Here is a 139913-nt window from a genome sequence, read left to right as displayed (position 1 = left end):
GACTCTCCGACCCAGACCAGACCCATCGGCACCTCCTCGCCCGTACATTATACGGCTGCTGAGATGGAACGACAGGCAGGACATCTTGAGAGCCGCGGGGAAGAAAAAGAAGCTGACATGGGGAGGAAGGCCGCTTCACGCATTCCAGGATCTACCCGTGGAAATTAAAAAGCAGCGCGCCGGTTATACCGACATCAAGAAGAAATTGTGGGACGCGGATGTCCGTAATGGTATACTGTACCCTGCGAGGCTGATAGTCACCATCGACGGCGAAACATCCATCTATAATAACCCCACGGATGCAGCGAAAGGATTGAAGATCAAGCTTCCTAATATTTTTGGCTAATGGACAGAGCATAGAGGTATGACACGCCCACCACTCACTGACAGTTGACAGTTGACAGCAGACATGACAACTGAGTTATTTAGTGTGGGTGATGACTTGAGCAAGATCCCGTGCAAGGTATGCAATGAACATTAAGGGCAGCCTCTTTCATTATACTGTTTATTATTATAATAAATTTTTTGGTTTGTGTGTATGTATGTATATGTATATATATATATATATATATATGTATATATATGTATATGTATGTGTATATGTAGGTATATATATATTATTTTGTTTTCTGAGGTTATGTATTGCACTGCCCCTATAGTAATAATTTCGGATGCACGGATCATGCATTTAATTAAGGACATGGTCTGATCACTGCGTGCGGATAACTGTGTTTATCAGTTTGTTCACGGACAGGGGATGGACACAGGTTCTATCTCCCTTATATTATGTGTGTGCCCTTTTATTGGCACTTCTTGTATGGTTTGTTATGTGTTTTGTGTGTATTTCCCCTTGTTGGTGCAGACCATTGATAACTTCAACATATATTCAGTATTTTCCTTTTTATCCAACCTTTTCAACAAGCTAAAGCGCAATATAATTTTTGATGGCCACAATTAACATGATTAGTTGGAATGTAAACGGGGTTTCAAATAAAACAAAGAGATATAAAGTCATTAGTCATTTGAAATCCCTGGACTGTGATGTTGCGATGTTGCAGGAGACACATTTGAAGGATGAGGACTCTATTAAGTTGAGACAGAGATGGGTAGGCCAGGCCTACTCAGCACCAGGTACCGGGGCATCTAGGGGCGTCAGTATTTTAATAGCAAAACGACTGACGTTTAGACTATCTCAAAAAATTATTGACAAGGATGGCAGGTTTATCATTCTATCAGGTTTTTTACAAAATACTAAATGCACGTTAGTAAATGTCTATGCACCCAATATTGGTCAGGCCGAATTTCTATCCAAATTGAGTGTGGCATTATCTCATTTTGCGGCAGACCATATTTATTTAGGAGGTGATCTCAACCTAGTTAGTGACCCGGCAGTGGATAGATCGGGCCACCCACTCATATCAGATGGTGCATTGTCAGCAGCGCTCAATGAGTTGCAGGTATCTCTGGCTTTGACAGACATATGGCGGGTAGTAAACTCTCTTGCCCGAGAATATACTTTCTATTCACACGCTCATAATTCGTACTCAAGGATTGATTACTTTCTTTTTTCACAATGTACAGTTGAGAATGTGATAGAGTGCAACATCCATAATATTATAATCTCAGATCATGCCCCCATGTCAGTGCGCTTAGCTCTCTCTGTAAACAATCACAAAAGTAAACAATGGAGATTTAACAACTCTTTGCTAAAAGATCAAGAGTTTGTATCTTTGATAAATGAGAGAATAACTGAATTTATAAATATTAATCTAAAATCTGTCCCTTCAATACAAATGGTGTGGGAAGCATTCAAAGCAACTTGCAGAGGGTGGATTATTAGCTATTCTACAGCCAGAAAGAAGAAAATGATAATGAAGAAAAACAACTTAATATTAGAACTTAAGGCTGTAGAAACACAACACATGCTTAACCATGGAAATATACAACTGAAAAATACTATGTTGATTCTTAAGACAGAGTTGCAATCAATTATACATGAGGAGACAGCGTTTGCTCTTTTCAGACTCAGTAGGAAATATTTTGAATCAGGAGATAAAGCCGGTAAGATGCTAGCACTAAGATTAAAACAATTAGAAAATCGCCAATCAATACCATTTATATGTGATAGTACAGGTGCAGTTATTTATGAACAAACAGAAATTAATAAAGCTTTCAGTGATTTTTATAGTAAACTCTATCAGTCAGAAGGATCTAAAAAACAGGAAGACATGGATATATTTTTTAAGGACATATCCTTACCCACATTACAAGAGGTAGAAAGGGAGCATTTAGAGGGTCCTATCAGAGAATCAGAAATCATATCTGCCATGAACCTCCTTTCAACAGGGAAAGCACCAGGGAATGATGGATACACCTTAGAGTTTTACAAACAGTTTCAACACAGGCTAACCCCACTGCTTACACTAGTATTCAATGACATAATAGTTCATCAATCCATGCCTCAGAGTATGTGCCAGGCTACTATCTCTTTGTTACCTAAACCTGATAAAGATCACTCACAAATGGGTAATTATCGTCCCTTAAGTTTATTGAACAGCGATTATAAGCTATTTGCTAAGATCCTGGCCATGCGCATAGAGACAGTCATGCCTTCACTGATCCACCTTGATCAAGTAGGGTTTATTAAAGGCTGCCACGTTTCTAATAATATGAGGAGACTATTTCATGTCATGTCAAAAGCGGGCAACCTACAACAACCAGCGGTAGCTTTATCCTTGGATGCTGAGAAAGCTTTCGACAGAATAGAATGGCACTATCTGTTTTATGTTCTTACCAGATTCGGTTTTGGACCCACGGTCATACATTGGGTGATGGCGCTCTACAACAAACCACTAGCTTCAATTAAAACAAATGGCATTATATCTCAACCGTTTCAGCTATTCAGGTCCAACCGACAGGGTTGTCCGGTTTCTCCATCACTCTTCATCCTCGCCCTCGAACCGCTGGCATGTGCCATACGAGCAGAGGAGAAAATCACGGGCATCAATATTGGGGGGCATGACTTTAAAGCTAATCTGTATGCAGATGATGTACTATTAACACTAACACAACCCTGTCAATCAATCCCACAGGTGATGAAGCTGATTAAAGCATTTGGGGAGTTTTCAGGATATAAGGTGAACTTTAATAAGAGTGAAGCTATTCCTCTGAATAACCTGACCCATCCTTCACATATTGGTTCTGCCCCCTTACAGTGGAGATCACAAGGTATGAGATACCTCGGAATAAACATCCGGACACCTATAGACACGATTTTTGATTCTAATGGTCCACACCTCTTGAAGACAATTAGGGAGGATATTAAGAGATGGACAGTGTTACCCATTTCATTATGGGGTAGAGCAGAGATAATAAAAATGAATATTTTACCTAGAATATCATTTCTAATATCAGCTGTTCCACTCAAATTCCCCTCGTATTGGTTTAAAGAGATAAATAAGCTATTTACAGGTTTCTTATGGAGGGAGAAGACACCTAGAATCAGCTACAAGAAATTGATGAGACCAAGAAATAGCGGTGGACTTAGTATTCCGGATGTTTACTCATACTATCTCTCTTATAATGCCAGATTCCCCTTGTCATGGGGTTACATATGCAAGACCGAAATAGGCAGTTGGAAATGGATTGAGGAGAATATTTTATCAGAACTTAGTAAAACGGTATCCTTGGTATCATTATGGTTTCACCCCAAACCTAACTTTAAAATGGATAACCCGATAATAAGATTTTCATGTGAGATAATCAAAACCCTACAGAAACGGCTAGCCTTCAAAGGGATCTCTTTACCTTCATGCCCCATATGGTCTAACCCCCTGTTAATGGCTGGGGGCAGCACACTAGTAAATACTTCATGGCAGGGTAAAGGAATACATCAACTAGGACAGATTGTGAAGGATGGAGAGACGATACCTTTTAATGAATTGAAAGATCTGTATAATTTAAGAGATAGTGAATTCATGTTGTACTTTCAGTTGAGATCTGTAGTAAGATCAGTATCCATGAAAAATAGAGATATGGGGATACATAAGGATTTGGATGACAGACTAAGAAGGATCGCTTCAAAAAGGAGGTCAGTATCTAAGATCTATAGGTTACTGTCACTTAGCTCATCAGATGGCCTGGCCTCCATTAAACAGCAGTGGGAGAGGGATTTGAAGGTCTCCTTGACTGCTCCACAATGGGAGACGGTTTTAAAAAATACAACAACATCATCAAAATGTGTAAGATATAAAATGATGCAATTAAAGGTAGTTCATCGAGCTTATATTACACCATGTAAAATAAAAAAAATTGATCAAGCCATCTCAGATTTGTGCTGGCATGGATGTGGGGAGGTAGGAACACTCATCCACATGTTGTGGCATTGCCCCACAGTGAAGAGTTTTTGGCACAAGGTCATTTTAAGACTATCCTCTATTCTCAGTGTTAAGATACCCTTATGTCCAAAAGTCTGCCTCTTGGGCATAGGGGTAGTTGGTATACAATCAGCACTTACGCAACGCATCATTACACTAGCACATATGTCAGTTAAGCGTACTATCATGATGAACTGGAAGATCCAAACGCCAAATTGTTTCTGCATGGACACCTGGATGAGGGATTTCATGGACCTATTGACAATGGAACGAGCAGCCTCAACGCTCGCTGAACATGACCATGGAGAGGACGGTCCCTGGATCTATATAAGGACATATTTGGAGAATACTTATGACTGAAAGCAGGAGTGTTTGATCTGCACCCCCCCCACCCCCCCATTTTGTTAGTATGTTTTGTCTGTATTGTACCGTTTGTGAGTTTTGTTTTGTCTGTATTGTACTGTATTGTATTGTTTATTGTTTGTGAGTTTAGTTTTGTCTGTATGGTACTGTATTTATGTTGAGCTGTTTTGTGTTTCAAACTATTAATAAAAAAAAAAAAAAATACATGCATGACATACATATATATATCTGAGCACCTGAAGACTGTGCTATTAAACCAGGAAGTGCAGCACTGTTGATAAGGCTGTAGCCTCCACTACTGTAGTGCCCTGCGCTGCAACACAACTAACACAAGAGTGAACAAAAAATGCTCATGGACTGTCTGTCGTTGACTGCTCGCTTGTGTTGTTCGTTGGATTAGTTTTGGATTATTTGGGCTCGCCAAACAAACTATCAAAACGTACACGGAACCGCGGTCTGTCGTTGACTGAGTCGCTTGTGTTGTCGCTGTGTGTCAGCCTCTGGATTATTTCGAACACCCGCCCACCTCTACCTCTGATTGGCTTACCATGACATTTTACTCAACCTCAGCCAATCGTGCACTGCCCACTAACCAAGGAAAAAAGTATTGCTTCTCAGCGCAGAGATCTGTCTGATCTGAAAAAAACAGCTTCAATCATAGTAACGCACCGCATTTTTTGGCAGTAACGGTAACAGCGTTATTAAGATTGGAAGAGTAATCCGTTTACTCGTTACTGAAAAATATTCCCATCACTGGATGTCACAGTATGATGTCATAATAGAACATTCTAGAACATTTGTGATGTCATAATAGAACATTCTAGAACATTTGTGATGTCACAGTATGATGTCATAATCAAACATTCTAGAACATTCGTGATGGCACCGTATGATGTCATAATAGAACATTCTAGAACATTTGTGATGTCACAGTATGATGTCATAATCAAACATTCTAGAACATTTGTGTAGAGTATATATTCAACAATTCTCTGATCTCAGAAGACAAGTGAAGATCTCACTTGTTGTTCCTGGCTATTTGTCTGTAAGCTTGAATATAATCTGTAGATACAATTTAAAATCCCCACATGGAAAAGGAAACAATGTCCTGTACAATCCTTAATGAGCTGCGTCTGGAGGGAAGGCTCTGTGATGTGGTTATTAAAGTCAACAGCACTGAGTTGAATGCCCACAAGGCCCTCCTGTGTGACTGCAGCGACTATTTCAGGTAAGCTTGGTTCAGGTTAGCTTGTTCAGCTTAGCTTGTTTCAGGTTAGCTTGGTTCAGGTTAGCTTGGTTCAGCTTAGCTTGGTTTAGGTTAGCTTGGTTCAGGTTAGCTTGGTTCAGGTTAGCTTGGTTCAGTTTAGCTTGGTTCAGGTTAGCTTGCTTCAGCTTAGCTTGGTTTAGGTTAGCTTGGTTCAGGTTAGCTTGGTTAGTAAACAGATACCATACTGTACTTTTTACTGTACACAGATAATATACAGTACTTCTACTGTAAACATATACTATACTGTACTTCTACTGTAAACAGATAATATACTGTATATACTGTAAAAAGATAATATACTGTACTTATACTGTAAAAATATACTATACTGTACGTATACTGTAAAAATATAATATACTGTACTTCTACTGTAAACAGATAATATACTGTACTTCTACTGTAAACAAATACTATACTGTACTTCTACTGTAAACATATACTATACTGCACTTCTACTGTAAACAGATACTATACTGTACTTCTAATGTAAATATATACAATACTGTACTTATACTGTAAACATATATTATACTGTACTTCTACTGTAAACATATAATATACTGTACTTATACTGTAAACATATACTATACTGCACTTCTACTGTAAAATATACAATACTGTACTTATACTGTAAACATATATTATACTGTACTTTGACTGTAAACATATAATATACTGTACTTATACTGTAAACATATACTATACTGTACTTATACTGTAACATATAATATACTGCACTTCTACTGTAAACAGATATGATACTGTACTTCTACTGTAAACATATACTATACTGTATTTCTACTGTAAACATATAATATACTGTACTTCTACTGTAAACATATACTATACTGTACTTCTACTGTAAACAGATACTATACTGTACTTCTACCCTAAAAAGATACTATACTTCTACTGTGCTAAGACCCTATACTTCTACAGTGAAAATATATTACTACACAGGACAGAATGTTGCTTACTGTTTACTCATCAGATATCTCTATACTCTGCGTCCCACAGAGCCCTCTTCACTCGCTGGAGCGACTCAGAGAAAGCAGTCCACACTATCCCTGGGGTGTCCCCGGGTATGATGCAGCTCATCATAGAGTACTCCTACACACGCGTTGTGCTGGTGACAGCAGAGAACGTGGAAGAGCTTCTGGTGGCTGCAGACCAGCTTCGCGTCACTGGCATAGTAGGAGCATGCTCTGACTTCCTAGAGGGCCAGCTGTCTCTGGAAAACTGTGTCGGCATCTGGAGGTTCACGGACATCTACTGCTGCCCTGACCTGAGGCGCAAGGCCCATCTCTGCATCGTGTGCCACTTTGAGGAGATGTTGCACGTCTCACAGGAGTTTGTGGAGCTGTCCCTGCAGCAACTGGTGGACATCATCGAGAGGGATGAACTGAATGTGAAGAGCGAGGAGACGGTGTTCGAGGCCGTCCTCCGTTGGATCGACCACTCCCGTGAGGAGCGTAAAGCAGACATCCCTTTGCTGCTGCCCAAGGTAACTAATTGTATTATGGATACGCAAACATGGTTGCTATTGCCTGAGCCACATTTATTTTATTTATTTTTTTATTATTTTACTTTTCCTTGTTTGTCTGTCTCTTGCCAAGGTCATTATGATTCATGTTACTGTTATTATTGTTGTCGTCGCTGTTGTCATTGTTATTATTATTATTATTATTATTATTATTATTATTATTATTATTATTATTATTATTATTATTATTATTATTATTATTATTATTGTACTGTTATGTTCTGTTTTATGTATGAAAATTAAATAAAAACATTTATAAAAAAATTAAAAAAAAAACGAATTGTATTACTGTGCATTACATTAAAACAACACTAGGTTCCCTAGTACAGTGGTTGTCAAACATTTGGGTCCAAACTGTTCCCTAGCAACAGAAACCGTCTACAACCGATGTCTAAGTTGTACCCGCTGTCTGCTTGTCTCTTCCCAGGTTCGCATGGGCTTGATGAGGCCTGACTACTTCAGGAACAACGTCCAGAACAACCCTGTGGTGAGGGACAGCCACGACTGCAGGCCCCTCATCCTCAGCGTCCTGAACCCCTCTGGCTCCGACAGGCTCCCAAACCCCCTGACCCGCCCACGCCTGCCCCAGGAGGTCCTATTGGCCATCGGAGGCCGGGGTGGCATGGAGGCTTACGATATCCGAGCCGGTGGATGGATGGACGTGAGCGTTGAGGGGGAGAGTCTCCGGTGGGGCCATGGCACCGTTTATCTCCACGGTTTGGTCTACTGCGTCGGCGGCCGGGACAACTGGGAGTGTCTCAGCAGTGTGCGCAGGTTCAACCCCGTCACTCGCAGCTGGCTGCAGGCGGCTCCCATGCACTCAGGCCGCAGTTACCTCAGCGTGGTCGTGTTGGACGGCTGTATCTACGCCATGGGAGGGAACAACGGACACGTGTTACTGAACACCGCCGAGCGCTACGAGCCTGAAACCGACCAGTGGACACTGATCTCACCCATGCTGGAGCACAGGAGCGGCACCGGGGCAGCAGCCCTCCAGGGCAAGGTGGGTGGAACTGAGGGACACAGGGTGCTAGATGAACACAAGGAACGTTAGATCAGAAATCAGAAATGTCTTTAAATTAGAATATTCTTTCTTATTACAGGTTTACATCTGTGGTGGCTGGAACAGGGGGGGGGGTCTGCTCACAGCTGAGTGCTACAGCCCAGACACCGACCAGTGGACTCTGATCGCCCCCATGAGCACCAGGCGTTACGGAGCGGGAGTCGCAGCATACAGAGGACACATCTATGCAGTAGGTGCACACGGAGACAAATGCTTTATACTAGATATTTGTATAGATATATCATTTGACTTTCAATGCTTCTGTGATGCCCTCATTTCCCTAAATTGATTAATACAGTGTCTGCCTGCCTTAACCACACACTAAAACATTCCTCTCATGTGTCCTGTCCTCAGGTGGGAGGGTGGGACGGTAGAAACTACCTGCGTAGCGCAGAGGCCTACAGCCCCTTGACTGACTCCTGGAGCGCCCTGCCCGCCATGCTCACCCCCCGCAGAAGCTTTGGCATCGCGGTGCTGGACGACCTGCTCTTCGTAGTCGGAGGCTACACTGATGACTTCAGCACCATCTCCAACGTGGAGCGCTACGACCAGAGCAGCAACAAGTGGACTGTAGCCGAGGACATGAAGACCAGGCGCTGGGGCCTAAGCTGCTGCATAATGCATGGCCTGCCATTTTACATGAGCCAGTACGCTGCTCCCCGTGGAGGAGGAGGAGGAGGAGGAGGAGGAGGAGGAGGAGGAGGAGGAGGAGGAGGAGGAGGAAGAGACGGATGAGGAGGAGGAGCAGGAGGATGAGGAGGAGCAGGAGGATGAGGAGGAGCAGGAGGAGGAGGAGGAGGAGGAGGAGGAGGAGGAGCTGGATGAGCAGGAGGAGGAGGAGCAGGAGGAGGAGGAGCAGGAGGAGGAGGAGGAGGAAGAGGAGGAGGAAGAGGATGAGGAGAATGAGGAAGAGGAGGAGGAGGATGAGGAGGAGGATTAGGAATATGAGGATTAGGAGGATGAGGAGGAGGATGAGGAGGAGGACGAGGAGGAGGAGGAGGAAGAGCAGGATTATGAAGAGGAGGATTAGGAGCAGGAAGAGGAGGATTAGGAGCAGGAGGAGGAGGAGGAGGAAGAGGAGGATTAGGAGGAGGAGGAAGAGGGAGAGGAGGAAGAGTAGGAGGAGGAAGATGAGGATGAGAAGGAGGAGGAAGAGGAGGAGGAGGCAGCAGGGGATCCATCTAAGAACCTTAAACATGTATTAGACCAAAATAAATCCTAAGAAATTAATAAATTACTATCAGCCATAATAGATAATAATATAATAGAAATAGTATATGCAAATAAATTCCTAGGAGTGATTTTAGACAATAAACTCGGCTGGAAACCCCATATAGAATATGTGAGGGCTAAGATGGCAAAGAGCATCTCAATTATTAGTAAGGTGAGACATGTACTCAATCCCAACTCATTGCACACTCTGTACTGTGCAATGATCTTGCCTTACCTGCATTACTGCACAGAGGTACGGGGTAACACATACAAAACAACCATAAATACATTGACTATCCTACAAAAAAGAGCAATACGAGTAATAAACAATGCAGGATATCGGGACCACACACACACTGTTTCTACAGTCACACATTTTGAGGTTCATTGATATGGTAAACTTTAAAACTCTGCAAGTTATGTACAAAGCAAGAAATAATCAATTACCGGTAAATGTAAGAAGCACATTTCTGGATAAAGAGGGGGGATACAACCTCAGAGGACCATTGAACTTCAAAAAACCTGTGATGAAAACCAACCTGAAAATAATGTGTATCTCCTCTTACGGAGCCACCCTGTGGAATGGGCTACAGGATGAGCAAAAATACTGTGAAAACATAAATCAATTCAAATCTAGACTAAAAAAATCTATTACAGAAGGGAAGAAGAGCTTTAATGGCATATTTAAAACAATTAATAATAATAATAAATACGTATGATACTGTATTGTGCGCTATATCATATCACATTATATAATCATATTATAATTCATTTGTATATTATATTGAACTATATTTGCAGTATGTACTATTATATTATGGTACTATATTGTATTGTATATATCATGTACTTTATATCTCACATCAAATTATATATGTGCTGTATACACTATTATGTACTATATACTATTATATATACTATTATATACTGCAGGTATACTATACTGTAATGTGTACTGTAATGTGTACTATATGTGTGCAGTGAAATGTGTACTATATGTATCTACTATGTATGTATGTAAAAAAAAAAGTATTATTTTTTTTAAGCGTAAGTCTTCAGGGGTAGGGCCCGACAAGCCTAGTGCTTCTCCCTAGCCCTTTTCGGACAATTGGACAATGCTGCAATAGCAGCTGGTAAAAGTGTGGTGATTTATGGAATGACCGTTGTTATGTGTCGAAAGCACGAAATAAAAAATTACTGAACTGAACTATCAGCCAAAGGTGGTGCATTAGTTTGTGTAATGTAATGTAATATCTGTTTGTAGTTTGTGTAATGTAATGTAATATCTGTTTTTAGTTTGTGTAATGTAATGTAATATATGTTTGTAGTTTGTGTAATGTAATATCTGTTTTTAGTTTGCACATAATATGGGAACTTTTATCCATATGGTTGAGCCTGTTAGGAATTGCACCCCCAACCCAAGCAGATTGCAGATCACTCTCTCTATATGGAGGTAAAAAAGAAAATATGGTAAAAATAATTGGCATAAAAAGGGCACTTTTTTATGAGGCACAAAAGGGCAGGTGCTTGTGCACCCATTGGGCTCTATGTGTGCACGTGCCTGCTAGCTGTGCCCTTGAGCAAGGCACCTCAGCTTTAACCGCTCCAGTGTTAGCTGCTCAGGGGCCAGTAGTAGAGTGCCTGACCATATGTCTTTATAATAATAATAATAATAATAATAATAATAATAATAATAATAATAATAATACATTTTATTTATAAGGCGCCTTTCAAGACACTCAAGGTCGCCGTACAACAATTAAAAGGCTGAAGGCTCTTGACCCCATGGGGACAGACGGGCTGGAGGAGGCAGACCTGAGGGACTGGGTGGGAATGTTGATGTGGAGGAGGTCGGACAGGTATGGAGGGGCAAGGTTGTGGATGGCCTTGAATGTATGGAGGAGGATCTTGTAGTCTATGCTGTGTTTAATGGGAAGCCAGTGTAGTTGGCGTAGGACGCAGGGACGTGCACAGGACTTTAGAGGGGCAGGTGCTCAAAGGCTGAAAAGGGCACTGGGCCTGTGCTATTTTTGAGGGGCCTTTTTGGGTGGGAGGGGCCTTTTTATGCTTTTGGGGGGGGTTTGGTGATCAAATATTGAATATTGAACTATGTGATACTAAGCACAACTAAGCACAACAACAGCCTGCTCCTGAACATTGGGACATTGAAAATTTTTGGGTGGGAGGGGCCTTTTTATGCTTTTGGGGGGGGTTTGGTGATCAAATATTGAATATTGAACTATGTGATACTAAGCACAACTAAGCACAACAACAGCCTGCTCCTGAACATTGGTAAAACCAAGGAGCTGATCGTGGATTATAGGAGAGGACAGCAGGAGACACACACACCACTGAGGATAAACGGGGCTACCGGGGACAGGGTGAGCAGCTTTAAGTACCTGGGGGTCCACATCTCAGAGGACCTGACATGGACAACACACATAGACTCAGTCGTAAAGAAGGCGAAGCAGCGCCTCTACCACCTGAGACAGTTAAGGAAGTTCAGAGTATCTGGGAAGATACTCCAGTCCTTCTACTCTGGAGCTGTAGAGAGCATCTTGACTGGAAACATCACTGCCTGGTATGGAAACAGCACGGCACAGGACAAGAAGGCCCTACAGAGAGTGGTGCGCTCAGCCGAGCGTACCACGGGTATTGCACTACCACCCCTGCAATATGAAATAAGAAATACAAATAGAGACTTTTGACTAGAGCAATAGAGACGTTTTTACTCTTTTAACTAGAGGAAATATAAATATTAAATTCTACACATTTTGTGGTTGTCAGAGGTTTGTGTACATTGGACCTCATGCTCGAACAGACTACAAGAAAGTTACAAATTAATGTCTTCGTAGGCGGCTGGGTGGCGCAGCGGACATTGCGCTCGTCCCAAACGCAAGAGACACCGGGTTCGACTCCGGCTGTTGGCGTTGCCTCTGGCTTGGGCCGACCGCCATACTAACTCAATTGGCAGAGTCAGCGGGTGGAAGTCGATGGGTGGTAATCTGGACGTTGTGGACAGCGACTCCTACAGGTCGGTTGGGGGACGCCTGCACAGCAGAGACAGGAAGTGGCGGGGGTAGTGTGAGCCTCCCACACGTTACACCTCGCCAATGAGAGTCCGCGCTCCTCGTGTATCGGAGGGGACACGTGATGCAAGGCTTCTATCCTCCCTACAACCGGCCAGTGGGGGGCATATGCGAGCAACGTTCAAGACAGGGGAGGGAAGAATTGGCACAGTGGAATTGGGATGGGAGAAAAATAGAACAAAAGGAGAAAAAGTGGATAAAAAAAAAGAATAATAATAATATATATAACAATATTTGGGGGGGGGGGGATTTATTGGGACCTGGCGGAGGTCTTTAGCAAGACTCGTGCTAAAGCACTACTGCCTCATAGACCCTATGACTGCACCATAGATCTTCTACCTGGTACCTCTCCACCCCGCGGTCGTATGTTTTCTCTCTCTCGCCCTGAGACGCTGTCTATGAACACCTATATTCAGGAAGCACTGGCCGCGGGCCACATACGTCCTTCCACCTCCCCTGCAGGCGCTGTTTTTTTTTTGTAGCGAAGAAGGATGGTAGTCAGCAGCCGTGCATAGATTATAGGGGATTGAACGACGTTTCCATCAAGAACCGTTACCCCCTGCCTCTCATGGTCGTTATCTTTCCTTTATTACATGGCATTTTCACATTCGCCGAAATGCTTGCTTGTGATTGGTCAATAGCGCTCGTCAGAAGTCCGATATTACTCGATAACGGACCTCTGTGGAACAATAATGACCGCTGTGCACAGCTGTTCGCAATCAAGGCCACTGACACACTGCATCAGTGCAGCCAATCAGACACACCTGCCGGCTGCACTGACAGCGGAGTGTGTGTGACGATGACAGAGGGCATTAGGCCCTGTGTGCCAGAGAGAAGCAGAGGGCATTAGGCCCTGTGTGCCAGAGAGAAGCAGAGGGCATTAGGCCCTGTGTGCCAGAGAGAAGCAGAGGGCATTAGGCCCTGTGTGCCAGAGAGAAGCAGAGGGCATTAGGCCCTGTGTGCCAGAGAGAAGCAGAGGGCATTAGGCCCTGTGTGCCAGAGAGAAGCAGAGGGCATTAGGCCCTGTGTGCCAGAGAGAAGCAGAGGGCATTAGGCCCTGTGTGCCAGAGAGAAGCAGAGGGCATTAGGCCCTGTGTGCCAGAGAGAAGCAGAGGGCATTAGGCCCTGTGTGCCAGAGAGAAGCAGAGGGCATTAGGCCCTGTGTGCCAGAGAGAAGCAGAGGGCATTAGGCCCTGTGTGCCAGAGAGAAGCAGAGGGCATTAGGCCCTGTGTGCCAGAGAGAAGCAGAGGGCATTAGGCCCTGTGTGCCAGAGAGAAGCAGAGGGCATGAGCTTAACTGTTGCATCACCACTGACCACACCTTCCCCCACGCACCTGAGCTTATCTACTCCTCCTTCTACCTCTCCATCCCTCCTTCTACCTCTCCATCCCTCCTTCTACCTCTCCATCCCTCCCTCCCTCCCCCTCCCCTCTCCCTCCCTCCCTCCCTCCCTCCCTCCCTCTACCTCTCCCTCCCTCCCTCCCTCCCTCCCTCCCTCCCTCCCTCCCCCTTCCTTCCTCCCTCCCTCCCTCCCCCTCCCTCCCTCCCTCCCTCCCTCCCTCCCCCTTCCTCCCTCCCTTCCTTCCTCCCTCCCTCCCTCCCTCCCTCCCTCCCTCCCTCCCTCCCTCCCTCCCTCCCTCCCTCCTCCCTCCCCCTTCCTTCCTCCCTCCCTCCCTCCCTCCCCCTTCCTCCCTCCCTCCCTCCCTCCCTCCCTCCCTCCCTCCCTCCCTCCCTCCCTCCCTCCCTCCCTCCCTTCCTCCCTCCCCCTTCCTCCCTCCCTCCCTCCCTCCCTCCCTCCCTCCCTCCCTCCCTCCCTCCCTCCCTCCCTCCCTCCCTCCCTTTACCTCTCCCTCCCTCCCTCCCTGGTACTGTATCACATGACCTCTGGTACTGGATGGTATTACCAGTGTTGCCGTGGCACCAGCCATTGTTTGAATAAGATACCATGATACAGCGCATGATAAAAGTTATGGCACTTATATTGAACTTGACTTAATACCATAATACAAGTTTACCTCTCACCACCTCTTTTCCTACAAGGCATGCCCTCTCCTCATCCCTCCTCTCCTCATCCCTCCCCTGCTGTTTCTCCTCCTCTCCTCCTCCTCTCCTCCTCCTCCTCCTCCTCTCATCCCTCCCCTGCTGTCTCTCCTCCTCTCCTCCTCTCCTCTTCTCCTCCTCTCCAACCCTCTGGTATCCCCCCTGTCTCCCCGTCTCTCTAAACATCCTCTCTCTCTCTCTCCCTCCAGGCTGTGTGGCTTTTCTCTAAGCCTTTCAGACCAGTATAGCCAAACTTAGAGAGAGCTTAGAAGGCTCTGGCCAGCAGTGAGTTGCACTGAGTCATCTGTTGGAGATGGCCTGACTTTGTGTGAGCAGCGGACACTGAGCGCCCTGCCCAGCCCACACACCCTCCACCCACCTGCACCATGTGACTAGAAATGTCCAATCACTTCAAACCACCTAGGAGAGAGGTAACACCACAATACCACTATTGCCCTATTTCCCTGCTATGTAAACAGAAAGTCAAAATTAAATTGATTTATTTAGTTTTGTTATCGTAACAGCTGTTTGGTGAATGAAAAGAAGAGGCTCATGATGTATACGAGGTGGTTTCACAATCACTACGACTGAAATGAAGAAAATGCAGTATCATTCGGTCATTTACAAAGGTCAGTTCAACACAGCTATTGTTGTTTTCAGTGAGAAGGAGCTGCACCCCCCTCCCTCATGCAACTGTCATTTGTGTTCTATTCTCATTGTGATTTCACAGTGAAATATGGAATTCTTCCCCATCATTATTACCCACTTCCTTGCACAGGTAGAATCCGTTATGCCATAAGGGCTCTTCAAGGTCTTCTAATGGTGATTTCCCTCTCTGCTAAGGCAGGGAATTTAGAATATTCAACGTGGCAGTTCAAAAAAAGGACCTGACCTGATTGCAGGTCAGGTCACCGTCACCAACTCCTGTATCTTTTCATAGAGGGGGCATAACGAATCTGCAACATTCTGTCATATAGTGTGAGCGATGTGGCTCTTAGAATTAGGCTAGTTAGCAAAACATAACGTATAATCCTCCTGTAAAATCTCACTTTACTCTCACCTGAAATGCAATATAAAGAACAAAATTACTGGTAAACGGAAAGGAATAATTTTCGCCCTAGACAGAAAAAGGACCCAGAGTCTATTGACCTCTGACCCAAGAGTTGGGGTGACTGATATCGACTGGGTATTTATCACCTCAGGTTGGCTAGCAGGTGAGGGATTGTGAGCAGCCATTGCACAATAGGACAGAGGAGACACGAATGCCCTCAGGTCAACTCACTTACCATAATGCACTGCTGACGTGAGTCTGACGGCCGGGCGGGCGGGTCAGCTGCTTAGTGGCTCTGGAGTCAGCCTCCTGTTCTACCTTACCTTACCTTACCTTACCTTACCTTACCTTACCTTACCTTACCTTACCTTATCTTACCTTACCTTACCTTACCTTACCTTACCTTACCTTATCTTATCTTACCTTACCTTACCTTGCCTCACCTTATCTTGCCTCACCTCACCTCACCTCACCTCACCTCACCTTATCTTACCTTACCTCACCTCACCTTATCTTACCTCACAGGAGAGAAGACCATGTGATATTATGTACAGTCAGTGCTTTAAAACACCACGCTGCTCACACTAGTATGTGATATTATGTACAGTGTGATATTATGTACAGTGTGATATTATGTACAGTCAGTGCTTTAAAACACCACGCTGCTCACACTAGTATGTGATATTATGTACAGTGTGATATTATGTACAGTGCTTTAAAACACCACGCTGCTCACACTAGTATGTGATATTATGTACAGTCAGTGCTTTAAAACACCACGCTGCTCACACTAGTATGTGGTCCCGTCTACACTGCATCTTGTCTGCACCACAGAAATAATACTTGGTAATATTGCCTCAATAACATTCTCATGATCTCCATTATAACTTTGGGTTGGTTTTGTTTGAAGAATTGAAACGCACACAATGTTCAGAGTATAATATACTATATAATATATTATGGTAATGTTCAGAGTATAATATACTATATAATATATTATGGTAATGTTCAGAGTATAATATACTATATAATATATGATGGTAATGTTCAGAGTATAATATACTATATAATATATTATGGTAATGTTCAGAGTATAATATACGATTTAATATATTATGGTAATGTTCAGAGTATAATATACTATTTAATATATTATGGTAATGTTCAGAGTATAATATACTATATAATATATTATGGTAGAGCAGTGTGTAGCCTGCAGGGAAGTGGGGTAGCCTGTACTATATAATAAATGATACATTGTTCAGAACAATATGGAAGGACTTGAATATCATTTGGGAAAGATGGACTGAGGTCACAGGTCAGGGTTGTGTGAGGGTCAGAGGTCAGATAGGGTTATTAAAAATGGCGAAGTGTCCTTTTAAGTGCATCATGGGTAACCAGTCAAAAAGGTAGGGCTCAGGAGGTAGAGCGCTTGTCTGCTCATCTACGTATAGATTCCCGGTTCTATTCCAGCTCCTCCTGGCAGCATGTCAAGTGTCCTTGAGCAAGTCACTTAACCCATAACTGCTGCCGATGAGCAGGTTGGCACCTTGCAGGCTCGTCTCCGCCATTGGTGTGTGAATGTGTGAGTGAAACCAACCCTAGAACCCACCTCACCCCTGCCCACTTTGACAACCTAGGATGGCTTAGAGTAGACGACAGAGTACGGCAACTTGCAATGGGCCTGTTCTACAAGATACACTACACGACCAAGGTACCCATGTACATGTCAAAATACTTCCCAAAGGTCAGTGAATACCACAATCACAACACCAGAGGGAGCTCCACAAATCATGTTAAACCCAGATTCGGCTCAAACAAGGGACTAAACACGTTTCGCAATTATGCCACATCAATGTGGAACGCCCTACCCAAAGCTGTAAAGGAATGTGAATCACTACCCACTTTCAAAAACACTCTCAAAGAACACCTACGGGAGACTGCAATTCGAAACTGGCCCCTTCAAATGTCCTAACCCAGTTGTACAGTAAATGACCAAGTATGGCTTTGTCAGTATTCCAATGTACAGTGTGTGTGTCCCCCTACCCCCCCCCCCCCCCCCACCTCCAATGTACAGCCCCCCCCCCCAACCCCCCCCCCCAATGTACAGTTTCTACGTCAAATGTATATACACTCTTTTTCTGGACACTTTTTGTATCACAAACAGTATTGGCAAATCTGATATGTCATAAATGTATAGATGTAGCAGTACTGTCTATCTGTATGTCATGTATGTCATGTATGATGATGAATTGAAAATGGGGGACCCTGATGTAAACAAGACGAAAGTCTGTCTCAGGTCTGCATCCCCTTAACAATTGTATGTATTGAGCTGTACTGTACTGTACCCATTCTGAAATCTGTTAATAAACTTTTCAATCAATCAATCAATCAATCAATCAATCAAACCGTCATAGATAACTATCGCCCTCTCTCTCCACTCTCCTTCCTTTCTAAAACACTTGAACACGCTGTATCCAACCAGCTCACTGCTTATCTCTTACAGAACGACCTCTTAGACCCTAATCCGCCAGGCTTCAGGACCGGTCACTCCACAGAGACGGCCCTCACAGCGGTCACAGAGGCTCAGCACTCAGCCTCTCCTCTGTCCTGATTCTGCTGGACCTGTCGGCAGTCGACACTTCTGTAGACATTTACTCTTTTATTTGATCTTACCTCTTTTTGATATTTTATTTTATTTATCGTACTACTGCTACTTATTGTTTTGGGGACACACACACACACACACACACACACACACACACACACACACACACACACACACACACACACACACACACACACACACACACACACACACACCAGGGGCGGAGCTAGGGGGTGGCTACCTGGGCTCAAGCCCCGGATGTATTCTGAAAAGCCCCGAATCTATTTAAATTTTTTATTTTTTTTTTTACAATTCATCATTGTTACATGAAAATATGTTTGCACCAGATTTAGCAGAAGCTAATTTCCATCTGTGGTCTATCCAGCTGCTAACTGTATTTGAGTGAGTTAAGTCTTGGTGTTATGGTAGACTCAGACCTAAGCTTTAAATCACAATCAACAAGTTGACAAAAACTTAATTCTTCCACCTTAGAAACATAGCTAAAGTACGGCCATTTATAAATCAAAAGGACGCTGAAAACCAGATCCATGCCTTTATCTCAAGCCAACTCGACTACTGTAATGCACTCCTTACCGGCCTCCCGAAAAAATACGATGATAACTATTTTATTGCAATGCACTATTGCATTATTTTATTCTATTTTACTAACTATTTTATTGCACTGCACTATTTTACTTTGTATCAGTGAATCATAGACGCCTGGCCATAAGAGCATTCGGAGCATCTCTGCTCTCCCACTATTGAACTTGGGGGAGCAAAGGTATGATCTTGCTCCACCACTTTTTGATTATATGAAAAATATTATATATCCCCCCCCAATATATAAATCTAACCATAACTACGTTATGGTTAACTGAGTTTTATAGTGAAAAGAGCAGCTTTATTGGTCAAGATTGAAGGCTCTATATTGCTGGAAATTGCACGTACAGGTTCATTAAATTCAAAAAAAATCTGTCGTGGAGGGAGTCGGGCCTGACCCCCTCCAAACCACCCCTTGCCTGCCCAAAAAATACAAAAACAATAAAAAAAATTAAATAAAAGAAATTAAATTAAAAAAAAATTAAAAAAAAAAAAAAAAAAAAGGGGGCCCATCTGGGCTAAGCCCCGGATCTCCTACAATCCTAAATCCGCCCCTGACACACACCCGCACTGCACCTCATCATGCACATACATACATACACACACACACACACACACACACACACACACACACACACACACACACACACACACACACACACACACACACACACACACACACACACACACACACACCCGCACTGCACCTCATCATGCACATACACTACACGCAAGACACTTTCTCTACATAATTTTATCTGACCTCTTTTTATATTTTATTTAATTTTACTACTACCACCTATTGTTACCATTCTTGTATGCATTGATGTTTCTAAATTGTGCACTGTTTGAGCATGAGCTCGAAACACAAGGGTTTCATTGCCTGAAACACAAGTTGTAAAGCACTGTGGATAAAAGCGCTTATATGAATAATACAGGCCATTCACCAGTTCAAAGCAGCCAATATTGAAGTTGTGTGCTATAGCTCCTATAGCTGCCCTCTGGTGGTCATCTCTGGTGTAACTCACTCATCTCTGGTGTAACTCACTCATCTCTGGTGTAACTCATCTCTGGTGTAACTCACTCATCTCTGGTGTAACTCATCTCTGGTGTAACTCACTCATCTCTGGTGTAACTCATCTCTGGTGTAACTCACTCATCTCTGATGTAACTCAGTCATCTCTGGTGTAACTCAGTCATCTCTGGTGTAACTCAGTCATCTCTGGTGTAACTCAGTCATCTCTGGTGTAACTCACTCATCTCTGGTGTAACTCATTATGTAACTCCTCCCTGGTGTAACTCATTATGTAACTCCTCCCTGGTGTAACTCATTATGTAACTCCTCCCTGGTGTCACTCACTCATCTCTGGTGTAACTCAGTCATCTCTGGTGTAACTCATCATCTCTGGTGTAACTCACTCATCTCTGGTGTAACTCACTCATCTCTGGTGTAACTCATCTCTGGTGTAACTCAGTCATCTCTGGTGTAACTCACTCATCTCTGGTGTCACTCACTCATCTCTGGTGTAACTCATTATGTAACTCATCTCTGGTGTAACTCACTCATCTCTGGTGTAACTCATTATGTAACTCATCTCTGGTGTAACTCATTATGTAACTCATCTCTGGTGTAACTCATTATGTAACTCATCTCTGGTGTAACTCATTATGTAACTCATCTCTGGTGTAACTCATTATGTAACTCATCTCTGGTGTAACTCATTATGTAACTCATCTCTGGTGTAACTCCTCCCTGGTGTAACTCATTATGTAACTCATCTCTGGTGTAACTCCTCCCTGGTGTAACTCATTATGTAACTCATCTCTGGTGTAACTCCTCCCTGGTGTAACTCATTATGTAACTCATCTCTGGTGTAACTCCTCCCTGGTGTAACTCATTATGTAACTCATCTCTGGTGTAACTCCTCCCTGGTGTAACTCATTATGTAACTCATCTCTGGTGTAACTCCTCCCTGGTGTAACTCATTATGTATGGGGGGGGGGGGCATCATAATGAAGCATTACAAACAAACGTTGGAGTCTCTTCTGTCGGAGTGGGACATGTGGGCTGGTTTGCTGACTCAGCAGGAGACAACGGTGTTCAGTACTAAGCACTAAGCATATCTAAGGCCATTAAGAGCACGCTCTCTGGAACACAGGCTGAATAAGCCCTGCGTGCGGCTTAAGCACCTGCAGCACAGCATGTCTCTCTCTCTCTCTGTGCAGGAGACACCGGCCTGCTCACAGCTCAGACGTGGCTTGTTGTGAACGACCGTGATCAGTAAAACACTGAACTCGTGATGAATAAAGGTTCAACTCCAAGCGATAGACAGGCCCGTAGATTGTTATAAGATGCATGAGCCTCAGCCTAATCAAGAATGTGCACACATAGGCCTAGAGCTGTTTTCTTTATGAATATCTGTGCAGGCTGATACTAGATTGTAGCCAGTTTAATATAGCTCATTGTCAGTTCTGTGTTGTTTGTTTGTTTGTTTGTTTGTTTTGTTTGTTTGTTTCTGCAGTCCTGGGACAGGCAACCTATCGTCCAAGTGCTGGGGTCTCGTTGCCAGGGCAACGCAGGCTTCCATTGGCTTCTGTGGCACCATGTGACCAGGGGCTCTGACGTCACGGTTCTGAGAGTCGGGTTTTAGCAGAGAGTTGTGCAGAGAGGATCTAGATAGAGGAGCGGTGTGTTTATATATTATTATTATTATTATTATTATTATTATTATCATTATTAACATATTATCCACCACAGCCTGGGGAGCGCTGCTAATAAATGGACTAAGACACTGAAAGCAGCAGAGCAGCAACTTAACGAGCAGGTAAGTCATGTCGTCCCGTGCTCTGCTTCCTGTTACACTCCCGCTCCCGTCTTCAGGTGAAGCTGCTCCTTATGATCCCGTTACTGCAGGTAACACGATCTGTGTATATATATATATATTATAACTCTGTAGACCGCTTACCTTTCTCTCAGAATACAAAGAGAGAGTGTCTTTAATCTGGCTTCAGAACATCCCACTCCACTGAATGAATGAATGAATGAATGAATGACCTGGCTTTATATAGCACCCTTCACAGCACGAATGCACAGGGTGCTTTACACTACAGCTTAATATAAAAACACAATAAAACAAAATCAGAAATAAATGACAACAACAACAAACGGCTGTTAAAAACAGTGAAACCAGATAGAAAAAGTAGAATAAAAGAATTTGGATAAAATCATGAGTCACTAATTAAAACAAAACTATAGAACAGTGAGAGTGAGGACAAGAAAAAGTGCCTATGTATGACCAAAGGCCTGTCAGAACAAATGTGTTTTTAGTTGTTTTTTAAAAGAGTTCTCAGAGGGGGCAATTCGCAGGTCCAGGGGGAGAGCGTTCCAGAGCCTTGGTGCCGTCACCTGGAAGGCTCGATCACCCCTTGTTTTAAGCCTGGACCTGGGGACCACCAGGAGGTGCTGATCGGCAGATCTGAGTGAGCGGGTGTTGGTGTAGGGATGGATGAGTTCAGTGATGTAGATAGGGGCCTGACCGTGGAGTGCTCTGAAAGTGAAAGTGAGGACTTTGAAGTGAATTCTATAGTTCAAGTTTTCAAGTTTCTTTAATATTTGTCATACAGAAGTACAGAATACTTTTATACAAAATGCTTCTTACTGTTGCGCTCCAGAGACTGTGCAAGACAAGATAAGTATGAAATAAAATAACATAGTAAAATTAGAAGTAAAAAAATTAGGTCACAGTGTTCAGTTTAGACATATGTACAATGTTCGATGCAGAATAGACGTAGTTACCATACAATACTGTGCAGTGTACTAATATACAATACTATATAGTGCAAGGCAGAAATGGAGAAATGGGACAAGGTGCAATTTAGGTACAATTCACAGTAGGTGTACGAGTTGTAGTGCAAATCCTTTATCAATAAATATAAAGTGTAAGTGTGTTTGTGTGATCTAAAGTGTGGAGAGTGGGTGCTGCAGTGTGTTGTTTGTTTGAGTGAGTGTGTGCGTGTGGGTGTGTGTGCTGTGTGCATTTGATGGTTGTTGCATAGTGATTATTGTTCGTTTAGCAGCCTGATGGCCTGGGGATAGAAGCTTCTTCTGAGTCTTTCTGTGCTCGCCTTAAGACTCCGGTATCGCTTGCCTGACCGCAGCAGTTCAAAGAGGCAGTTGTTCGGGTGGCTCGAGTCCTTAATAATTCTCTTAGCCTTCCCCTTGCACCGCTTGTTGTAAATGTTCTGGAGGGTGGGAAGCCCCCCTCCAATTGTGCGTTCGGCTGAACGTGTCACTCTTTGTAGTCTGCTACGGTCTTGTGCAGTGCTATTCCCAAACCAGGAGGTGATGTTGCCGGTCAGGATGCTCTCTATTGTACATGAGTAGAAGTTCCTAAGGATCTTCTGACTGACTTGGAACTTCCTTAGGCGCCTGAGGAAGTAGAGGCGTTGTCGTGCCTTCTTCACAACACTGTCAATGTGTGTGGTCCATGTCAAGTCCTCGGATATGTGGGCTCCGAGATACTTGAAACTGTTCACTCTCTCAACCGGTGCCCCGTCGATGCTGAGGGGGCTGTAGTCCTTGACCCCCGACCTCCTGAAGTCCACAATCATCTCTTTTGTTTTGCTGACGTTCAGGGAGAGGCAGTTCTCCTGACACCACTGTGACAGGTTCTCTACCTCTTCCAGGTAGGCCCTTTCGTCGTTGGCAGAGATCAGGCCCACCACTACTGTGTCATCAGCAAATTTGATGATGGTGTTGTTGTTCCGCTGTGCTACGCAGTCATGTGTGTACAGGGAGTAGAGGAGGGGGCTCAGAACACAGCCCTGGGGGGCCCCTATGTTGAGCGTGATGGATGAGGAGGTGCAGTTGCCGGCTCTTACCACCTGGGGTCTGCCCGTCAGGAAGTCCAAGACCCACTGGCAGAGGTCATAGTTCAAGCCCAGGTCCCTGAGCTTGGCTATGAGTTTGGAGGGGACTATGGTATTGAATGCTGAGCTGTAGTCGATGAACAGCATTCTCACATAGTTCCCCTGCCTCTTGTCCAGGTGTGATGCTGCTGTGTGCAGCACATGGGCTATGGCGTCCTCCGTGGACCTGTTGGGGCGATATGCAAATTGCAGAGGGTCCAGGTTGATGGGGAGGGAGGAACAGATGTAGCCCTTCACTAGCTTCTCAAAGCACTTCATGGCTATGGAGGTGAGGGCTACAGGGCGGTAGTCGTTGAGGCAAGCGGGCGTAGATTTTTTGGGGTACAGTGTACCGGGAGCCAGTGCAGGGATACCAGAATGGGAGTGATGTGACATGATTTTTTTTACCTTGTGAGTAGCCTGGCTGCAGCATTTTGGACCATTTGTAGTTTGTCTGTGGATGATTTGGTGAGACAGGTGGAAAGTGAGTTGCAGTAGTCAAGCCTAGAGGAAATAAAAGCATGCACGGACAGTTCTAGTTCAGAGTTTCTTCCCCTCAGCAGCTCGCCTGGTAAATGAGTCAGGTGTCCCCCTGCTCCCCCCCCCCCCCTCGATGGCGAGCTGCTAGGGCTGGACTTCTGGACTTGAACTTTGTGCTGCACTGTATCCATGTCCCCAACCACCGCACTTTCACAGTCTTATTGTTGTCTCACTGTTCTGTCCTGTCTTGCACTTTACTTACAATTATTTATTTACTGTTGTATTGTTCTTAACACTTTGGTTGCCTAAGGTTAAATTCATGATATACCATAGATTGCCAGCGCTATTTGTCTATGGAGAAAGTCCCCTTCTTTGCAGGGCTATAACTTTTTAAATTCCATTGCTACATTGCCATTATTAGGGCCCATTCAAAGTCCTATATGTATTGTTCATTGTGTAGCAACGTTAAACTTTTTCATTCACATATTCATAGTAAAGTATGGTCTAATGTATAAGTATGTTTTCATCTCTTTCTGCAGCTTTCTCCAGAACGTGATCTATAGCCCCAAATACATTATATTGATGATGCAATACAGTTTTATGGCAATCAGCGCGATATAAAAAATTACAACTAGACGTACTTCTAGAAGTTACTACACGTCATCTGATGTTGACCGGATGGGCTAGGGGCCGTTTATAATTCCGTGGGCAGCGTTATACCAATCATCTAATGTGGGTCAAATGTTGATAATAGCAGTTAGTATCGAAGACGGTAACGTTACACGCTGAAACTCACCCCAGTCTCCGCGCGCCGTTGGGCGATCATCGTAGAGTTGAAATCTTATCATTATGGGATGTAAATTTACCCGGTCCATCTCCAGCTTGTATAATGGTATATACGTCCAAATCATGTTGTTTATCGAGTTATTGGCAATCGATCACTGTGTAGCGTGACGAGCCAGAGTCCCGGGACCTATAGCGAGCGCCCGGAAGTAATACGGACGTCTAGCACAACCTCTATGGCACATCCTGTTAAGCGATTGCGCCGATCGGCCACCAGATGGCGCTCCTGAACCGCCAGAGAGCTCAGTGGGTCCTGCTGGTGGATCTCAGGCCAGCGGAGGGGACATATGAATCCGATCGCAGATTTTTGAAATATTGATATAAGGACGCTGTACAGCGTCCCCCGGCAACTTGAGCATGGCCAGCAATGACGTCAAAACACGTTTCATGGCAGTCAAAGTGTTAATTGTGAAAAAGTATGCACTGCAATCACCAAATTCATAATTACCCCACACATAGTTCCTGTTTGCTTAGACCACCCTTTTCCCGCACTTCCCAATCTCAGTTTTGTTTGCTCTACCGAGGGTCAAAGTTGTGGAACTCTTTGCCTCCACATATTTTGGAATTTTCTTTTCTGAAATTCAAAAGAGCACTGAAATCTCATCTCCTAGATCACCAATATTTCCCATATGGACTTCCTTTACAAACTGTAGTCTGATGGCTTGATGTATTTTGTTATTGTATTTTCGTTTTATTATATATTCTTACTGTCAGTGATTGTTTTCTCTATACCAGAAATCGTATGGCATGGGGTGCCTACTTCGGTGTCTATGTAGGCCTGCTTGTGTGTGTTTGTTTGTTCGGGGGGGGGGGGGGGGGGCAGGATAGGGCGGGACATGCCACTCCAGCTCCGCAAATCAGGAAGTAAAAAAATCAAAACACAGACCACTGAATGAATGAATGAACCAGTCCGCGCAAAATGGCAGAGGGATTCGATGTTTCCAGGGCTGATGGCATTGATGAAGATGATGTCAATAACAACAATGCCTCTCCATGGCCCTATCTGGAAAAATGTATGAGTTTGACTGAAAAAACGCCTAAAACATATGTGTTTAGGTGTTTATTGTGTCAGCCAAAAACTAAGCTGCTCTCAACTTCCCACACGTCCAGCACTAACTTGAGAACACATATTCAGGTGAGCTGATGAAAATCTTTACATAAACATTGTCAACTGTTCCCAAACAGCACACAAGTCAGTGCACTTTTTGTCAACAGCTTTAACTAACAGATAGCTGCTATCATGTTTCACTGTAGGCAGAAAATGAACAATATTATGGGGGTGGATCCTCCCTGAGAGGGCGTAGCGTGTGGAAGGATCACACTAGGGCTGGGCGATATGGAAAAAAATCATATCGCGATAACGATATGATAATTTTATTTTATTTCTCGATATCGATAATTATCGAATTGTTATAAGTATAACAATTTTTTTTTTATTTTTTTTTTATTTATTTTTTAACAACAGAGGTATGTTTATTTTGCAGCAATTCTTTGTCATTGCCACCATCTTTAGTGTTACATCCCCTCACACTCCAGTTCTCAGGCTGCAGCTGGTTTAAAAGCTAAAGTAAACCGGCTTCTCTGCTGGCTGTGGCTCCAGAGGAGTTGAACAGTTCTGGCTCTGCTAGTTTATTTTCAATCTTTTGGCGCTTTTTTGGTGGACAAACCACCGCACATGTGCACTGTGACTCGAGTCGTGACTGGAGTCTAGTTCTGCTAGCACACATAGCCTACTGTGTACAGACGGTTTCAAAATGTATTTTAAATTAGAAAGCAAACAAAATAAATGGACGAGAAAAAGAAATCTGAATTTGGTCAGTATTGTCATTTGGACAAGCAAAGCCATTACTTTAAGTTGCAGGCAAGAAAGACAAGTCTGTCCACTGTCTCTGGTTTTAAAACTGCCCTGTTGCAGGTAAAAGAAAAAAAAAAAAAACGATTTTTCGATTTTTTTTAAATTTCGATATTCGATATCGATTATTAAAATATATCGCGATATTTATCGTTATCGTTATATCGCCCAGCCCTAGATCACACTATCCCTCTCAGGTCCTATCCGCGCTTAGCAGGCGCCCCGACCGAACTGTAGGAGTCGCTGTTTACAACGACCCGGACCCACCCCGCCAGCTTCTCGCACCCTCTAATACAGCCAATTGTATTAGTGTGAACGGCCAGCCAAGCTGGTGACAACCCCGGAGCTGTGAGCTGGATTCGAACAGGCGAATCCAGCTCACAGCTCCGGGGTTGGTGACGAACGCAATCTCCGCTACGCCACCTAACCGCCCTCAGAGTGGCCCTCTTGATGATATCTGCTATCCTGTCCTTGATGAGACGCTAGCCAGAGACCTAGCCAGCGATCCATCTCTACAGACTATGAATTTCAAATGTGACCCGGCACAGGGGGGCTGGAGACGGGGACAGGGGCCCGGTGAGGGGGGCTGGAGACAGGGACAGGGGCCCGGTGAGGGGCGATGGAGACGGGGACAGAGGACCGGTGAGGGGGGCTGGAGACAGGGACAGGGGCCCGGTGAGGGGCGATGGGGACAGGGGCCCGGTGAGGGGCGATGGAGACGGGGACAGGGGCCCGGTGAGGGGCGATGGGGACAGGGGCCCGGTGAGGGGCGATGGAGACGGGGACAGAGGACCGGTGAGGGGGGCTGGAGACAGGGGCCCGGTGAGGGGGGCTGGAGACGGGGACAGGGGCCCGGTGAGGGGGGCTGGAGACGGGGACAGGGGCCCGGTGAGGGGCGATGGAGACGGGGACAGAGGACCGGTGAGGGGGGCTGGAGACAGGGACAGGGGCCCGGTGAGGGGCGATGGAGACGGGGACAGAGGACCGGTGAGGGGGGCTGGAGACAGGGACAGGGGCCCGGTGAGGGGGGCTGGAGACAGGGACAGGGGCCCGGTGAGGGGGGCTGGAGACAGGGACAGGGGCCCGGTGAGGGGGGCTGGAGACAGGGACAGGGGCCCGGTGAGGGGGGCTGGAGACAGGGACAGGGGCCCGGTGAGGGGCGATGGAGACGGGGACAGAGGACCGGTGAGGGGGGCTGGAGACGGGGACAGGGGCCCGGTGAGGGGGGCTGGAGACGGGGACAGGGGCCCGGTGAGGGGGGCTGGAGACGGGCACAGAGGCAGGGCTCGAGACTAACGATGTCCCGTCGTCCCGGGGACGATCAAATATTGATTTGGGACGAACAGAAATCTTTGCTGGGACGCAACCGGGACGGAGAGGATTTTTTTTCACAGGAAATATCAATTGGCCGACTGTCAGTGTGTAACTGGTCTAAGGCCACCCTCTTTAATGTCGTCGTGTATGGGAAGTGAAGAGACAGGCCGTGATCCATTTCAGCATTTAATTCTGGGAGCAAAACAAACAAGAAGAATATGGCATTACTTCTTGTCCACTAGATGGCTCCAGTTTACAGGCTCTTCCTCATTCAGGTCAGACTGCACACCATTTTTAATCAAACATTGAAATAACACATTTATAATGAAACAATACAATAAGATAATACAAAATAAACAATAGGATTCATTAATTTACCTGGGAGCAAAACAAACAAGAAGAATATGGCATTACTTCTTGTCCACTAGATGGCTCCAGTTCACAGGCTGCAATGAGGGAAATCACTGTCAGGACGAGGCCTACAACGCATTGCTCAGCCATTACTACTAGCTCAGTCAGCATGTGTCATACAAGAGTTCGCCACCACAGCTAAACCACATTACAAAAAGTGCAGAATTGTTCATCATTAACACAGTTACCACTATATACAACTCCGGTTCATTGCCCGGCAACTTATTTACACAATGTAAACCATTAATACGTTCTTTTAAACCAAAGATATGTTTTAGAGGCACGGAACAGCTCTTACCTCTTCCTCATTCAGGTCAGACTGAACGGGAAGAGGCGCGCGACAAAGTAAATACGTCACTTCGGCAGGAAGTGACGATTTCAAAATAAAAGACTTTGAGAATAAAAATAATAATAAACAAATTAAAATAAAACGTTAGGGAGGGATTCTTTGTGGAATACAACATATTAGTATATTCTATATATACCTGCTACCAGGGGAGGAAACTAACTTTTTGGCTTACCAGCCAACTGGCGGGTATCTGATTTTTTTTACCAGCCAAATAGATTTTTTACCAGACAAAAAAAATCGCTAATTGTGATAATTACTTCTTTGTACGTCTTCGTCTAAATTGATTTTCAATCATAGTAAATTAATCACACTGTCTCTACTCTTCAAAATATTACATCATTAAATCACATATTAACATGAAAGAGGGAACTATTCTGGACTGGGTTGGGCTGAACTGGGCAGTGAAAGATGCTGGGTTGGGCTGGTCTAGGTTATACTGAATGATGAATTGAAAATGAATTGAAAATGGGGGACCCTGATGTAAACAAGACTAAAGTCTTTCTCTGGTCTGCATCCCCTTAACAATTGCATGTATTGAGCCGTACTGTACTGTACCCATTCTGCAATCTGTTAAATAAAGTTTTTCATCACAGCTCAACTACTAGGAATGTGTGTCTGACTCTTAAGTGCAGGAAATATTCATCAGAAAGGGGGGACATGATGGAGGGAATGGAAAGAGCAGGTTTGACAGGAGCAGGGTTGAAGGGATTGATTGATTGAAAAGTGTATTAACAGATTGCAGAATGGGTACAGTACAGTTCAATACATACAATTGTTAAGGGGATGCAGACCAGAGAAAGACTTTCGTCTTGTTTACATCAGGGTCCCCCATTTTCAATTCATCATAACATATTGGAGTGTGGAGGAAGTGGACAAGGCATTAAGCAAACAGGACTGAAATGGGGGACCCTGATGTAAACAAGACTAAAGTCCTTCTCTGGTCTGCATCCCCTTAACAATTGTGTGTATTGAGCTGTACTGTATTGTACCCATTCTGCAATCTGTTAATAAAGTTTTCAATCAATACTGGGTTGGGCAGTGAAAGAACCAAGCATTTCACTGTAATGTAATAGCTAAATAAAACAACTTGAACTTGACTTGTTACATTTGCACTCTGGTTGTATGCCAAATGTATTCTGGTTGTACTGTACTTGTGCTGTAAGATGACAATACATTGGAACCGAATCGACAACGCTAGGGGTTCAGCGGGTGTATTCTGAATGCCAAATATGACAACATCACCGTTGTGAAGGGCATATGGGCGAGTGGTGATATGCTGGGAAACCCGGTAATAATAAAATGTCACTCGGCTGCATTTAAGCAAAGCCGCTCAGTATAGTCCACTATGTTGAATGCGCGTTATGGTAGCTTGTTACATGCTAGGTAGCTAGCCGGCTAATGTTGTTGACTTGTCATTCTCATCCGACTCGAAGGAGACGCGTCGCGTGCTGTTGTTCGCCCCCATGTCAGACCGCACCGATATCCGAAAGCGACGACTCTACATGCAATTATTTTCATCCACTCATGTGTTTTTGTAAGTTTGTCTACGTTGTCAAGCCGGCTGCCGGTGGCAGGAGTTTGTAGGTCTGCGCGCAGTGGTCTGTCCACTTCCCCTAGATGGGCGGCATCTTCTAGAAAACGAGTGTTCATTGGAGGAGCTTAGAGCGCATCTGTACAACGATGATGTTCATTGGTTATGGTCTGATTATTATGTGGCGCAAATGGGAGGAATCAAGGGGGGAGTCAGAGTTCGGTTTGTGTCAGTGAGCGAATCAGCAGATTGCAGAATGATTTTTTTGTTTTGTTTTGTAATTACTAGTACTCGCCAGACTGGCGAGTGCTCTTCATGAATTACTCGCCAAACGTAAAAAATACTCGCAATTGGCGAGTAAAGTGGCCTAATTTCCTCCCCTGCCTGCTACATACTCCCACCCTGAATTCCGCTAAAATCCCGAACCTACAGGACACACTAACTGGGACCTCCAACACTACGTCAGAACCGGTACGGGTTTACATGAAGAAACGTATCTTCAGAATCAGCTAGAAGCTACCTGTCAAACAGGTTCAGAGAAAACAAAAGGTTGATCAGGCCTCTGTTCCTCCTAGAATCGCTTGGTGCCTTATACACCAAACCTACACCCGGCCTATACAAGTCCCCTATCCTACCTGTGAGCACATGCAGTAACACTACTTACAGTGACACATTGCAAGACTAAAGTGTACACAGACTAAACAAATATGCACTAACTACAGCAACTACAGTATACTGCCCATTGACCTAGACAACGTCGGTTTCTACGGTGTGAGCTAACTACAGCCGCTACAGTACACTGCCCTGCAAAGGCTAACCGCAGTCACTATAGTATACTGCCCCTTGACCACACGGTGTGAGCCAACTGCAGCAACTACGGCAACCTGCCCTCCAACCTAAACACTTAGATACAAACACAGGACGTGGAAATCAAGGAGCGCGAAATCAAAAAAAAATAATTGGCCTCTGCACAAAGCACAGAGTTCCTGTGACATGACAGAGAGTTCCCGACTCTGTATACTGCAGGGCACCAGCTCTGCCCCAAGCAGAGAGTTCCAATGGTTCCACAATAAAATTCCAGGCTCTGCACGCTGCCATTTCACCACACCACCGCAACTGTTGTCAAACAGCTAACCAAATAACAATCAACAATCCCACATCCCCAATTATACTATTTACATGTATCCAAATCACCATCAAAAAAAATTTATGAACTCCCCTCTACGACATAGGGATCCATCTTCCTTCTCTCACTACAAAACGAGCTATCAGGAAAGAAGGGAAAAAAATTATACATATTCCATTAATCACAAAAAAAATTCTCCAAATGCTTCAGCACCTTTAACAAAACAGAAAAACAAAAACGGACCACCAGTCCTTTTCAACAACTCAACTGTCCTCTTTTTTCAAAAAGAACACGATGTCCTCTTTTCTAGAAAGAACACGATGTCCTCCTTTTTTAGAAAGAACACGGTGTCCTCCTTTTTTAGAAAGAACACGATGTCCTCTTTTCTCTCTTTTTTAGAAAGAACACGTGTCCTCTCAACTGTGACACAGTCACTTCGACAAAAATACAGCCATCTCAATGGAACCTTTTTTTTTCTTCTTCCTCTTCCTCCTCCGACCTCTGATGATCAAGCTGGCCTTGACCCACATTGCAAAAAAAATGTAGTGATCACAGCATTTTTTTCCTTCTGTTCTTCTGTAGTTCTGTTCGACGACCTCCCGGTGACCAAGCTGGTGTTGGTACTTGCGTATCCGGTCACTGGCACCACTGTAACTGGTCTAAGGCCACCCTCTTTAATGTCGTCGTGTATGGGAAGTGAAGAGACAGGCCGTGATCCATTTCAGCATTTAATTCTGGGAGCAAAACAAACAAGAAGAATATGGCATTACTTCTTGTCCACTAGATGGCTCCAGTTCACAGGCTCTTCCTCATTCAGGTCAGACTGCACACCATTTTTAATCAAACATTGAAATAACACATTTATAATGAAACAATACAATAAGATAATACAAAATAAACAATAGGATTCATTAATTTACCTGGGAGCAAAACAAACAAGAAGAATATGGCATTACTTCTTGTCCACTAGATGGCTCCAGTTCACAGGCTGCAATGAGGGAAATCACTGTCAGGACGAGGCCTACAACGCATTGCTCAGCCATTACTACTAGCTCAGTCAGCATGTGTCATACAAGAGTTCGCCACCACAGCTAAACCACATTACAAAAAGTGCAGAATTGTTCATCATTAACACAGTTACCACTATATACAACTCCGGTTCATTGCCCGGCAACTTATTTACACAATGTAAACCATTAATACGTTCTTTTAAACCAAAGATATGTTTTAGAGGCACGGAACAGCTCTTACCTCTTCCTCATTCAGGTCAGACTGAACGGGAAGAGGCGCGCGACAAAGTAAATACGTCACTTCGGCAGGAAGTGACGATTTCAAAATAAAAGACTTTGAGAATAAAAATAATAATAAACAAATTAAAATAAAACGTTAGGGAGGGATTCTTTGTGGAATACAACATATTAGTATATTCTATATATACCTGCTACAAGTGCGCGCATTATTGCTGTCAAATGGTGAATGTCTCATGCTGACTAAGTTCACTGAAGTCTAAACGTAGCGTGATTTGCCAAATCCAATGACTATCTCCGCCTCCCAATGCAGCCATACGCTAATCCAGCATCAAACTCCTACCCACCTCTCATCAGCCAGTCGCGTTGCAGCAGCGTCACACCCCAAATGAATCTCTCATCAAAAAAGAAAAACGTGATTAACAGGTGAGGGAAATCTCTCCTACCTAGGCTTTCTCCACTGGTATTTAACCCTGGTTGACACAAGTGAATGACAGCTGGTAATTGACAGTCGCACGGCACGAGACCACTGTACAAGAACCGCGGAAAGATCAGAATGTTATAAAAAAAATAAAAACGCGCGCTATACTGTGGCATCCTCTCAGTGACGAGAGCACCGCAAACATGCTGCGCTATTTGAAGAGGATAAACACAGACCCAAAATGACCAACAGGGAACTGCATCCAGAAAATGCAATACTACCCCTGAGTCTAAGGTGAGGACACATTTAAATCACAGAAGTGTAATGTTAGTCTATTGCAGGGGTCAGCAACCTTTTTGACATGGAGTGCCTGTTTGAAATATAGTTGTAACTAGTGTGCCTCAACAATATTCCATGCATCGTAATTTTTTTTTCTCATAATCAGGTCTTTTTAATGATAATTTTTACATTATTACATCATTATTGTTATTGTTATTATTAACAATATTATTATGATGGTTGTATCAACCCTAAATCTGAGTTGGGGGGGGGGGGGAATGCAATGCAGACAAACAGCTGCATACAGTGCGACCATTTCACTCACATTTGCCCATTCATTTTTGGACACATCACACACCATCGGTGTGTGTACTGTACGTGTGCTGTCATAGCTCCACCTACAGGCCTAATGGAGAACACCAGGAGAACACCAGGATGTGAATGGAGGGTGAATGTGAGGTATATCGTGTAAATAAGTTTTGATTGATCGCAAGACTACACTGTAAAAAAATAAATATTAGTTACCAGAACTTAAAAAGTTCAGTTACTGTGCATTAAGGTTTTCAGTTTTCAATCCATAATAACAGAAAAATAAGTACACAACCACATTATTTCAACCTAATAAAACTATGTTTATTGTCATTGTTTTAAGAACACAAGTTGACTTGGTAATACTCACATTTTGAGTAAAAAAATGGCTTTTAACATGTGCAATGTTCAATGAAATAGAAAAATAAATAATACAATTTGTTGATTAATCCCACTGGTCACAATGGTGACCGTAATAATGTTTTTGTTATAAGGCTCTGCAAATGTTACTGAATGATGTAGCAATGTATTTCCAGCTAAATTGAAATAATAAACAAATAAAGGGTCTCAATTAAATATGTGGAAGTAAAAATAACCTGTGGGAGGATTTCAACAAGATAAATGCGACAACAGTGCAAAATAGTTCACTATAATATTTCAAAGCAAAAAAAAAAAATTAAATAATTTTTTTTTTTTTTTTTTTTTGTGCTGCCCCCTGTGTCTATGCAAATGCCCCCGCGTGCCTATGCAGGCACGCGTGCCTAGGGTTGCCTACCCCTGGTCTATTGGAACTGTATACAGTTATCGACGCGTTCTATAGCTGCTTATTGCTAGCTAACGTTACTGACTAACGTGCCACTGATTATTAAAGGATTTCTATGCGATTCTATACTAACACGTAATGTTACTACCATTGCGAGTTAATTGGCATAACGTTACATTTATCTAAACGAACGCGGAGAAATAGACGACAGGCTATAGGCAAACTTCACTCTGCAGCTACACAATGAATCCATATTCAGTGAGGAGGGCCCGCTGGAATTTAGCAGCAGTTATCAATATCGACCAGGACTCAGGAGGACAGCGCGATCTAAGGGACATGTTTCATTACTAGTCAAGTGTCATTACTTTAGTTATCAAAGGTGGAATCTCTGGACGCAATGACATTATATAGTTTAAAGCTAAACTACGTTTTTCTTTCTTGTTAGAAGAGGGATAACTTATTCAGTTAGATTTGATTCTTTATTTATCTCTAACATTTTCAACCATAAACACACATTTGTAATAACAAAAAAAACTAAAACGAAATAAAATACAAATACATTTAAATATATTTTCCTATGGAAGGAATAATCAAGATGGCTCCAATTGGTTGACTATAACAGCACCATGACCAAATATCCCTATACTAGCACCTTGTTAAACACTTTTTTTTTACATTTATTGTTAATCATAATTATTCTTGTGAAATCTTTCCACCATGGGAGCCTTTTGACTAAATCAATTTATTCTCCCCTTCTCTGAATGGTGTTTCTTATGGCAATAACCACTATAGACGACAAAACCAAAGTAAAGAAACTACATTTGATTTTTGGGACGGTTACATTCACTTTGGGACGGTTAAAATTGTATTTCGGGACGGTTCTGGGACGGTGGTGAAAAAAGTTAGTCTGGAGCCCTGCACAGAGGACCGGTGAGGGGGGCTGGAGACGGGGACAGGGCCCCGGTGAGGGGGGCTGGAGACGGGGACAGGGGCCCGGTGAGGGGGGCTGGAGACGGGGACAGAGGACCGGTGAGGGGGGCTGGAGACGGGGACAGAGGACCGGTGAGGGGGCCCGGAACAAAGGGGCGAGGGCGACAACCCCAGAGCAGGACCCCGGACGGGGCCACTCCAGGTGCCGATCCCGGGACCGGGCGCAGGACCCCAGACGGGGGTCCCTCCCGGCGTAGACCTTGGTGCAGACCTCAGCGTTGACCACGGCGCAGACCACAGCGTAGACCACGGCGCAGGGCTGGGCCAGACGAGGAGCCGGGACCAGACGAGGAGCCGGGATCAGACGCGGAGCCGGGACCAGACGAGGAGCCGGGACCAGACGAGGAGCCGGGACCAGACGAGGGGCCGGGACCAGACGAAGAGCCGGGACCAGACGAGGAGCCGGAACCAGACGAGGAGTCGGGACAGGACGAGGAGCCGGAACCAGACGAGCGAGGAGCCGGGACCAGACGAGGAGCCGGAACCAGACGAGGAGTCGGGACCAGACGAGGAGCCGGGACCAGACGAGGAGCCGGGACCAGACGAGGAGCCGGGACCAGACGAGGAGCCGGGACCAGACGAGGAGTCGGGACCAGACGAGGGGCCGGGACCAGACGAGGAGGAAGGGCCAGGACCAGACGAGGAGGAAGGCCCGGGCGTGGAGGCCGGACCGGACGTAGAGACGAGACCCGATGTGGGAGCCGGACCAGACGACGAGGAAGGGCCGGGGTGCGGAGGCCGGGCCGGACGTTGAGACGGGACCAGGCGAGAAGCCGGAGGCAGGCGACTCCCCGGGGACAGGAGCAGGAGCACGACCCGGACTAGACGTCGGGGTCTCCCCGGGAGGAGGAACAGGGGCCATAGAGAACGAGCTAGCTGACGGGGCAGTCCTAGCTGTGGGAGCCTGGCAAACTGCAGGGGCTGAGCTAGCAGACGGGGCTGTACTAGCTGTTGGGGCCTGGTTATCTGCAGGGGCTAAGCTAGCAGACGGGCTGGACTAGCTCTGGAAGCCTGGTTAGCTGCAGGGGCTAAGCTAGCAGACGGGGCTGTACTAGTTCAAGTTCAAGTTCTTTAATAGTTGTCATACAGAAGTACAGAATACTTTCATACAAAATGCTTCTTACTGTTACGCTCCAGAGACTGTGCTAGACAAGATAGTATCAAATAACATAATAACATAATATAGCATGAATTTAGAAGAAGAAAATGAGGTCACAGTGTTCGGTATAGACATATGTACAATGTTCTGAGTTACCATATAATATACAATACACAATACTATGCAGTGTACTAATGTACAGTACTATCTAGTGCAAAGCAGAAATGGGATGAGGTACAATTTTAGGTACAATTTACAGTAAGGTGTACGAGTTGTAGTGCAATCCTTCATCCATAAATATAAAGTGTGGGGAGTGGGTGCTACAGTGTGTTTGTTTAAAGTGGGTGTGTGCTATAAGTGTGTGGAGTGGGTGCTACAGTGTGTTTGTTTAAAGTGAGTGTGTGCGTGTGGATGTGTGTGCTATGTGCGTTTGGTGGTTGTTGTTGTGTAGTGTTCATTCATTGTTCGTTTAGCAGCCTGATGGCCTGGGGATAGAAGCTTCTTCTGAGTCTTTCTGTGCTCGCCTTGAGACTCCTGTATCGCTTGCCTGACCGCAGCAGTTCAAAGAGGCAGTTGTTCGGGTGACTGGAGTCTTTAATGATTCTCTTAGCCTTGCCCTTGCAACGCTTGTAGTAAATGTTCTGGAGGGTGGGGAGCCCCCCTCCAATTGTGCGTTCGGCTGAACGTGTCACTCTTTGTAGTCTGCTTTGGTCTTGTGCAGTGCTATTCCCAAACCAGGAGGTGATGTTGCCGGTCAAGATGCTCTCTATTGTACATGAGTAGAAGTTCTTAAGGATCTTCTGGCTGACTTGGAACTTCCTTAGGCGCCTGAGGAAGTAGAGGCGTTGTCGTGCCTTCTTCACAACACTGTTAATGTGTGTGGTCCATGTCAAGTCCTCGGATATGTAGGCTCCGAGGTACTTAAAGCTGTTGACTCTCTCAACCGGTGCCCCGTCGATGCTGAGGGGGCTGTAGTCCTTGACCCCCGACCTCCTGAAGTCCACAATCATCTCCTTTGTTTTGCTGACGTTCAGGGAGAGGCTGTTTTCCTGGCACCATCCCGCCAGGACCTTGACCTCTTCCAGGTAGGCCCTCTCGTCGTTGGCAGAGATCAGGCCCACCACCACTGTGTCGTCAGCAAATTTGACGATTGTATTGCTACTCCGCTGAGCCACACAGTCGTGTGTGTACAGGGAGTAGAGGAGGGGACTCAGAACACAGCCCTGGGGGGCCCCTATGTTGAGGGTGATGGATGAGGAGGTGCAGTTGCCTGCTCTCACCACCTGGGGTCTGCCAGTCAGGAAGTCCAAGACCCACTGGCAGAGGTCATAGCCCAAGCCCAGGTCCCTGAGCTTGGCTATGAGTATGGAGGGGACTATGGTATTGAATGCCGAGCTGTAGTCGATGAATAGCATTCTCACATAGTTCCCCTGCCTCTTGTCCAGGTGTGATGCTGCTGTGTGCAGCACATGGGATATGGCGTCCTCCGTGGACCTGTTGGGGCGGTATGCAAATTGCAGGGGGTCCATGTTGATGGGGAGGGAGGAGCAGATGTAGCCCTTTACTAGCTTCTCAAAGCACTTCATGGCTATGGAGGTGAGAGCTACAGGGCGGTAGTCGTTGAGGCAAGCAGGCTTGGATTTTTTGGGTACAGGGATAATAGTGGACTTCTTCAGGCAGGTGGGGATGACAGCCTGTTCTAAGGACAGGTTAAATATGTCAGTGAATACTGGGGCCAGTTGGTCGGCACAGACTTTTAGGACGCGGCCGGGGATGCCGTCTGGACCTGCTGCCTTCCTGATATTCACTTTTTTAAAGGTCCGCCTCACCTCATGCTCTGTTACCCTGAACACTGCGCCTCCATCAGCAGCCGACCCCCCCCCCCCCATTGCCGAGGCTTGTGAGCTGGTGTTGTTATTACCAGCATCAAACCTTGCATAGAAGGTATTGAGGTCATTTGCTAAGGAGATGTCACTGTTCAGTTTGAGGGAGGCGCCTTTGTAGTCTGTCATCGTTTTGAGCCCCTGCCACATAGCTCTAGAGTCAGCTTGTTCAAACTGGAGTTCAATTTTATCCCTGTAGCGTCGTTTGGCCTCTGACACTGTCCTCCTTACGTTGTATCGCGCCACCTTGTGGTCATTCATGTTGCCTGCCTCTAGGCCGTCGTTGTATGCTTTGGTGCGCTCTCTCAGAGCTTCACGGACGGATTTGTCTACCCAGGGTTTTTGATTTGGGTAAACTTTCATTTTGGTAGTGGGGATTGTTTCTTTCACCCTAGTACAAACATAGTCCAGCACTGTCTCCGTGTAGACATTAATGTTATCTGTGTCGCGGAACACATTCCAGTCTGTGTGGTGAAACACTGACCGGATCGTCTCCTCTGACGTCACATCCCATTTCTGCACCTCTCGCGAGACTACGGGAGTACTTTTAATTCTCTGTCTGTACTTTGGTGAAAGAAAGATTGACGCGTGATCTGACTTACCAAAGCCACTATCAGAATGAGCCTTGTAGCCACCTTTAAATTGCGTGTAACAGTGATCTAGGATGTTACCGCCTCTGGTGTTGCAAGTCACATGCTGATAGAAGTCAGGCAATACCTTTCTCAGATTGGCGCTATTGAAATCTCCCAGAACTAAAATGGCGGCGTTAACATTCGCCACTTGGATTCTATTTACCTCGTCGTGTAGTCTGGAGAGCGCAACCTTGTTGCTGGCTTGCGGTGGAATATACACTCCGACCAGGACGATCGCCGTTAACTCCCTCGGGAGGAAGAAAGGACGACACTTGATGGTTATATATTCCAGTTCTGGGGAGCAGTGGTTGGATAATTCCTTCACGTTAGTTGGATCACTCCAATTTTTGTTAAACATGAAGGCAATACCTCCTCCACGTTGTTTACCGGACTCTGCTGATGACCGATCCTTGCGATGGATAAAGAAGTGATCAGCCGGTTGAATTGCGTGGTCTGGGACGTCCGGCGTCAACCACGTCTCGGTGAAGCAGAGGACGTTGCAGTCCCTAACGTCTCTTTGATATTGAATCCTTGCTCGGATGTCATCCAGTTTATTGTCGATTGATTGTACATTGGCTAGCAATATACTGGGCAGTGGTGTACGGTGGCGTCTGGATCTCAGCCTGTTACGGATCCCAGCCCTCTTCCCTCGCCGTCTGGTTCCTCTGTTCCTGGGGTCTAGGAACAAAGGATCTGGTCCTGATCTCCGGAGAATTTCTTCAGGCCATTGATGCGGTTCGGAAAGCTGATCCAGTGAGTAATCCAGTTGGTAAGTTTCCCGTAATCCAATGTCTATGAGTGACTGACGGTCATATACATTAAATGCACCAACAGTTGGTACGAACAAAACTCTAAAAACTATAAATATTAACAAAAGTAAACACAGTCTCGACGGAGCGAACAGAGAGGCAGCCGGTCGGAGCAGCGCCATCATCAAAAAGCTGTGGAAGCCTGGTCAGCTGCAGGGGCTAAGCTAGCAGACAGGGCTGTACTAGCTGTTGAGACCATGGGGTTAGCCAACGGGGCGGCTCCAGGTAAACTGACCTTGCTAGTTGATGGGGCAGTCCTAGCAGTGGGAGACAAGCTAGCTGGATGAGCTACACACACAGTGGGGCTAGCTGTAGGAACCATGGGGTTAGCCGATGGGGCGGCTCCAGGGAGACTGACCTCGCTAGCTGAAGGGGCAGTCCTAGCAGTGGGAGACAAGCTAGCTGAATGAGCTACACACAGTGGGGCTAGCAGGCAGAGCTGAGGTGTTAGCAGTAGGTACTCTGGCAGGTGAGGCTATGCTAGCTTTCCTAGACTTACTAGTTCTCAGAGACTTGCTAGCAGTACGAACTACGCTAGCAGATTGGGCTAAGGTGCTAGCAGTAGCTATGCTAACAACTGGGGCCATGCTGGCAGTAGAGGCTTCACCAGCAGAGGAGGCCATGCTAGCTGTGGAAACTATGCTAGCAGTAGGGACTGGACTAGTTACCTGGGTAGTGCTAGCTGCAGGACCTGTGCTAGCTGCAAGGGCTACACTAGCGGGGGCTAGGTTAGCTGCCTGGGCAGTGCTAGCTGCAGGGCCTGTGCTAGCTGTAGAGGGTACACTAGCCGAGCGGGTTCGGGTGCTAGCTGTAGGTGCTACACTAGCGGGGAAAACTGAGGTGCCAGCTGCAGTACCTACACTAGCAGGCAGGGCTGGGTCATTGACGGATAAGACTTTTGAATAGGCCAATTTTAAAATACAAAAAATAAGGATATATTTGGCCATTTTTCAAACATTTGGAATGTAGTGTATACATGCATTCAGGGGTGGGACAATACATCGTATTATCAATGATCAAATAGGATCGATGCAACGTAAAAAGATCGATTCATATTGCGATACTCTTATTTTGAAAATCCCCTGGTGAGCATATCCGCCCGGCCGGAACAACAGTAGCTCAGTAGCAGCGTGTATAGACGTTAGACAGCATTGCTTCAGAGTCCGCCTATTTTGTGACCCCAAATAAGTGCCTGTTGTTTTTTCCCCACAACGGGTCAAATGCATCTAACATGCTTTCCATCCTCGCCATTCCTTTATGCCCACGTCGCGTTAAATACCGAAATTAACGTTGCGTTAGCGTAAGCTAACTAAGCTAAGATGATAAGAGCCATAGAGAGAACAGCAGAGGTCCATTAGGGACTGGGAAGGACTGCATTCTTGAGACAGCGCCACTACCAGGATCTGGCCGGTACTGCACCTTCGGACTCCCAATATGCATTTTCCAGCCAAAATACAGCTCTGTGACAGTGAATAGGATATTAATATCGAAAAAAATTAAAAACGAACCAAAAACAGTGAACAGGAGGTCTATTTGTATAGAAACAATAGATTGTTTTTCATTTAAATGTCTGGAAGAGCTCAAAAATTGCCTTTTTTTTGTTGATTTAAATGTTACTGATTGTGTTAAATGGGCATATAATATCGTCTCATATCGATCGCAGGCACCTGAATCGTATCGTATCGTGGCAGACTTTGTGATATCGGAAAATATCGTATCGTTGTCCAAAGAATCGATATCGTATCGTATCGTGATGAAACTGGTGATTGACAAAAAACCCAAATTAAGAGATTTTAGTGTTTTTAAAGTTGAATTAATAGGACACAGCCTTAAAAAAAGTCATTTGGGGCGACCGTAATTTATCTCAAAATGTATATATTTCCTTAACATTACTAATATTTTAACCAGTATCAGTAATTAAATATACAGCTTAAGAAAGACAGGCTTGTGTGCGCAAAAATTATTTGTAAACCATGATTTTACAAGTTTATTCTATAATGGGAGTGTCTCCCTCGTAATGCAGTTACAATACCCATTTTTGCTCTAAAACCCATAAAACTGATGTGTACAGATAGTATCCACTTAAGCATTGTATACCAGTGATTAATATTTGAGCCAAAACTGATGGATATTCTATTTTGAATTTAGTACAGTTATTGACAATCATTGGTTACCCCAAATGATGAGAGTAGTTAAAAGTATATTTAAAATGTTACACAATGCAGTTCAGACAAAAGAAAACAGAACAATGTTTTTATTACAATATTTTCAAGTGGTCAACAAAAATATTCTTCAATTCATTCAAATATCACAAAAGTAAAACATGTTAAAAAAAACTCTTAACATGCGAGGGCCCACATGTACATGCGAGGGCCCACTCTAGCGGCTCGGGTGTGCATGTTTTTTAATACAATATATCGAATTAAAGCCCTATTTGTTGCCTGTCGATAGCCGTTTCAGGTGGTTCTCGAGTTACATGCCGATATGTGAGGCGTGCGCCGAAGTACAGTGTTGTACAAATACAACACCGACTCCCGGGGCTCTAGCTCCGTCAATCATTTGGCACGGTAGGTTACAAGCTTCGTCAGGAACATTCAAATATCACAAATGTTAAAAACATTAAACATTAAAAAAGTTTAAGTGCAATACACATTACATGCTTCAGGAACTTGAACATTTCACAAATGTCCATTTTTATGTCCTTGTCATATCATCATTGGTTTTGTCAATGTATGAGAACGAGAAGGAGGGTTAAGTAGCATCACTTTTGTGATGGTAGTCACATTGGACAGGGATTAACAATTTAAGTCAATAATAAAAGGTAAACAGAGTTGTATGTATGAAATAAATCACCAACACAATTCTATAGTGTCAATAAACAATAACCACCAACATAGTTGCATGGATGAAATCAACGCTAAACAACTACAACACAGTTGTATCAGTTCCTTTTAGGGATGGCACAATACCACTTATTCATGTCCGATACCGATATCACAGCCTTGAGTATCTGCCAATACCGATACCCATCCAATACTCCCTTAAAAAACGAAAACCTGTGTTTAACCTAGCCATCTATAAAACATCAAAAACTCCCCTAAAGGAAGAAATACATACCACACATGACTCAGTTATGCAATAGTGCTGCTGCTTTTTATTTTGTTCAAATTATTTAGTTACTACGTTAATAAGACTACAGTGATTTCATGACTGCTTCCTGTCCTCACGTCTAAAACGTCTGTTTACCGGTACAATGCGTGGAGATTTTCAAATCATTGGTAAACAAACGTAGTGCTGAAAATATACACTTTGACTGCTGTTTTGATTAGGTTAGGGTCTTTACTCTTGTGGTCGTCCAGCACAATAAATGTGGTTATTTTCTCGGTTTTCTTCAGCTTTGCTTTGTTACTGTCTGCAGGGAGTTTCTCGCGCTTCTGAATGGTTTCCAGCTACGTTAGCTGCTGCGGCAAAACTTTTCCTCTTGGCATTCGTTGCACTGAACTCGGCATACTCCCTTTCCATGATTAATCTGCAAGTGTTGTGTGGTGTTGAAGTTTCCAGTGCCACCCCTAGAAATACTTGCGTCGCAGATATTACACTCGGCTGTGTCATGTTATTCCACAAGTATACACGGAGTCCTCTGTATTTGTTTGTGAGTGTCTTCATTGTTAGCTCTGTAGCTCCACCCTACAGGTCCGTTATTATCCGCTCCTAGTCTACTCTGCCCTGCGTACCTGTCTGTGACCCCAGTACGGTGGCCTGTACTCTGTGTCGTATTAATGCACACTGCACACACATTAACATAACACCACAGGCTGTTTTGCCTTTTTCTTCTTTGAGCTTAAAATAACTCCACACAGCTGACATGATCGCGCCGCGCTGCTAACAAGTTGACTCACGTTTAGCTAATGCTAACGTTCTTGTCACGCTACTACTGTTCACGTGATGGCACGCTTTACGGCCTGTATCGGATCGGAAAATACTTCCTGTTTTTCCGATATCCAATCGTGTGAATTTGGCCAGTATCGGGACCAATACCGATACTGAGTATCGGATTGGTGCCATCCCTAGTTCCTTTTATATTATCTCATGGTAAACTGCAGGCATTTTAAATTGAGGTACATGTGCATGGGTAGGTAGTGACTCAAACCCCACATATGGGAGAGAAATTGAAATATTCAATGCCATGCAAATCATGTTTTAACAAATCATGTTATCAATGGCGTAAAAAAAACTGTGAAAAACAAGTGCATTTTTTTTGTGTTGAAACAAACAATTTCCCCTGAAAACGTTAGGTTATGACTATAACCAAGTTCTGTTAGTTAGGGGCGATGCTTGGCATCACTACTGCACTATCTCGCGTACGTGCACGCGTACTGAATAAACCACAAATGTACCTCTAATACCAGTATTAGTCTGACCACACCCCTCATCAGCTTACCTTCATAAGCAGGTGTGTGGTCACCTGCTCTCCTCCTTCCCAAGCTTTCACCACAAGGTGAGGACAAGGGCTGCAGCGGCCGTCTGATGCCAAGCATCGCCCCTAACTAACAGAACTTGGTTATAGTCATAACCTAACGTTCTGTATCGTTAGTGGCTTAGCTTGGCATCACTACTGCACAAGGGAGGCCAAGCGGAGCCACTTGGCTGACAAATACACCCCGCTGACAGCCCCCCAAAACCATCAGAACAGGGAGGGCCGAGCCCCCCCGACCCCCCCTAATGGAGGGTAGCCCCCCTATTAGGGACGTCACGGGAGGGCGACGGACCCGACCGTGCGAAGAGGCACTCAAGCAACTCAACGCACAGGGTGAGCAGACCGTGGCTTGACCCCACGACTACACACACGCACAACCCGCATGCCACCCGGGAACGAACGGAGGAACAACCTCGTTACTGCCCCCAGAATCACGGGGTCAAGGGCAAACCCAACCCCGTGGCAAGGCCGTAGCAGCGGAGCACGAAGGAAGACCCAGACCCACCAAAAGGACTGGACTCCCTAGAATGGGGGCCCGGAGAAGTCCATGATGCCAGCATCAAGACCCCACCAGGTGGGCACGTAGTGCCCCGCCCCCCACATCGCCAGCGTATTCGGACAAAGGCCCCTCAGTTACTGCACCTGGTATTCCCAGGCGGAACCAACCAGGCCAGAACCTGCCCAGCTTCCGAGATCGGACGAGATCGGGCGTGTTCAGGTCGGCATGGCCGTAAGCTGAGCGGGCCCCGTCCCCCCAACAGTACACCGCCTGGCACACTGACCCTGCAGAACAGGCAGTCAGCATGGCCGTAAGCACACAAAAAAGGTTAACCAACGGAAGCAGGCAGCGCACCGGGGAAAAACCAGGCAACAGGCTGTTAACCCTAGCCTGGAGACTGCGGACGAGACAGGCGCCAGAGGGGACAGCTGAACACAGCCGCCCCCGCGGAAGGAGCGTAAGCTGGCGGTGTTGCATGACCAAGCCTCCATTTAACAACCCCCACCCAGAGGGGTCGAGGCAGAGAAGGCTGACACGATTGGCAGACGTCATGAACGTGCAGGGGCACCCTCAAACGGTGAACCCGGGAGTTGACACTGCTCCAACACACCAGGGAATCAACCACCTCGGTGTTACCCAATGCAGTGGTTGTTCCTATAACCCCTCAAGAAAAAACTCCAAAACACACCTGCGGGTATACACCGGCTATACCGCAGTACAAGTGTTCCAGTTTCCAAAAAGGGTTAACCCAGGCCTACGGGTCGCAAACATCACTTCGGACCGGGCCTGGCGGTACGGGAAGCACAGGGTCACCAGAGGAGGTCAAAAAACCACCCCCACAGGCCCCTCTTCGCCATGCGTGAGAGAGGAGCGAAAAATAATGGAGAACCAGCCCCTAAGCACACCGTACCTGGTATTCCCCGGCGGTCTCCCAACCAAGTACTAACCAGGACCAACCTGTGTAGCGGCCGAGATCCGACGAGATCGAGCGCGTACAGAATGGCATGGCTGTAAGCCATGACGACAGTGCTGAGTAAAAACATACCCAACCAGGGTCTCCATAGCGCTTAACCCTGTGACACCCAGACCGACCTGGCATTTTTCCCCCTGAAAAAAGCCCAAGTCCCTCAGGGTACCAGAACAGCAGATCTGCATCCCCGGCGGACAACGGGTTCAACTGATCTGGACCAGCGTGACCAGAACCAGTCCCGTGCCCTAACCACGCCGACATGCCTACTCCAGGAGAAGGGCAGATATGCGTGTTGATCTTAACATGAAAAGAAGGCGCCACCCAGACGTTCGGACGAACCGCGCCTGGTGGCCCACCCCAAGGGCGTGAGATCCCACTACATATGTTCAGATCCATCCCGTCATCATCCCCCAGACATGAACGAGAATCCGTCGACAACCCACCCAGGTCATGGGATGTGGTCGTCGGAAGAGGAAAAACCCCCATCTCAGTTGCTTTATAAAAACGCTGTTTCAACCACAAGCAACCAAGGCGTGCCAGTCAATCGCCTGTTTACAGCGAGCTAGCACTATACGTGCGTCGGGACACACCCCCATCAATGAACAGGCTATTTAGACCTGTCATTGAATCCCCAAGGCGCCCAGGGGAACGACAAGAGGGGTGTGACACTCCCTAACTCCAACACTTCTGGAATAGAAAGAAGGAAGCATCAACAGTATGTATCCCAGTCTACACAGCCGGGGTAAAAAATGTTCACATTTTTACATCCCACCACCCTCCCATAGGAAAGAGACGGGGATCCCCAGAGAGACTTCCCACGCGAGCTGTACAGATTGAAAAGAATATATTGCACCTTGAGCCATGTAAAAAACTGGTTTTAGGGCCTCCGGGGAAGAGGCACTGAACCCATACACACTCAATAAACGAATTGAATCGAATATACATACAATAGAAAAGGACCCTTCTAGAGGGTCCACTCACTTTGACAATCTGAGGAGGAAGGCTCTGTACTCTGACGGAGGCTTCCTCACATGGAAGAAGGAGTCCGAACTCACAGAAGGCCTGAATAGGCGCTTGGTGAGGAGGAGCCCTGACCACCCCCCCTGAAAACAGATCCATCACATGGACCTGAACAGCACACGGAAGTCCTACCAACAGAGACGCGCACGGTGACGTACTCTATGGCGGGGGAATTCCTGCGGTGCACACGCCCAATATACCAGGCCGTGGGACCAGGAACCCCCCCCCCCCCCCGTAACGTGCCGAACCGCCACGTGACGGGAACCTTGAAGGACAGGGGGTGTACCCCTGACCGACAGAACAATGGGGAGAGGAAAGGTTACCAGTTCACCCCTTTACGACCCCACACCCATGATACGACGTAACGACAAAAAGAGAATATGACACAGTCATAGTCAGCTCTATGAAGCGTTTCACAGCTCCACACAGCGCATGAGCTAACCTGCTATCTGATTTTTACTAAGGAAAAACACAGAATAGAGAGGGCTCTAAGAACCCCGGTCCAACATACACATGTGCTTCTGTGGCCAGTACAACCCAGTTGTAGGTCACATGACACACACAACCCATCATCACCTACAAAAAATGGCAAAAACACTCAACAGAGGAACGCCGTTTTTTTCACAATGAGAGAATACATCATTCTTGATTAGTATCGACCACAGGCCTTGCTAAGCACACATGACAGCAACCAAACCAATTTCCCTTTAGGAAATAAGTTTCTCCAGCAGATTTAGCACAACCTCAGCAATCAAGCTAAGAGTTACATCGTATCCCTACCACACAAAAGACACAATTAATGCACAACATGTCTGATAGGAGGTGATAAAGTCCCCAGGGAACCGGGGGGGAAAAACACAATCCTCCTATTTTACCCTCAATACGGCCAGTTAAAAACAGGAAAACCTGTTAATGTGTGAACTCACTGTTCATTGTCATTACAGTCTGAGAAAGAACATTCTTTTACTCACTTGTCACCAAGCATAGCTTCATAGGTTAGTTGCCTTAGTAGTGAGTACACGGTACACATAAACACCATGATGTTTCTCACACAACAACCAGATCAATACATCACGATCTGCACGGAGAAGCTAACTGCCAGTGACAAAAACAGCTCACACATAACCCGCAACGTATCCCAAATGCATTGCAACAACACACGTTTTGGGAAAAAACACCGTTATTCACAATACATTTAGCAAAGTAAAACCAGAAGACGTGTTATGAGGTCTGGCCAACCCCGTACCTACCCGGAACGCAGATCAGCGAAGTGCAGTCACAAGACACCGTAGAACACAGCCGTCCTGTGTTGTTCGATCCGGGCAGCGTCGCCGCTCCAACCAGTCGCTACAGTCCTCTTTGTTGACGCAATCCCCGTCCAGGCCCAGGGCAGGGTCGACGAACATCCCCTGTCAAGGATGACGTCGTGGTCAAGAGTGTAAAACATGTTAAAATCAAAGCACGTTCAACAGAATAGCATCAAGCTAACGGCTGCTCCAACCGTTCGGGTGCTATTGCTTCCGCTCGCGAGACGCCGATCTAACGACGCACGCAATCAGAAGCGAGCTCCCGGCGGCGCGCGAGAAGCTAAGCTACCCCGCGCCAGGCCACTGACCGGCTAACCGTAAGCTATGAACATGTAAACAATGACATAACACTCACCCAGACAGGCCGCCGTTCTGAACCTCTCCTCACTTTTTAAGAGAAAAGAGAAAACAAGACGTCAACACCGCTTCACAACGGTGACATTACCACGTCCGGCGGAATCAGCACAGTACCAACTGGCCTGTATAGCTGACTTTGAACATGAATCTGCCGCTATCGCACATTACATGCACATATCCCCTCGTGAAGGAATACTCTCATTTGGATATGAAAGATGGGGTCTTAACACGGTGACAGAGAGAATCCACTCGTCCAGAACACACAGGGATCACCAGTGTCAATGGTCGCGGCCCACTAGTTAAAACTATAATGGTCTTCAGACCAAGGTCTCCTGTCACCTAGGTGGCTGAACAAAGGACCCTAGCCTGGGGCCGGTTTCCATAAACTTTGTCAAGTAGCCCCCATAGCACTAACAGACAAGTGGAGCCCGCCAGCAAACACTACTCACCCAACCTGGAACGCACCGCTCCTCACAACAGCGGCATGTCCGACAGTTCAGCTGTGGCCTGACAGGTTTCACCCCAACAAACACAGCAAGGAACTGCAGTTGAGAAGCATGCAGCGGCGTGCTCCCAATACGAAAACCGGTGGAGGGTTTTTAGAATGATCATCATCTTCTAGACACTCCAGTACGAAGACAATATCGCCGTATTTTCTCGAAAATAGTGAGAGAGAAAATAAAGATATGATGTCAACGTATCCTTGTTTCCCAAGCTGTTCCTAATCCAATTTCTTCCATCATGGTGTCAAGTGTGGGGATCTACCGAGGCACCTCTTCCTTGTGGTGAAAGCGAGAAGGAGGAGAGCAGGTGACCACACACCTGCTTATGAAGGTAAGCTGATGAGGGGTGTGGTCAGACTAATACTGGTATTAGAGGTACATTTGTGGTTTATTCAGTACGCGTGCACGTACGCGAGATAGTGCAGTAGTGATGCCAAGCTAAGCCACTAACGATACAGAACCTAGAATAAGAAGCACACCAAAAAACAAAACACTGATATTTTTTCAACATTCCGCAAAGTATTTCAAACACGAAACAAACTTTGATCAGATTATAATGCAGATGTTGCACAGTGCAATCCACTGAAAATGTATTGTTGAAATATGTCACTGTTGATCATGAGCTGTACCTACTATGGTTTCAATGGATGATAAACCTACTGTAGAATCAAAGTAAATTTTAGGGATTCAAATCCTCATTTAGAGGTAGGGGATCCACCACAGCTTGCCCTGCTGCTCTTCTCTACTTCTACACCAGCCAGAACTGGTGGAGTGTTCTCCATGGATGGTGGTGTCTGGTCCAGCATTGCTGACTTCATCTGACTTCACATGGAATCTTGCCCTGTTGTTTTCTTCTCTGGTAGCTGAAACAATGGTGTATAATGTGATACTGATTCTGGTGGGCTAAATTGCATACAAACTTAAGTTCAAGATATTACAGAAAAGGTCATTCCTAATCCTACTAACATGACAGTTTGAAATACACCAGAGAAAGATATACTGCATGTTACCTACCTATAGTTTTTTTTACCTCTCTCTTTTCCTGGCAAGATAGTCGTCTGTAGGGTCTGCATTTACCCGCTGTCTGTAGTGAGCAGTCTTCTGTTTGCTTGTTTGTGCCATCTAGAAAATAGGTTAAACTAGTTAAACATGACTAATACATGTACAATTACCTAAATGGAATGTCATGCTATACCGTTTAAAAAAATTCTTGTAAGATTGTACAATACTAAAAAAGAAACGTTAATTCCTAAATAGGAATGAAAAATGACAGAAATGTTAAAAAATATATGTTAAAGTATACAAAGAGTTATGCTAGGGGCGGTTAGGTGGCGTAGCGGAGATTGCGTTCGTCACCAACCCCGGAGACGCTAGGATTCGCCTGTTCGAATCCAGCTCACAGCTCCGGGGTTGTCACCAGCTTGGCTGGCCGTTCACACTAATACAATTGGCAGTATTAGAGGGTGGGAGAAGCTGGCGGGGTGGGTCCGGGTCGTTGTAAACAGCGACTCCTACAGTTCGGTCGGGGCGCCTGCTAAGCGCGGATAGGACTTGAGTGGGATAGTGTGATCCTTCCACACGCTACGCCCTCTCAATGAGAATCCGCGCTGCCAGGTGAAAAGAAGCGGTTGATTGGCTGGACGTGTGTCGGAGGAAGCACGTGATAGCCTCCACTCTCCCAGACCGACTGTGGGGGGTAAGTGCGCAGCGACCAGGAAGGGGATTGGGAATCGGCATAACGACTAACATTGGGATGGGAGAAAAATATGAGGAAAATGGAGGGGGAAAAAGATAAAAAAAAAAAGAAAAAAAAAATAGTTATGCTAAAACAAAGAACTTTATGTATATAAATCATGAATGAAATATAAATATACAGAAACTACAAATACAGGACATATATCTATCATGTAAAACACTCCGCAGTGGTCGCCCCACATGATACTCGGTCGCCCAGATGATGTTTTTAAGGTCAGTCAAATATTACAGGCTAACCATTAGCTACAGAAACCAAACTAGCTAGCTCTTACCACATGTCACTATCAAATTCATCATCAAAATATAGATTTTCAGATCAAATGTATTATTCACAGTTTTGGGGCGGTCGTCTCACAAGACATCCAAAAGTGGCAACTACATTACAGCAGTTAAAAAAGAAATGTATTTGCCAATATGAAAGAGACTTACTAACCTGCTAGTTGTTTCTCTGGGTCCCTCACATGTGACTGGCTGATGCAACATCCTGTCCTTGAGGTGGTTTCAAAATAAAAGTCCCACAATTGTGTTTTCTTGATGGTCGCCCCAGATGATATTTCATAAAATTAACATATGTGGACAACATTCGTTTGTATATTATGATGGAAGTATATGTGCAAATGCTTCATAATATTGTCAATGAATGCAAAACATGTTTGAAATTATGCCAAATAGGGCAAGGGAATATTTAAATAGATTTAAAGTGATTTTAAGCTGGTTGTCCAAATAGTAGTCATTGATGGACGGTCGCCCCACATGGACTTTTGACACTTCAGATAGCAGACAAATTACCAATAACTCAAATATTTGGAGGAGTTAGAGTGGGTCTGTATATGGGGAAGGTATTAGAGATACATGTAATCTTTTTATGAATTTTAATGTATTTTTTAAGGTAGAAAATTCAGTTGGACAGAAAAAATAGGCGTCACGTCATTGACCTGGCTACACTAGTAGGTGAAGTCAGGGGGGAAGCTGCAGAAGCTACAGGGGCTGAACCAGCTCTAGGGGCTATGCTAGCAGCAGACGCTAAACTAGCAGTTGAGTCCTGGTTCGCTGTAGAGGCTAAGCTACCTGCAAAGGGCCTGACACTGATATTTTTTCAACATTCCGCAAAGATATATCAAACACGAAACAAACTTTGATCAGATTATAATGCAGATGTTGCACAGTGCAATCCACTGAAAATGTATTGTTGAAATATGTCACTGTTGATCATGAGCTGTACCTACTATGGTTTCAATGGATGATAAACCTACTGTAGAATCAAAGTAAATTTTAGGGATTCAAATCCTCATTTAGAGGTAGGGGATCCACCACAGCTTGCCCTGCTGCTCTTCTCTACTTCTACACCAGCCAGAACTGGTGGAGTGTTCTCCATGGATGGTGGTGTCAGGTCCAGCATTGCTGACTTCATCTGACTTCACATGGAATCTTGCCCTGTTGTTTTCTTCTCTGGTAGCTGAAACAATGGTGTATAATGTGATACTGATTCTGGTGGGCTAAATTGCATACAAACTTAAGTTCAAGATATTACAGAAAAGGTCATTCCTAATCCTACTAACATGACAGTTTGAAATACACCAGAGAAAGATATACTGCATGTTACCTACCTATAGTTTTTTTTTACCTCTCTCTTTTCCTGGCAAGATAGTCGTCTGTAGGGTCTGCATTGACCCGCTGTCTGTAGTGAGCAGTCTTCTGTTTGCTTGTTTGTGCCATCTAGAAAATAGGTTAAACTAGTTAAACATGACTAATACATGTACAATTACCTAAATGGAATGTCATGCTATACCGTTTAAAAAAATTCTTGTAAGATTGTACAATACTAAAAAAGAAACGTTAATTCCTAAATAGGAATGAAAAATGACAGAAATGTTAAAAAATATATGTTAAAGTATACAAAGAGTTATGCTAGGGGCGGTTAGGTGGCGTAGCGGAGATTGCGTTCGTCACCAACCCCGGAGACGCTAGGATTCGCCTGTTCGAATCCAGCTCACAGCTCCGGGGTTGTCACCAGCTTGGCTGGCCGTTTCACACTAATACAATTGGCAGTATTAGAGGGTGGGAGAAGCTGGCGGGGTGGGTCCGGGTCGTTGTAAACAGCGACTCCTACAGTTCGGTCGGGGCGCCTGCTAAGCGCGGATAGGACTTGAGTGGGATAGTGTGATCCTTCCACACGCTACGCCCTCTCAATGAGAATCCGCGCTGCCAGGTGAAAAGAAGCGGTTGATTGGCTGGACGTGTGTCGGAGGAAGCACGTGATAGCCTCCACTCTCCCAGACGACTGTGGGGGGTAAGTGCGCAGCGACCAGGAAGGGGATTGGGAATCGGCATAACAACTAACATTGGGATGGGAGAAAAATCTGAGGAAAATGGAGGGGGAAAAAGATAAAAAAAAAAGAAAAAAAAAATAGTTATGCTAAAACAAAGAACTTTATGTATATAAATCATGAATGAAATATAAATATACAGAAACTACAAATACAGGACATATATCTATCATGTAAAACACTCAGCAGTGGTCGCCCCACATGATACTCGGTCGCCCAGATGATGTTTTTAAGGTCAGTCAAATATTACAGGCTAACCATTAGCTACAGAAACCAAACTAGCTAGCTCTTACCACATGTCACTATCAAATTCATCATCAAAATATAGATTTTCAGATAAAACGTATTATTCACAGTTTTGGGGCGGTCGTCTCACAAGACATCCAAAAGTGGCAACTACATTACAGCAGTTAAAAAATAAATGTATTTGCCAATATGAAAGAGACTTACTAACCTGCTAGTTGTTTCTCTGGGTCCCTCACATGTGACTGGCTGATGCAACATCCTGTCCTTGAGGTGGTTTCAAAATAAAAGTCCCACAATTGTGTTTTCTTGATGGTCGCCCCAGATGATATTTCATAAAATTAACATATGTGGACAACATTCGTTTGTATATTATGATGGAAGTATATGTGCAAATGCTTCATAATTTTGTCAATGAATGCAAAACATGTTTGAAATTATGCCAAATAGGGCAAGGGAATATTTAAATAGATTTAAAGTGATTTTAAGCTGGTTGTCCAAATAGAAGTCATTGATGGACGGTCGCCCCACATGGACTTTTGACACTTCAGATAGCAGACAAATTACCAATAACTCAAATATTTGGAGGAGTTAGAGTGGGTCTGTATATGGGGAAGGTATTAGAGATACATGTAATCTTTTTATGAATTTTAATGTATTTTTTAAGGTAGAAAATTCAGTTGGACAGAAAAAATAGGCGTCACGTCATTGACCCGGCTACACTAGTAGGTGAAGTCAGGGGGGAAGCTGCAGAAGCTACAGGGGCTGAACCAGCTCTAGGGGCTATGCTAGCAGCAGACGCTAAGCTAGCAGTTGAGTCCTGGTTCGCTGTAGAGGCTAAGCTACCTGCAAAGGGCCTGACACTGATATTTTTTCAACATTCCGCAAAGATATATCAAACACGAAACAAACTTTGATCAGATTATAATGCAGATGTTGCACAGTGCAATCCACTGAAAATGTATTGTTGAAATATGTCACTGTTGATCATGAGCTGTACCTACTATGGTTTCAATGGATGATAAACCTACTGTAGAATCAAAGTAAATTTTAGGGATTCAAATCCTCATTTAGAGGTAGGGGATCCACCACAGCTTGCCCTGCTGCTCTTCTCTACTTCTACACCAGCCAGAACTGGTGGAGTGTTCTCCATGGATGGTGGTGTCAGGTCCAGCATTGCTGACTTCATCTGACTTCACATGGAATCTTGCCCTGTTGTTTTCTTCTCTGGTAGCTGAAACACTGGTGTATAATGTGATACTGATTCTGGTGGGCTAAATTGCATACAAACTTAAGTTCAAGATATTACAGAAAAGGTCATTCCTAATCCTACTAACATGACAGTTTGAAATACACCAGAGAAAGATATACTGCATGTTACCTACCTATAGTTTTTTTTACCTCTCTCTTTTCCTGGCAAGATAGTCGTCTGTAGGGTCTGCATTGACCCGCTGTCTGTAGTGAGCAGTCTTCTGTTTGCTTGTTTGTGCCATCTAGAAAATAGGTTAAACTAGTTAAACATGACTAATACATGTACATACCTAAATGGAATGTCATGCTATACCGTTTAAAAAAATTCTTGTAAGATTGTACAATACTAAAAAAGAAACGTTAATTCCTAAATAGGAATGAAAAATGACAGAAATGTTAAAAAATATATGTTAAAGTATACAAAGAGTTATGCTAGGGGCGGTTAGGTGGCTTAGCGGAGATTGCGTTCGTCACCAACCCCGGAGACGCTAGGATTCGCCTGTTCGAATCCAGCTCACAGCTCCGGGGTTGTCACCAGCTTGGCTGGCCGTTTCACACTAATACAATTGGCAGTATTAGAGGGTGGGAGAAGCTGGCGGGGTGGGTCCGGGTCGTTGTAAACAGCGACTCCTACAGTTCGGTCGGGGCGCCTGCTAAGCGCGGATAGGACTTGAGTGGGATAGTGTGATCCTTCCACACGCTACGCCCTCTCAATGAGAATCCGCGCTGCCAGGTGAAAAGAAGCGGTTGATTGGCTGGACGTGTGTCGGAGGAAGCATGTGATAGCCTCCACTCTCCCAGACCGACTGTGGGGGGTAAGTGCGCAGCGACCAGGAAGGGGATTGGGAATCGGCATAACTACTAACATTGGGATGGGAGAAAAATCTGAGGAAAATGGAGGGGGAAAAAGATAAAAAAAAATTAAAAATAAAAAAAATAGTTATGCTAAAACAAAGAACTTTATGTATATAAATCATGAATGAAATATAAATATACAGAAACTACAAATACAGGACATATATCTATCATGTAAAACACTCAGCAGTGGTCGCCCCACATGATACTCGGTCGCCCAGATGATGTTTTTAAGGTCAGTCAAATATTACAGGCTAACCATTAGCTACAGAAACCAAACTAGCTAGCTCTTACCACATGTCACTATCAAATTCATCATCAAAATATAGATTTTCAGATAAAACGTATTATTCACAGTTTTGGGGCGGTCGTCTCACAAGACATCCAAAAGTGGCAACTACATTACAGCAGTTAAAAAAGAAATGTATTTGCCAATATGAAAGAGACTTACTAACCTGCTAGTTGTTTCTCTGGGTCCCTCACATGTGACTGGCTGATGCAACATCCTGTCCTTGAGGTGGTTTCAAAATAAAAGTCCCACAATTGTGTTTTCTTGATGGTCGCCCCAGATGATATTTCATAAAATTAACATATGTGGACAACATTCGTTTGTATATTATGATGGAAGTATATGTGCAAATGCTTCATAATTTTGTCAATGAATGCAAAACGTTTGAAATTATGCCAAATAGGGCAAGGGAATATTTAAATAGATTTAAAGTGATTTTAAGCTGGTTGTCCAAATAGAAGTCATTGATGGACGGTCGCCCCACATGGACTTTTGACACTTCAGATAGCAGACAAATTACCAATAACTCAAATATTTGGAGGAGTTAGAGTGGGTCTGTATATGGGGAAGGTATTAGAGATACATGTAATCTTTTTATGAATTTTAATGTATTTTTTAAGGTAGAAAATTCAGTTGGACAGAAAAAATAGGCGTCACGTCATTGACCCGGCTACACTAGTAGGTGAAGTCAGGGGGGAAGCTGCAGAAGCTACAGGGGCTGAACCAGCTCTAGGGGCTATGCTAGCAGCAGACACTAAGCTAGCAGTTGAGTCCTGGTTCGCTGTAGAGGCTAAGCTACCTGCAAAGGGCCTGACAGGGTTAGCAGCCTGGCAGTCGGCTGAGGAGTTGGGGTCCTGGAAGAGCACCCTAAACATGTTCCCGGCCAGTAACCGGAGTTTGCATGCTCTTCCAGGACTCCACTTCATCATGGAGAACACCAGGCGATAAGCGCTCTTTTGCTCCTCCAGACTGCAGGCCGGAGAATAATTGCCCAGGAATTCTTGTAAAAGGGAATGTGCCTCATGAAACCTGTCCCAGAGGGGGGCTACGGGACCATATATACTATACTAGCAGGAAGGGCTAAGGTGCTAGCTGTAGACGCTATACTAGCAGGAAGGGCTAAGGTGCTAGCTGTAGATGCTATACTAGCAGAGAGGGCTATGGTGCTAGCTGTAGATGCTACACTAGCAGGAAGGGCTAAGGTGCTAGCTGTAGATGCTACACTGTAGATCAGGGGTCGGCAATTAGGTTTGCCCACGGGCCAAATTTTCCCCAAGCCATTGTGTGGCGGGCCTATGATAAGTGAACATTTTTTAACTGTAAAAAAAAAAACGACATATACATGTTTGCACTGTCTTTTTTCTATTATAAAGTGCCTCTCACACAGTGCATTACACATGAACAGATCAGTCATTTGATTTTAATGCAGGTGCTCGCATTATAAATCGAGATCAGTAGGGTGCATTTGATTTTAAGCACCACGGCGGGTGTATTATACATCGAATGTATTATTATTATTATTAAAACACAACACTCACCGGCATAATGCAGGCAGCCCTGCCCTGGACTTGATATTGTTTCTGCTTCGGTCCTCCAAAATCCATGTTAATAACATGTTAAATGTCCACTCGCGTTGAATGCCCACCCAACTTGAACACAGTTGCTTGCTCGTGTTGCCATGTCAACAAGCGAGAGTCACCGGTTGCTTATTGCGAGAGTTACCTGTTGCGATAAACCCGTATTTTAAGAATGACTCCTGTTTATTAAAATAAGCTTTATAGGTCGTAGGCTCCTCTTCTGGCTCATCATATTTCCCCGTTGCATTGCAAAGAAGTTATTCAAAGACGTTTGTTTTGTTTTTGCAAACGTTCGCTCGCCGGCATCCCAAACGCGGAAGTGAAAGTGAAATTCCATTGGTTCTCCCAGTCCATGTGACCATTTCTAGCATTTCAATTGGCTATAGTGACAGCCATAGATATGATGAATAGATAGATACAGCTTCAAAAGACACTCTGGCGTCACAACGAGTGAATATTTCCTGCGCGTAAAATAAACATCATATTCTCAAAATAACCTGACGGGCCAGAAATTATTGCTGGCGGGCCCATTTCGGCCCGCGGGCCGCCTATTGCCGATCCCTGCTGTAGATGCTACACTAGCAGGAAGGGCCAAGGAGCTAGCTGTAGATGCTACACTAGCAGGAAGGGCCAAGGAGCTAGCTGTAGAGGCTACACTAGCGGGAGGGGCTAAGGTGCTAGCTGTAGATGCTACACTAGCAGGAAGGGCTAAGGTGCTAGCTGTAGGGGTTACACTAGCAGGAAGGACTATGCTAGTCTTCTTAGCTTTGCTAGCCTTCTGAGACTACGCTAGCAGGCGGGGCTCTAGCGGACTGGACTGAGGCGGTAGCTACCGAGGCTACACTAGCGGCAGGGGCTGTGCTAACCACAGCGGCCATGCCAGCCGAAGGGGCGGTCCCAGCATCTGAGGCTACGTTAGCTATAGGGCCTGTGCACGCGAGGGCAGCTAGGTAGGTAGCTACTGCAGAGGCTGCTCTATCACCAAAGGTTCTGCTAGCTGCAGAAGCCTCGCTAGCAGTAGCAGGAGGGAGTAAGCTAGTGGTAGAGAACGAGTCTCCTAACAGAAGAAACCATAGTCTTAGCTGTGGGGATGGAGGTTCTGCTAGCTGCACTAGCAACGGGAGCTAGGCTAGCGGCTGTGCTAGTAGCCTGGGCTGTGTTGGATACAGGGGCTAAACTAGCCGTTACTTGCGGGGGAGGACGTGCTGGTAGCAATGACTTCGCTGAGGGCAGGGGTCCAGAGCGCCCGAAGCAACCCTATGATCACACGGCCATGTGCCTCCAGCTGAAGCGCCTGCTCCGCGCTGCACTCACTCTCACTCACGGAGGTGAGCAGCGTGTACATGGTCCACCTCTCCTCCGAGGACAAGGAGAGAAAATCCCCCTCGAGGAACATCTCCATAGCGAGCAGCGCGTCGCTCGCACCGTCTCTCTTCTTGTCCGCTGGGCTCAGGCTCGGTCGCGCCATTCTGTTAGGTTTGTGGCTAGGGGAGATGTGTACAACCCAAAAGCTGGACATTGGAGGGTGGAGAGAGACGAGGCACGAGTCGACGTTGTAATTGACAAGCTTTACTGAACGTGGCAAACGATTAACGTTACAGTGCTTGGCAGAAAACAAAAGCAAACTTAAAACTCAAAAACAAACCTCAGCAATGCTGGAAAACGTGGGCAAACAATACATGAACGGACTCACGAGGAAATACAGGATAACAAGGGTTTTCACGAGGGGAAGGTACTGGCACAGGAGACGAAACAATGGCACGACACTAGTAGACAGGGAGTGGCAAGAATATATACAGGTACTAATTAGACAACAAGGAACAGCTGGGCCTGAAGACTAGGACACAAGAATAATAATACAACACTGGGAATACAGGACTAGACGAACATATGAATATGAATACACACACAGGGAACAACAGGGCTAGACTAGGACATAAGAATATACACAGGGAACACAGGGCTAAATAACAAGGGGCTCACTGGAACATAAACATCCCCAGACAGGGGAGGACATTAGTGATTACAGTCAACAGGCTCCAGACAATATGTAACCACAGGGAGGTCGCCTGTGCCTGTAGCAACAGACCGCCAGGGGGCGGCAGAGGATTGTTCAGAGAGTTCAGATTATGACACAGTGAATGTATTCCCAGTGTCAGAAATATTGTGTCTATTACTAGGCTTGCTTAAAGGGGACATGTACTATAAATGTCATTTTTCAGTCTCTAGCATTGTATTATAGTAATAGGAGTTAGTATCAATGTGTTTTAGTCTCTAAATACCATATTGGCGGATTGCTCTGATTCAGCTCAGATAATTTCCTGCTCCAGTAAATTAGTCCATCCTGATTTGAAGGCCTGAGTCACGTCATTCAGGCTCTGGGTAGAAGACAGTGATGTGATTGGCTCTGTGGTTGTAGCTAATGCCCGCCCACTTCCTCATACTGCGAGGCAGATTGAAACCCGACACCTCTGCATACTCTGGAGGGAGAGAGAGAGAGATAGAGAGGGAGAGAGAGAGAGATAGAGAGGGAGAGAGAGGGAGAGACAGAGAGAGAGAGAGAGGGAGACACCCCCCCCTCTCTCTCTCTCTCTCTCTCTCTCTGTCTACCAGTCGCAGACTGTGTGGACTGACTGTCACTCAAAGTGCTTATGGGCAGAGCCAGGCCATAACAGCCTGAAATCTTGGAGCTGAAAAATTATGGTTTTGAGTACTTGATTAGAAATATAAAACAATGCATTTAAAAAAAAAAAAAACCTTACAGATGTCTTCAATAGACTAACAGGAATTGTGTAAAGTTGCCCAAATAGTGCTAGGAATAGCAGTACATGTCCCCTTTAAATTGTGATGAAACAAAGGAGAATATGAATTATGCTTTTTCTTTGCATCTTTGACAGTGAATAACACCATGCTAAAAATTACCAGACATGAAAACATGATCACGTGTACAAAAAATCTAAGGAAATGAATAAAGGGAAGATGATTAAACAGAAGGTTTTGTAGATACAGTACTGAATTCTCCCATCGGGACCAATGCAATTTGAAATATTATTATAGAATATAGAATAGCAAGCTTATAAATTACCTTATTGTTAAGAGCCGATGGGCTTGTCTCTAATTATCTCAGATCACTTACTTGAGATATAACCCTTTGGCCGCTCGATATCCCCCAGCGAGGTGCTAAACTCGCCAAGTTCTCGAGTCAATTACTATTTCTGTCAAGATTACTTCAAAATCACTGCTCTAGTTATATCCAGTTGATATGAAATGTAAGCATGAAGAGTTGTTAATCTCTTCTTGTTTGTAATAAACCGAATGTATGTCTAGGAGAACTCTTATTGCCTATAATAACAATAATATTATTATTATCATTATCATCACCGTCCTCATTTGTGAGGGAAGGCATGTAGTACTGATCATTTGAAAAGCTTGGTTGTATTACTACTCTTTTAATAAGTATTACCACTGTTAATAATATAACATTAGCGTACTAACACGTAATCATTGTTTGCACGCCCCAGCACCTCCTGTCAATCCGACAGGCCCGTCCGCCAGCGGGACCGACCATCCAATCCTGCAGTGATTTAGACAATCGATTTCCCACAGACCTGACAGCCCCTCGAACCGAGATACCGGAACCCGCAAACAACAAACATTGCCATGTATAGTATTTATACAGTACATAGCATATATATATATAATATATAACTTTTAGCTGAAAAGCATTAACCAGTCAATTGATTCAATCTGTATTACATGCTGCCAGTACATATAGTCACCTTCAATAGGAAATCAGGGCGGCGGCCGGCATCGTGGCACATTGCCGGCAGGAATCAGTCCACGAAGTCAATGGATAATTATAGGAAGTCATCTTTATTTAAGGAAGTTACAAAAAAAGACTGTTTTGGAAATGTCCATTACAGTTTAAAACTTTGACCAGACAGCTGGTTCTTTTAGCGTTTATCGCTTTTTCTGGTCAAGCATGACCGACAGAAACAGGTTGAATGGGGTATAGATCGGGGGGAAGACACTCTGAGAAAATACGGCGAGTCCGGGAGTCGAACTCGTGTACCCCAGATTGTCCCCGACGCCGAAATAGCGCCGAGATACGCGGTGAGCTACTGGAGCTCCCCTTCCATTACAGTTTAAAAGATTATATAAAACAAAACATCTCCTCTCTAGGATAGCAAAAGCCTAACACGGCTGTTGCCTGCAAGCAAAATCTGTAAATCAAAAAAATCTGGCTGTGTTCTGGCGAGTTGGCCCTTATAAAGGAAAAAAATATCTCTTTGCCATTGGTTTAAATACAGTGATGTAATTTCACTAGCCAATCAACGTCTCACACATCAGGACTGACTCTCCTCCCCTCCTAGTTGTCATTGGCTGCCGTCTATTCCACTGGATTGTAACTTGAAAAAGTACTTGTAACGTTTTTGCTGGAACAGAATACGATATTGTGGAAAGTCCCTCTGGAGCAGAGGCCCCGTACATTCCTCTGGGCAGTATTGAGAGGGAAGAACTGGCCTGTGTAGTGTACAATACATGAATACACTTCTTGCATGAGTATACAGTATATATAGTATATATAGCATATATAGTACATACAGTATATATATATATAGTACACATAGTATATACATATATATACATATACCTGTACTAATCATTGGTTACATGTTTACTCTATGCAGGCAGGACAGGCAAGGGTTAACATGTGCCAACCTGCTCTTAGCTCGGGCTGGAGCTGTCTCCAAGGCCACATTCTTAGCTCCACTAACGTTAGGTTATAGCTATAACCAAGTTCTGTTAATTAGGGGTGACGCTTGGCATCACTCTGCACTCCCTCGCGTACGTGCACGCGCACTGAATAAATTCCACAAATGTACCTTTAATACCCGTATTAGTCTGACCACACCCCTCATCAGCTTACCTTCATAAGCAGGTGTGTGGTCACCTGCTCTCCTCCTTCCCAAGCTTTCACCACAAGGTGAGGTCAAGGGCTGCAGCGGCCGTCGGATGCCAAGCGTCACCCCTAATTAACAGAACTTGGTTATAGCTATAACCTAACGTTCTGTTCCATTAGGGGCTCTGCTTGGCATCACTCTGCACAAAGGGAGGCCAAGCGGAGCCACTGGCCGACAAATACACCCCGCTGACAGCCCCCCACAACCATCAGAACAGGGAGGGCCGAGCCCCCCCGACCCACCCTAATGGAGGGCACCCCCCCTATTAGGGGCTTCACGGGAGGGCGACGGACCCGACCGCGCGAAGAGGCACTCCAACGAACGGAGGAACAACCTCGTTACTAGGGGTGGGAATCATCAGTTTCATCACGATACGATACGATATCGATTCTTTGGACAACGATACGATATTTGCCGATATCACAAAGTCTGCCACGATACGATACGATACGATTCAATTCAGGTGTCTGCGATCGATATGAGGCGATATTATGTGCCCATTTAACACAATCAGTCACATTTAGATCAACTAAAAAAAGGCTACGGAAATATCAATTGATGTATGTATTTTTGAGCTCTTCCAGACATTTAAATGAAAAACAATCTATTGTTTTTAATACAAATAGACCTCCTGTTCACTTTTGTTTTTATATATTGAGCTTTAACACACACACAGACACACACAGACACACACACACACACACACACACACACACAGTCCCCCACAGCCCCCACCCCTCCTCCTTCCAAGTCCCCTTTCCACTCTCCTGTTCTCTCTCACGGTTAGCTGCTTAGCTTTTAGCAGCCAACGCGACGTTCATTTGGATATTTAACGCGACGTTGGCATAAAGGAATGGCGACGATGCAACGCCTGTTATATGCATTTGACCCGTTGCGGGGAAAAAACTGCACAGACTTATATCGGCTCGCAAAATAGACGCTCTGTAGTGCTTTACAGCAGACGCAAACACTGCTGTAATTTCTACACGGAGTTTCACAATACTGGGCGCCGGCGGATATGACTTGCGGGGATTTTCAAAATAAGAGTATCGCAATATGAATCGATCTTTTTACGTTGCGTCGATCCTATTTGATTATTGATAATAGATCGATATATCGATCTGGATCGATGTATTGTCCCACCCCTACTCGTTACTGCCCCCAGAATCACGGGGTCAAGGGCAAACCCAACCCCGTGGCAAGGCCATAGCAGCGGAGCGCGAAGGAAGACCCAGACCCACCAAAAGGACTGGACTCCCTGGAATGGGGGCCCGGAGAAGTCCATGATGCCAGCATCAAGACCCCACCAGGTGGGCACGTAGTGCCCCGCCCCCCACATCGCCAGCGTATTCGGACAAAGGCCCCTCAGTTACTGCACCTGGTATTCCCAGGCGGTATCCCATCCAAGTACTAACCAGGCCAGAACCTGCTTAGCTTCCGAGATCGGACGAGATCGGGCGTGCTCAGGTTGGTATGGCCGTAAGCCGAGCGGGCCCTGTCCCCCCAATAGTACACCGCCTGGCACACTGACCCTGCAGAACAGGCAGTCAGCATGGCCGTAAGCACACAAAAAAGGTTAACCAACGGAAGCAGGCAGCGCACCGGGGAAAAACCAGGCAACAGGCTGTTAACCCTAGCCTGGAGACTGCGGACGAGACAGGCGCCAGAGGGGACAGCTGAACACAGCCGCCCCGGCGGAAGGGGCGTATGCTGGCGTTGTTGCATGACCAAGCCTCCATTTAAAAACCCCCACCCAGAGGAGTTGAGGCAGAGAAGGCTGACACGATTGGCAGACGTCATGAACGTGCAGGGGCACCCTCAACCGGTGAACCCGAGAGTTGACACTGCTCCAACACACCAGGGAATCAACCACCTTGGCGTTACCCAATGCGGTGGTTGTTCCTATAACCCCTCAAGAAAAAACTCCAAAACACACCTGCGGGTATACACCGGCTATACCGCAGTACAAGTGTCTCAGTTCTCAAAAAAGGGTTAACCCAGGCCTACGGGTCGACGAACATTACCTCGGACCGGGCCTGGCGATACGGGAAGCACAGGGTCACCAGAGGAGGTCAAAGACCACCCCAACAGGCCCCTCTTCGCCATGCGTGAGAGAGGAGCGAAAAAGAATGGAGAACCAGCCCCTAAGCACACCATACTTGGTATTCCCAGGCGGTCTCCCAACCAAGTACTAATCAGGACCAACCTGTGTAGCGGCCGAGATCCGACGAGATCGAGCGTGTACAGGTTGGCATGGCCGTAAGCCATTACGACAGTGCTGAGTAAAAACGTACCCAACCAGGGTCTCCATAGCGCCTAACCCTGTGACACCCGGACCGACCTGGCATTTTTCCCCCTGAAAAAAGCCCAAGTCCCTCAGGGTACCAGAACAGCAGATCTGCATCCCCGGCGGACAACGGGTTCAACTGATCCGGACCAGCGTGACCAGAACCAGTCCCGTGCCCTAACCACGCCGACATGCCTACTCCAGGAGAAAGGGCAGATATGCATGTCGATCCTAACATGAAAAGAAGGCGCCACCCAGACGTTCGGCCGAACCGCGCCTGGTGGCCCACCCCAAGGGCGTGAGACCCCTCTACATATGTTCAGATCCATCCCGTCATCATCCCCCAGACATGAACGAGAATCCGTCGAAAAACCAACCCAGGTCGTGGGATTTGGTCGTCGGAAGAGGAAAAACCCCCATCTCAGTTGCTTTATAAAAACGCCGTTTCAACCACAAGCAACCAAGGCGTGCCAGTCAGTCGCCTGTTTACAGCGAGCTAGCACTATACGTGCGTCGGGACACACCCCCATCAATGAACAGGCTATTTAGACCTGTCATTGAATCCCCAAGGCGCCCAGGGGAACGACAAGAGGGGTGTGACACTTCCTAACTCCAACACTTTTTGAATAGAAAAGAAGGAAGCATCAACAGTATGTATCCCAGTCTACACAGCCAGGGGTAAAAATGTTTCACATTTTTACATCCCACCACCCTCCCATAGGAAGGAGACGGGGATCCCCAGAGAGACTTCCCACGCGAGCTGTACAGATTGAAAAGAATATATTGCACCTTGAGCCATGTAAAAAATTGGTTTTAGGGCTCTCCGGGGAAGAGGCACTGAACCCATACACACTCAACAATCGAATTGAATCGAATACACATACAATAGAATAGGACACCTTCTAGAGGGTCCACTCACTTTGACAATCTGAGGAGGAAGGCTCTGTACTCTGATGGAGGCTCCCTCACATGGAAGAAGGAGTCCGAACTCACAGAAGGCCCGAATAGGCGCTTGGTGAGGAGGAGCCCTGACCACCCCCCTGAAACAGATCCATCACATGGACCTGAACAGCACACGGAAGTCCTACCAACAGAGACGCGCACGGTGACGTACTCTATGGCGGGGGAATTCCTGCGGTGCACACGCCCAATATACCAGGCCGTGGGACCAGGAAACTCCCCCCCCCCCCCCGTAACGTGCCAAACCGCCACGTGACGGGAACCTTGAAGGACAGGGGGTGTACCCCTGACCGACAGAAACAAGGGGGAGAGGAAAGGTTACCAGTTCACCCCTTTACGACCCCACACCCATGATACGATGTAATGACAAAAAGAGAATATGACACAGTCATAGTCAGCTCTATGAAGCGTTTGACAGCTCCACACAGCACATGAGCTAACCTGCTATCTGATTTTTACTAAGGAAAAAACACAGAATAGAGAGGGCTCTAAGAGCCCCGGTCCAACATACACATGTGCTTCTGTGGCCAGTCCAACCCAGTTGTAGGTCACATGACACACACAACCCATCATCACCTACAAAAAATGGCAAAAACACTCTACAGAGGAACGCCGTTTTTCACAATGAGAGAATTACATAATTCTCGATTAGTATCGGCCACAGGCCTTGCTAAGCACACACGACAGCGACCAAACCATCTTTTCTTTTAGGAAAATAAAGTTTCTCCAGCAGTTTTAGCACAACCTCAGCAATCAAGCTAAGGGTTACATCGCATCCCTACCACACAAAAAACACAATTTAGTGCACAACATGTCTGATAGGAGGATGACAAAGTCCCCAGGGAACCGGGGGGAAACACAATCCTCTTATTTTACCCTCAATACGGCCAGTCAAAACAGGAAAACCTGTTAATATGTGAACACACTGTTCATTGTCATCACAGGCTGAGAAAAGAACATTCTTTTACTCACTTGTCACTAAGCATAGCTTCATAGGTTAGTTACCTTAGTTGTGAGTACACGGTACATATAAACACCATGATGTTTCTCACACAACAACCAGATCATTTTCACATCTGTAACAACAACCCGATTTGCACGGAGAAGCTAACTGCCAGTGACAAAAACAGTCCACACATAACTCGCGTCGTATCCTAAATGCATTGCAGCAACACACGTTTTGGGAAAAACATTGTTATTCACAAAACATCTAGAAAAGTAAAACCAGAAGACGTGTTATAAGGTCTGGTCAAACCTTGTCCTACCCGGAACGTAGATCAGCGAAGTGCAGTCTCAAGACCCCGTAGACAACACAGCCGTTCCTGTGTTGTTCGAACTGGCCAGCGGCGCCGCTCCAACCCGCACTACAGTCCTCTTTGTTGACGCAACCTTGCCGTCCAGGCTCAGGGCAGGGTCGACGAACATCCCCTGTCAAGGATGACGTTGTAGTCAAGAGTGTAAAACATGTTAAAATCAAAGCACGTTCAACAGAGCAGCATTAAGCTAACGGCCGCTCCAACCGTTCAGGCGCTACTGCCCCTGCTCGCGAGACGCCGAGCTAACGGCGCACGCGACCAGAAGCGAGCTCGCGGCGGCGCGCGAGGAGCTAAAGCTACCCCGCGCCAGGCCTTGGCCTATAGCAGCAAGCTAACGTTACCTAGTGATCACGACATGCTAGCGCCGCAGCTAACAGCTGACTGGCTAACAGTAGGCCCAACCTAAGCAGGCCATGCAGCGATCCCAGCAGGCTAACGCAGCAGCTAACAGCTGACTGGCTGACCGTAAGCTAAGCAGCTATCACCTGAACATGTAAACAATGACATAACACTCACCCAGACAGGCCGCCGTTCTGAACCTCTCCTCACTTTTTAAGAGAAAAGAGAAACAAGATGTCAACACTGCTTTACAACGGTGATTTTACCAACACCCGACGGAATCAGCACAATACCAACTGGCCTGTGTAGCTGACTTGAACATGGATCTGCCGCTATCGCACATCCATGCACATATCTCCTCGTGAAGGAATACTCTCATTTGGATATGAAAGAAGGGGCTTAAACACGGGACAGAGAGATATCCACTCGTCCAGAACACACAGGGATCACCAGTGTTAATGGTCGCTGCCCACTAGTTAAAACTACAATGGTCTTCAGACCAAGGCCTTCTGTCGCCTAGGTGGCTGAACAAAGGACCCTAGCCTGGGGCCGGTTTCCATAAACATTGTCAAGTAGCCCCCATAGCACTAACAGACAAGTGAAGCCCGCCAGTAACAGTACTCACCCAACCTGAAACCCACCGCTTCTCACAACAGCGGCGCGTCCGACAGTTCAGCTGTGGCCTGACAGGTTTCACCCCAACAAACACAGCAAGGAACTGCAGTTGAGAAGCATGCAGCGGCGTGCTCCCAATACGAAAACCGGTGGAGGGTTTTTAGAATGATCATCATCTTCCAGACACTCCAGTACGAAGACAATATCGCAGTATTTTCTCGAAAATAGTGAGAGAGAAAATAAAGATCTAAAACAGATATATACCATAAACTATGCTTAAACCTTTTACATCCCACAATTGACAGAGAGAACACGATGTCATTATTAACTAGTGTCACTAGTGTGACTCTCAACTAGGGCTGGGCGATATGACCAAAAACGTTATCGCGATAAAATTATAAAATTATTTTCATATAATTCGATATCGATAATTATCGTCGATATAATGTCCGTCAAGTTTAATTAACTTCTTATGCTGCTGCGAATGTCTCAAGTCGAGTTGATGTCGTCATCAGTCCGCGCACGTTACACGTTAAGCAAGCGGAGTATCTCATGACAATAAATATGACACTAAAATACTCTCTTCCGCCACAATATATTGAAACGAACTGTATACCCCACACTACTATAAACGTGGCCTCAGAATTCAAAACACACACATACTCTGCACGTAAATATATAAAACGTCGCCGTGCAAGCTAATTAGCCTAGCAAGCCTGTAGTATCTAAGCGCTGTATTCCATGACAATGTGCTAAATATTACACTAAAATACTCTCTTCCGCCACAATATATTGAAACGACGTCCACTGTATATCCCCACTACTATAAACGTGGCCTCAGAATTCACGTCACACACATACTCGGCACGTAAATATATAAAACATCGGCGTGCAAGCTAATTAGCCTAGCAAGCCTTGTTGAGTGAGTCCTACCTCCTTCCGGGTATATTTCGCTCTCTGCCATCTCCTTCACTGATTGGTTGTTAGCTGTTGTGCGTAAACACGTCATCACGTAACGTTGGTTGTTGTTAGTGAGTGAGCTGAGCCGAGGCTGAACGGAGCCAAGCTTGGAAAATCGATATATCGAAACTTTGCGACCACGTTTCATGTTTATTTCGAGGAAATAATTTATCGCGATAGTTATCGTTATCGTTTTATCGCCCAGCCCTACTCTCAACACTTATTATAGCCAATTTGCACATTTATGGATTGTGCCAAATCTTATCTTTCAAATGCCCAAGTTCAATTTGGATTTAGTATCACCAGGCGTGCATAAGAACAGATAATGAAATCTACTGTATGTACAGTAGGTTTATTATTCTGGCCAGAGTGACACCATTTTGAAACTGATTTCAAATCTGATTGTTGCTAAATGCTCAAAATAGGACAAACTAACTGTGCTCCAATATATGCCAATAACGTTCAGTTTTGTGGTATAATATCCAGAGTAATAAGATATATTAAATTCATACAGAACCCATTTGCTTTTTTTGACCTAGAGGCTCCTCGAAAGCTCTGGATGTCAAAATGGCGGACATTCGCGAACTAAACAGAAAAAGTAAAACTAAAATCTATCTAATAACACTTTAACCTATTGGTAAACTAACGTATTGATGATAATATACATTATAACTGCTGTTGTGACATGGTTATGATGTTTATACTTGAATACGTTTGACAAAAAAAATAAAAAATGGTCAGACAGTCTGGAGAACTTGATTTATGATGTGATGTCATTTGCGCGGGCGGAAAAGGTTAACAAAAAAAACAATATTATTATGTTTTTGGTAATGTTTTATTGGTTTTTCCGGGCAGTCCGGTAGAGAGAGAGAGAGGATAGACGGGGGAAGGCTGAGTCGAACCTGGGTCGGCTCTGTTGCACCGCAGTGCTGTACGTGGTGCGCCACCCTGGCGCCCCCCAAAATGTTGTTTTTAACTTTAATAACAGTACATCTGCAAACAGTGCCAGTGTAGTTCAATGTTCAGTGCCAGTTCAGTTATGAGGTTTCTTTTTTTCAATTCAGTTCAATGTAGTTCAACTGCCAGTGCAGTGCAATAACTAAATAATAATTAAATAGTTAAATAATACAAAATAATAATTAAAAGAAATCAGAATTTTTTTTTTAAATGTAATTTATTTCAAAGAGATGTCCTAAAGGTTCATGCTTCTCCCCATCTCTGGCTGACATCACCATTGTGATACATGGCCTTTGTGTTTTCCTCAGTGAGGGATTCTCTTTTGTCGGTCAGCAGTGTTTTGTACTTGCTGAAGCTTCTCTCTGTATAATTATTTTTTAAGTTTAAATATCAACATTATCTGGCCATCATCAGTAAATAGTTACTATCAAACTTTCCAAAGACCAGAGTTGGGACAGGCACGTGTGCACACACACACACACACACACACACACACACACACACACACAGGGAGAATGGCTTATATCAACTATCCAGTTCATATATCAACTATCCAGTTCATATATCAACTTATATCAACTATCCAGTTCATATATCAACTTATATCAACTATCCAGTTCATATATCAACTTATATCAACTATCCAGTTCATATATCAACTTATATCAACTTACCGTACTTTTCGGACTATAAGCCGCGGCTTTTCCCCCCATTTTTCGACCCTGCGGCTTATATAACGGTGCGGCTAATATATGGATTTTTACAGCTAACTGGGCACACTCCCTCAGCTCTGTGACCGTCAGATCAGACTCCTAAATCTGCTGCAGCAGTGCACGCCTTGCCCCTCCTCCTCCGCCTCACATAACCACGTCAACAAACCATTACGGCAAGAGGAGTGCATGAGCAGCTCAGAGCTCCTCTTTCAACATAACTGAAGCATTAAACAAAATTACCCAGTCATTCACTTTAGTTTATTAATACATGAGGCGTTGTCTAATGTTATCTGATAGCTCCTGATATCATCAGTTTGGCATTCGATTTCGCAGGTGTTGGCTAGCGCTGGCTAACTGGCTCTATCGTTATGAGAGCTAACGTTGCTACCTATATGTACCCGGCGCTGCTAACTGGCTATCGTTATGAGAGCTAACGTTGCTACCTACTGTACCCGGCGCTGCTAACTGGCTCTATCGTTATGAGAGCTAACGTTGCTACCTACTGTACCCGGCGCTGCTAACTGGCTATCGTTATGAGAGCTAACGTTGCTACCTACTGTACCCGGCGCTGCTAACTGGCTCTATCGTTATGAGAGCTAACGTTGCTACCTATATGTACCTGGAGCTGCTAACTGGCTCTATCGTTATGAGAGCTAACGTTGCTACCTATATGTACCTGGAGCTGCTAACTGGCTCTATCGTTATGAGAGCTAACGTTGCTACCTATATGTACCCGGCGCTGTTAACTGGCTCTATCGTTATGAGAGCTAACGTTGCTACCTATATGTACCTGGAGCTGCTAACTGGCTCTATCGTTATGAGAGCTAACGTTGCTACCTATATGTACCCGGCGCTGCTAACTGGCTCTATCGTTATGAGAGCTAACGTTGCTACCTACTGTACCTGGAGCTGCTAACTGGCTCTATCGTTATGAGAGCTAACGTTGCTACCTATATGTACCCGGCGCTGCTAACTGGCTCTATCGTTATGAGAGCTAACGTTGCTACCTATATGTACCTGGAGCTGCTAACTGGCTCTATCGTTATGAGAGCTAACGTTGCTACCTATATGTACCCGGCGCTGCTAACTGGCTCTATCGTTATGAGAGCTAACGTTGCTACGTACCTGGAGCTGCTAACTGGCTCTATCGTTATGAGAGCTAACGTTGCTACCTATATGTACCCGGCGCTGCTAACTGGCTCTATCGTTATGAGAGCTAACGTTGCTACGTACCTGGAGCTGCTAACTGGCTCTATCGTTATGAGAGCTAACGTTGCTACCTATATGTACCCGGCGCTGCTAACTGGCTCTATCGTTATGAGAGCTAACGTTGCTACTTACCTGGAGCTGCTAACTGGCTCTATCGTTATGCGAGCTAACGTTGCTACCTATATGTACCCGGCGCTGCTAACTGGCTCTATCGTTATGAGAGCTAACATTGCTACCTATATGTACCTGGAGCTGCTAACTGGCTCTATCGTTATGAGAGCTAACGTTGTTACCTATATGTACCCGGCGCTGCTAACTGGCTCTATCGTTATGAGAGCTAACGTTGCTACCTACTGTACCCGGCGCTGGCTAACTGGCTATCGTTCCTGTTTAAACAAAAATGTTAATAAATGGGAGCTTCCTCAAACAGCCATCTCTTTCCCGACAATCCCCAAACCCTTACATATGGTAATTAAACATTAAAACACCTGCGGCTTATAGTCCAGTGCGGCTTATATATGTACACATCATTCAATTTAGCTGCTGCGGCTTATATTCAGGTGCGGCTTATAGTGCGAAAAGTACGGTATATCAACTATCCAGTTCATATATCAACTTATATCAACTATCCAGTTCATATATCAACTTATATCAACTATCCAGTTAATATATCAACTTATATCAACTATCCAGTTCATATATCAACTTATATCAACTATCCAGTTCATATATCAACATATATCAACTATCCAGTTCATATATCAACTTATATCAACTATCCAGTTCATATATCAACTTATATCAACTATCCAGTTCATATATCAACTTATATCAACTATCCAGTTCATATATCAACTTATATCAACTATCCAGTTCATATATCAACTTATATCAACTATCCAGTTCATATATCAACTTATATCAACTATCCAGTTCATATATCAACTTATATCAACTATCCAGTTCATATATCAACTTATATCAACTTACCGTACTTTTCGGACTATAAGCCGCGGCTTTTCCCCCCATTTTTCGACCCTGCGGCTTATATAACGGTGCGGCTAATCTATGGATTTTTACAGCTAACTGGGCACACTCCCTCAGCTCTGTGACCGTCAGATCAGACTCCTAAATCTGCTGCAGCAGTGCACGCCTTGCCCCTCCTCCTCCGCCTCACATAACCACATCAACAAACCATTACGGCAAGAGGAGTGCATGAGCAGCTCAGAGCTCCTCTTTCAACATAACTGAAGCATTAAACAAAATTACCCAGTCAACAAACTATTCACTTTAGTTTGTTAATACATGAGGCGTTGTCTAATGTTATCTAGCTGCTGATAGCTCCTGATATCATCAGTTTGGCATTCGATTTCGCAGGTGCTGGCTAGCGCTGGCTAACTGGCTCTATCGTTATGAGAGCTAACGTTGCTACCTATATGTACCCGGCGCTGCTAACTGGCTATCGTTATGAGAGCTAACGTTGCTACCTACTGTACCCGGCGCTGCTAACTGGCTCTATCGTTATGAGAGCTAACGTTGCTACCTACTGTACCCGGCGCTGCTAACTGGCTATCGTTATGAGAGCTAACGTTGCTACCTACTGTACCTGGCGCTGCTAACAGGCTCTATCGTTATGAGAGCTAACGTTGCTACCTACTGTACCCGGCGCTGCTAACTGGCTCTATCGTTATGAGAGCTAACATTGCTACCTATATGTACCTGGAGCTGCTAACTGGCTCTATCGTTATGAGAGCTAACGTTGCTACCTATATGTACCTGGAGCTGCTAACTGGCTCTATCGTTATGAGAGCTAACGTTGCTACCTATATGTACCTGGCGCTGTTAACTGGCTCTATCGTTATGAGAGCTAACGTTGCTACCTACTGTACCCGGCGCTGCTAACTGGCTCTATCGTTATGAGAGCTAACGTTGCTACCTATATGTACCTGGAGCTGCTAACTGGCTCTATCGTTATGAGAGCTAACGTTGCTACCTATATGTACCCGGCGCTGCTAACTGGCTCTATCGTTATGAGAGCTAACGTTGCTACGTACCTGGAGCTGCTAACTGGCTCTATCGTTATGAGAGCTAACGTTGCTACCTATATGTACCCGACGCTGCTAACTGGCTCTATCGTTATGAGAGCTAACGTTGCTACGTACCTGGAGCTGCTAACTGGCTCTATCGTTATGAGAGCTAACGTTGCTACCTATATGTACCCGGCGCTGCTAACTGGCTCTATCGTTATGAGAGCTAACGTTGCTACGTACCTGGAGCTGCTAACTGGCTCTATCGTTATGCAAGCTAACGTTGCTACCTATATGTACCCGGCGCTGCTAACTGGCTCTATCGTTATGAGAGCTAACGTTGCTACCTACTGTACCCGGCGCTGCTAACTGGCTATCGTTATGAGAGCTAACGTTGCTACCTACTGTACCTGGCGCTGCTAACAGGCTCTATCGTTATAAGAGCTAACGTTGCTACCTACTGTACCCGGCGCTGCTAACTGGCTCTATCGTTATGAGAGCTAACATTGCTACCTATATGTACCTGGAGCTGCTAACTGGCTCTATCGTTATGAGAGCTAACGTTGCTACCTATATGTACCTGGAGCTGCTAACTGGCTCTATCGTTATGAGAGCTAACGTTGCTACCTATATGTACCTGGCGCTGTTAACTGGCTCTATCGTTATGAGAGCTAACGTTGCTACCTATATGTACCCGGCGCTGCTAACTGGCTCTATCGTTATGAGAGCTAACGTTGCTACGTACCTGGAGCTGCTAACTGGCTCTATCGTTATGCGAGCTAACGTTGCTACCTATATGTACCCGGCGCTGCTAACTGGCTCTATCGTTATGAGAGCTAACGTTGCTACCTACTGTACCCGGCGCTGGCTAACTGGCTATCGTTCCTGTTTAAACAAAAATGTTAATAAATGGGAGCTTCCTCAAACAGCCATCTCTTTCCCGACAATCCCCAAACCCTTACATATGGTAATTAGACATTAAAACACCTGCGGCTTATAGTCCAGTGCGGCTTATATATGTACACATCATTCAATTTAGCTGCTGCGGCTTATATTCAGGTGCGGCTTATAGTGCGAAAAGTACGGTATATCAACTATCCAGTTCATATATCAACTTATATCAACTATCCAGTTCATATATCAACTTATATCAACTATCCAGTTCATATATCAACTTATATCAACTATCCAGTTCATATATCGTTCATATATCAACTTATATCAACTATCCAGTTCATATATCAACTTATATCAACTATCCAGTTCATATATCAACATATATCAACTATCCAGTTCATATATCAACTTATATCAACTATCCAGTACGTATATCAACTTATATCAACTATCCAGTTCATATATCAACTTATATCAACTATCCCAGTTCATATATCAACATATATCAACTATCCAGTTCATATATCAACTATCCAGTACGTATATCAACTTATATCAACTATCCAGTTCATATATCAACTTATATCAACTATCCAGTTTGTTTTTATAGTGTAACGTTTGGTTACTTGAAGGAGAGAGAGAGAGAGAGAGAGAGAGAGAGAGAGAGAGAGAGAATAGAATATAATAAAAATAGAGAGAGAGAGAGAGAGAGAGAATAGAATATAATAAAAATAGAGAGAGAGGAGAGAGAGAGAGAGAGAGAGAGAGAGAGAGAGAGAGAGAGAGAGAGAGAGAGAGAGAGAGAGAGAGAGAGAGAGAGAGAGAGAGAGAGAGAGAGAGAGAGAGAGAGAGAGAGAGAGAGAGAGAGAGAGAGAGAGAGAGAAGAGTAGAATAGAATACAAATAAAAATAGAGAGAGAGAGAGAGAGAGAGAGAGAGAGAGAGAGAGAGAGAGAGAGAGAGAGAGAGAGAGAGAGAGAGAGAGAGAGAGAGAGAGAGAGAGAGAGAGAATAAAAATAGAGAGAGAGAGAGAGAGAGAGAGAGAGAGAGAGAGAGAGAGGAAATAGAAATAGAAATAGAAAGAGAGAGAGAGAGAGACTGAGACTTGTTACGTGCAACGCTAGTCAGCTAGTCACTCGGAATTGTCTCAGAGTTGTCTCGGAATGGATTTGGTAGCTTTTTTCTGCGTCTCTGTAGACCGTGCTCCGCCACCGTTTTAAAGTCGTAGTGAAGATTGATTTATATGAAAACCGATTTATATATAATTTTAGCTAGATCGCCAAGGTTACTGTGACTAAAGCAAACTTTAATAATAATTAAAAAAAAATATATATATATATATATATATATTTTCTTTTTTATATACATTTTCTTTTATTATAATTTTTTTCAGGAGGGGTGGGGGAGTCCCATTGGCCAAGGCAATGGTAGGAGAAACACTGAGATATTGGCAATTTTGAGTGCTTTGAGATGTTATCTATATGTCTCCTTATTTGCAAAACATAATACGACTTGTAAATATGTTAATTCTTGTTCGATTGTACGGCTGTTTCCCCCTGCAGTCTATTCAAAGAACTACAATGTCGAGGGGCTGGGTTAAATTTTGAGGGGGGGGGGCGCAGTATCGATGGGGAGACGCATCTAAATCCATTCCGAAACAAAGGGCCCAGTACTTTGTTGGCGGTGTGAAAATATGCCGAGAAACATTAATATCTTTTAAACCGTTTGTGTTCAATTGTATCTGAATCGGAAGATGATCTTATGTCCGTCACAATTTAAATTGTATTTAGCAAAAAATGCCATTGCAATCTGATGAAAAAAGGAACAGACATAATAAAAAAGTAACTGTACTTACAGTAGATTTCATTCATGGTTTTTGCTGCACACCTGGTGATACTAAATCCAGATTGAACTCTGCCATTGGAAAGAGGAGATTTGGCCCGATCCATAGATGTGCGACTTGGCTATATAATGGTCATTTATAGGCCTGATATTTTATATTCTATAATCATATTTTAAATTGCATGTGTCCGGATGGCAGAATTCAGTACTGTCTCTACAAAACCTCCTGTTAATCATCTGCCCTTTATTAATTTGCTGATTTTTTGTACACGTGATCTCAAGAAGGTGCTGGATTTTTCATGTCTGGTCAATTCTAGCATGGTGTTATTCACTGTCAAAGATTTAAAAAAAAAATTAAATTTATATTCTCCTTTGGTTCATTACAATTTACTCAAGCCTAGTAACAGACACAATATTTCTGACACTGGGAATACATTCCCTGAGGTCCATAGATGTCCCTAGATACCAAGAACATTCAGACCTTGTAGAAGTGGAGCAATCTTCCATTTACTTAGGTATGTATTTTTAGGCGAATTTTCAGAAAATATGGCTAAGGCTTAACCTCTTGAGCTAGCCCTTTTCAAAAAACATGAAATCACTGCGCCCAGGCAGCAGTGGTTCGGCAAAAAAGATTTCAGAGTATATCTGCGTAGAAAACAAATGTAAATTTTCGGGGGCGGCTGGGTGGTGCAGCGGAGATTGCGCTTGTCACCAAGAGACTCTGGTCTCGAATCCGGGTGTCGGCGTTGCCTCCGGCCTGGGCCGGCCGTCATACTAACTCATTGGCGGGTGGAAGTCGATGGGTGGGGATTTGGACGTTGTGGACAGCGACTCCTACAGGTCGGTTGGGGGACGCCTGCACAGCAGAGACAGGAAGTGGCGGGGGTAGTGTGAGCCTCCCACACGTTACACCTCGCCACTGAGAGTCCGCGCTGTCTGGTGAAAAGATGTGACAGGCTGCCTCCTCGTGTACCGGAGGGGACACGTGATGCAAGGCTTCTATCCTCACTACAGCCGACCAGTGGGAGGCATATGCGAGCAACGTTCAAGACAGGGGAGGGGAGAATTGGAAACACGAAATTGGGATGGGAGAAAAATAGAAAATGAGAAAAAAGTGGATAACATTAAAGAAATAAAATAAAAAATCTCCACGTGGTAAATACACAGGTCACAACATGTTTACAGGAAAGTTTTGGAGTTGTATTTGGAGTGTATTTCATGAATGAATGAATGAATGAAAACTTTATTAACAGATTGCAGAATGGGTACAGTACAGTACAGCTCAATACATACAATTGTTAAGGGGATGCAGACCAGAGAAAGACTTTCGTCTTGTTTACATCAGGGTCCCCCATTTTCAATTCATCGTAACATATATGACATACATGACATACAGATAGACAGTACTGCTACATCTATACATTTATGACATACCAGATTTGCAATTACAGTACTGTTTGTGATACAAAAAGAGTCCAGAAAGAAAAGAGTATATACATTAGGCGTAGAAACTGTACATTGGATTGGGTAGGTGGGGGTGGGGGGGGACTGTACATTGGATGTGGTTGGGGGGGGGGGGGGGGGGGGAGGGGGGGTTGGGTAGGAGTGTGGGGGGGGGGTCATGACTGTTGGGAACTAGGCTACACTTCCAGTGAATGACGCTAAGCTACGCTAACGGTGCGGCTGTTCCCTAAGCTTAATGCAAGCATGCACAGAGAAGAAAATGGTATGTATCTGCTTGTCTAACTCCAGGCTAGGTGTATGTGTTCATTTAAATCCTAATGTTAAGGGCCTAGTCTCAAACATACATGAGAAAATGTATTCTATCCAACCTGAATCTCCAATCCTATCCAATCTTAATAATATCAAAGTTGCTTGGGAGCAGGATCTGGGAGTGGAGCTGACGGACGAGGAGTGGGACACTGCTCTAGAGCTAGTGCACGCCACTTCCTCAATATGTGCGAGGCAATGTAAGATTCGCCACCATGTGCACTACTACACCAATGCTAGACTAGCTAGGATATTACCTGACACAAGCGATGCGTGTAACAGGTGCAAACAATCACCCAGCTAACCTCATTTACATCATAGATATATATAGAACACTAGATAGCTTGCCCGCGCTGCCGGCCAATGGAGAGCGACGTCACTGAACCGCCGCCATCTTGCTCCAGTTAGCCTTGAGTGAGAGTGAGTGAGCTGCACAGACAAAAATACTCATAACTCGCTGAAATATTGACGGATTTACAAACGGTTTGGTTTATTACAAGCATTATTAACGTGGCTATGATTCAAGCGGTTTGTAAAAAAAAACATCTTTAAATTTTTTTTTTATAAGTATGCAGTATAATAACTACATCTTTGATGTTTATAGCAAACTAACCCGTTTGTAAATCCGTCAATATTTCAGCGAGTTATGAGTATTTTTGTCTGTGCAGCTCACTCACTCTCACTCAAGGCTAACTGGAGCAAGATGGCGGCGGTTCAGTGACGCTGGTGACTCCGCCTTAAGCTATCTAGTGTTCTATAGATATCTATGATTTACATGACCTGTCCTCACTTATTTGATTTCTGGTCAGACATATTTAAATCCTTTGGAGATATATCTGGCGTGGACATCCCTCTTACAGCCTTATTTGGAATCCCCCAGACACCAATAGCCCACTCCTTTGTACCTTAATAGAATTATATTTTTTTCCTCTCTTTTGGCAAGACGCCTCATACTTCTCAAATGGAAGCATGAAGGTTAGGGTTTTGTTTTGTTGTGTTTCTTTTTATATAATTCCTTTTGTACTTTACCTGTTGTATTTTCTGATGTAGGGAAGGGATGGTAGGGGGATTGGGAACTGGATTGTCACTGGAAATAATTGGAAAACCCAATAAAGAGATTTACCCCAAAAAATAAATATATATATATATAATTAAAATATACGTATTGTGGTGATTGCGTGGTGATTGCGTGGTGAATGGTACTTGACATTTAGAGTGTCTGAAGTCTCTATCATAATGTATAACTTATCTTTGATCGTATAGTGGATTTTACCCTTCTCTCTGTGTTGTTTGCATTTTAATTGGGTTCGGTTGCAGGAAGGAAGCACGGACGAGATGTTTTTAATAAAGCAAACTGTGTTTATTCATTCCAATAAACACAACTAAATGAATCAAACAAGTACTGGATTTACTTTCTATATCTATAATCATCGTCTTCGGTTTGGCTGTCGGTTCATGTATCTGATCGGCTGGTGCCGCTCAGAACGACTTCTCCGGTTTTGTTGTCTCAGGTCGTCTCGGCAACATGAGGCCCGTCCTTTGTTTGTGCTGGTTGGCAAGGCAACCCTGGTCTTCTGTGATCTTCTTAGCTCAGAGCTGGGAGCGCTCGTTTTGTCTTCTCTCTCCTGATCGTCTCCCCAGCGTCTGTAGATAAAGACAATTCTCCGCCCCTTTCTCCCGCGTCGTCCTGGTGACGATAGCTAGGGGCGTCACTGTTTTCTATTGGCTTAACGTGATCTCGGCCATTTTAGATCATTAAAGGTACAGGTCCTATTTTACATACTGACTATTTTTATCATTTCGTTCCCTTATATGGAAGTTCTACAGTTTCTCGAAGCCTCTCCTCCTTAAACAGAAATAGCATACGTGGCTTCTTGATTTAACAGATACAAAGTACTCTGTCATGGTTTTCTTATCCTTATCATTAAGAGATTTATTCTTTATTTTGACTACTGTTCCTAACAGTCTTTCCTTGAGGTTTGTCCCCATGTAATTAAACCTTTTGTAGTTTGTTAATCATACCATGGTTGTATTTCTATTCTCTAAAGTAACCGTTTACTTTGTTTTAGCTTTATAGAACACTCTAAGTATCTTGTTTAGTTTTAAACTGAATCGATTAGTCTTATAGTTAATTATGTATTGTTCTCTGGTTAACTGTTCTCTAAACTTTTAGGCAATTAGTTTTCTCCTTTTCACCTACCCAGGCATTCTAACTTATTTGCTAATGTGATTCTATCAGTTGTAGCCTGATTTAACTCTTAATAGATCAATATATGTTTTCTTGTTCTAGTACATTCTAACAGTTTCTTCCCTGGTCCTTGCTGACCCCAGATCTGTTTCTCACAGCCCCTTTTCTCAGGATTAAGGATTGTCTCAGCTGCTCTAATACCATAAATCTGACTGTTGGCCATGTGTGTTGCAACGTTTAACCTAAGGCCGTATCCTTGGAGGTAATATACTGACCTCCATCATAGCTGAGTTCAGTTCCGTTTCGTTTCTCTATGGTTTATAACTAGGGATGCTCGATATTGGCTTTTTTACCGATACCGATATTCCGATATTGTCCAACTCTTAATTTCGATACCGATACCGATACCGATATCAACCGATACCGATATATGCAGGGTTTCCCCCCAAAAAAACTGAATAATTTCAGGTAATTAATAATTTCACTGGATGCATTCAAAAGGCTTTCTAAATGTAAGCATTATCTGTGCAAAATATGATAATTAAAAAAGTAAAAATTAACATTACATATCTCTTGTTGTTGAATTAAACCAACATGCATACTTTTGACAATAAATAAAATAAGAATTGGTTCTTACTTGCTTGCCTGGGTAAATAAAGGTTAAATAAATGTAATTTTTTTTTTTTTTTTTTTACCGATACCGATATTTTCCGATATCACATTTTACTGCCGATATCGGCCGATAATATCGGTCGGCCGATATTATCGGACATCCCTATTTATAACTAACCTATCTGACAAAACCATCTGTTCTAAAGCTAATAAAAGACTTGGTATCCTTCTCCTTTTAGAATGTGTGCTTGGGCGGGGGAAGGGTTTTTTACCCCGGTGGCCTTAGGCATTGTGCCAGAGCTGACACCCACTTTACCACTTACAATCAGCATTTCGTCCGGTATAATTGTACATTTCCTTGGGATTTTACACATGTTTTATTTGGACAATCCACGACATGTCCATTTAGATCAATGATTATTACTAATCAAACTGTTGTATGATTGAAGTATGAAAGAGACGCTGATGTGATGGGGCTGGTATGGGAATGAGTACATGTGAGATGGCTCTGGCGGTGTGTTCCTGACTTGTGTCTTGGTATTAGATTACTCAGTGAGGGAGGGAAGTGATTGTGTTGGAGCTGAAAGTAGAACGTGATGATGGCCAGATTACTTGTGTAGTTATGGAAGGTCAGTGCAGCACAATGATGGGTCCGTGGACATTTCAATTTGACATCTTAGCTCTGCTGTGTTTCCTTGCTAGTAGGGCTGGATGCACTGCTCTTTACCTCTCCCTCATGGACCTCTCTCTATCGTCCTTCAGGTCCCCTTGAACACTTCCCACTTTTTGTACACGCTTTTTTCCAGAAGATGGCCCCCCCTCCTCTAACCCTAACCCCTTCACCCTAGCCTTCATCTCCTCCCGCCTTGACTATTACAACTCCCTGCTCACTGGCATCACCTCCCGCTCCCTTCATAAACTGCACATGGTCCAGAACTCAGCCGCCCGCCTCCTCACTAACACCCGGTCCCGTGAACACATCACTCCTGTCCTCCACTCTCTCCACTGGCTCCCGATCAAACAACGCATCAACTTCAAAACACTACTCCTCACCTTTAAAGCCCTCCATAGCCTGGCCCCCCCCCTACCTGACTGATCTCCTTCTTCCCTACCGCCCCACCCGTTCCCTCCGGTCCTCCTCCACTGCCTCCCTCACTGTCCCGACATCCAAACTCAAAAACATTGGTGATCGGGCCTTCTCTCACACTGCACCCCGACTCTGGAACTCCCTCCCCCAGTCCCCCAGTCCATCAGAGACTCCCCTACACTCTCCACCTTCAAATCCCGCCTCAAAACCTACCTGTTCTCCCTATAGCCTTCAACCACCTGATTGATGTCTGTTCCTGTCGCTTTGTCTTTTTTGTGTTATCTCATGCTGCGTTCATCTGTTTCCCCCATGGTCTAATGTTCCTTTTTTGTTTTCACTATGTTCCTATAACTACTAGGGGATGTCCCGATCACATTTGTTTGCTCCCGATCCGATCCCGATCATGTGATTTTGAGTATCTACCGATACCGATCTTTCCCGATCCGATTTTTCACATTAGTAACGCATTTTTGTCAGAAACTGGCGAAGCGAGACTGTTGCCTCAATAGTCCCTCGAGGGCAGGGTTCGAATTATCACCTGAGAGCTATGGGGGCCCCCTGAATTTTATTTATATATATTTTTCTCCTGAAATTGTGGCTGTTTTCGAAGTCATATTTAGAGGAATATCTCATTAGGATTAGTCTAATACTAAGTAATAATGACATCACACAACAGTCTAATCATTAGACTATTGTGTGATGTCATTATTCAGTCTCATTCTTAACCATCAATATTTGTTAATTTTCTTACTCACCTCTGATATATAATGCCATATTTACTTATTTGCATTTTGCATCTGATAAAATACAACAATTTAATTTGAAAAATTAGACAAAATGTATGAACTTGAATTAACATTTATTTGTCTCTGCACTTATAAATCAAAAACTAACAATAATCTAATGGAAAATAAATAGTTGTATGGCACAACAGCAGCATTTATCAGGATACAGTCAGTGTAACATTATCATCTGATGAATGAACATAAAGTAAATACTTAATAATAATACTTAACAAAATAAATAATGTTTTTTTTTTTTATCTCTGTGGCAATGTGCTCTATGATCTGTGCACAAGAATGATGGGATCGGTGAGCTGGCGCGACTGTCGCACCGTTCAACTCATTAAGTGTCATAAGGGGGTTCAGTTTGGTGAACGGCAACCTTTCTTTAGCGACAGTATATGCTGCCCTGAATGAACTGGCTGTCTCCTTGAGCAAAGCAGATGTGATTTCGCTCACTTTTTTTGGAAGCACTTCCTTCTGGTTTTGACTTTCTATTTCTATAGCTTGCTTATGAGCAATGCTATCACTGTGCAAGTATATTTTCTTCCTCAACTTCTTGCTCTGAGAGCTAGTCACAGTCCCATTCATCCACTGCTCTGCCAAATGGGATCCAAAATTATTTATTTAACAATGTCTTGGCGTTTTTACATGGAAGGCAGCCAATGCATCCCTCCGTGGCAAATAACCAGCTATATTTATTTTTCCAAAAGTTCCACTGACTCAGACCCCAGCATTGTGGTGGATGAGTAGCAGCACAGTCCAGGTCTAGTGGTGGAGACTCGGGTCTGGCAGTGGCAACCGGCGCGGTAACAATAACAGGTGCACTGCGCACAGGAGCAGCAGAGCTAACACTAGTACTAGCACTAGCAGTGTCAACTTCAGTGACAGTAGCGCTGCTAGCTGCTGCACTAACCGCGTCAGTCTTTGGCCTTTTTATAAAACCAAAGCTGTCCAGCTTTGGACAGCCTTGCGGCGGGTTGAGCCTTTTTTTTTGGCGGCATGTGGCGTACTGTTTAGTGTTTATGTTTTCAGTTGCAGAACACGGACCGGCAGCCTTCTGTTTACAGCAGCTGCTTGCTGCTTCTTCTTCACTAGGTTGGAGTAGCGTTAAACTTATGGGCGACACATAGCGGCTTGGAGGTGAAATGCAGCCTATTCCACAACATTAATTACTCGTTCTTTTAAAAACTGAAAAGGAAAATATGATCTATTAACAATTTATTTAGGTAACATAAATAATACTAATTCGTACATTAAAAAAAATAAAAGAAATAAAAATAAAGATTATATAAATTTTTTGAGAGACCCCCACAGGGGGTCTTGACTATGGGGGCTCAGACTCTAGCTATGGGGGCTGAGCCCCCATTGGCCCCCTCATAATTAGAACACCGAGTCCCTCGAGGGTCTCGAGGCGGCTCGAGGTGGCTCGGGCGCCGGTGGCTCACATTACATTCACTTCATACGAGAAATATTAAAAGTTTTAATCTGTTTGCACATTAGTATACATTCACAGTGTTCGACTTATGTAATGATTTGCTCCATTTTGGTCTGAAACGCCGACGATAATCCTCAGTCACAAATAGGGGTGGGAATCACCAGTTTCATCATGATACGATACGATATCGATTCTTTGGACAACGATACGATATTTGCCGATATCACAAAGTCTCTCACGATACAATACGATACGATTAGATTCAGGTGCCTGCGATCGATATGAGATGATATCATATGCCCATTTAACACAATCAGTTATGCGACTCGCCACAGGATTTTCAAAATAAGAGTATCGATATGAATCGATCTTATTACATCGCATCGATCCGATTCGATCGTTGATAATTACATCGATGTATCGATCTGGATCGATGTATCGTCCCACCCCTAGTCACAAAGCAAATATTGACGTTATCCAGGTGAAAAGTTAACTTCATTCAAGCGAGGCATTGCAACCAGAGTAATCTAAAAACTCTGCCTCCTTACCTCCCCTCCAACCTGCTGCTTCATGAGATGGTAATAACTAGGGATGGGTATCGTTAGGATTTTATCGATACTACTACTCTTATCGATACTGCTTAACGGTTCGGTACTTTATCGATACTCTTATCGGTTCTTTTAGATTATTATTTAAATATATTTAAATTTAAAAAAAATTTATAAATTATTATTTGAACGGCTTAAGGCTATATCTGTACTTGATATTTGTTTGTTGTGTTGCATATTTGAAATAAACTTCAATCAAATCAAACCCCCGGCCCCCTCTTAAAAAACAAAAACCTGTGTTTAACCTGGCCATCTATAAAACATCATGCTAAAACTGTGAAACAAATGTCCTACTCCCCTAAAGAAAGAAATACATAGCAAACATGACTCAGTTATGCAATAGTGCTGCTGCTTTTTATTTTGTTAAAATCTTTTAGTTAATAAGACTACAAAATGACTACAACGATTTCACGACGTTTTCCTGTCCACGCCGGAAGTGCATCGGATACCTACCTTAACGTTACATTTTCAACAACGGAACAGAGTGTTGCTAATTAAACACTTCATGGAAACGGAGTAACGTTAACGCTATGTCGAGTTCATACGTGTAGTGTAGTATGAACTCGGCGAGTCGGCATAACGTTAACGTTAGTCAGTTTCAGTGTTGCTGGATGGTATACTCTATTAGCTCCGTAGCTAACGTAGCTAGCCACGTTAACGTTAAATGTTCAACAACAGAACAGATTGCTGCTAATTAAACACTTCATGGAAACGGATTAACGTTATCGCTATGTCGAGTTCATAAGTGTAGTGTAGTATGAACTCGGCATAACGTTAACGTTAGAGTGTACCATCCAGCAACACTGAAACTGACTACTAGCTCCGTAGCTAACGTAGCTAGCCACGGACAGGCACCTCCAGTCCCTACCCGTGTATGTGTGAGTGGCTCGCGACAAGTGTGTGTAATGGCTTGCTGCGGCTCGCTTCTCGTGCAGAGACAGAGAGAGGATCGTTCGCAACTTTTAAATAATAATAATAATAATAATAATAATAATAATAATTTCTCTAGAGTATCGATAGCAGTACCGAGGACGTCGGAGCTTATAAATACTCCGGTATTTTCTAATATAGTACCGGTTCCCGTTCAAAACCGGGGTCCGGGGGGCATCCCTAGTAATAACACACATAGAGCAATGGCGCCATCGTCTGTAAAAATCAGGTTTCTGCAACTAGTGGATGTCCCTCATCCTTGACATAAATCATTTGATGTATAATTAAATCAAAGGAAATGCTTTTGTTTTGGCAAATTCTTCTGCTCTGTGTGACAATAAATAAATGAATGATGATATGTAATTTAAAACCAAAACTAAGGCCTCAGTATGAGTTTAAGACGTGAACATGGTCCCGATTTTCTATTTATTTTTTGTATCCCCATCTTCTGAAAATCACGTGATCGGCCCCCGATCCCGATCACGTGATCGGATCGGGACATCCCTAATAACTACTGTCAGCGACTTCGGGTCATTGAGAAGCGCTATATAAATAAAATTTATTATTATTATTATTATTTCTCCTAATGGTTGACTTCAACCTGCCTGGTTCATCTCAGTCAGACACACTGCTATCTCTCCTACAATCCTTTGACCTGATTCCCACTGTCCTGCTTCCCACTCACAAAGTTGGATCTCATATTCTCCCATGACTCCAGCATAATTAACACCACGGTAACTCCCCTTCATGTATCAGACTGCTTCTTTATATCCTTCTCACAAACTCTTGTGCTTAACCCCAAACCATCCACTCCAACCCCAAGTTGTCTCATTCAAACGCAACCTACGCTCCCTGTTATCGTAAAAAGGAATAAGGGTTTTATCTCATAAAACCATCTATCTGACTTACTCTGCGTTGTGTTTCTAACTTCACCTTAAAACCTATTTACTGATAAAACCAACACGGTTTGTAAGACGGCGGCGAAGCAGGAGAAGGAAGGGGATTCTATTTCTCAGATCTGTTTTAATTTTCAGAGTCCAAAAAGTTAACAACAATGATTCTGGTTCAATGAGACTAGGAGTATGTGCAATAATATTTGATGGAAGCAAACTCTATGCCGTTTGTCATCAAATACCAGACTAATCGAACACAATTAAAAAAGAATGGTCTTCAATGTAGGCTCGATGGTCGAGTCGATCTGTTGTTTTTCTCTGTTGTCTGATGACAACAAAAGGATTCTTTTCTCGTTTCAAAGAGCTTCTTCCTCGTCTGTTTCTCGTTTGCCGTCCTCTTCCACTGGTGGGGGTGGTTTGTTTCTTCTGTGTCTCCTTGTGTTTCCCACACCCCCTTTTATCAATGAGCCGAAACTCCTCAATGTGAGGTCATCAGTGACATCACACAAATGGTTTCATCCAATCACCAACATGCACAGTTCAAATCTCAATGAAGGTGGGACTTAGTCCGACTGTTTGATTTTTCATTGTTTCAAATCAAATGGATATTTACTAGTTAAAAATTGACTTAATAATTTTGGTATTAAGTCTCAGTACATTTATGGTTGAATGCTGCTTACTTCCCTAAACACATACTATTTTTGTCTGAAAAGTATTTGATTCTAGATGAAAATCACTGTTTTGTCTCATCAGTCTAGTTTTATAACATTTTAGTCATTCCTTTTAGCTTAAGTTAATATCCCTTATAAGCAGCTAATTTTCAGTATTATGGGTATTCTCCAGATTGGTTCAGAAAGAGTTTAATGGCAAACTTTGGTGATTTCTTTGGTCATGAACACAGCATATTTCATATCATTACGTCCAAGATTCTTAGCACAACATAACAGTAATATTTGCAGTTTAATTTGGAGCTTCATTAAGGATATAAACATACTTTAATTACTGGAGTAGTAAACCTTAACCCCTCCTTAGACATTTTGTCTCTACGTCGTGCTCACAGGAGGTGCCTGCAGCATCTAACAGGCGCATGTGACCTAGAGGTCCATTGTTCCAGCTGCTTGTAACACTTGTATGTAAATTTACTCAGGGAGATAAACACTATGCACTCTTGTGGAACTAGATGTCTTCAACTGTTACACTTTGACTGTTTCTAAAAGACTAGACACATGATTCATTCATTTTGCACATGACTTAATGATTATTACTGAGTTCCTTTCTTATCTTGCAAACACGGGTTCTAGGCAGGATGTCGCCTTGAAGGTTTTACTATTGATCCTTTATGACTTGCAGAGGACAGCTGTCTCTGAACCTCTGTACTTAAACCTTCTTCCTAGGGACATATCCCAACATATGTAGGAGCTATATTTATCAAATTCTACGACACTGTCCCCCTCCACCCTCTCCTCCGACATCTACCTTTGAGTGATACTTTCTCTGCTCTCCCCCCAGATACAGCAACCTCCACCCTCCTCTCAGCCCTCTCGACCTGCTTCGACAAGCTCTGTCCCCTGGCCAAGAGGCCTGCCCGCTGTTCCACACCCAGTCCATGGCTGTCAGATACAGTGGGAGAAGAAAGACGGGTCCTGAGAGCGGCCGAGAGGAAGTATAATTGGTTTTCGGTCAGTATGCACTCTTCTTTCACTCTCTCTGCTAGACTCACTCTGGTTAAACAATTCTTGCCATGCTAGACTATAGAGCCATATGGAATCCGCGATCACGGAATCGCGGACGGAATCGCGGAATTGAGCAATAAAAATGGAATCAACTATAAAAAAAAAAATAATAATTTTTTTTTTTTTTTTTTACTTTTTTTTTTTTTTTTATGTTGTGGGACTTGTACAGCACTTTGTTCAACTTTGTCAGTGCTGTAAAGTTTAAATCTTAGACAAACAAAACACTTTGCTTTCATGAAATATTGTAAGCAGTCATTTGAGGCTTCATAAAAGCAGCACAATGAACACAAATCTGTCAGTGCCGAGTCCGACCTCATCTTAAATAACAAACGGCATTGCTTGTTGTAGTTAACAAAGAGAGGCAGAGTTGATTTTGCAAAAATATATATACCTTTTTATTTTTTTTAATAATCGAATTTTATTTTCATATTCGAATGAAATAAATGAATGAAGCTTCGAAGTATTTAAGACAGCCCTATTAAATGGACTGTTATATCTTATTAAATTGTGGACATTTATTCATTCCCACTTATTAGACACTATTTCTGATGGTAAAATGAGCGTACAAAGCAAAATACAGAATTCTGAAATATTAAAACGGAAAAAACGGAATTTGGAAAAAAATAAAATGGAATTTGGAAAAAAATAAAACGGATTTCATATGGCTCTACTAGACTATGGTGACACTTATGGTGCCCCTTTCGGAAACTCACCACTGCACTTTATGTGACCAGGCGCAGACTTTAGGGTATTGTTGAGGCATCATCGATTATTTTTACATAATATGAAAGTACAGGTTCATACCTTCAAAATAACAAATTGGGCAGATACTTTTCAATCTATGTCTTATTAACCTCTTGAGCCTTAGCCCTATTTTCAGAAAATCCGCCTAAAAATACATACCTAAGTAAATGGAAGATTGCTCCACTTCTACAAGGTCCATTTGCATGTCCTTGGTATCTGATACTAGGGACATCTATGGACCTCAGGGAATGTATTCCCAGTGTCAGAAATATTGTGTCTGTTACTAGGCTTGAGTAAATTGTAATGAGCCAAGGGAGAAAAAAATATGTATTTGCAATTGTCATTTCATTAGACACAGACCAGCGCGGACCTTCATTGACTCACAATTGTCATTTCATAATAGACACTATAGGTCCCTAACGTTAGCCGCTAATGCTAACTAAGCTAAGATAACTAACGTTAGCCGCTAACGCTAAATAAGCGAACTAATGTTAGCCGCTAACGCTAACTAAGCTAACTAACGTTAGTCGCTAACGCTAACTAAGCTAAGCCAACCCTGGAAACGCTCGACACCTGTTTCAGTTTTGAGTTCCATTAGTGACTCATAAGAAACAAGCATTTCATTATAAAGTATTCTGTATTTTGTAAAAAGAAAAAAAAGCCTCTCTCCCTCTCTACGTTCAATGAAGTAGCCAAATGTCAAACGAACAAACTGGATAGTTGATGATAATAAACATTTAATTTCATTAGCTGAAATATTCTAAAATCATGTGTGTGTGTGTGTGTCAGAGCTGTCCCCAAGCCTGTTTTTGGGATTCGAACATTTGCCAGGGTTTTTCTAACGGACGTTTGAACCATCGTTTTTAATCATGCAAAAGATTTGCTCCTAAATACTTTTTCTGGTTCAGTACTGTCGAGTCTTCGCGCACATTTACGCATATAATGTAGCGCATATGCGCACATTGCTGCGATTATTAACACTTTCCGTGCCAGCCGTGCCAGTCCTATATACCCCGTTGAGTGCCGGCGCTGTAGTCAATGACAGAGCGCTCACATTTGTGAACGCATAAACTATATCTTAAATTATGGCTATGTGTCTAATACGACCGTCGCTTATCAATGACTTGTTTGCAGTCAACATTGTCGAAACTGATTGTTTTTTAATCGGTTCATTTCCGTTTTATACCATTTTGAAAAACGCTATTTTTTTTAAACTTTCAGAAAAAAATAAGATTCTGCAGGAATCGCGCTTTACTGTAATACACAAAACACGTTGTAATTTTTCTGCCTATTTATGAATCGTTTTCAAATAAACGCAAGATTATCGATAGTATATGTGTACTTATGCACGCTATAGAAGCGGGCTGAAAAATCTATTATATTATTTCCTGATCAGCTACACACACTCACAGCCACACACACACATATGGGACACGTTGATATATAGGTGAAAACAGCTCTGATTATCCCAATACTGGTAAAATAGATTCCTTACCTCAGATCAGATGTTCTCCAAAAAGATTATTCCAATTCCTGATCGCCATTCCAAATATCGATCGTGTTTATTGATCCAACGCTGGGTGGTCGAAAGACATATTCCACGCTGTTCTGATGGTGGGCGATGACTGGGATCGTCTCCGGTTACATGCCTGACAAGTAAAATGTGGAATCCGGACTCTTTTTTTCCCAATGCGTTTCATTCAGTCTAATCCAATGGGGTGCAGTACCATCCGGAGAGACGATAGGGAGCGGTACTTTCCCTGTTCGAGCTCAGACAGATCCCCACTGGTAACGTGAGGCTAGATTGATGAAATATGAATGGAAATCACTAATAAAAAAATAACGATAAAAAAACGGCATATCTAGTTTCTGGCACTCAACGGTTGGCATGAAATAACGAATGATGCCGTGGCTGGCACTCAAAGTGTTAAGAGTACTGACGGGGCGTCCGGGTAGCACGGCGGACTAAGCGTCTGTCTACCACCACAGAGACAGTGGGATCGAATCCAGCTGTGGTGCTTCCGGGTTGGCCGACCGTTGTAGTATAATCCTATAGAATCCTAACAATAATCTAAGGTTATTGTACAGTACAATGAGATTGTTATCTGGAAGGAGGAGAAAGGATCATAAGTGATAGAATTTTTGGTCTCCTCATCTGACTCCCAATTTAGCCAGCAAGGAATAAATGTGCAGTCCAAACAACAGAGTTCGAATTCAACTCATGGATTTATTTGTCTCGGCGACCAAGAGTGAATAAAAAGGTTGCTTTTCACATACAAGGATTATCAGAATACATTAATCATGTCTGTTTTGTACACAGAATCAACAAGGTTTGCATCTCAAAACCCCAACATGTAGGTACATACAACAGTCATTTGTTAACATCAAATGAACATAGAGAATTTACTGTACACATTACACATGAGTAAATCTGGTTTACAGATCAGGGATCTGTACATTACTCTAATCTAAACAACAATTGGTGTTACACATGATTTACTCACGTAAAATGCAATCAGCTCACAGTAGTCTCTGGGTGGGGAGGGGTGGAGCCGCAGACCTGGGGTGGGGAGGGGTGGAGCCGCAGACCTGGGGTGGGGTCTGGGCTCCTGAACTAACAATATGTTCGCTCTTATATACTATAACTTCCATCCAATCATAATATTCCAGTAATACATTTTGGTCCAATCAGGTGGTCCTCTGTGGGCGGGCTTCTGTGGGGGCTGGCTGCCCCCACCTCTGGGTTTCTCTGTGGGGGCCGGCTGCCCCTACCTCCTCGATCTCCTGTGTGGGTCTTGACTCAATAACCAGAGGGGGCCGCTGATGGCCCCCGTCATTGTCTTCCTTCAGTGAACAGAAGGGGGTCTTGATGGCCCCCCTCCTTGGCTGCCCAAATCTAAATGAATATATAACTTTAACATTCCTTCTATATGGTTATAGACAGGGAGCGAAATTAACTTTTTGACTCACCGGCCAGTGGCGGGTAGATGGGAAGAGTCTACCCGCCAAGCATATTTCTTACCTGCCAAATTTTTTTTGATTAAAAAAAATATATATATATATTTTATATAATTTTTTTTTTAAATAAAATATATATTATATAATCATACTTGTAGTTGTATTATCTGCGAGACATCGCCACCACGCAATAAGTCAAAATGCTTGCTATCTGCAAACAGCTCCACTGTCTGTGTGTATACTTGAGTAGCCTCCAGCTCCAGCAAGGATTCTCCGGCCCTGCAGCTAGACCCTATATTCAGCTAGACCCTACATTCAGCATGCAAGGATTCTCCGGCGATGCAGCTGGACCCATTTATAACGTTACGGTTATGTTGTCAAATCACATTCAACATGCCCTCAGCTAGAATACGCATTCAATCAATGTTATAAGACATTGATATCAGGAGCTATCTGTAGCTACTGCTAGCCCGGTAGATAACGTTAAGACAATTTAGTTTACTGGGACAGATCGATCTAGCGTGAGCTAGCTAACGCGAGCTAGCTAACGAGGGAACGGAGGTTTTATGCACTCGAGTAGACTATTGCTGGAGCATTTGTTTATATCAGTAGCTAGCCAGCTAGATACCGTTAGACAATGCGTTAGCACTAGATGCTGCGGGCGAGCTGCTACCATTCTGGGAGCTTAACGTTAGCACTAGATGCTGCAGGCGAGCTGCTACCATTCTGAGAGCTTAACGTTAGCAGTGGCACTAGAGCTGCGGGCCGCTCTGTGTTGATACGAGCAGAAGCCAATAGTATCCCGCTGCAGGGGGCTGGCCCGGCTGGGCGGATATGACTCGTTGCCACGTTTTTTTTCAAAATAAGAATATCATACGAACCGAATGCTGCTAACTGCCGGAGCCATCGATATTATGACTCTAGCTGCGCTTGGGCCGGAAATGAGACCCGCACAGATCTTCAAAATAAGAGTATCATTATGAACTACATGTCTACACGCCACACGGCGGGCAGGGCTCTCAGTGGCAAGCGCCAAAGGTAAAAACTGAGCGCCCCTGGTGGGCGGCGGGCTTTAATTTCGCCCCCTGGTTATAGATGTCTAATATCATCCCAGTACAGTCAGTGCTTTCTTAGACTGATACCAGACATCATATGAGACCTTTTGACACTAAACAGTTGATTAATAGATTGTCCTGTCTTATAATGTCAGAGCCAGTATCAGGTCTCTGGTTAGACCAGCTGTCCTCTGCTGTAATCTGGTCACAGTAGGTGTGACCTTTGTCTCTTTGTTCCGAGTACTGAGTACATTTGTTAGTGGGGGTTTATTGACTGTTTCTGTAACACCAGTGTCACTTCTTACTTTAGCACTGAAAACACACTCTGCTGTTGAAAGGGTACACCTGGCTTTTTGCATTATGGTTTTCTGATTATACACCCATATTAGTTATGAAATTCAAGGTCAATATTACCACACCGTCCATACTAACACAATTGGCAGAGTCAGCGGGTGGGAAACCCGGCGAGGGTGGGTCCTGGTCGTTGTAAACAGCGACTCCTACAGTTCGGTCAGGGCGCCTGCACCGCGAGGGAAGGATCTAGGAGAGGTAGTGTGACCTTCCACACGTTACACTCTCCCAGTGAGAGTCCGCGCTGCCAGGTGAAAAGAAGCGGTGGGCTGGCTACACATGTGTCGGAGGAAGCATGTGATAGGAAGCAGTGCTTTCCTATACTAGTCACAGGGGTAAACAGTGCTAAACAGGTACTAAATACTATAATCAACAACATAGATTATACCCAATAGGCTACATTATCACTATAAACATACTGGTACATTGCTTCCTAAACAACTGGTAGAATTATAACATTAGTATAAGCCTTAACCATATAAATCACCGACAATAACTAAGCGTCCTCATTATGCACATATTTAACACTTACTTGTGATCAGGGACGCACACACGAACTGAAGGAATCACTAAAGCCCACTAATATATATAGATGCTGACTATCGACTGACATGTCTAGACATGTCTGAGAGGCGTCCAGCTGCAGAACAGCAGAACAGCAGAACAGCACCCCACAGTCTTTATGTCTGCCCAGTCCTTGGGCCTTTTGTACACACGCTGAAAGTCACGGCAGCCTCCTCTTACCGTTGTGCGATGATACTAGAGCAAAAAGATCCCAGTTATTTGATGGGGATCGAGTCGATCCATTTCCGGTTTGTATAATAATAATAACAGCCCAAATCATGTCGATTATTGAGTTATGGCAGCGATCCATATCCACGGCGTGTGTCTACAGTCCCGCAACGATATGCGAGTGGCCGGACGTATTTAGGAGACGCACCGATATCCAACCGGCCATTTCCGGTTTGGCAACTCGCCGATCATCCACCAGGTGGTAGTATTGAAGCGTTGCAGAGTTGTGCCGAGTTCCACTGCATCAGACGAGGCTCCGTGAGGGAAATATGAATAACATGGCGAAAATATGAAATATGATCTCAATAACGTCATACGCCGTGATCTGGCAGAATTAGCATGAACTTGAAACACGTCGTACAACGTGAATGGCGCATGATGTGTTAAGGGGATGCAGACCAGAAAAATACTTTCGTCTTGTTTACATCAGGGACCCCCGTTTGTTACAATCATTTTCATATAACGGTTACATATTTCGGTTACTATGTCCACACGCAACCACTGAAACCGGGATGCGCCAAAAACGTCACCCTGGACTCTAAACTTGAAATGAGCGTGGTTGCAGTGTTCCAAAAACCCGGATGCGTGTGGACGAACAGTGCAACTGCGCACATTAAATCACGGTTACATAAAACCCCGCGTTCGTGTGGACAGGGCCTGTAAATGTAAACAAGCTGTGATTACCGGTTTTCAAGCCAACAATTATGAACCGCAAAATAAGTTCACACATGTGGTTCAGCAGTGTTATCAAACATTCCAAAAGTTCATGTTCCTCCAGTTATCTCACCAGTTACCATCTAATTTACCATCTAATTTACCATCTCACCAGTTACCATCTAATTTACCATCTAATTTACCATCTCACCATTTACCATCTTATGGGAATTTGCAAAAGCATTTCTGAAGGAGAAGATTAAGAACAATAGGGTTTCTGCCCTTCATGCTTGAACTCCTAATGAATGAAATAGCACCATGGTAATACATTACAATGGGAAGTGGCAGATATTACAACATATTGTAATTTATGTCTGTCTGACTGACTCTCTCTCTCTCCCTGTCTGTCTGTCTGTCTGACTCTCTCTCCCTGTCTGTCTGACTCTCTCTCCCTGTCTGTCTGTCTGTCTGTCTGTCTGTCTGTCTGTCTGTCTGTCTGTCTGTCTGTCTGTCTGTCTGTCTGTCTGTCTGTCTGTCTGTCTGTCTGTCTGTCTGTCTGTCTGTCTGTCTGTCTGTCTGTCTGACTCTCTGTCTCTCTGTCTGTCTGTCTGTCTGTCTGTCTCTCTCTCTCTCTCTCTCTCTCTCTCTGTCTCTCTCTCTCTCTCTCTCCCTCTCTCTACAGACATGGTTACCAGTAAACATCAGTAGTATATTGCCTGTCTGTAGTCTTAGTACAGTCGCTGTCATTAGAAACTAAAAGTGACAGACTTGTCTCACTAATACCTGAACACTTCAACCTTTGCCCTTCTGAGACACACTCAAGAGACGTGGAACTTACATAATGGAACCTTGGTTGGTCACCTATCCTGATCTTAAGAGACAGTCGTCTCTGACTGTAAGAGTCTTAAAGGTTAATTGGGAGGCTGTGATCTTGGGAGCCTGCTGAGTGCCAGGAATAAACCCCTAGGCTGTCTTGGTCCTTGGGGATGTTCAGTTGGTGCTCTTATCTCCTGCCCTCCCCTCCCCCGTTCTCCTCTTTCAGATTCAGATTCAGATTCAGATTCAGATGACTTTATTCACCATATTGTGTAAACGTGATTAGACATTTACAGTTTTTTTTCACAAATAAGAATAACATAATAATAAATAAATAAGTGCAAAACAGGACAGAACAGTGAGACAACAATAAGACAGTGAAAGTGCAGTGGTTGGGGACATGGATACAGTGCAGCACAGTTCAAGTCCAGAGGTCCAGCCCTAGCAGCTCGCCATAGAGGGGGGGAGGGGGGGGGGGCAGGGGGACACCTGACTCATTTACCAGGCGAGCTGCTGAGGGGAAGAAACTCAGTCTATGGCGGGACTTTAATGTCTTGGGCAGCCGTAGCCGCCTGCCGTGGGGGAGCATGTTGAAGAGGTCGTGACCCGGGTGGGCGGGGTCTGCCATGATCCTCTTTGCCCTCCTCAAGGCCCTGGTGGAATGTAGGGACTCGAGGGAGGGAAGGGGGCAGCCGATCACCCTCTCCGCCGAGCGAATCACCCGCTGCAGCTTGGCCTTGTCCCAGGTGATGATGGAGAGGGTGAGGATGGACTGGATGATGGCGGTGTAAAACTGTACCATCATGGTCTTCGGCAGCCTGAGCTTCCTCAGCTGACGCAGGAAGAACATCCTCTTCCGGGCCTTTATGTTGAGAGCGATGGTGTTCAGCTCCCATTTCAGGTCCCGGGAGAGTGTCATGCCGAGGAAGCGGCAGGACTCCACAGAGGCCACCGGGGTGCCTCCCAGAATGATCGGGGTGGGGAGGGACGGATATTGCCTTCCGCCTGAAGTCCACCACCATCTCCACTGTTTTCTGGGCGTTGAGGTCCAGGTTGTTGCAGCTGCACCAGCTCAGCAGCCTCTCGATCTCCCTCCTGTAGGCGGACTCGTCCCCCCTGGATATGAGACCCACCAGGGTGGTGTCGTCCGCAAACTTCAGGAGTTTGACCGAGGGGTGCAGAGAGACGCAGCTGTTGGTGTACAGGGAGAATAGTAGTGGGGACAGAACACAGCCCTGTGGGGAGCCAGTGCTGATGGACTTGGGATCGGAGATGTTGATTACCAGCTTCACCCGCTGAGTCCTGTTAGTCAGGAAGTCCGTGATCCACCTGCAGGTAGAGTCCGGCACCTGCAGCAGGGACATCTGGTGCTCCAGGATGTGCGGGAGTATGGTGTTGAAGGCCGAGCTGAAGTCCACCAACAGAATCCTGGCGTAGGTCCCTGCAGTGTCCAGGTGTTCCAGGACATAATGCAGAGCCATGTTCACAGCATCGTCCGTGGAACGGTTGGCTCTGTACGCAAACTGCATGGGGGTCCAGAAGAGGGTCTGTGGTGGACTTCAGGTGGGCCAGGACAAGGCGCTCAAAGACCTTCATGACCACAGACGTCAGGGCGACCGGTCTGTAGTCGTTAAGGCCTGTGACCTCTTATTCTCCTCCCCTGTTCTCCTATCCTATTCTCCTCCCCTGTTCTCCTCCCCTATTCTCCTCCCCTGTTCTCCTCCCCTATTCTCCTCCCCTGTTCTCCTATCCTATTCTCCTCCCCTGTTCTCCTATCCTATTCTCCTCCCCTGTTCTCCTATCCTATTCTCCTCCCCTGTTCTCCTCCCCTGTTCTCCTCCCCTATTCTCCTCCCCTGTTCTCCTATCCTATTCTCCTCCCCTGTTCTCCTATCCTAATCTCCTCCCCTATTCTCCTATCCTAATCTCCTCCCCTGTTCTCCTATCCTAATCTCCTCCCCTGTTCTCCTATCCTAATCTCCTCCCCTGTTCTCCTATCCTATTCTCCTCCCCTGTTCTCCTATCCTATTCTCCTCCCCTGTTCTCCTATCCTATTCTCCTCCCCTGTTCTCCTATCCTATTCTCCTCCCCTGTTCTCCTATCCTATTCTCCTCCCCTGTTCTCCTATCCTATTCTCCTCCCCTGTTCAGGCAATTTTTTTAAAATGATCTTATTACTCTGGATTATATACCACAAAACTGAACGTTATTGGCATATATTGGAGCGCATTTAGTTTGTCTCCCCTATTGTGAGCATTTAGCAGAGTTAACAGAGTTTTAATGGCTGGTGATTTCAACATCCACGTTGATGATAAAACAGATAACTTTGGATGTGGAACCATATAACTAACCATGCTAACCATATAACTATTTATGTTCACTTCATTCTTTCTTATTGTGTTGTTTCATTTTTGTGTAAGTGTTGTTTGTCTATAAATGTTAATAAAACATTTAAGTAAAAACAAAAAAAAAACATAACTTTGCTGTTGATTTTCTAAATCTCACTGAGTCATTACATTTCACCCAGCAGGTGACCGGTCCCACTCACACCCATGGACATACGTTGGACTCTCTGGTCAGCGCATTTAACTCATATTGCTCATCCATATTGGATAAAGTGGCTCCAATAAAGATTATAAAGATAAATAAAGACGCGCCTCAAAACTCCAAGTTCACCGCCTCTACTACAGGGAACTGTTAACCGATTTTAACAATATGGTCAAGGATGCAAGAGTCTCCTATTTCGCCAATCTGATTAGAACCAGTAAGCGGAATCCAACATTTTTATTTGACACCATCACCAATATCGTCACCCCCGCTCCCCCGGTTGTACCCATATTCTCAAACAAGGATTGTAGTGATTTCCTCTCCTTCTTTGTGAGCAAGGTTGAATATGTTAGGGCCAACATCATCCCCTCCCTCACTTTCCCTCCAAGCACCCCCTCCCGCCCATCAATTCTTAATGATCTCCTTCCCATCTCCCTGACGGACCGTATAAAACTAGTGGGATCTATGAAAACCTCCTCAAGCCCATTAGACATCATACCGACATGCATGCACAAAAAGGAAGGCGTACTCACCTCCATTGCTCCGTGCCTGGTTGCCATTATAACCTGCTCACTTCAAACTGGTTGTGTCCCAGTATATTTTAAACAAGCAGTTGTTCAGCCTCTCTTAAAGAAGCTAAACCTTGATCCGTCCCTCCCCAAAAATTATAGGCCCATATCAAAATTGCCATTCATCTAAAAAATCACTGAAAAGGTTGTTGCCATTCAACTCACTGCTGCCTTAAATGCACACTCCATTTTCGACAAATTCCGAACTGGTTTCCGTCAGAAGCACTCTACCGAAACAGCCCTTCTCAGAGTCTCAAATGACATCATGAGATCATCTGACGAGGGAAAATGTTCTGTGCTGGTGCTATTGGACTTAACTGCAGCCTTTGACACAGTCGACCACTGCATTTTGATCGAAAGGCTGAGGCAGTGGGCTGGCATCACTGGGAGTGCGCTGGATTGGTTCTCCTCCTATCTGCAAGATAGGAGTTTTTCTGTGTCTACTGGCACTTTCACATCCGAAACTGCTCCATTGTCCTGTGGCGTGCCCCAGGGTTCTGTGCTGGCTCCTACTCTGTTTGCACTTTACATGCTCCCTCTGGGAGTAATCATTAGTCAATTCAAAGAGGTCTCTTATCATTTCTACGCTGACGATATCCAATTATATGTCTCTTTCAAGCCCGAACAATCTGACAAATTATCTGCCCTCTTTGACTGTCTGACTGCTGTCAAGGATTGGATGGCAAACAACTTCCTTCAGTTAAACGCAGATAAAACTGGAGGTTCTTATTATAGGCTCAGAAAAAGTCACCTCAGAAGTTGCCACATGCACGGGGACCCTCTCAACAACTCCGTTAGGCTGCTGACTAGGTCCAGAAAGTACTGCCACACCACTCCCATCTTAGTTTCTCTTCACTGTCTCCCCATCAAATTCAGAATTCACTTTAAGGTTCTGGTCATCACCTATAGAGCACTCCATGGTCAGGCACCTGCCTACATCTGCGACCTACTGCGTCCTTACACCACCAACAGATGGCTCAGGTCGTCTGATCAGGGCTTGCTGGCTGTCCCCCGGGCTAGATTGAAGAAAAAAGGGGGCTGAGCATTCGAAACCGTGGCCCCCAGGCTATGGAATGCTCTGCCCTTTGACCTTAGATCTGTGGTCTCTGTAAACACTTTTAAAAAGCAGCTAAAGACTGTGCTGTTTAAACAGGCGTTTGGCGAATTACTCTCTGTGTAAATCTTTTATGTCTTTTTTATCTGTTTTGGTTTTCCTGATCTTTCACGTTTTTAATTTTCTTTTACCATGCTGCTATCTTTTGCATTTTATTGATGTTCTTACTATGTGAATAACTTTGTGACCCTGGTCTGTGAAAGGTGCTATATAAATAAACTTTACTTACTTACTTACTTACTTACTTACTTACTTACTTACTTACTTACTTACTTACATACAGTAGATTTAATTCTCTGTTCTTCATGCACGCCTGGTGATACTAAATCCAAATTTAACTCTGCCATTGGAAAGAGTAGATTTGGCCCAATCCATAGTGTACAAGTTGGCTATAATAAGGTCATTTATAGGCCTCATATTCTATATTCTATAATAATATTTCAAATAGCATGGGTCCGGATGGCAGAATTCAGTACTGTATCTACAAAACCTAATCATCTTCCCTTTATTAATTTCCTTAGATTTTTTGTACATGTGATCTCAAGAAGGTACTGAATGAGCCCAGTGGCAGTTTCTTATGTCTGGTAATTTTTTCCATGGTGTTATTCACAGTAAGATAAGATAAGATATTACTTTATTAATCCCCTTGGGGAAATTCCAATGACACACACATACAGCTCAACGTCTCATTAATAATAACAACATCACAATCATTACATTTTTACAGTAACAACGGCACAGCATAAATTCAACAGACATGTACATTTGTTGACACATGTCATCTACAGAAGGCCTGAGACGCCGTATGCAATAGTCGGCAGCAACAACACTAAGTAGTAAAACAAGGTGTCGTCGCGCCAGGTGGCGGGAGGGAGGGAGGGATGGAGGGAGGGGAGGGATGGGGGAGGCTGGGGGACAGGAATTGGGTTATGAAACAGTCTTAGGGCCCCCCCTCCAACGCGCGTAGGAGGCAGCCATCCAGATAAGGCATCAGCGCCAGGCATACTCGCAGGAGGGAGGAATGGGTAGAGAATGGGGGTGGAGGGAGGGGGGGGACGGGGGCCTCATCAATCTTATCACCCCCAGACAGCACAGCTCGTTCCTTCTCGACCCTGGCCTGGCCACTTCCATGAAATCGCTCCCCCACACCGACCTCGACCTTGGTTGGTTTCATAGCAGAATGGGATAGGGGGGGGGGATGATACGTGCAGCTTAAGGCAAATTGCTGCCATATGATCAAAATTGGGTTAATTTAGATTATTCATCATCATCATACCCCCTATTAGCACGGTATGGTGGCATCTTTATTTTCACGTCCCTAATTTCCGTCGTGATGTCCAGAATGGCCTGAGACCGCGACAGTTCCTCTGCGTGGTTAGTAACAAGTCTCTCAAGAATTGGTTTCAAGCACGATTGTTCATCTACGTGGTAGATTTCGCCCCGTTCCAAAATGGTCTTAGAGCTCAATTGTTCATCACCCCGCAGGGTGTTAAGGTCAGCGATCCTTTTATACAGTTCCATTTGGTTGTCTTTGATCCCGGCCATGTCCCTGGCCATAGGATTCAACTTCTTCCGAATTAGATTCAGACAGTACCAGATCCAACAGCTGACGGAGCCCAAGCCGAGCAGCATGACAATTAGAAGATATACGTCTTCAACATCGTTTATCTCCAACGGGAAAAAGCATATCGCAAGCCATTTCCCGTATGAATTTATGGTGTATCCCGCTTGATAGCTCCCAAGAGGGCATAGTGGATCATCCGCATTTTGCCTCCTCGTCGAGAATATGCGATCAATCGCTGTAAAAGCCCAGCTTATTAGATCCATATTACGGTTAAAAGTCGAGTTGATTCTGCTGTAAAAAGAAAAAGAAAAAAAGGTCAATACGGCCGAGCGTCTCCAGGGAGGGGCAGATCCAGGCTTCCAGGGAAAGGAGCTGTAGAAGGCTGGTACGGACGTCTCCGGGCGGATAAGAGAAAGGCCTTGAGGTGTTCTGTGGAGGGTGGGAGAGGAGTAGAGATGCGACTGCTTCTGGGAGAGGTTGGAGAGGAAGTGAAAAAGATGCAAAGAAAAATCATAATTCATATTCTCCTTTGTTTCATCACAGTTTAAGCAAGCCTAGTAATAGACACAATATTTCTGACACTGGGAATACATTCACTGAGGTCCATAGATGTCCCTAGATACCAAGAACATGAAAATGGACCTTGTAGAAGTGGAGCAATATTCCATTTACTTAGGTATGTATTTTAGGCGGATTTTCGGAAAATAGGTGTTACCTTTTTCTGTGTTAACTCGAACCTTAGTAAGAGTACAGGAGAGTGTTATCTTCACTCTAGGGCCGAAGTGGTCATGTACAGTCACGTACTTATTAACGTACTGTCCGGACTTCGGGGTAATTCCCTCTTGATGTGTGGTGGTGACAATAAACCACTGGAAACCGTTATCTTCAGGACTGTGCATTTATTTCCATTGTATTCTTCATATCATGCTGTTGACTAACGTTACATATCTCACAACAAGCTACCTGCTTCTGTTGTTCTTCCTGTTTACACACCGTCTGTCTCATCACATATTCGCTCCTTGCGTAGCTGACCTGTATGCTTGGGTGCCTCCCTCTTAAAGGAACAGACCATAATCTTATAACATAGGGCTCCGGGCTTAAGAGGTTAAGTGCCGTTTTAATATATGAATAATCTGAATCAATATATATATATATATACATTGTGCATTGACTGAATTCAATTTTGTTTTATCAATATATTGATCAAGCTTCACTACAAGATTATCCAACAACCTCTATTCCTCTCATCCCTCTTTTTCACCACCAGGCTAAAGCTCCACCAGACCTCCTGTTAGCAGCAGACCTCCTGTTAGCAGCAGACCTCCTGTTAGCAGCAGACCTCCTGTTAGCAGCAGCAGCAGACCTCCTGTTAGCAGCAGACCTCCTGTTAGCAGAAGACCTCCTGTTAGCAGCAGACCTCCTGTTAGCAGCAGACCTCCTGTTAGCAGCAGCAGCAGACCTCCAGCCAGGTGCACCATGGGTAAACAGAACAGCAAGCTGCGTCCTGAGATCCTGCAGGATCTGATGGAGAACACAGACTTCACGGAACAGGAGATCACTGAGTGGTACAAGGGCTTCCTGAGAGACTGCCCCAGCGGTGCGCTCTCCATGGAGGAGTTCAAGAAGATCTACGGGAACTTCTTCCCGTACGGCGACGCCTCCAAGTTCGCCGAGCACGTGTTCCGCACGTTCGACGCCAACGGGGACGGAACCATCGACTTCCGGGAGTTCATCATCGCGCTGAGCGTGACGTCGCGCGGCCGCCTGGACCAGAAGCTGAAGTGGGCCTTCAGCATGTACGACCTGGACGGCAACGGCTACATCAGCAAGGCCGAGATGCTGGAGATTGTGACGGTGGGTGTTCTGTCCTTGCATTTGCTGGGGGTCGTAAAAATACTTGTTTCGTAAACATTCGAGCCGGGAAAAAAATCTGTATCCAATCGTTTCACTTGAATCTAATCAAATCGATTCTTAACACATTGGGTGCCGTTCACGTAGAACTACGTTTCTGTCGCCCGACGGTTGAGTGCTGGAAACGTAGAACTACGTTTTTCTCACGGTATTTCTTTTAATCGCTATTGCCATTCATAATTCAGCGGGGCACCTTGTGCATGCTGTACTGAATGTGTCCGAGCTGGCAGACGGTCTTATACCAACCTCTAACGCCTTCTGCCGCTATTGCACTCCATTAGAAACCGTGTAGTTTCTTTTCTTTACCGAGCTGCGGTGTGGGGGTGGGTCCTAAACACTCCGGCAAAACACGCGCTTGTAGGGATGGCTTGGACAACTGACCCCGCCTGCCCGTTCATGTGCAATGCCCAATAACGTCGGAGACAGGATCGCTGTGGATAACTGGAATGGCGATCAGATAATTGGATTCTTTTTTTTGCATTACATCAGAGACCAGGTAAGGACTCTATATATAAAACCTTGCGTTGATCTGATTTTTTTTCTACCGCGATTGAAGCTATCTGTGTGTGGATTTTTACCGTTGGGTGCAGGAGGGGAGGGGGGGAGCGCCGCACTCCAGGGCCCATTTCATGTATGCACGAGGAAGGATAATAATGATAATCTAGTGTTGATTTCAGGAAGATTCGATAATCAGGCGGAAAATGACAACGTGTTTATTGAATTACACAAAAACGCTGTTTTCGCGTCTTTTTCCTGGAATTACTCAGAAGCACCCAAACTATATTCATATTCAAAACGGTATAAAACGGAAATGTACGGATGAAAAAATTATCTGTTTTTTGCACGTTGACTGGAAGAAACTCACTGATAATCGACGGCGTTATTAGACCCATAGCTATAATATAAGATATAGGTTTAGCTCTACAAACAAGGTGCGCGTTTACAAGGGGCGTGGCACTCAATGTGTTAAAATCCCAAGATTCATCTTTTAATTTGTGACTTTTTTCAGTGGATGTGTGAATATTTTCACTAAATGTTATTTCTCCCGTCCTGCAGACATCTGTAGTTTGACTTGTGAACTACTACAGGAACTCAAATGACATGTTTTGACGGCAACCCTCCGGAAACCAGCATGGAACTGAATTGAATCAAACAAATTCAAATTGGGACCTTGTGAATCAAAATGTAATCGAATTGCGTTAATCAGTGCCCATACCCAGCTCTCATAAACAGATGATGTTGTATAATAAATAGTGGTGGGACTCTATTCAAATTTGTAATAGAATTAATTCAAGACTTTATAGTTAATTAATTGAAATTAATCGCATTTTAATCGCATATCAATATTTGATGTGAAAAGCTACATCTTTCAATTCAAATGGATTTTGGTATACAAGTGAATCAATTAATATACATTATACATACGTTTAAGAAGCAAAATCTTGTTTATTAGCTACTACACAGACCAACAGATAAATGCTATTTTTAACAAAGTGCAGCACTTTTAGGAATAACATATGATATATATATATATAGTGCAAAGGACCTTTTGTAAACTCAAGCACTTTCGAGGTAAAAGTAAAACGCAGTACTTTCAAGTACATTCCAGAACAGTTGACCATTGGGAAAAAACGTCTTGATTGATCTCAATTTCTCTTATTTTTTCAATATTCTGTATAAACCAACCAGACTAAGATGGTTGTCTCTGCTCTGTAGACTAGAGGACCAGAGCACTGCTAGCCCCTCTTCATCCACTTCATCCTCTTCATCCTCTGACTCAGAGCACTGTTAGCCCTCTTCATCTTCTTCATCCTCTTCATCCTCTTCATCCTCTGACTCAGAGCACTGTTAGCCCTCTTCATCCTCTTCATCCTCTGAACCAGAGCACTGTTAGCCCTCTTCATCCTCTGAACCAGAGCACTGTTAACCCCAATTTCATCCTCTGAACCAGAGCACTGTTAGCCCTCTTCATCCTCTTCATCCTCTTCATCCTCTTCATCCTCTTCATCAGAGTCTGACCCAAACAGCAGGAGGCTCCTCCTCTCTGCTGGCTCCTCTCTGGGTTCTGCATTATTATGCATTATTATTATTATAAAATGTACCGTGGTGTAAAAAAAGTATAAAGTGCGATAAAATGCTTTTTTTTAACATACACATTTTTCTGTAGTTAATTAATGGAAATGAACGTGATAAAGTCCCAGCCCTAATAATAAATCAAGATAAAGTCTCAGCCCTAATAATAAATTAAGATAAAGTCCCAGCCCTAATAATAAATCAAGATAAAGTCTCAGCCCTAATAATAAATCAAGATAAAGTCTCAGCCCTAATAATAAATCAAGATAAAGTCTCAGCCCTAATAATAAATCAAGATAAAGTCTCAGCCCTAATAATAAATCAAGATAAAGTCCCAGCCCTAATAATAAATCAAGATAAAGTCCCAGCCCTAATAATAAATCAAGATAAAGTCCCAGCCCTAATAATAAATCAAGATAAAGTCCCAGCCCTAATAATAAATCAAGATAAAGTCCCAGCCCTAATAATAAATCAAGATAAAGTCCCAGCCCTAATAATAAATCAAGATAAAGTCCCAGCCCTAATAATAAATCAAGATGTTTTTGACGATGCATCTTGGCCAACAAGTGACTCCTCCTACACAGCTCTGACCTCTAGTCCTCTACACAGCTCTGACCTCTAGTCCTCTACACACCATGACCTCTAGTCCTCTACACACCATGACCTCTAGTCCTCTACACACCATGACCTCTGACCTCTAGTAGAAATATGTCTGGGCATAAGAAGTACTACAGTATTACTATAACCAACCCTTAGTGTTCAGACTCTCATGTCAACTGTAACAAGTGCCCCATAACACACGCACACACACACACACACACACACACACACACACACACACACACACACACACACACACACACACACACACACACACACCACCCGCAAATCCCTTCCACATGTTGTTACATCACCTCTAAAGAAGTGCTAAATTGAGTGTCGCTGAGCCTAATCCACCTGATGATCCCCAGGTGGCGCTGTCTGTGGGACACAAGATGTAATGCTGATAATTGCAGATAATGCTACTCGAAAAGCAACTAATGTGTTCCTCATTTACAGTCACGTCGAGTGTACTTACAGAAATGAGCAAAAACAGCATATAAAAGCATAACAATAGACAACAAAGAGCAAGGCTCACAAATCAATTAAAATACATACAACTTGATTGACAAAGGTTGAAGATCAAGGTTTTAAACTCTGCAACAGAGGGAGAATCTCAATCTGTTGGGGTTCATTCTATGAATGAATGAATGAATGAATGAATGAATGAATGAATGAATGAATGAATGAATCTTGAATCTTGAATCTTGGATGAATGAAACCATGATCTAGGAGCATCATAACAAAATGCAGGTTTACGCTCAAACTCGGGGTCACTAGAACGGGTTCCATAGATTCCAAAATTCCATTCTAATAATGATGTAGTATAAGGACGTAGCTTACCAATTAGGGCCTTAACAATTAACAAATGCCAGTGTTTGTTGCACCTCTCCGTGCAAGAGAGGGCCAACCAACCTTCTCACAAAACACACAGTGATGAATCTGAGGGCAGAGTGACGGACAGAGTCCAGGGATTTAAGGGCTGAGGGAGCAGCCTATACATTACATCACCACAGTCCAAGACTGATGAGAAAACTGCTTCGACTCTCTTCCCACTAATCAAAGGAAAGCCTGTTCTGTTTCTGTATAGGAAGCCACTTTTCTCATAACAATAATAATAGCAGTGTTGGGGAAACGACTTTGTAGTTTACAAAGTAAAAGTATGAATCTTAAAGGAACACACCTGTGCGTACTGTCTTCTCCAGAGTCGGACAAGAGGATAGATAAATCAAATCAAATCAAATTTATTTATAAGGCCCGACAACACACGTTAATGTCCCCATGGGCCGTACAGGTCTTCTTTAAACAAGTCAAGAAGAAAACATAACAATAAGTCAAGAACAGAACAAGAACACCATAAGGTCCAAACATTTTTAGATGAATGCAAATAAATGAAAGAATGCAAGCACTCCCAGACATACCCCACGAGAAGGTAAGGAAAAACTCACTAAAACCTAACAATAGGGAAAAAAGCTCCACAGGCAATGTGGAGGAGAGAAACCTTAGAAGGGCCATTCAAGGGGGGATCTCCCTTCTTAGATGTTGGTGATAGTAGTGTTGCAGACGACAGTTGGTAAGCATGCACTCAAGTGTGTAGTGAAACACAGATGAGTGCATGCAATAGCAACTGAACATTTTGAAAGATTAAAGATAGAGCTAATAGCGATAGCAACTGAACATTTTGAAAGATTAAAGATAGAGCTGATAGCGGATCTATTTGAGGCACAGGGGCGGCGCAAAGAGGGTCACGTCCTCCCTGTCTTAGTCACGGGACATTCAACACTCCGGTCATTGCTCAGGGACAGCCGGAGACAGGGAGATAGGGGGCGGCGCAGAGAGGGTCGCGAACTCCCCGACATCATCGCGGGACGTCCGGCACTCCGGTCACCACTACGAGACCTCCGGAGACAGGAGGGCACGCAGAGGGGGTCGCATCCTCCCGGCCTTCATCACGGGACGTCCGACACTCCGGTCACCACTACGAGACCTCCGGAGACAGGGGGGCACGGAGAGGGGGTCGCAACTTCCCGGCCTTCATCACGGGACGTCCGACACTCCGGTCAGCACTCCAGGACAGATACCAGTTCCCCCTGACCACTAGCCTAGCTTAAAGGATAACTCCACTATTTTGGGAAATTAGCTTATTTAACATCTTCCCTGGAGTTAGACAAGAAGATGCATACCTTTTTTGTCTCTGTGCGTGCATTTTAGCTTTGGGAATAGATGCTCCGTTAGCATAGCTTAGCTTCATCACTGGAAGTGAGGCAGGACAGTAGCCTTACAGTGTCTTACAGTGTATTGCAAGGTCTGACATTGACCAAACTTGATATGCATGACCTTGGTGGGCTCTAGGTCAACTCCTGAAAAGGGGGTCAATGTCAGACTTTGCAATCAAAAGTTAGGGGGCTAATAACCCTTGCCATAATTTCAGTGCGCCCCTAACTTTTGATTGCAAGGTCTGACATTGACCCCCTTTTCAGGAGTTGACCTAGAGCCCACCAAGGTCATGCATATCAAGTTTGGTCAATGTCAGACCTTGCAATACACTGTAAGGCACTGTAAGGCTACTGTCCTGCCTCACTTCCAGTGATGAAGCTAAGCTATGCTAACGGAGCATCTATTCCCAAAGCTAAAATGCACGCACAGAGACAAAAAAGGTATGTATCTTCTTGTCTAACTCCAGGGAAGATGTTAAATAAGCTAATTTCCCAAAATAGTGGAGTTATCCTTTAACACTAAGGGAGAGTTTTTTTTTTATTATGTTTTTGTAGATTTTTATTGTTTTTACTACCGGGCAGTCCAGTAGAGAGAGAGGAAGAACGGGAGACATTCGGCAAAGGACGGCGGGTCCGGGAATCGAACCCGGGTCGGCCGCTTCGCGACGCGTTACATGGTTCGCCACTTGGGCTAGCTGGTCCGTATCCGATTCCATTAATTTGTGCTAAGCTAGACTAGCTTGCAGCCAGATAGCTCTCTACTGAGCGCACAGAGAGGAAACTGGTATATTGTCTTCTTGTCTGACTGGAGAAGATGGTAAGCGCATTCCCATAATCAAGTTCAAGTTTTCTAGTTTTCAAGTTTGTTTTATTATGTCACAACAAAATATAGAATACTTTATATGAAATGCTTATTTCTGAAAGAGCCCCTGAGAGTGTGCTACATACAGTAAAAAAATAAAGTGAGAAAAAGGTAATTAAGAAGTAAGTAAAAGTAAGTATAATGAAGTGAAGTTATAATCTGAGGGGAGAACACAATTTAAAGGTGCTAAACGTACGCACTACCATGAGAAAACACTGCATCTCAATATGTGGAGTGAAACTGTGGAACAGTCTTAATGTGGTGTTAAAGCAATGTCCAAACATGAGACAATTCAAACTGATGTATAAGGAAATTATGTTCACAAGGTACAGGGATGAAGAAGGGACTTGATATTCACAGGTGTTTACATTTTTATTTTGTTTCTATTTTATTTTATTTTATACATATATAGTTTTTGTTTTTTGTTTTGCATATATATGTATATATTTTTTTTTTCTTTTCTTTTCTTTTCTTTTTTATGTTTAAAATAGTACACTCATTTGAGTAGTGGAAAAGGGGTAGGATTAAATAAGTGTATACTTCTTCCTACTCCTTTTCGAACATGCAGATTGAGTTGTTTTTCTTTTTTGTTATTGTTTGTTGTATTCATTGCATGTTCGAAATAAAGACTTCAAATCAAATCAAGTAAAGTCAATACAATATACAACACAATAAAATGAGCAACAGTGGGGTACAATGCAGAATTGAGATGTGGTACAAAACTTAGGGTAGGGTGCAAATGAGGTATGAATGTAGTGCAAATCTTTTTAATACTAGATAAATATGAAGTGAGTAAGTGAGTTTGTACATGTGGATGTGTGTGCAGTGTGTGTAGATGGCGCCATCTTGTGTAGATGATGGGTTGTTACATAGTGACATTGGGCATCCTGATGGCCTGGGCCCAGGAGTTCAAAACGTTTAATCCCTATCTGATCCGATCAGATTTTTAAATCCCATTTTTTGTGATCCAGCATCAGCAGTGTTGCGTTGTTATTATGGGCTGAGCCGCCACGCAGGTTAATGACGCCGCGCGCACGCACGCGCGGCCCCGCGCGCATGCGCATATGTTCCCTCGCGCACAATAATACACTTTGTTTGTATAGCCTTTCATACAGAAACTGCAGCTCAAAGTGCTTCACAACAGAATTAAGACAGGCATAAAATGAGCAGACATATAAAATCAGTTTTTCACATTAGGATCTAACATCCCAACAGGCAACCTTGTTTATGGTTTGATTCAGTTTTAATATAAATAATAAAAATAAAGAGAAGATTAATTAATTATCTACTCAGTCCCGAAGTTTGTGATGTAGATATGGAATGTCCCGGGTTGCTGCTGTTTGCAGAGTGTGTTGTTGTCCGGGGGTGAGTGGTGGTGGGTGGGGGGTTGAATCAAAACAGTTGTCAATTCGGAATTGACGGCTGTTTTGATTTGGCCCTTCGTTCGCCGTCGTTCACCTTTGGACGGCGGTGCACTCTGTGGGCAGCGGCAACTTGGGACGTTCCATATTTACATCACAAAGAGTCCCAGACTGGTTGAAGACACCAGCCTATAGCGGCTATTGTTATGATAATGCGAGGTAGCGCCGGGCCCGGGACTCGGCAGGTAAACACGAGCCGAGCCGAGCGCAGCGCGTTCTCGCGAGCGCGTGCATGTGCGTGCACGCGCTTCTGCTCAAATCTTTAATACTCAGTGAGGTACCACTGAGTGGTACCCCGTGCCATGAACAACGCATGCCTGAGCATCAGACAACTCGGCCAGATTTTGTCCCGGTATTTCAAAGCAATCCAGGCTAGGATCACCCTGATCCAGATCCAGACTTTTCAAGATGACTAGATCCTGAATATCAGTGCTTTAATCCTACCGACCTCCATTCTAGTGGATATGGGGGAAAAGGATGACAAGGACCACATCTATAATGTCTAATTATATTGTTAAATACATAAAGGACATAAAATCACAATGGAATTGTAATAAAAAAAAATACTCCCACTAGGGTAACAACAAAAAAACTTGATTCAAAGGCAGCTGATGGTCCAGGCGTGCTTTGAGGAGCTGAATTCTAAGTGAGGTTTCAGTTTGCTGAAGGTGACGACAGATGTATTTCTTTTTGTTGAAGATATTTTTTCTTTAATCTAAATTACATTTGTGATTGACAATCTTTGTTGTGATACTTTTATGAGCATAAACATTTGTGTCATCAGCATTTGGTTGAAAACAAAATAGGCCACCACAAATGTGACCAAAAGAAATATGTTGTTATTGATTTGCCATGAATGCTAAAATTGTGTATTATTTCAGTTAACAAACTTTGCCATCTTATTTATATTGAAACATATTTTTTAATAAATTGTATAGTACATTTTGCTCTGGTAATCCACTGGAAATCCACCCCTCTGGTGGGATCAAGATAATCCATTTTTTTGGGATCAAACTGATCCCAATCCTGTGTTGTCGGTTTCCGTTTTGAAGATTTTATCCAGATTAAAGCTTGGATTTGATTTCCTGATCTGATCGGATATCAAAGTGATCCTAATCCTTTTTTTTTTTTTTGAACTACCCAAAATCCAAATCGGATCCAATCAGATAGGGATCAAAAGTGTTGAACTCCTGGGCCCTGGGGATAGAAGCTCCTTCTGAGTCTCTCTGTGCCGGCCATGAGACTCCGGTAGCGCTTTCATGACCACAGCAGTTCAAAGAGGCAGTTGTTTTGGTGACTAGAGTCTTTGATTATTCTCTTGGCCTTGGCATAATGTTGGCATGTTCCTTTAAAACTACAACTAGAAATTGGTTCTCATTCTCGAACGGGTTTACGAGAAAGTTTACAAGCTAATTTAATCGTAACTCCACTTACAAGCTTTTCGGGACGATTTTGGCATTCTGCAATGGTTCCTTAGGTAGCCTATTTGCTCGTAGCTAAGAGCAGGATTTATGAGTGCAGGAAGGCCGGTCGTAAATCGTTTTTCTGTTGACTTTCTCAACAGAAAGTGGTAAATGGAACAGACTGGTGGGCACCTGTGTTCTTAACACATTGGACGCCGGAGGTCGCTGTGGGCATATGGCCGTTTGTGCCAGCGCTATAATATTAATATTAAATATTATAGCTATGGATCTAATAATAACGTCGATTGTCAGTGAGTTTCTTCCGGTCAACATGCAAAAAAACAGATCGTTTTTTCATCCATACATTTCCGTTTTTATACCGTGGTGAATATATAGAGTATAGTTCTAGAGTGATTCTGTGTAATCCCAGGGAACTCCGCCAAACAGCCCTTTACTGCATTCCACTATAAATCGTGCCACTCCTCGCCTGGATCAATAATCATCCTGAAATCAACGCTAGATTATCGGTATTGTGTTTCATCATCGATGCATGAAGGGGGGGGGGGGGGGGGGGGGGGGGGGGGAGCCGTGCTTTGATCGCAACCAACGGGACACGGCCCACACACCAGGCGCGGAACTTTGTTCCTAGCGGTGGGGGGAACATATTAGGGGGCATGGTCAGTGACCAATACCAGGTGTGCAATACGCATTTTCCCAGGCGGTGGCGCCTCTTGTAAGAAGTGGTCATCGTGGAGCCAGGGCTTGTCCAGCTGCACGTCCGCTAATTTAATATAATGATACTAGTGAATTTTTTTTAACTCTGTCAAAATAAACGAGCTGCATAGGCATAATAAACTGTAAGCGACATATACATGTTTGCACTGTCTTTTTTCTATTATTAAGTGCCTCTCGAGACTCGGGTCCATAACACATAACAGATCAGTCATTTGATTGTAATGCAGGTGCTCGCATTATAAATCGAATGTATGCGAGACAAACAATGTAATCGTTTTGATGCATACATCTCTGCCCAGCCTACCCCACCTGTTGCTGTTGCGCCCCCGCACAGAGAGACCCCCATATCCCCGCACCAGAACGCTACGACGGGGACGTCTCTAAATGTCATGCCTTTATTTTTCAATATTCACTAGTATTCGGACAACAGCCGCACACTTAAAGTGATACATCTAAAATCGCTTACCTTACCTGTCGGGGGTCCAGGACTCCTGCGTTAGAATGAGAATTGAGAGCGTCCCAAAAATGATTCCAGGCCGCTATTTCTTTACCAACGGATTTCCAGTTCCGCGTTGACGCTTCCAACTGGTTCATGCGTCGGCTACACGCTGCTTTAATAACACTGCATTATCGAGACAGCGCCCCTATGTATGACTTTGAGGATCTGGCAATGAATTCCAAGAGTAGGGTAAATCTGCAGTGCCGGCACTGTGTAGTAGCGACTAGCGAGTCACAGTGCTGGCCGCCAGGCCGCGCAGTTGCAGCGGTTTGGGGGTAAAAACATGGGGGGGGGCGAGCTCCCGTAGCTCACTGCGTACCTCGGCGCTATTTCTGCGTCGGGGACAACCGTGCTCGTCACGGATCTGGGGTACACGAGTTCGATTCCCGGACCCACCGTATTTTCTCAGTGTCTTCCCCTACTCTACATCCCATTCAACCTGTTTCTGTCGGTCATGCTTGACCAGAAAAAGCGATAAACGCTAAAAAATAAAAGTTTAAAAAAAAAAAAACATGGGGGGGACAAATACTGCATTCTGAAATCATGCGGGGGACATTTTCCGGGGACCCCCCCCGCAAATTACGCCCCTGCCACACACACACCACAGACACATGCTGCGATCGCGGATCAACGCAAGATTGATAATATATAGTCCTTACCTTGTCTATGATGTACTGCAAAAAGAAGAATCCAATTATCTGATCGCCATTCTAAATACTGATCGCGATCGTCTGTCCAACGTTATCCACCAAAGAAAATGATATTCCAATTGTCTGATCGCGAGTCCCAGTATTGGTGTCCATCGTGCCGCCAACGTAATCCACCACAACAGATGCATCGGGGGCATTTGACGCTTCTCAATGCGATCGGGATAACCGCTCCACTCGCCTGACAAAGAAAAGTGCGCCCGGAGACATTTGAACGTTACACAGGCCAAGATATAAGGTTTCAAAGGGTGCTCGATACTGCCATCTGGGAGGATGCGGCAGGTATTGCACTTTGGCGATCTCAGGATGATTCCCCATGTTAACCCCGAGTCTGTGTGCCTGTAATGAATAGAAATATTGAATAAAAGAAATAACGATGAAAACCCGACTATACTCTGGTTTTCGGGGGTCCTGACGCTCAACGCATGGCGAGATAACCCGACTATCCTCGGGTCTGGTGCTGATTGAGTTAAGAATGAGTGACGTTCTTCATTCAGGAGATCGCAGCTGTGATCATTTTGGCCACTTACCTGCTCACGCGTTCAGGTACCCGGAGGAGGACTATCGTAGGTTTCCTCTTACGAACTTCTTACAAGGTTATTTAAAAGGAAACTCACGAGAATGTTAGTGAATGAGGTCCATTGTCGGATTACAGGCCATGGAAAAGGTCATGGGATCACCAGAATCAATAGGTTTCATCCTTTAAGGGTCATGAATGTGCACATTTGAAAAGATTGGAATGAAAGCTCTTCACGTGGCGGGCTGCATGTTTTAAATCATTCTCGTTGAGGATGGAGAGATTTTCTAAAGCGGCGTTGGTGTGGATCTTTTTAAACAGAGTGGGAAAACATGTGTTTTCATGTCCATATAGTCCCATGTGTCCCCAGCTACTGTGTTATATCACAATGGCAGAACCTTTCAGAAAGCAAGTGACACATCAAATGTTAGCATGGCGTTCTAATCAAATGTGATGACTTCAATGTGGTATAATAATAACAATACATTTAATTTGGTGGCGCCTTTCACGACACCCAAGGTCACCTTACAGATCATAGAAACAAAGCAAGGCAGTTAAATGTCGAGGTTAAAACAAAACAAACAACAGGAAGTATAAAAACAGTGAAGTTAAAATAACAGACAAACAAACAGCAGGGGGTATAGGACAGTGACGGAGGTTACAGTGAATATGTGAATTTGAACAGATGGGTTTTCAGTTGTGATTTGAATGATGAGAGTGAGTCAGACTGTCGGACATGTGGGGGGGCAGGGAGTTCCAGAGTCTGGGAGCCGAGCAGCTGAACGCTCGGGCACCCATGGTGCTGGGGATGGAGAGGAGTCCAGTAGAGGATGAGAGGAGGCAACACCCATGGTGCTGAGGATGGGGATGGAGAGGAGTCCAGTAGAGGATGAGAGGAGGGAGCACCCATGGTGCTGAGGATGGAGAGGAGTCCAGTAGAGGATGAGTGGAGGGAGCACCCATGGTGCTGAGGATGGAGAGGAGTCCAGTAGAGGATGAGTGGAGGGAGCAGCCATGGTGCTGAGGATGGAGAGGAGTCCAGTAGAGGATGAGTGGAGGCAGCACCCATGGTGCTGAGGATGGAGAGGAGTCCAGTAGAGGATGAGAGGAGGGAGCACCCATGGTGCTGAGGCTGGGGATGGAGAGGAGTCCAGTAGAGGATGAGAGGAGGCAGCACCCATGGTGCTGGGGATGGAGAGGAGTCCAGTAGAGGATGAGAGGAGGGAGCACCCATGGTGCTGGGGATGGAGAGGAGTCCAGTAGAGGATGAGAGGAGGGAGCACCCATGGTGCTGAGGCTGGGGATGGAGAGGAGTCCAGTAGAGGATGAGAGGAGGGAGCACCCATGGTGCTGAGGCTGGGGATGGAGAGGAGCCCAGTAGAGGATGAGAGGAGGCAGCACCCATGGTGCTGGGGATGGAGAGGAGTCCAGTAGAGGATGAGAGGAGGCAGCACCCATGGTGCTGGGGATGGAGAGGAGCCCAGTAGAGGATGAGAGGAGGGAGCACCCATGGTGCTGAGGATGGAGAGGAGTCCAGTAGAGGATGAGTGGAGGGAGCAGCCATGGTGCTGAGGATGGAGAGGAGTCCAGTAGAGGATGAGTGGAGGGAGCAGCCATGGTGCTGAGGATGGAGAGGAGTCCAGTAGAGGATGAGTGGAGGGAGCAGCCATGGTGCTGAGGATGGAGAGGAGTCCAGTAGAGGATGAGTGGAGGGAGCACCCATGGTGCTGAAGATGGAGAGGAGTCCAGTAGAGGATGAGAGGAGGGAGCACCCATGGTGCTGAAGATGGAGAGGAGTCCAGTAGAGGATGAGAGGAGGGAGCACCCATGGTGCTGAGGCTGGGGATGGAGAGGAGTCCAGTAGAGGATGAGAGGAGGGAGCACCCATGGTGCTGAGGCTGGGGATGGAGAGGAGTCCAGTAGAGGATGAGAGGAGGGAGCACCCATGGTGCTGGGGATGGAGAGGAGTCCAGTAGAGGATGAGAGGAGGCAGCACCCATGGTGCTGTGGATGGAGAGGAGTCCAGTAGAGGATGAGAGGAGGCAGCACCCATGGTGCTGGGGATGGAGAGGAGTCCAGTAGAGGATGAGAGGAGGGGGGGTACTCCTGGAGGAGGTCAGTGATGTAGATGTGGGCTTGTGGAGGGTTTTGAAGTCGATCCAGTAGTGCACAGGGAGCCAGTGTTATTGATCCAGTAGTGCACAGGGAGCCAGTGTTATTGATCCAGTAGTGCACAGGGAGCCAGTGTTATTGATCCGGTAGTGCACAGGGAGCCAGTGTTATTGATCCGGTAGTGCACAGGGAGCCAGTGTTATTGATCCAGTAGTGTACAGGGAGCCAGTGTTATTGATCCAGTAGTGCACAGGGAGCCAGTGTAGTTGAATGAGGACGGGGGTGATGTGGTCGGATGAGTTGGTGCGGGTGATGATCCTGGCAGCAGAGTTTTGGATGATTTGTAGTCTGTTGAGTTTGGTGGGAAGGCCGGTGAGGAGAGCGTTACAGTAGTCGATCCGGGATGTGACGAATGAGTGGACCAGGGTTTCAGTGTTTCAGTGGAGTCTGGAGATGTTACGGAGGTGAAAGAAGGCAGACCGGGTGGTGTATTTGATGTGTGGTGCAAACTTAAGGCGAGGGAGCCGTCCAGGATGACACCGAGGCTTTTAACTGGGGGGGAGAAGGGTACAGGGAAGCCGTCGATGGTGATGTTGGGAACTGGGGTGTTTTGTGATTTGGTGAGGGTGGATTTGGAGCCGATGAGCAGGGCCTCAGATTAGCTGCCATTTAACTTCAGGACGTTTCTGCTCATCCAGCTCCTAATGTCCTCAAGGCAGGTGGTGAGGGAGGTGGGGGGAAGGGCAGTGGTGGGTGTGGAGGAGATGTAGACCCGTGTGTCGTCTGCATAGCAGTGGAAGTGGACCCCATGGTGACGGAGGATTGTGCCCAGGGGGAGGAGATAGATGGTGAATAGGAGGGGACCCAATACTGACCCCTGGGGGACACCCAGTGAAACAGCTGAACACCCTGACTTGTGGGTCTTGAGTTGAACAAACTGTTGTCCGTCAGTGAGGTATGATGTAAACCAGGAGAGTGTGACACCCGTGATCCCAATGCCAGCCAGGCGGTCCAGGAGTAGTGGATGGGAGATGGTGTCAAATGCCGCACTGAGGTCGAGGATGGTGAGAAGTCCAGAGTCAGCTGCACGGAGGAGGTCGTTGGTGATTTTAACCAGTGCTGTTTCGGTGCTGTGTTGTGGGCGGAAACCGGATTGAAAGGGTTCGTGGAGATTGTTTGTGTCGAGGTGGGATTGCAGCTGTGCGGCAACCACCCTCTCAAGGTTTTTTGAGATGAAGGGAAGGTTGGAGATGGGCCTATAGTGGTTTAAATCAGCTGGGTCAGCACCGGAGTTTTTGAGGATGGGCGTGACTGCAGCCAGTTTGAGAGTGGGGGGTACAGTTCCAGAGGTGAGGGAGGAGTTAATTATGTCCGTGATCATGGGTGAGATGGATGGCAGGCAGGCTTTGACGAGGGTGGTGGGAAGAGGATCGAGCTGACAGGTGGTGGCTTTACGGATGAGCTCCGAGATGGTGTATTCTGATGCTGGGGTGAAGTTGGAGAGGGAGGTCAGAGGTGAACCAGGGGGCGGAGTGGGTAAATTAAACTGTATTAAGACACATGACTTGGAACACTTGGGGAAAGACTGGTATGGTCCTTTAGCTACTGTGTGGGTATCAAAGAGACTGTCAGGCTTTAAAACTGTGTAGGACCCAGGCCTAGAACTGCACCGTGAGAGAGGGAACTGTGCCCTGAGAGGGAGGTTTGCCCTGAGTGGGAGGTTTGCCCTGGGTGGGAGGTTTGAAGGGTCAAAGTGGGTATCAAACAGGAGGGAAGACTGTCAAATTGTTAACTGTGGATACCAAACAGAGAAGGTAAAGACGACTTTGATGTTGAACAGTAATCCAGAACTATTTTATCGCACTGTAAAAAAATGATTTTATCTATTCTATTCTACTATTTTATTGCACTGTTTTATCTTACTCTTTTTATTATTGTCTATTTAAAACTGAATCAAACCATAAACAAGCTGGCCTGTTGGGATGTTAGATCCTAATGTGAAAAACTCTACTGATTATGAACTCACACTGATTATGTGCTCATTTTATGCTTGTCTGTTGTGAAGCACTTTGAGCTGCAGTTTCTGTATGAAAGGTGCTATACAAATAAAGTGTATTATTATTATTATTATTATTATTATTATTATTATTATTATTATTATTATTATTATTATTATTATTATTATTATTATTATTATTATTATTACTACTCTCCAAACACTGGATAATAGTGAAGACATCTCAGTCTAAATTCTCCATCTGTCTGTATTTCGTCTGTGTCCAGGCCATCTACAAGATGGTGTCTTCGGTGATGAAGATGCCGGAGGATGAGTCCACCCCAGAGAAGCGCACGGAGAAGATCTTCAAACAGATGGACACAAACCGGGATGGTGGGTTTGACTCAACACTGACACCGGTTAGATTGAATGATCTGTTGACTAGGGGTGTAAAGGTACCGAACTGAACCAGTGTGTACCGTACCGTACCCAGCGGCTGTGTAGTGTACCGAACGAATACAACGGTATGTTAACCACTAACGACCCGCGCCCACCGGGGGCTGTTTTTTTCACAATCTAATAGAATTTATTTTATTTATTTATTTTTTTTTACAAGTCGATTATTAATTTGAATATAGAATATTCGTTGACAGCCCTACAAGTACAGTTCGTTACTGCACACTACATCACCCCTGAGTGGAACATGGAAAGCCAAACTTTCCCCCACTGTACCGAAAACCCGTACCGAACCGTGACTTCAAAACCGAGGTACGTACCGAACCGTGACTTCAAAACCGAGGTACGTACCGAACCGTGACTTCAAAACCGAGGTACGTACCGAACCGTGACTTCAAAACCGAGGTACGTACCGTACTGTGGTGTTTGTGTACCGTTAGTTACACCCCTAGTGTTTACACATACACTGGAAGAAGTTATTTGTTCATAAGTCTTGTTATGTTGATTTAGATTTATTTTAGGGATAGTTCAGATTTTGTTTAACCCTAGCCCTATTTCTTGCCAATGATGATGTTGATCAGTCGAGGCCTTTCTCTGCACAATCCTTGCTGTTCCTCATACTAGCTCTGGATAGTTAGCCACAAACAATGCAAAGTCAATGGGGTCGAGCTCCTGTTACTGAAATGTACGTTGTGTGCCCTGTGGTGTGAATTTCAATTAGCCTCAGTCAGCTTGTACAGACAGGAGGTTGACCCCATTGACTTTGCATTGGATTGTTACCCGAGCTAGTTGAGGAACAGCATGGTTTGTTACCAGAGCTAGTTGAGGAACAGCATGGATTGTTACCAGAGCTAGTTGAGGAACAGCATGGATTGTTACCAGAGCTAGTTGAGGAACAGCATGGATTGTTACCAGAGCTAGTTGAGGAACAGCATGGTTTGTTACCCGAGCTAGTTGAGGAACAGCATGGATTGTTACCAGAGCTAGTTGAGGAACAGCATGGATTGTGACCAGAGCTAGTTGAGGAACAGCATGGATTGTTACCAGAGCTAGTTGAGGAACAGCATGGATTGTTACCAGAGCTAGTTGAGGAACAGCATGGATTGTGACCAGAGCTAGTTGAGGAACAGCATGGTTTGTTACCCGAGCTAGTTGAGGAACAGCATGGATTGTTACCAGAGCTCTTAACAATTTTCTTTCACCATCAACATCTACCTGGAACTGTCCTGAAAAACATTGGTTTGTAAGAAACAGCTCGGCTTCCAAAAATCACAGCTATCCCCTGGAACAGTATCTTTGATCTATTGTAGCGCTGGTGGGCTATTCTTCCATAGCATTAAAACAACATTTAATAAGTGGCGGTCAGGTGGCGTAACGGAGATTGCGTTCGTCACCAACCCCGGAGCGGCTGGATTCGCCTGTTCGAATCCAGCTCACAGCTCCCGGCGTGTCACCAGCTTGGCTGGCCGTTCACACTATACAATTGGCAGTATTAGAGGGTGGGAGAAGCTGGCGGGGTGGGTCCGGGTCGTTGTAAACACTGACTCCTACAGTTCCTCCTACAGTTCCTCCTGCCTGCTAAGCGCGGATAGGACCTGAGTGGGATAGTGTGATCCTTCCACACGCTACGCCCTCTCAGTGAAAGTCCGCGCTGCCAGGTGAAAAGAAGCGATTGATTGGCTGGACGTGTGTCGGAGGAAGCACGTGGTAGCCTCCACTCTCCCAGACCGACTGTGGGGGGTAAGTGCGCAGCGACCAGGAAGGGGATTGGGAATTGGCATAACGACTAACATTGGGATGGGAGAAAATCGGAGGAAAAAGGAGGGGGAAAAGATCAATAAAAAAATAAAAACATTTAATAATATAGATTACCAGAATGCAACTCATGATACAACATCCACCAAAAATACTCTGGATCAACAGCCATTTCAATAAAAATAAACTCTATTGTGGTGACTGTAGCTTTTATTAACAAAGGCAAAGGTTCTGCCTCAATCTGTACAGCTTCCAGTAGTTGAACAGCTAATAAACTCTCTCTCTCTCTCTCTCTCTCTCTCTCTCTCTCTCTCTCTCTCTCTCTCTCTCTCTCTCTCTCTCTCTCTCTCTCTCTCTCTCTCTCTCTCTCTCTCTCTCTCTCTCTCTCTCTCTCTCTCTCTCTCTCTCTCTCTCTCTCTCTCTCTCTCTCTCTCTCTCTCTCTCTCTCTCTCTCTCTCTCTCTCTCTCTCTCTCTCTCTCTCTCTCAGGTAAACTGTCTCTGGAGGAGTTTGTGGAGGGGGCTAAGAGTGACCCATCCATTGTACGTTTGCTACAGTGCGACCCCAGTAGTGGAGGCCAGTAAGATAACTTGGACTTTTCCCACTCAAGTTTAATTTATTTATTTCTGACTCATTTACAAGAAAATGCCTCTCATTCGACCCACTGGTGATTGTAGCATATGACAGTCTCATCTGCTCCGACAGTCTCTCCTCTCATCTGCTCTGACAGTCTCTCCTCTCATCTGCTACAGAGGGCATTATCACAGACTGAGGCTCACACACACACTCACACACACATTCACACACACATTTATACACACAACATCAACACACACATAGTATCGACAGACATATTGTACTCTCTTAAATAATAAAAGCTAAGTTGAACCATTAAGGGTTCTTCAGCTTCCTTCCATAAGTGCAACCCTGTTAAGTTATAGGTAGAACCTTTTTCCCTTAAAAGAAAAGAAAAACAACAGCAAATGGTTCTGGGTAGAACGGTTTTAAAACCCGTTTGTACATTGAAAGTGTTCACACACCAAACATGCTTCTCAAAAGACAAGCATGTATCCCAGACACAGAGCACACACACACATACACACAGATACACACATACACACACACGCATAATATATACACACACACATAATATATACTTAAGCATTACATCACGCGCAGGAGTGGTTTGTGAACAATAAACCATGCCTAGGCATGGTTTATTGTTCACAAATCACGACTGCAAGTGGTGTAATGCTTTTATACAACTGCCATATTCATCCAACCTTATTGCTATACAATAAACACACATTAATCGAAGATTTATTGAAAAAACCATCCGCCAGAAAAAGTAGTTCCCACAACTACAAAAAAGACAAGTTGCCTCCATGTGGAAGCAGCTTGAAGTGCATCCAACCAAACTAACACATCCAACTGTGTATTATTGGAATGCTTGAGAGAAGTTGCCTCATGTGGAAGCAGCTTGAAGTGCATCCAACCAACTAACACATCCAACTGTGTATTATTGGAATGATTGATTGAACATTTTATTACCAGATGCAGAATGGGTACAATACAGTACGGCTCAATACACACAATTGTTAAGGGGATGCAGACCTACTTTCTATAGAACTTCATTCTTAGATGCTTCTATAGAAAGTAGGTAAAACAAATTAAAAAGTTTTCTTTGCCCTATAGGAAAAAAAAGTTTTCTTCTATTTTTTTTTTTTTTTTTTTTTTAAACCTACTGTAGAGGGCCTAAACTTAACCAGTGTGTGCGTGTGTGTGTGTGTGTGGGGGGGGGGGGTGGCGGTGGGTGGAGACTAGAGCGAGCGCTGACAGTCGAAAGGAAAAAGAAATTGAAAAAAAATTTGAAAATTAATCAATCAATCAATCCGCGATTTTTCTTTTGTTACAGAATGATTCAAGACCCATCAATTACATCATCCAACATTGTTTAAAGCACTAAGACATTCGCTGTGACAGAATCGCTTGATATTTAGTCGTTTAGTCGTTATCAACATATCCATTTGTTAAATTATTGTCCGGCATCTTGTGATCCGGCGGAGTGATGTGATGTGATTCGGTTGTGGGCGGGTCCTGGGCCAGCAGCGTGGAATTGTGAAGAATAAACACGTGTAAAATAACTTTCAGCCAATCAGAATCGAGAAATTTGCATGCCGTTGTATAAACACACATAATATACACACACACACACACAATATACACACACACACACACACACACATAATATATACACACACACATAATATACACACACACACATAATATATACACACACACATAATATACACACACACACATAATATATACACACACATAATATATTATAGTGGTGGGACTCGATAAACATTTTATTTTATTATTTCAAATTAATTCGAGACTATAGTTAATTAATCTAAATTAATCAAATTATTTTATCGCATATCAATAGTTGATGCGAAAAGCAAACATTTTCAATTCAAATAAATGTTGGTATACGAGTGAATCAATGAATATACATTATACATACGTTTAAGCAGCAAAATCCTGTATTAGCTACTACACAGGCCAACAGATCAATGCCATTTTTAACAAAGTGCAGCAATTTTAGGAATAATATATATATATATATATAGCGCAAAGGACCTTTTGTAAACTCAAGCTCTTTCAAGGTAAAAGTAAAACGCAGTACTTTCAAGTACATTCCAGAACAGTAAAAAAAAAGAAACTACATTTCTCTAAGAAAAAAAGTTATTTGCGATGTATTATACTTATAGCACATGCATGAGTCTGGTCTCCTTTGAAAGGTAACATTCTTACACAATAAAGAAAAATCATCATGCGATTAAATGCATACATCTTTTTTACTTTTCTTTCTGTAGTTAATTAATCGAAATTAATGCGATAAAGTCCCAGCCCATATACACACACACACACACACATAATATACACACACACACACATAATATATACACACACACGCACATAATATACACACACACACATGCGTGCGCACACATGCGCGCGCGCACACACACACGTGCGCACACACACACACACACACACACACACACACACACACAGGCTGTGCTGTCTGAGCAGCAGTCAGTAGAGGATTTTTTTACTTTTAATTCTTTCTGTAGTTAATTAATCGAAATTAATGCGATAAAGTCCCATATACGCACGCACGCACACACACACACACACACACACACACACACACACACACACACACACACACACACACACACACACACACACACACACACACACACACACACACACACACACACACACTGTCTGAGCAGCAGTCAGTAGAGGCTCAACTAAACGCACAAGGTCTCCACAGAGCATCATCTTCACTATTATTATTTAATTGCATTGTATTTGTGACAATTCCATTGAAACATGAACTGCTCATGGGTATAATGCTATGATGACACAGTGTGATATATTATACTATAATATTATGCTCTCATGGGTATAATGCTATGATGACACAGTGTGATATATTATACTATAATATGATGCTCTCACTGAATTTGGTTGAAAAAGTATTGATTGAGCCATGATCAGTGGTTCTGTGATGTCACTTCCTGTTAAACAGTCTCAGTCTGATGTATCTTGGGGCTTTATAGAATGACCGTTTTCACCTCTAGTGTAGTTCGAGAAGAAAGGTGTAGTTTTTTGTAGTTGGGAGGAATGTTACATTGAAAGAAAATGAACTCAAGTTTTAACTGATGACCGTACAAATGAATGACGGATCATAATGTTATCTGATCTTTGTACATGAGTTGCTGCGCCAAGTTGTATGCGTGTTGTCGTGTGTACACTGCTGGTGTGCAAAAGTAACCAAGATACATCAAAAGTATCATTTCAATATGTTTAAGCACATCTTAAGTACAACTTTTAAGTACAAGTTGTTTCAATTTAACACAACTTTAGTATACTTTCTGAATACATAAAAAAGTATACTTTCAGAAAATATGCTTGGGTTTACTTTTTCTTTGACTTGGGTGTAAATAAACATGCATGAATAATAATGTGTCCAGGTAGAGACACATGCACACAAACACCTGCGATCCTCGCTCTGCAGCTACGGTTCATGGAAGAGAAATAAAAGAAGTAGACTATAAAACATTGGGTCAGTTTTGTCTCAATGAAGGAGATTTGCTTGAAAGTTCTGACATTTAAATGATTGGAATGCAATACATTGTATTTTCTTGTACTTGGTGAACATAAAAGTGTACAGTATATTCGTTTATATTTATACTAGAATTGTATTGGGGGGGGGGGGCACATATTTTTTGCTATGCATAAAGCTAGTTTATTTCCCCTGTCAATTAGAAGATAGTGATGACTCTTACAAGCTAACAGGACATATCTCCAATTATAAAAATTTTTCATTTCAACAGTAAAAAAAAAAACAGGAGGGGCTGCGATTTCGTTTATTGTGTAGATTGTGTTTCCGCAGTTCTCTCAACATGGTGTCTGCACTCCGTCGTGAAACATAATGGAACGGAAATATCCACAAATGTTCTCAAAGCAGCTGATATATCAAATCACATCCACATCCCATGATGATGGTGCATTTTCCCTTTCCTCCTGTATTATCTTTGTTGTATTGCATCAAACTACAGTTATTTCTTGTGTTTGCACGATGATATGATGCTAGCGGGACTGAAAATAACTCTGTTAAGATATATTCAGAAGCTCAACCTCAACCGACAAATCTTCAGACGGCAACGTTTCTGCTGCGTCAAATTTCATCCGAGTGAGATTTGACTTCCAAGTAATTACTCTAAAATAAAAGCTAGTATCAGGATCTCCTCCTGAAGGTACACACCTGCTACACACCTGCTACACACCTGCTACACACCTGTTACCCTCCTGCTACACACCTCCTACACACCTGCTACACCTGCTACACCTGTTACCCTCCTGCATGGTGTCAGTCACTGTCCATCTGTCTGGGGAGTTTCTGAAATAGATGATCTGGAACTTCAAGTCCCACATTTCACACAATAGAATCTTGTGGTCAAGTGCCAAATATAGACAAATTAATAAAACACAGTATTGTATATCATTTATACTGTACAATTGTTATCTGTTGAACAAAATAACCTGTATACATTTTGTAGATTTTGTATTGTTACTTGCATGTGTTCAGTGTAGGAACTCCATGTTGGTTATTAAATAAAGACTAAATGAAAATAAAAATAGAAAAAGATTTTGTGTCTGTATATCTTTTGTGTTTATGTAAAAGGTAAACTTTAAAAAACATAAACTACATAAACCTTTTATGTAGACTAATCATTTAACCCTTATGTGGTGTTAGGGTCTCCAGCGACCCGTTTCAAGGTTATAATATGTAATAACTACCATGTAGTTGATTTTTATTAGAACAAGACTTCATGATATCCTCCACAACACATATATGAGCACAGCAAAACTATGTTTCACCAGTTTGAAAATTCTGAAGGTATCTGCAGAAAAAAAGGTACGACTGTGGTGTTAGGGTCATTCTTGACCCGGCAAGGTAAAACAATACTATAGAAATAGTATACTAAATATAAATAAATAAAATAATAATAAATATACAAACTTTTTTTCAGAAGTTATATTCTAATATTGTTCTATTATAGTCAGAAAACATTATTATCTATGGGTTTCACATTTAGTATGATTGAACAACCTCATTTTCATCTTAAAAATAAGGGACATGAAGTGTCTCGGGGGCCATACAATCAAATTACAATGGGATTATATGGTTATGAATGCATATAATGTTAGTTAGGATGTAGTATTAACTATATTGAGTGATACTGCTTTCTTTTTAGTGGTCAGGACTGAGTTAGACCCCGGGTCAACATTGACCCGCTAACAACGGTCAGTGGTGCCAACTCCTAACACAACATGAGGGTTAAAAAAGATAATAAAACATCCACAGAGCTTTTAGAATGGTGCAGAATAAAAGTATTGCTTTTCCTGCAAAGACATTATTGATTTGTGAATCTATCGTTTTAAACAGGAAGTACTTCCTGTTTCCCCCACGTGGAAGCACCTGATTGGACAAGACATGAGACATGCTGACATGCTGGTGCTCTAGCTCAGGGGTTCCCAAACTTTTCAGGCCAGGACCCAGAAAATAAGGCATCAGAGAGCCGCGGCCCAATGCACATCGTCAGGCTTTTTATTTTAATTTTTTTGCCAGGCGACCAATTTCAATATTCCAATATCACTTCAATCCTATTAAGTTAGTTCAAGTTAGTTATTCATTTATATGTGCTATTTATGAGAGGGCTAACTTGTTGCAAAATAATAATGATAATAATAATAGCCTCATTAAAAATACTATTGTTGCTTCGGTTGTTTTCAGCGTTTTATGTGCATAATCTGTTATTTAGTTTGAAATGTTCGTTGAAATAAGTAGATTTTTCGTTTTTGTTTATTTATTAAGTTAATATAAAACCATATAGTCACATTTTAGAATACAATTAGAAACACTGTCCTGGCCGCCTGTACGTTAATGCCAAGCAAGCAGTGCAAAAATGCTTCCGCATTCGTCACCGCACGCTAGTGCGGTAAAGCGCCCTTCTTTTCAGACAAATGCTACCGTGCGTGCACCGGCGGCGGCGTGCTCGCTCAGGTGCGTGCGTGCGCCGGCGTGCTCGCGCGAGGTGCCCGCGCATGCGCATGAGATCCGACACGAGCGGAGCTCAATATATATAAGTCACCGCCCCTTATTCAGTATCTAGCAATAGCTCAATTGGCAAGGACACATGGCTGTGGATCCTATGGCTTGTTTGCTGGCGAGTTCGAATCCCATCGAAAATATTTTTTAACGTGATTTTTTTTTAACGTGTATTCTTTCGCCGGTTAAGGTTAGGCATGGTTAAGGTTAAGGTTAGGCATTGTTTCGGAGTTGGTTAAGGTTAGAACGGTTAAGTTTAGGCGCTGTTAAGGAGCTGGTTAAGGTTAGAGTTTGTCAAAGAGAATGGCAATATAATTTCTATGGTTAAGGTTAGGCATGGTTAAGGTTAAGGTTAGGCATTGTTTCGGAGTTGGTTAAGGTTAGAACGGTTAAGTTTAGGCGTTGTTAAGGAGCTGGTTAAGGTTAGAGTTTGTCAAAGAGAATGGCAATAGACAGCCTATTTCCGCGCGACCTGGGCGCTGGGCGGCGGAAAATGAAAGGCGCATTACTGCATGCCACTACGGTAAATTTTTGCACTGCTTGCTTGGCATAAAGCTACACGCGTCCTGGCCTGCTTCTAAGTTCAGTGGCCTGACAAAAAAAAATAAAAAATGATTAGTGGCTCAATGTTATCTATAGCACCATCTAGTGGCTCAATGTTATCTATAGCACCATCTAGTCATTCTAGTGGCTCAATGTTGTCTATATCAGCGGTTCTCAACAGGGGTGCCGCGGCACCCTAGGGTGCCTCAGAGAGCTGCCAGGGGTGCCTTGAGATTAAAGAAAAGGGGTGCCTTGGATTACAGAAAATTATCACTAAAGTGCTATCTGTTGCAGCTGCACTGTTTTCCATGAAAACACCATTTGAAAATACTTATTTGGATAAGTTTGACCATTTCTCAAAATCTGAAAATCATTATTTAATAAAACACAGAAAAAGATCACCAAGTTACTCTGGAAAAAAATACTTTACAGACAATGTTGAGACAATTAAAGCTTCCTGACACATCTCCATCCAAACTCTTGGAAGAACTCATTGAAATCTCATCTGATACCACCTGGAGAGCTCGTTTCAGAGTGTGGTGCTGAGTACCAAGTATCTCATGATGCAGCAGTTAAGGTGTTGATACCATTCAGCACCACATATCTGTCTGAAGCTGGCTTTTCATCCATGACAGCTCTGAAAACAAAATATAGGGCCAAGTTGAGCCTTGAGGATGTCATGCGTGTTGCCTTGTCAAAGATCTCCCCACGTATTGACCGTATTATTAGCCAGCAGCAGCAGACCTCGCATTGAGCTAGAAATGTCTACTGAGTGAACGAGTGCTTATTTTCTGTATTTATTTATATTTTTTGAGAAATGGTAACTTGGTGACCCTTTTCTGTGAAATGGTCACACTTATCCAAATATGCTATTTTTATGGAGAACAGTGCAGCTGCAACAGATAGCACTTTAGTGATCCTTTTCTGTATTTAAAAAAAATACATGATTTTTATTTTTTGAGAAATGGTCACACTTATCCAAATATGCTATTTTTATGGAAAAGAGTGCAGCTGCAACAGATAGCACTTTAGTGATAATTGTCTGTAATTTTATTTAAAGAAATATGCTATTTGATTTACTACTACAAGCAGTGTAATATCAACAGTACTAAGCCATTTAGACCTGAAACACCTGTTAATAATGCATTATATAGCCTGCATATACACACACAAATGTGTTTCCCGGTTTCTTAAATAAACATTATTTTGAAAGCAAGCACTTTTGTCATCATTGTAGCAAAAAAGACAGGACCGGAAAAGTCTTTATCGTATGTAGGGGTGCCCCGGAATATTTTATTGAACATAGGGGTTCCTTGGCAGCAGAAAGGTTGAGAAACCCTGGTCTATATAACACCATCTAATGGCTCAATGTTGTCTATATAGCACCATCTAGTGTCTCAATGTTGTCTAGCACCATCTAATGGCTCAATGTTATCTATAGCACCATCTAATGGCTCAATGTTGTCTATATAGCACCATCTAGTGTCTCAATGTTGTCTAGCACCATCTAATGGCTCAATGTTATCTATAGCACCATCTAATGGCTCAATGTTGTCTAGCACCATCTAGTGGCTCAATGTTACCTATAGCACCATCTAGTGGCTCAATGTTATCTATAGCACCATCTAGTCATTCTAGTGGCTCAATGTTGTCTATAGCACCATCTAGTGGCTAAATGTTATATATCTATAGCACCATCTAGTGCAGTGGTGCCCAACCAGTCGATCGCGATCGACAGGTAGATCGCGGGCTGATTTCAAGTAGATCTTGATTAATAAAATTCGATTATTAATTTTTTTCTTTTTCTTTTGCTAAATCAACTCTTCCTCTCCTTGTTAACTACAACAAGCAATGCTGTTTGTTATTTAAGTCTTAAATTTTAAGATGAGGTCGGACTCGGCACTGACAGATTTGTGTTCATTATGCTGCTTTTATAAAGCCTCAAATGACGGCTTACAATATACAATTTTGGCTGGTAGCTCTCGGGCTAGGTGGTAAATAAAAAAGTAGATCTTGGTTCAAAAAAGGTTGGGCACCCCTGATCTAGTGGCTCAATGTTATCTATAGCACCATCTAGTGGCTCAATGTTGTCTAGCACCATCTAATGGCTCAATGTTATCTATAGCACCATCTAGTGGCTTAATGTTATCTATAGCAACTTTAATGCTACCAGGCATATTAAAGGGATAGTTCTGATATTTGGAACTCTTTTTCATACTTACCAATAATATTGATTGGTAATAATAATAATAATAATAAAAAAAAATGTCTATAGCGCCTTTCAGGAAACCCAAGGTCGCTTCACAATCGAGAGGGCTGGGGAAAGGGGGCAATAGGGGAAAAGGGGGGGGTGGGGGCAGGTAAGGGATAATGAACCTAATCTAAACTAACTAATGGGGGAAAGCCTTGGTGAAAAGGTGCGTTTTGAGAGCAGTTTTGAAGGTGTCCAGGGTTGGGGCATTGCTGATTTCAGGGGGGGAGAGAGTTCCAGAGGGTAGGGGACGCCACGCTTAAGGCTCTGTCACAGAAAGTCCGCAACCTGTGCAAGGGATGGAGAGGAGACCCAGATCAGAGGATCGTAGGTTCCGGGATGGAGTGTGCTGGTGGAGGAGATCAGACAGGTATCGGGGGGCGAGGGCATGGAGGGACTTGTAGGTGAGAAGCAGGAGTTTGAAGGAGATCCGGAACTTGACTGGGAGCCAGTGGAGGTGGATGAGGGTGGGGGTGATGTGCTGCCAGCTAGGGCTTGGTGTGAGTGAGAACCCTGGCAGCTGAGTTCTGAACATACTGGAGCCTGTCCAGGGCTTTGCTGGGTACCCCGAACAGGACTCCGTTGCAGTAGTCTGTAAATATATGTCATTCATATCCTGTCCTTACATCCAGCTCCCAGTGGCGGCTCGCCACTAGGGGTGCTCGGGCGCCGCCCCCCCTCAGGAACTACCCTGGTTATATGAGAGAACAAGAAAAATAAGTTTTTAGTTTTTAGTTTTATAGCCCTATAAATAATATATGGCTATATGGCTGATGCAGTCTGGAGACAGACTACAGTGGACAGTGGTCTGGAATACATCATCAGTGGATTATACACGTTTATCAAGCTCTCCTGCCCTGGACGTGTCAACTAAACAGTGAGTCTCTCTCTCTCTCTCTCTCTCTCTCTCTCTGTGTGGTTAACGTTAACGTTTGTAAATAGTTTTTTTTTTAGGAGCAGTACTGTTAGGCTACTGCTGGCCATTCATGAAGCGAGACATTGCTGATTGTTTATTTATTTTATAACACAAGACTATGACTACCAACTGCCTAGCCAGCCGTGTATCAATCTTGGATGCAATAATAACGTTACCGCACACTGACTGTGTCGATGGCTCATTGATTTAACTACTGCAGCTCTCTCGGATTGAAAATACGTGGATTATGGCTTGTTCAATATCGTCTATGTTTGAATGAATGAATGAATGAGAACTTTATTAACAGATTGCAGAATGGGTACAATACAGTACGGCTCAATACACACAATTGTTAAGGGGATGCAGACCAGAGAAAGACGTTTGCCTTGTTTACATCAGGGTCCCAGATTTTCGATTCATATCGATAGTTTAATAGCTAGCCTTGGCTCGTTTAACAATATGCAAAATATGTGTACAGCCCTGTACTCATACTGAAGTTATTCTTGGTATATAATAGGTCTGATTGTGTAACGAATCGATTCCACGTCGCGCTGTGTGTGAGAGGGCATGGAAGGAGAGAGGGAGAGATCTGCCTGTGTTTGGAGACGGGCGAGTTTTGTTTCTAACTTTTCTATTTATATATTGTGTTTCAAGTTGTGAATTAGAGTCTAGACTATACTTTATTTGACTGGTTGTGTGTTGTTGTAGTAACAGCTGAGCGACTCGTTCATAAGAGCCGATTCATTGCCGTGAGCGTGAGTCGAATCGCTCACGTCTTGCCATGAGTCTGTTGCGTGGTACTGTACTGTACATGTTTGCAAAATGTTTGGTATAGCGCCCCTAGTGGCGAAGTACCCACCGGCCGCCACTGCCAGCTCCTCTGGTCAACCATGATCACCGTCTCCCTCACTCTGGAATGTGCCTGTGGGTCCAGTGACAAGCTACAAATAGATATTGACCACTGGGTACTACAGACTCAAATTCTCTAAGATAGTCTACACACATATTTAGACTGGCCGCAGATTGCTCCATTGGTATATAATATGTAATTAATATCTTACACAGAAACCCTAGAAGCATGCAATATATTTGTCTTATTCTCCCCAATCAAAAAGATACTCTGTCCAACACATTCCCAAACCATGCACCCAGGAATACATTGACCTGATAACCTGTGTGACCTAACGACCGGTGCATGCATGGTGCCTCAGGCCACCAGCCACTGAGGAGGAGCAGAGAGGAACATAATATCATATTCAGCAACAGCTCACATATATCCCCACATATGACCATCTAAGATCAAGTCTGTCAGATCATCAATTATCAACCAGTCGTCATGCTCTCTAAAAATGGAACTCCCAGAATGCATGAAGCCTTGTTTGTTTCTGTTGTTCATGGCCTTAGTCCGTGGAGGGCTCTGGTCAAAGGACTGTATTCTTCTCGTGTGCTCCAGCAAATAAACCATCGGTTGAATTTCACCCTTGACTCCTGATTCAAATTCCTGCTCAGCCGCCTCATAATCACCAAAAGATCTCAGCGTATATTTTAAAATCTATCAAGTCCAACCGGGAGGTGATGAATGAGTGGATCAGGGTCTCAGCCACAGAATCTGAGAGTGAGGGTCGGAGACGGGAGATGTTTTTGAGGTGGTAGAAGGCAGACTTGGTAACGGATTTGATGTGGGAGTGAAATGAAAGTGTGGAGTCGAGGGTGACGCCCAGGTTACGGACTACGAGAGACGGGGAGATGGAACAGCCGTCAACGTGGAGGAGGAGATCTCCAACCTTCCAGAGCAGTGCCTTGGGGGCCACAACCATGATCTTTTTGCTGTTGAGTTTGAGTAGTTTGGTTGACATCCAGGTTGGTAGAGTCCTTTCTCACCACAATCCATGCTGTTCCTCATACTAGTTCCAGATAGTTAGCCACAAACCAATGCAAAGTCAATGGCAGTCAATTGCAATTAGTCTTCCATACAAAATTTAATAAATTCTTTAATACGGAAGTGCAAGTGACAACTATAAGATACTACAGACTAGAATAAGTGACAACTATGAGATACTAGACTAGAAGAAGTGACAACTATAAGATACTACAGACTAGAATAAGTGACAACTATAAGATACTACAGACTAGAAGAAGTGACAACTATAATATACTACAGACTAGAATAAGTGACAACTATAAGATACTACAGACTAGAAGAAGTGACAACTATAAGATACTACAGACTAGAATAAGTGACAACTATAAGATACTAGACTAGAAGAAGTGACAACTATAAGATACTACAGACTAGAAGAAGTGACAACTATAAGATACTACAGACTAGAAGAAGTGACAACTAAGGGGAAGGGAACAACGTGTAGAGGTGGGAGGGGTCCTTTCAGATCTGAGGACGGTGGACTGCGGGGTCCCTCAGGGAAGTGTGCTGGGGCCCTTGTTCTTCCTCCTTTATATAAATGACATGCAGTCAGCCTGCTCATGTGATCTCCTGCTCTACGCGGATGATTCGGCTCTCATCGTGTCAAATAAAAGCAAAACGGATATTGAAAGCAGACTTAGCATGGAGTTAGGGAATGTCAGTCAGTGGCTGTCAGAAAACCGGCTGTCTCTCCATTTAGGTAAAACAGAATCCATTTTATTTACTACCACTAGGAAACAGAAAACACAGGAAGGTTAGGTAGCTCAATGGTCACCAGTACCAAATCAGTGGTGTATCTAGGGTGTACTTTAGAAAACACACTCTCAGGGGAAAGCATGGCGAAAAAAGTAATAGCCAAGGTCAACAACAGAATAAAATTCCTAGTTAGAAACTCAAAATACCTGGACAGGAAAGCTCTTAGAGCACTTGCAGGGGCACTGGTTCAGTGTCATTTTGACTATGCTTGCTTGTCCTGGTATGACAGTGCCCCCAGCAACTTGAGAACTAGACTTCAAACTGCCCAGAACAAGCTAGTTAGGATAGTCCTGCAGCTCCCCACTCGTACTCACCTAGACCAGCCCCACTTCAACAGCCTGGGTTGGCTGAGGGTGGAAACAAGAGTATCAATGATAAAGCTATATGCCTAGTATATAGTTTATAAAGGGGAGGTGCCAAGCTACCTTCAAGATTACTTTCAGTATGTTAGTTAGTATGTAGAAACCAGAGGTAGAGACACAAACATAGTTCCATTTAGATTTAGACTAATTTCCTACGGCCAGCAGACCTTCCTTTACTCAGCAGCAGTACTGTGGAACAGCCTGCCCAGAAGCATTAAACAGGCCCCCGGGTTAACTGGCTTCAAAAAGCATGTACGATCAGGGCTATCGGCATAGGAAAGAGAGGGTAGCATATTTATTTATTATTCTTTTATCTTCAACTGTATATGCATATTGTATCTTGGTCTTTTTTTTTTTTTCTCTCCATTTTCCTCCGATTTTCTCCCATCCCAATGTTAGTCATATGCCAATTCCCAGTCCCTTCCTGGTCGCTGCGCACTTACCCCCCACAGTCAGATCATCTGGGAGAGTGGAGGCTACCACGTGCTTCCTCCGACACACGTCCAGCCAATCACCGCTTCTTTTCACCTGGCAGCGCGGATTCTCAACGAGAGGGCGTAGCGTGTGGGAGGACCACACTATCCCCCTCGAGTCCTATCCGCGCTTAGCAGGCGCCCCGACCGAACTGTAGGAGTCGCTGTTTACAACGACCCGGACCCACCCCGCCAGCTTCTCCCACCCTCTAATACAGCCAATTGTATTAGTGCAGACGGCCAGCCAAGCTGGTGACAACCCCGGAGCTGTGAGCTGGATTCGAACAGGCGAATCCAGCTCACAGCTCCGGGGCTGGTGACGAACGCAATCTCCGCTCGGCCACCTAACCGCCTTTGCATATTGTATCTTAATGTTTTATGATGTTGTTTTTATGTTGATGTTTTTATGATGTTGTTTTATGTTGATGTATGTCCTGTTTTTTAACACTTTCGCGGCCACTGGGGCCCGTCTAATATAATGGTAGAGGGCCAGCTTTTGTAAACAAACGTGGGGGTGTTTGTAGAGCTAAATCTATACTTTATAGTATTGCTATCTGTCCATTCTCATTGTCAATTGAGTCCATAAACCGTCCCTTCAAAATGGCTTAAAGAAAAAAAAGTGCATCAATAGGTTCTCATTTTATAGCGCCGTGAATATAAGCATTATAGCGGATTTGGTCTAGTATATTTTCTGGAAGGCTAGTTATAGAGCTAATAGCTGCTAACGTTATATCCAATGGCATTTCCGTTTTACAGATGCTACAGAAATAACTCAAACTGCATATGATCCGGACGATCCCAAAGCATGTATGCATGAATGGGGGGGGGGCGGGGGACGTCGTTTATTATTATTGATTACCAATAACCGTGTTCGTCTAAGTAGCCACATACGCTGGTCGGCTGGTTGAGTATCATAGCAAGCTCTAATAATTTACGTGAAAAAGACCCCCCCGAGCATTTCCCCGTTATCGATCGCCATCTGGTAGATCGATATGTCCACTGGCTTATCGATCTACCAGAAAAAAAAGTTTACACTGCCCGACGGACCAATGAGCTTTGAAAGTGCGCGGCCCTTTCAAACAATGCAAAAGAGCCCAGCAAGAACTTTGCCAAACCACCCAATAAGCAACCAAGTTTGAAGGGTTGGGGACTAGAAATTAGAAAGTCACGTCCAGCTGTACTCATATGGTCAAGCTGGCGATTAGACATTAAGATCAACAAGCTAATTGTAGGCATATAGAATAGTCATAACAAATCAAATAGACCATTTATTATGACTGATTTGATCAGAAACATAACCATGACTGTGTTGGTGTAACTTTCTTATCTGCCATCACCTAGGGAAAGATAACTAGATAACACACAATAACTATGAATATCATAGATAACTATAACTATTTGAATGTATATACATATTTTATAATGTATATCTTTGACTGTGTATTCTTACTTCTTGACTACCTAAATGTTTATTGCGAGCAATCTGCGGTGCTGAAGTACTTCTATTCCATTCACGACAATGTAAATTAGTCTCAACACGATATAGAAAAGAATAATTAATACATTGAAAGGATTTTAAAGTTTATAATTTTGTTTAATATATACATATATAAAACCAGGTGAACAAGATATGTTGCTGAAATGTTAAGACCTCAAGGCTCTTGGATAAATACGAATAGAAATCCAATTAATTGTCATTAAAAGCATTAATAAATAAGATCACTAACAAATAGAAGATATTATGAACAAAGATTGGCATGCAAAGAAACTGCAACATTGAATGACCATTGAAAACAAGGACTTTGTGACATTTTGAACTGTACTTGATTACTCTTCACCAGACACTACTGTACTTGATTACTCTTCACCAGACACTACTGTACTTGATTATTCTTCACCAGACACTACTGTACTTGATTATTCTTCACCAGACACTACTGTACTTGATTATTCTTCACCAGACACTACTGTACTTGATTATTCTTCACCAGACACTACTGTACTTGATTATTCTTCACCAGACACTACTGTTTGTCCTTTACTGTTTGCTAGCCGCTCTCATCGTGAACCATTTTTATACAGACATTAATGAATGATGTGTCCAGTGAAGTAAAAACATAAAATTCAAAACCTCAACAAATCCCTTCCACACATCACCAGTAAGTAACAAGTTGTGTCTAATATGTACATACAATATTTACTAGAGCTACCCAGTTATTTGACAAAAAACACAGTTTTGTACACACTGTGTACAAAATTTTAATGCAGCCCAGACATTGTTATTTTCTTAACAATACAAATAGCTATTAAAGGGCAGTAAGTCTCGTCAGGGAGTGTCTCATCGTCTGGCTATAGAAACGCTACACAGTCCATCTCTCCGTCCCCACGTCCATCTCTCGCTGGCCCCTCCTCGGCTGTGACATCATCACAGTGCGACTGCTATTAACAGCGGATGCTGAACACAACAGACTGCTAGCTTTCACACTGATAACAATGTCAGGAACATTTAGACGTGTCGCTTCGAGACCAACAACAGCCAACCAGCAGTCAGGAGGGGAGGGCCTAGAGACTCCAAAAGCCAACCAGCAGTCAGGAGGTGAGGGTCTTGAGACTCCAACAGCCAACCAGCAGTCACGAGGGAGGGTCTTGAGACTCCAACCGTCCCCTCCAGTTGAGCCAATGAGCACTCAGATCTCAGTGAGTGTGATCTTGTAGGCGTCTGCGTAGCTCTCGATGTTGAGGATGAAGGTGTCTTCGTTGGAGTAGTGCTCGACGATGTTGTCGTCCATATTGACCAGTATCCTGAGAAACACCAGAAGCAGCTTTAGATACATTATATAGGGAGGCTATATATATATATATTATGTATATATTATATATAGAGATAGACACATGTAGACACATGGTGTTATATAGAGATAGACACATGGTGTTATATAGAGATAGACACATGTCCTACTGTAGACACATAGTGTTATATAGAGATAGACACATGTCCTACTGTAGACACATAGTGTTATATAGAGATAGACACATGTCCTACTGTAGACACATAGTGTTATATAGAGATAGACACATGTCCTACTGTAGACACATAGTGTTATATAGAGATAGATAGATATCACAGGTTCACCCTTCTCATTGGTTGAAAATGGCCTTCATGTTTGTACATCGCCATCTGTTGCTTTGGCATTGTACTACATGTATATTACATCAGTGTTAAACCACTGTGTGAGCGGCCCGGAGTGGATTGGATCGGAGGAGAACTCTCGCTCCGGACGTGGCGCCGACCCATTTTAAAACCCACTCCTCGCTCACGTCAAAACCGCCCGCTCCGCTCCCCGCGCCGCTCACGTGCACTGCCACAGAGGCCACATGTCTTCACCACAGAAGTCACGAATTACACATTCATCAACTCGCTGAATTACACATATTCAAAGATCTAAGCTTTATCTCTTATGGTTTTGTTTAATTGTCCTCAGAAGTGACAGAAGCGGTGACAGACACACACACACGCTTATGAAAAGTGTCAATCAACTCAGTACAGACTAGGGGTGGAATGGTACGCATTTGTACCGTTCGGTACGACCTCCACGGTTGTGTGTGTATTGTTCGGTTATTGGGATGCAGAGGCAGTAACTAAGTTAGCGGAGCTAACGTTAGTCGCGAGCTAACCGTGGAAACGCTCACAGTGAAGTGACTCCACGACACCAGTTCCATTAGTGGGAAAGGGGGGGGTATATTGACGAGGCTTGACAACAGAGGTTCAAAGATAACTTCACATTTATTGGCTGTTGGTTTATATTATATCATCAGGGCTTCTCCAGGTTCCAACGCCGTGTTACTGTTGACTATTCACTTCCTCGTGTGACGTCACTTCAAATACGGCTACTAAGCAAAAGCAGAAGCGAGTCGAGTCGATTAGGTACAGTACCATGCAGTGGAAAGCGGCATAAGAGAATACTTCATAATGTTTCATGCAATTAAAAAGTAAATATATATTTAGTACACATTAAATATGGAAACGTATGTTATGTCAGTCTTTTCATACGGAGCAGAAGCATGGACGCTGAATGAAGAGGCCAAGAGGATGATAGACTCTTTTGAAATGTGGACGCTGAGGAAGATGCTGAAGATAACATGGAAGGATAAGATCAAGAATGAGGAGGTACTGAGAAGAGCGGGTATTGCAAGGAGGACAGCTGCTGGAGAGGTTGAAAAAGAGAAAGATGGAGTTGTGCGGGCATGTTCTGAGAGGAACCAGCGGGGAGATGTTCAAGAAGGTGGTGATGGGGAAGGTGGATGGAGAGAGAGGAAGTGGAAGACCAAGAAGAGGCTGGGTAGACGACGTCTGTGATTGGAGCGGAGTGAGAGGCGGAGTCACGGAGTTGGAGAGAAGAAGTGGGGACAGAATGGGTTGGAGAGTGATGGGCAACCTTCGGAACGAAGAAGCCACCTGATGATGAAATAACAGTGACTTTTCCTTTTTGATAAGAAAGTCTAGTGCCGGTTGAACATATGCATACTTTATGTTGATGATGGCCTTTGTCTATAATGT

General features: G+C 44.1%; 2 protein-coding genes across 4 annotated transcripts in view; one reads left to right on the top strand and one right to left on the bottom strand.

Annotated features, from left to right (window-relative positions):
- Window positions 1-21900: 21900 nt before the first annotated feature.
- LOC311236733 (neurocalcin-delta B) lies at window positions 21901-122061 on the top strand. Its single transcript, XM_084324476.1, has 5 exons — window positions 21901-22038; window positions 88792-88961; window positions 103445-104031; window positions 119517-119622; window positions 121929-122061. Exons 3-5 carry the CDS (start codon window positions 103654-103656, stop codon window positions 122021-122023), a joined length of 579 nt encoding a protein of 192 aa, XP_084180602.1. The 5' UTR covers window positions 21901-22038; window positions 88792-88961; window positions 103445-103653; the 3' UTR covers window positions 122024-122061.
- Window positions 122062-136948: 14887 nt separating this feature from the next.
- Window positions 136949-139913, bottom strand: part of grhl2b (grainyhead-like transcription factor 2b) — a 96434-nt gene continuing 93469 nt past the window's right edge. For all 3 annotated transcript variants that reach the window (XM_084313319.1, XM_084313321.1, XM_084313320.1), the window contains exon 16: window positions 136949-138157. In XM_084313319.1, the coding sequence (XP_084169445.1) occupies window positions 138043-138157 (115 nt within the window). In that variant the 3' untranslated portion in view covers window positions 136949-138042. The remainder of the gene's footprint in view (window positions 138158-139913) is intronic.

Source organism: Notolepis coatsorum (assembly GCF_963971535.1).
Source record: "Notolepis coatsorum genome assembly, chromosome: 1".
NCBI classification, from domain to species: domain Eukaryota; kingdom Metazoa; phylum Chordata; class Actinopteri; order Aulopiformes; family Paralepididae; genus Notolepis; species Notolepis coatsorum.
The sequence above is the reverse complement of the archived record's forward strand: the minus strand, read 5'-3'. Positions and strand labels throughout refer to the sequence as shown.

What these genes read in the sequence shown, in the direction of transcription:
- LOC311236733 (XM_084324476.1), top strand. Translation starts at nt 103,654, where the DNA reads ATGGGTAAACAGAACAGCAAGCTGCGTCCTGAGATCCTGCAGGATCTG. An exon ending in AGATGCTGGAGATTGTGACG is followed by an intron (nt 104,032 to 119,516) that starts GTGGGTGTTCTG and finishes GTCTGTGTCCAG; the next exon opens with GCCATCTACAAGATGGTGTC. An exon ending in GATGGACACAAACCGGGATG is followed by an intron (nt 119,623 to 121,928) that starts GTGGGTTTGACT and finishes TCTCTCTCTCAG; the next exon opens with GTAAACTGTCTCTGGAGGAG.